The 144,179-nt window shown below is 44.7% G+C and overlaps 1 protein-coding gene and 1 non-coding gene across 2 annotated transcripts; one reads left to right on the top strand and one right to left on the bottom strand.

Moving 5' to 3' along the window:
• Positions 1–44,504: 44,504 nt before the first annotated feature.
• TBC1D23 (TBC1 domain family member 23) lies at positions 44,505–120,335 on the top strand. The gene is made up of 18 exons (XM_040339443.1): positions 44,505–44,583; positions 67,190–67,323; positions 70,079–70,184; positions 71,367–71,571; positions 82,282–82,405; positions 84,521–84,645; positions 84,724–84,770; positions 87,230–87,333; positions 92,611–92,727; positions 95,026–95,118; positions 97,312–97,482; positions 99,183–99,225; positions 102,529–102,638; positions 104,292–104,434; positions 112,657–112,745; positions 117,244–117,379; positions 119,167–119,361; positions 119,779–120,335. The coding sequence occupies exons 1-18, from the start codon at positions 44,505–44,507 to the stop codon at positions 119,858–119,860; spliced, it is 2,103 nt and encodes a 700-aa protein (XP_040195377.1). The 3' UTR covers positions 119,861–120,335.
• On the bottom strand, positions 54,109–54,180 carry TRNAG-UCC. Its single transcript has one exon. It is a non-coding gene; the product is annotated as a tRNA-Gly (tRNA).
• Positions 120,336–144,179: the final 23,844 nt, after the last annotated feature.

Raw genomic sequence — 144,179 nt, 5'->3', positions numbered from 1 at the left:
CCCCCCCACATATATGCAGCCATTGTCTCCCCCATATCCAGCCATTGTCCCCCATATGCAGCCATGTCCCCCATATGCAGCCATTATCTCCCCCATATCCAGCCATTGTCCCCCCCATATACAGCCATTGTCCCCCCCATATACAGCCATTGTCCACCATATGCAGCCATCGTCTCCCCCCATATCCAGCCATTGTCCCCCATATGCAGCCATCGTCTCCCCCATATAGGGACATTGTCTCCCCCATATCCAGCCATTGTCTCCCCCATATCCAGCCATTGTCACCCCCATATCCAGCCATTGTCCCCCCCATATACAGCCATTGTCCCCCCCATATACAGCCATCGTCTCCCCCCATATACAGCCATTGTCCCCCATATGCAGCCATCGTCTCCCCCCATATCCAGCCATTGTCCCCCATATGCAGCCATCGTCTCCCCAATATACAGCCATTGTCCCCCCCATATACAGCCATCGTCTCCCCCATATACAGCCATTGTCTCCCATATGCAGACATTTTCCCCATATACAGCCATTGTCTCCCATATGCAGCCATCGTCTCCCCCATATCCAGCGATGTCCCCCTTACCTGTGTCCCGCTGCCGAGCGCCGACTGGTAATACGCGCGGGAACATAACAGCTAAAGCTGTAAGGATTCGCGCTACGTATAGACACTCCCCCTTGCTCGGGATTGGACAGTTCACCCGAGCAAGGGGGAGTGTCTATGCGCGATGCGAATCATTACAGCTATTCAAAGCTGTAATGTTCCCGGCGTATTACACAGTCGGCGGCAGCGGGGATGCGGGGAATGGCGGCGGATCGCGGCGGATTGCGGCTTCGGTGGCGGCGGGAGGTGACGGGGGGTGGCAAGTATTCTATTTGTGTATCGGGGCGGGGTATCGGCGTCTGAGTACCGCCGAAAAAACTCGGAATCGGTCCCGATACCGATACTAGTATCGGTATCGGGACAACCCTAAAAGAAACCAAAACAAATAATTAAAAAAATAGGTTATGTGCAATAAAATGGAATGACATAATGAAAAAGTATTGAACACATGAAGAAAGGGAGGAGAAAAAAGGCATGGAAAGCTAAGACACCAGATGGAAGCTATCAGCAATTAGAAAGCAACCCTCGTCCTTGTCAGTGCAAATTAATACTCGGCTGGTTCAGTCTCATCCGATAAAAAGGTGTCTCATTACCAAGGTGTCACACAAGAAACCTCTCATGATGGGTAAAAGCAAAGAGCTCTCTCAAGACCTTCACAGCATTATTGTTGCAAAACATACTGATGAGACATTTGTTACAGAAGGATTTCTAAACTTCTGAACGTTCCAGTGAGCACTGTTGGGGCCATAACCTGGGAGTGGAAAGAACATAATTTCACCATAAGCCAGCCACGACCAGGTGCCCCTCACAAGATTTCTGACAGAGGAGTGAAAAGAATTATCAGAAGAGTTGTCCAAGAGCCAAGGTTCACTTGCCTCAGAAATACCTGAAATTAACAGGTATAATTGTTTCAAAGAAAACACTCACCATGCAAGACTTCTTTGCTGAAGAAAAAGCATGTTGAAGTTTCTTTAACCACTTCCCGCCCAATAGTAAATGGACGTCCGGGAAGTGGTTCTGAAATCCTGACTGGACGTCTATTGACGTCCTGCAGGATAACATGCCAGCGCGCGCCCGTTGGGGCACGCAGAGCGGCGATCGGTGATGCGGAGTGTCAGTCTGACACCCTGCATCTCCGATCTCAGTAAAGAGCCTCCGGCGGAGGCTCTTTACCAGGTGATCAGCCGTGTCTAGAGTTGCCACCTCATCCCTTTAAAAAGGAACACATATGAATTACTCAGGTTCTGAGGTTAATTTAATAAATGATGCCCAGCAATGCCATCAGTGCCACCCCTCAGTGTCCATCCATGCCCAGTGCCCACCTATCAGTGCCCATCTGTGCCACCCATAAGTGCCCATCAGTGCCCCATACCAGCGCCGCCTATCAGTGCTGCCTCATCTGTGCCCATCAGTGCTACCTCATCATTGAAGAAGAAAAACTTACTTATTTACAAAAAAAAAAAAACAACAACACAGAAAAATATAAAAACTTTATTTTTTTAAAAATTTTCGGTCTTTTTTTAGTTGTTGAGCAAAAAATAAAAACCGCAAAGGTGATCAAATGCCACCAAAAAAAGCTCTATTTGTGGGAACAAAATTTTAATTGTTTACGTACAATGTAACATGACCGCGCAATTGCCAAAGTGCGACAGCGCTGAAAGCTGAAAATTGGCTTGGGCAGGAAGGTGCATAAGTGCCTGGTATGGAAGTGGTTAAAGTTTGCTGCTCAAAATTTAGACAAGCCTGTAAAATACTGAGAGATTATAGTCTGGTCAGATGAGACCAAAATGGAACTCTTTGGATCACAATTTAAATCACTAGTAAAAAGGCTTAAATTATAATTTTTAAAGAGAAACTGTCAACTCTGTCCTGCAACAGCTCCTCCTCCCTGCTGTTGACTCACCGACAGTCCCATTGCCTTTAATGGGACGGCTGGTGATGTGGCAGTGACACAACAAAGTGAGGGACGTGGCGGCAGCAGGTGAGTGGATGCCCGCTAACAGGCGCTGCCATGATGGATGTGAAATGACAGGTGCTCTTTAAATGTAAGGACTCATTCTTGCTGGTAGTTAGAATCTTTAATATTTGCAAACAAAATTAAGGTTTCCCATTTAGAATATTAAGCTGTCAGGTTAGTAAAACAGCGATATCAGAACCGATTCAATCATACAGTTTATAGTGTACATAGATTTGGAAAACAATGGGATAAAGGAATATTCCTGAACTTTGTTTTATCTCATGGCTAATGTGAAATTGTGTTAATACATCAATGCAGTGCATGTTATCTCAGATTGCAGAGCTTGGATTCATTGAATGAGTGCCATTGTTGAAAGAAAGACAGTCCAGTTTGCAGTTTGTGAAACGCCATGTGGGGGACACAGCAAACATGTGGAAGAAGGTGCTCTGGTCAGATGAGACCAAAACTGAACTTTTTGTCCTAAAAGCAAAACGCTATGTGTGGTGGAAAACTAACACTGCACATCACCCTAAACACACCATCCCCACTGTGAAACATGGTAGTGGCATCATGTTGTGGGGAAGCTTTTCTTCAGCAGGGACAGGGAAACTGGTCAGAGTGATGGGAAGATGGATGGAGCCAAATACAGGGCAATCTTAGAAGAAAACCTGTTAAGAGTCTGCAAATGACTTGAGACTGGGGCGAAGGTTCACCTTCCAGCAGGACAACGACCCTAAACATACAGCCAGAGCTACAATGGAATGGTTAATCAAAGCATATTCATGTGTTAGAATGGCCCAGTCAAAGTCCAGACCTAAATCCAATTGAGAATCTGTGGCAAGGAAATTGCTGTTCACAGACGCTCTCCATCCAATCTGACAGAGCTTGAGCTATTTTGCAAAGAAGAATGGGCAGAAATGTCACTCTCTAGATGTGCAAAGCTGGCAGAGACATCCCCAAAAAGACTTGCAGCTGTAATTGCAGTGAAAGCTGATTCTACAAAGTATTGAGTCGGGGGGGCAGAATACAAATGCACACCCCACTTTTCACATATTTATTTGTAAAGAATTTTGAAAACCATTTATCATTTTCCTTCCACTTCACAATTATGTGTCACTTTGTGTTGGTCCATCACACAGGTGTCAAACACAAGGCCCGCGGGCCGAAATCGGCCCTCATGGCCATTCCATGTGGCCCTCACACATTTCCTGCAGCTACAGGAGAGCTCCAGCCCTCCTCTGGTCCTCCTCCAGACCCTTACTTTCTGCTTTCAAGCAATGCCTCCAGCTTCTTCCCAGCAGCAGCATAAGGAAAGGGGGATGCACTGTGACGTAAAGGAGGGTGGGGGACTCAACTTCTGATGGTGGGGTGGCTCTTGACATCTAATGTAAGGGGAGGGGATGCGCTGGACATCTAATGTAAGGGGAGGGGATGCGCTGGACATCTAATGTAAGGGGAGGGGATGCGCTGGACGTCTAATGTAAGGGGAGGGGATGCGCTGGACGTCTAATGTAAGGGGAGGGGATGCGCTGGACGTCTAATGTAAGGGGAGGGGATGCGCTGGACGTCTAATGTAAGGGGAGGGGATGCGCTGGACGTCTAATGTAAGGGGAGGGGATGCGCTGGACGTCTAATGTAAGGGGAGGGGATGCGCTGGACGTCTAATGTAAGGGAAGGGGATGCGCTGGACGTCTAATGTAAGGGGAGGGGATGCGCTGGACGTCTAATGTAAGGGGAGGGGATGCGCTGGACGTCTAATGTAAGGGGAGGGGATGCGCTGGACGTCTAATGTAAGGGGAGGGGATGCGCTGGACGTCTAATGTAAGGGGAGGGGATGCGCTGGACGTCTAATGTAAGGGGAGGGGATGCGCTGGACGTCTAATGTAAGGGGAGGGGGATGCGCTGGACGTCTAATGTAAGTGGAGGGGATGCGCTGGACATCTAATGTAAGGGAAGGGGATGCGCTGGACATCTAATGTAAGGGGAGGGGATGCGCTGGACATCTAATGTAAGGGGAGGGGATGCGCTGGACATCTAATGTAAGGGGAGGGGATGCGCTGGACATGTTATGTAAGGGGAGGGGATGTGCTGGACATCTAATCTTACAGATACAATGGGCCCTTTTGAGGGCAATCATAATGCTGATGCAGCCCACAATGAAATTGAGTTTGACACCCCTGCTCTATCACATAAAATCCATTTATGTTTTGGGTGTAACATGACAAAATTTGGAAAATGTCAATGGGTTTGAATACTTTTTCAAGGCACTGTAGCTGCAGCCTTTCAATTTTTTTATTTTTAAACGTAATCCGAGCATTAGCACTACGCAGTTATGGACTTTTTACACCAAAATCATTGCCCCGACGCAGTCTCAACATAAGAACAAGGCACTTTGCCCTTATTCCTATAGCTTTTACCATGACAAAAAAATTAAAAATTGCATCCCAACATGCTGCAGTGCAGAAATAAAAAAACGATAAAAACAAGAAAAAAAAAAAACGTATTGCAACGCACCTTCATGCTGAACACCCGTGCACACATGATATGCGCCCTATAATATGCACTGTATGGTGTGACAGCCTGCACTACAATGCTAGGAATCCTCTAGTATAATATATATTGATCACATGCAGGAAAATCTGTGCCAGCTTCTGGCAAGCAACTCAGAAGCAGCAGGAAGTAATGTGCAAACAAGTCTGATTTGTAACGCACCATGCACAAACTACCTTCCCTTCTGCAATATAAACATTTACTGGAGAAGGGTGCTCACAGGCTGACAACGGCAACGCAGGCATGCTGTCTGTTGGCACAGCATCCTGTAGTCCTGGTGCGGGAGCGAGTACTGCAGGTTGACATTAGCAGGGGATCTGCTAGAGATACAATGATATGGCACAGTGGTGTAGTGGTTCGCACTTTCACCTAGCAGTAAAAAGGTTTGCTTATTTGAATCCCGACCAAGACAATATTGTCCTGGTGTTTGTATGTTCTCCCTGTGCCCATGTGGGTTTCCTCCAAATACTCCGGTTTCCTCCCACACTCCAAAGACATGCTGGTAGGTTAATTGGATCCTGTCTAAATTGGCCCTAGTATGTATGAATGTAAGTTAGGGACCTTAGATTGTAAGTACGCTCCTTGAGGGCAGGGGCTGATGTAAATGTATAATATATATGTAAAGTGCTGCGTAAATTGACGGCACTATACAAGTACTAATAATGATAATACTGGAAGGATCAACAGCCAATTGCTGTGAAATAATTAAACATCTGTGAATGTATGTTATGGCTGTACCCAAGCAATATGAATCGTATTTTAAAATACATTCATTATATTTTTAGGTTTATATACATGTAAACAATTCTGCTTGACTAATGTTATCTCTGGTCCCCAACAAACCATAATGCTATAAATGCTACTGAATGGAAAATGTCCTGTTAGTGGTTGAAATAAAGTTATTTGCTGCCACCTGCTGGCCACACTACAAAATTGCAACACAAGAAAGCAGTATGTAGTATGCATTTCTACTGCTGAGGTATACAGGCCAGCTCTATAGGGAGATTGAGCACATTGCGCATGCGCAATCTTTACACCAAACCTTTTGAATTAAACCCTATGGTGGCCATGCACCGACCAATTTTGATATATAATTGTACTGCCGATTGATTTAATGTCTAGGAGAAAAATACGTTCAAAAAGATTGTTCAAAATGTGCGATACATGTAACAATCAGATCGATCTCTCTACTTTCCCACAATCAGATTTTCGATCCAAACCGATCGTAATAATTTTGAAGATATTGGCCCGGATTCAGAAAGCCCGGCTTAACTTTGTGTGGGCGTATCTACGCCGCCGTAACTTAGTGAGGCAGGTTCTGTATTCAAAAAGAACCTGCGCCCCAAGTTACGGCGGCGTAGCGTATGTGGTCCGGCGAAAGCCCGCGTAATAAAATTATCCAGGAAGTGGGCGTGTTGTATGTTAATGAATGGTGACCCCACGTAAATGACGTTTTTTTTACTAACGGCGCATGCGCCGTCCGTGGACGTATCCCAGTGCGCATGCTCCAAATTACGGCGCAAAGCCTCATTGGTTTCAACGTGAACGTAACTTACGCAAAGCCCTATTCGCGAACGACTTACGCAAACTACGTAAAAAATCCGACGCTGGCCCGACGTCCATACTTAACATTGGCTACGCCTCATATAGCAGGGGTAACTTTATGCCTGAAAAAGCCTTACGTAAACGACGTAAAAAAATGCGACGGGCGGACGTACGTTTCTGAATCGGCGTATCTACCTAATTTGCATATTCAACGCATAAATCTACAGAAGCGCCACCTAGCGGCCAGCGCAAATATGCAGCCTAAGATACGACGGCGTAAGAGACTTACGTCAGTCATATCTTAGCCAAATTTCGGCGTATCTTGCTTTCTGAATACAGAAAGAAGATACGCCGGCGCATCCTAGAATTTACGCAGCGTATCAGTAGATACGCCAACGTAAATTCTTTCTGAATCCGGGCCATTGTCTGGTTTCCCCAAATCAATCAATGACATGGTATGTCTTTTAATTCACAGATCGGATCAGATTGTCTGACTCTGTGGAGGATCATTTGATCAGATTGCTATGTGTATGGCCCCCATCACATGTACAGTAAGTGGCCTATGCCTGTAGTAAGGGCATTATCGGCATTTGGTCAGAGCGGTGCAGGTGTCCCGTATCTGTACAGGAAGAATAGGAAATGATCACTTCTGAAATCATACAGTAATTGTGCTGTACACAGTATAGGTGCATTTCCGGCTTGTGGCGCGTTTCAATAGACGCCAATAGAGGCGGCTGCAAAGCGCCAACGTTGGCTGAACATTAGAATTGGCGTTATTTTTTCAATACAACACTAACGTTCCAGTGTGCACCCCTCCATCCACTCACGGTTTGATTAATTTTGAGTGGCATTGATAGGGAGTCAGGAAGCAGCCCAATCTATTTTCAATGCTTGTGTGAACGATGAACCCCCAGTGCTCTCTGATGTCAGGATCTCTAATGATTACTGTACAAATATTATATCATTCATCCCAGGTGTTGTTTCCCAGCTCCTCCTCACCCCTCATCCATCCACTAAACGCCTTGTATTCTCAGCACACTATTGCCGGTGTGTCGTCAGATTTGGCGACCTGTCAGTATTGGTGACGGAAGTGACATTCCGTCTATGCCATCTTGCTACACCCCGCACTCCTCCATAGTAAGGATACACTGAGAAGGGGCAAGCGGACATCTTGTTACACCCACTGGAGATTTCCATTTTACACTTATCTTAACAGGAAAGTGAGTTTACATAGTGAAATACAGTACTTAGAAGTCTGTCTAGTGGAGTGCGGGGTGTAGTGGAGGAGTGCGGGTTGTAGCAAGATGGCGGCGACGGAACGTAACTTCCGTTACCAATTCTGACAGGGTGCCAAATCTGACGAAATACCGGGATGAATGAACTCATGTGGGGTGATTATGTCAGCCTGGCCAATCAATATGGCCGGAGATCTCTAAGCAATGGAGAAGTTGTTGGTGTTGGGGGAGGGAGCTCCTGGATGTCACATCCGTGGAGGCAATGCTGTATCCTTGCCTAGGCCTAGGGCAGCACGAGACGAGGTTGAGCAATCGCTCGGTCCTCGGCTGCTTCCACCGCCATCCTGGGTAAGGGAATCAGGAAGTGAAGCCTTGCGGCTTCACTGCCTGGTTCCCTACTGCGCATTCGCGAGTATCGCGGCGCGCCTTCACTGGTCCCCACTCTCTGCTGGGAACAGTGTTTCCCAGAAGACAGCAGGGGGGGGTGTGACGTAGGGGGGCCGGACTCCTGCGGGAGTCAGAACCAGGAAGTGGTGCAGATACCTGTCTTATCTCCCCCCTCCCCCTGAAAGGTGCCAAATGTGACACCAGAGGGGGGAGGGTTCCAAAAAGCGGAAGTTCACTTTTTGTGTGAACTTCCGCTTTAAGGGAATTCAGGCCCTCAGAACTAGTCCCCACTCGAAAATTTCAGGGCAGGTCTTAAACAGAAAGGGGCGTGGCCTTGACAGGAAGGGGTGGGTCATATTTAAATTTGAGGGTGCACGAGTTTAGTCAGGACTAGGGCAGTGTTTCGTCACATATGGCTACCCATCACAGTTTGCTCTGGAAGCGATGTTCCACTAAAAAATGTAGCACTGCGCATGCGCGTGACACCGACATATGCGTTCCAACACTTTGACAACAAAACAGCACGCTAAAACCGTGATGGGTAGCCGAATGTGACAAAACACCTGCCTTCTTGCCTCACTCCTCCACCCAAAGGATACAGTGAGAAGGGGAAAAGCGGACATCTTTGTACACCCCCCGGAGTTCTACATTTTACACTTGTCTATTACAATAAACTCAGGTTCTATAGTGAAATCCAGTTTCCGGAGCAAACTGTGATGGGTAGCCATATGTGACGAAACACTCCGTCTGACTGTTTCTCCGTCTGACTGTTTCTCCGTCTGACTGTTTATATGTTAAATTTTAAAAGTAGCGGCAAGCCTCCTGATCTCACAGGTTTGCTAATCTGACAGAAGGTGGCTGCTTTTAAAATTCAACATGTAAACAGTCAGACGGAGTTCCAAGTACTGGATTTTACTATAGAACCTCAGTTTACTGTAATAAATAAATGTAAAACTCCGGGGAGGGGGGGGGGGGGGTGTACAAAGATTTGTCCCCTTCTCACTGTATCCTTAGGGTGGAGGAGTGCGGAGTGTAGCAAGATGGCGGGTGTTTCGTCACATTCGGCTACCCATCACGGTTTTCGTTGTGCCGTTTTGTTGAACGCACATGCCGGCGTTCGCATGCGCAATGCTAAATTTTTCAGTGAAACGTCACTTCCGGAGCAAACTGTGATGGGTAGCCATATGTGACGAAAAAGAAGCACAAAACCTAAATAAACCACTGACTGGAGGGTTTCACCCCGAACGCACATTACTCCACTCTGATTGGACAACACAAAAAGATTTGCTGTGAAGGAATCCAGTATGAAGAGAAATCTGAAGGCGGCCATCACACACCTCCTGAAACCACCATCATTCTGACAAGTTGTCATATTTTCGGATGACCAAGAAGAAGCATGCAGCATGGAGAGTCACAACATGCTGGTCCTGGTCTCAGATACCGATGAAGACTCCGGATCAGGATGACAGGCGGGGGACCAGTAAGACGACAGTAATAACAGAGTCACACACAGATTACAGATGATTTGTATGTCCACAATACACTGATATTTACATTCTAACAACCAGAGACTGTAACCAATCAGAAATCAGCAGGGATCTCATTGGACACAGAGCACAGCACGGAGTCTGCCCCACACACACACCTGACACGTGTGGAGCCAGCCTCCTGTATGGTGGGAGCACAGATCCCAGCGTGCCCTGCCATGCTCTCTTTGGACAGATCCGCATAACCCAAACACTGTCAACCCCCCCCACTTACCTCCACTGGGCGTGTCACCTGCCGGCTCCTCCCACCACTCGTTTCCCAAATCATCTGCCATAGCGGATCCTCAGCCTCTCTAATCGCACTATAGATCCACAAACTTTCCACACGCAGTGCCTTCTCTTCCAGTTCAAATCCGGAGCCACATGTGTGGGCGGCGCTACACAACCAAGCCTCGGTCTGACTCCGAAACAACGCCCACAACCTATGCGGATTGGACGCCAGTCTCTGATTTTTTTTTTTTTCCAATAACTTTATTGACTTGACAAGAACATAACAAATGTGTATTTTTGTTGTTGAATTTGGTGTAAATCAAACGTTGGTGGGTTTGTTGTGTCTTTGGGGGTCTGTTGATAAAGCAGCAGTGAGGTCCGCTGTGGGCATATAGATCATTTAACCAGTTCATGGCAAAGGGTAAATACTGTAAAACATTGGTTTGAGAGCGTTTTGCAAGACAAGCAAAATGTTTTAATACATTTTGCCTTGATATACAAGCGATGTCTTGATATAAGAGTAGCGTCATGTCACAACAGAGTATAAAAAACAATAGAGGAGCTTCTAAGTGTAGCAATATGGTTACATTTAATGAAGGCATAGCTCCCAACTGTCCCTGATTTGGAGTAATGTGTCTCATTCCTCCTCATTTGTCCCTCATTTTGGTCTGATTTATATAGATGTATTTAAAATGTACTTTGTGTAGCACCTAGTTTCTTTAGGTACCGGTGCTATTTAAATTTAGAGGGAGATCAGAGTGTAGTTAAACTCTGATCCAAATTGTTTTGCCTCCGTAATACAAATCAGAGAGGCAGGGCCGGCGCTACCACTAGGCAAATTAGGCAGCCGCCTAGGGCGCAGCCACGGCCGCTGGCTTAACTACTCTCTACTGGGAGGAGAGGGTGCCTGGCGCTTGTCTACCCGGCTGTCCTCTACCCGGCTGTCTAGCAACATGTGTGTGGCGGCGCGGCAGTGGGCAGAAATCAGCAGAACCCTTGGGGAGGCGTGAACGGCCGGGCATCCATCGCTACATGGCAGTTAACAGCGAGGGCCCGAGCGCAGATAAGCCCGGGACTCGGAAGAAGAGCTCCACCGTGGCACCAACTCCTCTTTGACCTCGTCCCCTGACCCCGCCTCCCCCAGGAGGCACGCGGGCGCAGCGTACCCCCATGCTTCCAGAGCATGGACTGCTCCAAGTTCCTCTCCGCACTCTGATGTGAGGACCGGAGCAGGAGGACAGACAGGCTCGCCGCTCACTGGGGGCACAGAGCTGTCACAGAGGATGGGCAGGAGGCACAGGCTGCTGCGGGAGCCGATGGAATTGGACGGATTGGAGCAGGAGACTGGCATCATGGTATGGAAGGTACTGTCTGTCATCATACACACCTGCAGACAGAGACTGGGAGTGGGACAGAGATGGGACTGCACGGACAGGGCTAGGGGGTCTCTTATCTCCACCAACTCCCCCTCTCAACCCCCTCTCTCCAAGCCCCCCTCCCTTCTCTCTCACCCCATCTCAGCCCTCCCTTCTCTCTCAGCCATTACTATACTCTCAGCCATCCCTTTACTGTCAGCCATCCCTATACTCTCAGCCATCGACCCTCTCCTTTCTCTCTCAGCCCCCCCATCTTTCAGCCATCCCCCCTCTCTCAGCCCTCCCTATTCTCTCAGCCCCCTCTCTCTAAGCCCCCTCCCTCTTAGCCCCCTCCCTTCTCTCCTAGCCCTCCCTATTCTCTAAGCCCACCCTTCTCTATCAGCCCACCCTATTCTCTCAGCCCCCCTCTCTCTAAGCCCCCTCCCTTCTCTCTCAGCCCCCCTCTCTTGCCCCTCCCTCCATTCTTAGCCCTCCCTCTCTCAGACCCCACTCACCTAACACCCCCTCTCTCTCGGCCCCTCTCTCGGCCCCCTCTCTCTCTCTCGGCCCTCTCTCTCTCTCAGCCCTGTCATGAATCAGATGTGATCAGAACTGTGTGGACTGCAACAGAGGGAACCCCGACATGTTTTAAGTGAAAATATGGTTTATTAAGGATAGTGAAATAATATATTAAAATAACAACCTCCAAAAACACTCCAACCAACACCAACATAAACCACAAATAAAAACAGTAATAGACTAATATGTACAAGTAATAAGGACAAACCGGAATCACAACAGGCCCAGGCCAGGATCGTCAACGGGAGGTCAGCAGCTGGGGAAAGGGAGCACAAACAGGACAAGGAGGGGATGGATGGATCACAGGGGGAACAGGTATAGGTACAGAGCACAGGGTACAGGATAACAGGATTCCAGGTTCAGGTACAGGTTTCAGGTTAGGGCGCAAGAAAGATATCAAGGCAAGGTCTAATTGTCACTGCCAGGTATTTATACACATCTCCTGCAATCAGGCTCAGGTGACACCTGATCGCAGGAGATGTCGGCTCCACACTGCCAAGAACTCCCCACTGGTGGACGCCAGTACTGCAGCCAAAGGATCACATAATACCACCAGGGGAGAGCTCCCCTGGCAGTTCCAGACTGCCAGGAGACACCTGGTGGTGGACCACAGTACTGCACGCCAAATACCAGGCAGTATCACCAGCGGGAGGAACCTTTCCTGACAGTACCCCCCCTCAAAGGAGCGGCCTCCGGACGCTCCAACTAGCTGTTTCTGGGGAAAGTCCATGGTGTCAAGCCGGGCAGCGGATAAAGTCACATCAGGTTGGGCCGGAGGAAGGTCCATGACTTTAAACTGGGCAAAGTGCAGCTAGCGCTGGGCAGCGGGTACAGACATCTCAGGCTGGGCAAAAAGTACATCAGGCTGGGTAGCAGACAGAGGAATCTCAAGCTGAGTAGCAGGCATATCTAGCTGCGCAGCAGACAGGGGCAAATCAAACTGGGCAGCAGACTCCGGGTCGTCGAGCTGGGCAGCAGACAGAGGCTCCGGGTAGTCGAGCTGGGCAGCAGGCTCCGGGTCATCGGGCTGGGCAGCAGGCTCCGGGTCATCGGGCTGGGCAGCAGGCTCCGGGTCGTCGAGCTGGGCAGCAGGCTCCGGGTCGTCGAGCTGGGCAGCAGGCTCCGGGTCGTCGAGCTGGGCAGCAGGCTCCGGGTCGTCGGGCTGGGCAGCGGACAGGAACACCTCCGGCTGGGCAGCAGACAGGAACACCTCTGGCTGGGCAACAGACAGAAACACCTCTGGCTGGGAAGCAGACAGGAACACCTCCGGCTGGGCAGCAGACAGGAACACCTCCGAATGGGCAGCAGACAGGAACACCTCCGGCTGGGCAGCAGACAGGAACACCTCCGGCTGGGCAGCAGACAGGAACACCTCCGGCTGGGCGGTTGGCACTGCAACGTCAGGCGGGGTAACTGGCACCGAAACATCAGGCGAGGTAACTGGCACGTCAGGCTGGGCAATTGGCACGTCAGGCTGGGCAAATGGAACAGGCTGTGCAACTGGAACAGGCTGGACCGCTGGCACAACAAGCTGGACCGCTGGCACTGGAACAACAGGCTGGACCGCTGGCACTGGAACAACAGGCTGGACCGCTGGCACTGGAACAACAGGCTGGGCGGCTGGCACTGGAACAACAGGCTGGGCGGCTGGCACTGGAACAACAGGCTGGGCGGCTGGCACTGGAACAACAGGCTGGGCGGCTGGCACTGGAACAACAGGCTGGGCGGCTGGCACTGGAACAACAGGCTGGGCGGCTGGCACTGGAACAACAGGCTGGTCAGTTGGCATAACAGGCTGGGTAACTGGCACAACAGGCTGGGTAACTGGCACTGGAACAGGCCGAGCAGCTGGCACCGGAACAGGTAGAGCAGCTGGAACAACAGGCTGGGTAACTGGCACGAAAACAACAGGCTGGGCAACTGGCACTGGAACAGGCTGGGCAGCTGGTACTGGAACAAGCTGGGCGGCTGGCACTGGAACAAGCTGGGCGGCTGGCACTGGAACAACAGACTGGGCAGTTGGCACAACAGGCTGGGTAACTGGCACTGGAACAGGCCGAGCAGCTGGCACCGGAACAGGTAGAGCAGCTGGAACAACAGGCTGGGTAACTGGCACGGAAACAACAGGCTGGGCAACTGGCACTGGAACAGGCTGGGCGGCTAGTACTGGAACAGGCTGGGCAGCTGGTACTGGAAAAGGCTGGGCCGCTGGTACTGGAACAGGCTGGGCAGCTGGTACTGGAACAGGCTGGGCAGCTGGTACTGGAACAGGCTGGGCAGCTGGTACTGGAACAGGCTGGGCAGCTGGCACTGGAACAGGCTGGGCAGCTGGTACTGGAACAGGCTGGGCAGCTGGTACTGGAACAGGCTGGGCAGCTGGTACTGGAACAGGCAGGGCAGCTGGTACTGGAACAGGCAGGGCAGCTGGCACTGGAACAGGCAGGGCAGCTGGCACTGGAACAGGCAGGACAGATGGCACTGGAACAGGCTGAGCAGATGGCACTGGAACAGGCTTGGCAGATGGCACCGGAACAGGCTGGAAAACTGGCAAAGGAACATCAGGCTGGCATACAGGATTTTCAGGCGGAGGCACTGGCCGGATAGCAGGTAGAGGTTTGGCAGAATCAGGCTGGTTATCAGGTTCAGCTGGCATGCAAGCAGACTGGAGCAGGTTGGTTGGTGTGGAGACAGGTTGGGTTACTGGCAGAATCGTCTTGGTTGGGAAAAACTTTAGTTTTTCTTGGGCTTAGCCACAGAAACTCTGTAGGTAAGGGGTGCAGCGGACTGGAAAGGAGGATTGGGATATGGCAGAGAAGAGGGAACAGTAGCTGGAGGAAGTTCTTGTGGGTTTGTAGGCAGCTGAGAAGAGACAGGTGGGTTGTATGCAGGATAGGTACAGATATTGGTATCTGGTGGGAAGCAGTGTATACTGAGCTGCGACTGGGGTTGCCATGGGTGATGGGAGAACAGATTTTTCAACAGGTAGATGTCTGATAGTAGAAGTGGTTTGCTGTGGGTTGGCTGGGATTGATTGTAACATATCAGACCATGCAGAGAGTATTGGTTGGACAAAGAATGAATCACATGCTGCCTGTCTGACAAGGGTCTGTACTGACTGAATACATTCCAAAAGCTTTTTCCGGGAACAAACTGAATAGTGCTCACAAAAGCATGAGGGATCATCCTCTAGCAGCCACACCAGAGATTCCACCTGATCAGCACTGAAAGGGGGAGAAAAATCATCACAGGTCCCTGGAACACAGGACAGTGCTAGCTGTCAGCACATATTTGGATCAAAGGCTGCACCTCTCCAAACAAAACACAACCTTGGTCAACCTGGGAGTGGGCCAAACGGATGATCTCAAGCAGCTGGTCATGGGTCCACTCTTTTAGTGTCTGGCGTAGATAGTAACCACTTTTAGACGCCAGCAAAGCATAATAGGGAATCACATTAGGGTTCATTTCAACAAGCCAACGGAACCAATATGGCTCCTCTGTGCAGCCACTTCTGATCAGGGATGGCCTTGATATACTGTCATGAATCAGATGTGATCAGAACTGTGTGGACTGCAACAGAGGGAACCCCGACGTGTTTTAAGTGAAAATATGGTTTATTAACCACTTCCCTACCGGCCCATAGTAAAATGACGTCCACAAAGAACTTCTGCCGTTCAGAGTGGACGTCATGTGACGTCCTGGGCTTTCCGGGTGGTTATCTGAATGATGCCTGCAGCTAGAGGCATCATTCAGATATCCTTCTAAACTGCCGGCGATTCTGCACAACGTAAGAACGATCATAGCGGCGGTTCCGCCGCTAGATCGTTCTTACAGGCGGCGGGAGGGGACATCCCCCCCCTCCCGCCGCCATCCGGTGCTTCTCCGGGCTCTCCCGTGCCATCGGGGGCCCGGAGAACGAATCGTCCGGCGCTCGCAGGAAGCATAGAGATGACTGGTGACCAGATGGTCACCAGTCATCTCTATGACCGTCGGAGGACCCGGGCGCGATGTGATGACGTCACGCCCGGGTCCCCGTAAGTAAACAAAGCCGCGATTGCGGCTGCTAAGCAACCACAAGCATGAGATCGTGAATTTTTTTTCACCGATTTCATGCTTTCCAGCCTGGAGGAGAGATGTGGGGTCTTATTGACCCCGCATCTCTCCATAAAGAGTACCTGTCACACACATTCCTATTACAAGGGATGTTTACATTCCTTGTAATAGGAATAAAAGTGATAAAAAATAAAAAAAAAAGTGTAAAAAAAGAAATAAATATATAAAAAAAAAAAAGAAATAAAAATTAATTTTTTTAACGCCCCTGTCCCCGGTAGCTTGCGCGCAGAAGCGAACGCACACGCAAGTCCCGCCGACATATGTAAACGCCGTTTAAACCACATATGTGAGGTATCGCCGCGTGCGTTAGAGTGCCAGCAACAATTCTAGCACTAGATCTCCTCTGTAAATCTAAACTGGTAACCTGTAAAAAATTTCAAATCGTTGCCTATGGAGATTTTTAAGTACCGAAGTTTGGCGCCATTCCATGAGTGTGCGCAATTTTAAAGCGTGACATGTTAGGTATCTATTTACTCGGTGTAACATCATATTTCATATTTTACAAAAAAATTGGGCTAACTTTACTGTTTTTTAATTTTTTTAATTCATGAAACAATTTTTTTCCCAAAAAAAGGCGTTTGAAAAATTATTGCGCAAATACCGTGCAAGATAAAAGGTTTCAATGACCGTCGTTTTATTCCCTAGGGTGTCTGCTAAAAAAACATATATAATGTTTGGGGGTTCTGCGTAATTTTCTAGCAAAAAAATTATGATTTGTACATGTAGGAGAGAAGTGCCAGAATAGGCCTGGTATGGAAGTGTGTATAACTGCCCGGTATGGAAGAGGTTAGGGATAGTGAAATAATATATTAAAATAACAACCTCCAAAAACACTCCAACCAACACCAACAGAAACCACGAATAAAAACAGTAATAGACTAATATGTACAAGTAATAAGGACAAACCGGAATTTACAACAGGGCCAGGCTAGAATCGTCAACGGGAGGTCAGCAGCTGGGGAAAGGGAGCACAAACAGGACAAGGAGGGGATGGATGGATCACAGGGGGAACAGGTATAGGTACAGAGCACAGGATAACAGGATTTCAGGTACAGGTTTCAGGTTAGGGCGCAAGAAAGATATCAAGGCAAGGTCTAATTGTCACTGCCAGGTATTTATACACATCTCCTGCAATCAGGCTCAGGTGACACCTGATCGCAGGAGATGTCGGCCCCACACTGCCAAGAACTCCCCGCTGGTGGACGCCAGTACTGCAGCCCAAGGATCACATAATACCACCAGGGGAGAGCTCCCCTGGCAGTTCCAGACTGCCAGGAGACACCTGGTGGTGGACCACAGTACTGCACGCTAAATACCAGGCAGTATCACCAGCGGGAGGAACCTTTTCTGACAGGCCCCCTCTCTCAGTCCCCTCTCTTTCTCTCTCTCAGCCCTCCCTCCTACCTCTCTCTCTCTCTCAGCCCTCCCTCCTCTCTCTCTCTCTTAGCCCTCCCTCCTACCTCTCTCTCTCAGCCCTCCCTCCTACCTCTCTCAGCCCTCCCTCCTACCTCTCTCAGCCCTCTATCCTACCTCTCTCAGCCCTCTATCCTACCTCTCTCAGCCCTCTCTCCCCTCCCTCCTACCTCTCTCTCTCTCTTTCTCAGCTCTCCCTCCTACCTCTCTCTTCCCTCCCTCCTACCTCTCTCTCCCCTCCCTCCTATCTCTCTCTCCACTCCCTCCTACCTCTCTCTCTCAGCCCTCCCTCCTATCTCTCTCTCTCAGCCCTCCTATCGCTCTCTCTCTCAGCCCTCCCTCCTACCTCTCTCTCTCGCTCTCTCTCAGCCCTCCCTCCTACCTCTCTCTCTCTCTCTCAGCCCTCCTACCTCTCTCTTTCAGCCCCCCCTCTCTCTCAGCCCCCCTCTCTCTCTCAGCCCTCCCTCCTACCTCTCTCTCTCAGCCCTCTCTCTCTCTCTCAGCCCTCCTACCTCTGTGTTTCAGCCCCCCTCTCTCTCTCTCTCTTAGCCCCCTCTCTCTCTCTTAGCCCTCCCTCCTACCTCTCTCTCTCAGCCCTTCCTCCAACCTCTCTCTCTCAACCCTCCCTCCCTCTCTCTCTCTCAGCCCTCTCTCTCTTGGCCCTCCCTCCTATCCCTGTCTCTCTCTCAGCCCTCCCTACCTCTCTCAGCCCTCTCTCCTACCTCTCTCTCTGAGCCCTCCCTTCTACCTCTCTCACTCTCTCGCTGAGCCCTCCCTCCTACACATCACTCTCTGAGCCCTCCCTCCTACCTCCCTCTCCCAGCCCCCCTCTCTCAGTCCCCCATCTCTCTCAGCCCCCTCTCTTAGCCCTACCTCCTCTCTTTGCCTTCCTTCCATTCTTAGCCAGCCCTCCCTCATTCAGCCCCCACTCTCTCAAACCCTCTATTCTCACAGCCACCCTCTCTTTCAGCCGCACTGTCAGCCCCCCTCTCTCTTAGCCCCCCTCTCCAATTAGCTGGGTCTTGCCTAGGGCACAAAATAGGCTAGCATCAGCCCTTGTCAGGTAGGTCAGTGTATGTGTCAAGTCACATTTGTTACAAGGGCAAAGGAGGTGGAGTCAGGGGCAGAGCCAAAGAAATTAAAAATTAGGTTTTGCCTAGGGCAGGGGTGTTCAAACTTTTTTTAAAGAGGGCCATATTTGATGAAGTGAACACGCATGAGGGCCGACCATTTTCCCCGACTTGTTCATTCCCCGACTTGTTCATTCCCCGACTTAGTTGGGATAGGCGGTACACTTTGGTGGGGGTGGGTCAGCCATGCCCTGTAACCTTTGACCTCTGGGAACCCGCCTTCTGACCTTTGAGCTTTGGGGGAGGTCCCTGAGTCCTAGCCATATTCTTCAATGAGAAACCCTAACCCCAACCCCAACCCTAACCCTCTAACCCCCTAACCCTCTACCCCTAACCCTAACCCCTAACCCACCTAACCCTAACACACTTAGACCATTTTAAAATTTGGTCTAAGTGTGTTCGACCGAGCACTAATACACTGCCCAACAATAATTCTCTTGCCTTTGAGGCTGTGTGTGGTGAAGAGATGAGCTTGGGTGTATTATCTCACCATTGCCAGACTCACCATTGCCATCAGTGCAGCCTAATTGATGCCCATCTGCAGTATCGGAAGGGACAGGGAGGTGGGCGGGACGAGCGCCAGATTACATACAGGAGAATCTCCTGTTTATTTTTTGGCCTCCTATGATAGACAGAACAGTCCTCCAATGGCAGCCCAGGAGACAGGACTTCCTATTACAGATGCCGCCGAGTAAACAGGAAATTCTCCTGTATGTACTCTGGCGGTACTCGTACCGCCCCCTCCGAGGCAGAGCCAATACATACGATACATATCTTTTGTGGCCCTGGGAGCCACAAAAGATATATATACAAATCACCAGGGGGGCCATATTAAACTGGAATTTGGGCCGCAATTGGCCCTCGGGCCGGACTTTGGACACGCCTGGCCTAGGGTGTCAAAAATCCTTGCACCAGCCCTGCAGAGAGGGCCTGTGGCAGAGGTGTCTCCCTTTATTCCATCCAAGGAGGGTCTGCGGCAGAGACTTTTCCTCAAAAAGGTTCGAGCGATACTCTGGCTGCCAGGTCAGTGAGAGAGGCCTGTCCGGGTACGCTATTTCCACTCAAGCAGGAGTGGCGCAGAGAAGTGTTACACTTGGGAGCAGGACTGTTTCCCTATTATTACGCCTGAATTTGCTATTCTCCTTTCTTCCTTCAACTTTACTTTCCTCACCACAAGTTTTATTGTTTTTACCCGGCTGGGTAATAAAGAGCACCTGTTGCGGACATTCCTTTACTTCTGCTAAATGCACCATTCACCCCTAGGAATTCGGAAGAGCCACGAGGTAAATGTGCCACTCAAAACAACCAGCAGCTCCTCCGGGGGTAGTGCTACATTTGTATCTATCAAAAAGTGTTTTCCATCTGATTTCTAAAATGCTTTTGTAAAAATTGTAAAAATTCCAAAAGCCAATATAAAGGAATATGGGTAAAAGATAGGAGGCGCTAATAATTAATAAAAATAACAATGAAAATCATAGGACTGCACTCCTGAAGTCACTAATCCTTATCAAATAAACAAATATGCACAAAACATTATCAAACAACATTGATTAAAAAATATTGTGAAATATCAATTAATGCAAATAATATTCAGTCCCAAGCTTAAGCACAAAAAATGTTATGATAATGAATCGTGGACGCTTCCTGAGGACGTTATTACGAAACGTACGTCAAGGCGGTACCTGGTCACGCTACGAACGTCATTTCCGGCCCTGCTGTTTGTTGGTTCCTGTGAGGTGGGAGGCGGTGGGAGCACGGCAGATCCCCAGACTACCGATTAGAGCCAGCAGCCCCAGTGCCGGGATAGGCACTTTTAAATGTGAATAGCCATTTGGCTAAGTTTTATCTTTGCTCATTTTTTAATAAACAAAATTACGCTATGGATGTTTCCATTGTTATTTCATATCCGGCCGAGACCTTTGAGGCCTTGTACACACGACCGAACATGTTTGCTGAAACTGGTCCGCGGACCAGTTTCCGCGGACATGTTCGGTCGTCTGTACGGCCGACCGGACCGGATTCCCGGCCGAGCGGATAGGTTTCCAGCGGACAAATGTTTCTTAGCATGCTAAGAAACATGTCCGCTGGAAGCCTGTCCGTCGGACATGTTCGGTTGTCTGTACGACTCACCGGACATGTCCGCTCGGCCGAGAGCCCTCGCATGCGTCAAAGTGATTCGACGTATTCGTGGAAGCATTGACCTTCCAGGGTCGCACACGTCGATGGTGGGGTCTGATGGTGTGTACAGCCATCAGACCAAAATCCTGCAGCGGACCGTTTTCATCGGACAGATCCGGTCGTGTGTACGAGGCCTCAGGAGGAAGTCGCCTAATATCTCCATTTCAGCCTATGTGAGCAGGCATTATCCTGCATAAGCTCTCATTGACTCTCTTTTTGACTAAAGGAGTTAATGTGTTCTGGTAAGCAGATTACTTATCCAGTCACTTTGGGTGTTTATTCAAGTTTGATAAAGGATCACTCCTCTATCATTATATGACAGCAAGCACGGAATGAACGTTTGGTGTTTTATGGACTTTGATTTATTATCATAATATTTTTTTGTGCTTGGGACTGAATATTATTTGCACTTATTGATATTTCACAATATTTTTTAATCATATGTTGTTTGATAATGTTTTGTGCACATTTGTTTATTTGATAGGGATTAGTGACTTCAGGACTGCAGTCCTATGATTTTTTTTTTTTTTTTTTTTAATTATTAGCGCCCCCTATCTTTTACCCATATCACTAAGAGCATTCACTCTTTGAGGGGAGCAGCTTATTTTATTTACTACTATACTTTTCACCCTTTATCACAATATAAAGGAATAGTAGTGGTAAAAAAAGAACTTGTGGGTTTACCCAATCTTGTTTTTTTTGTACAATTCTCTTTTAAGGGGGTGTTGTAAGGGGTGTGTCCTATGCCTGCATACTTTTGCTGATAGGTGTCCCTCATTCCCATCTCAAAAAGTTGGGAGATACGATGAAGGTCCAACATTTAACAACTTATTGCTACACTTAGGCCGGGTACACACGAACAAACATGTACGGTGAAACCGGTCCGTCGGACCGTTTTTACCGTACATGCCTGCCAGAGGGCTTCTGTACGATGGTTGTACACACCATCGTACAGAAGTCCGCGCGTAAACAATACGCGGGGCGTGTCCGCGTCGTCGCCGTGACGATGACGCGGCGATGACGCGGAGACGTGGGCGGGCCTGCCATTTAAAGGCTTCCACGCATGCGTCGAAGTCATTCGACGCATGCGAGGGACGGCGGGCGCCTGGACATGTACGGTAGGTCTGTACTGACGACCGTACATGTCCGAGCGGGCAGGATTCCAGCGGACGGTTTTAAAACACGTCCAGGAATATTTGCCCGCTGGGAAAAGGCCCGGCGGGCAAATGTTTGCTGGAATTCGGCCCGCTCGCGCCTACACACGACCGAACATGTCTGCTGAAACTGGCCCACGGACCAGTTTCAGCATACATGTTTGGTCGTGTGTACGGGGCCTTAGAGGTGCCTCTCTTCTCTTTTATACCCTGTAAAAAATTTGCTTTGATATACAAGTGCTTTAGATTACAAGCATGTTTCTGGAACGAATTATGCTCGCAAACCACGGTTTTACTGTAAAACAAATCTCAATGCCTGTAAGTTTGTTTGTAACATGTTAGTAAAACTGGACATATCATCGCAACTACTAAGAACTGGTCCACACCGGAATTGCACAGGAGCGTGGTCCTCGTACTTGTGCGATTCCTATGCATCTCAGTGTGCTGCGATTTTCAGCCCATTCTGAAATCACACTGGATTGCACCAAAAGTATTGCGCGCATTCTCAAAATCGCACTGCACTAGATCACATTGTATGATGTCTGCGTTTGGCACGTCACTAGAATTATTCTGACACCTGCAGCAGATCACACACAGTATCTACACAGCATTCTGGTGTTAATGAGCCCTTAGGATGGGTTCACACTGGTGCGCTGTGATATCGCATGTGATTCGCATCACCCTGCAGTGCGAATCACATGCGATGTTCATGTAATTCGATTTCAGCCATACAGATAATATGGCTAATATCGCATCGCATTCAGACCAAACACGCACAGGACCCTTTTTTTGGTCCACACCAAAATCGTATCGCATGGGTGTGCACACCTATGCGATCCGAATCATGTCTGAACTGTCAGTTCGCAGTGCGATATGCGAGCTGAAATGGAGGTGTTGTTAATGTTGTATGACACTCCCCAGCAGTTCGCATGTGGCAGTGCGAACTGCTGTGCGAGTCGGGTGCGATGCAGGAACCTACAGTGGAATCAAAGGATTTTACACCTATGCGAATTGGATGCGGTTTACACGGCATCCAATTTGCATAACATTTTAAAATCTATTAGTTTGAATGCATCTGGTTCACTTAATATCATTTTGATTAATCACTATCAAATAAAATGGTTATATATATATGGATAAATGTATAATTCTTGTATATCCTATGAAGACTTATTTGTCTAAGAAAAACACATGCTATATGTATATTTTTATACAGTTATAGTCACGAAATTATATGTCTTTCGTAACACTGATTGGCATCTTAAAACAATTCTTACTTCTAATTTGTTCTACATAAAAATCTTATATTTTTACCTTAGGACAGTATTATCATTAGGTCAGTAGACACTAAAATCATAATTGTATCTATGACCTGGAATATAATATATAATTTGAGTGATTTATCAAATATAGATATTTAAAAATAATACTGAATGTACAAATTTTAAATATATTCCTGAAATGTTTTAAAATGAACTTTGGATAAGCTCAATGAACATTTAGAGAGAGTTTAGCTGTATAAACAATTCCTAGAGTCTAATACAATGGGTTTCGTTAGATAAGGGCGATTTCTTTGTGATAACAGTCTAGTTACGTATCTGTGTAACATTTTTGGGGCAGTGTTTTTGTCTCTTCTTTTATCTACCCAACAAGGACAGGCAAATATTTTTTGGTTTCTGAAAAGGAGCACTTTTGTTCAGGAGACTCTGTTTCAATTTTGGGATGGTTGATCCATTGAAACTTGGAAAACATATGAAGTCACAAAGACCTTTAGTTCATCTGTCTTGAGGCCTAACTGAATTTAACATCTCCACCAGAAGATTATGAAATGTATTATTTCTTCGTCATAATTATAACAAAATATATCACTCTGCGTGTAACATGTCTATATAAAATATATGAGTTTCACTTTTTTAATTGAATTACTGAAATAAATAAACTTTTTGATGATATTCTAATTTTATGAGATGCACCTGTAGATTGGAGGATGTAATAGTGTCTTATAAATGTAGTATGTGGTCAACTACTTCTCACTAAAAAGTGGAAGAGTGGGTATTACCGCGCTATCAAAGGGGGGGGGGGGGGGGGGGGGGGGGAGGTACAGCTGCGGCACTGAAAGGTGTGTCAGACCGTAGGATATTAATAAGGGGAAGATAGTGACTACAGGAAGTCACGTGTAGTGACGAATATGCGTAAGAGTCCACTGAGAGGTACCGGAGGTGACGTTGGCGAACTACTGCCCCTCTTTTTACACGCCTGATTTTATTTTTAACCATGTGAGTACCTTTGTGTATTTTTTCTGCTGATTAAAATTTTTAAAACGGTATCACACTATTGGTGTTTTATCCCTCTGGGTGCGAGTTATTGGCCATCCCAGGACGCGACTTCCAAGAGGGATCTGTGTTTCCTTGAACTAGGGTCCATTTGGATGACCATCCATACAGATACGATTGGAAATTGTGATTGGATCTATATGCTGTTACCTTACAGCAGCAAGGTAAGGGGACATCCTCACTCACCTTAAAAGGATCACTGGATATCCATCCTTTCTTCACATTATATGTTTGGATCTACACTAGCACTTTTTATTTTTGGACTTTCGATTATTATTCAGATTTCCGTTTATATTATTTAAGCTTTGCTCTATGGACCTTTCATCACAAGCTTACTACTGAGCATATCACAGTTATTTGGGTGTTGTGTTACACACATTGTATATCTTTATTTGCACTTTTTATCACTTATTTTATTGTGTATTTCATTATATCAAGAAGAATTTATGAAGTTATGTATTAGCACTTATACATAGAATTGCCATACTTCTGTCAGTCAGTTAACTGATCGTTTCGATGCCATTTTGTTTGTACTGTTCCCAATCACAGACAGACCACCCTTCACTTCCTTTTTTCACCTTTCCCATTCCCCGCTTACAGCGCAGCACTATCTTCCCCTTATTACTTCTCACTAAAAGCTTCATCAGTAGATATATATATATTTTTTTAAATAGTGTTACAATTAAAATTCTGATTTGTTCTAATGACTTCCATAATGCCACAGATTGCAGATTGCTACAATGGCTACTAATCTCACTTTGGGAATTTATCAACTAATCTGATGAAGAGCTGATGCCTCTCTAGAAGAGGATGACTGATATTTTGTCTATAATAGCTGGCTGTGAGCTTGTCTGAAGTATTCAGTTATTAATTCACCGGAATTAAAGTCTATGGGCACAAGTAGGGTAGAAGTCACCTTGAAGTAGTACAGGAACCTTTTCCAAAGTCGGAGCGACTTCAGTAGTGCTAATTAAGACAGCTCTCATTGACTAAAATGGAATATCACATGTCTCACAACCTCGGTCTCACAAGTCAGATCCCAAGTCACGGTAGTGCGAATCAAGCCTAAGGTGTCAATGGTTCATACGCAGAATGACCTTTGATAGTCAATCATAAATGACTGCCTGAGGTCAGTTGATGTGTCAGTGACTCATTCAGACTGAGAGTGTACAGTCACCTGCGATACATTGATGTTGACATGTCAGCCCTAGCAGCGGTCAATAAAGTCCCTGGTTGCTGTGCTCATGTAAACATTGCACATGTGCTGCATGCGTAAAGCAAATTCATAGGATCCCTCTGCCAGCAAGACCCTAGATATTATGTGGTGGTATTTTTGATATGTCCATGTGAATAAGCCCTTACACAGGATTCCAATGACAATAGGCATCATTCAACCCTGAAGTTACTCAGGAATGCAGAGAGCAAAGCCTGAGTGCCGAGACGATAAGCAATGCATTAAACACTTGCCTACTGGGCACTTTGACCTCCTTTCAGCGCTTTCACAATTTAAATGACAATTGTGCAGTCATGCAGCACTGTATCCATATGACGTTTTTTTTTTTTTTTTAATTCACACAAATAGAGCTTTCTTTTGGTGGTGTTTAATCACCACTGTTTTTTTTTATTTTTTGTTAAATAAACGAGGAAGAAAACTTTTGAAAAAACTAAAACCTTTGTCATAGTATGTTATAAATTTTTGCAACCAGGTGATTTTTCTCATTCACTGATGTGTGCTGATGGGCTGCACTGATGGGCACTGATGAGGCTGCACTAATGGGTGACACTAATTGGCAGCACCGGTGGCCACTGTTGGGACTGCACTGATAATCAGTGCCTGATTATCAGTATAGATGTCTATTTCACAAAAAACAGTTACCGACTCACCTCTCCTCAGGCTGTCAGTGTGAGGAAAGGAATGCCGATAACCGGCTTGTGTTTACATCGGGATCAGCTGTGATTGGACACAGCTGATCACATGGTAAAGGGCCGCTGTAATTGGCCCTTTACCCTGATCTGTTATCAGCTGTGTCCTAAGGACATAGTGATCACAGAGGGTGCCACAGTGGGATCATGGGAGGACGACATATTATGCCCTCCCAGAACTGAATGACCGTGCTGTAGTTGTCATTCGGCTATAGTGCAGTTGGGAAGTGGTTAAAACTTTTTTCTTTACAGATGGTATCTTACACCGGCTAAACTTAATACTAGGGTTGTCCCGATACCGATACCAGTATCGGTTTTGGGACCGATACTGAGCATTTGCGGGAGTACTTGTACTCCTGCAAATGCCCCCGATGCCAGATCCGATACTGCCCCCCCCCCCCGCCACCGCCGCAACGCCCCCGCTGCCTATTTAATCAGCATGCGGAGAACATTACAGCTTTCATTTGAATAGCTGTCTGTTCCCCGCCGCGCCGCATATAGACACTCCCCCTTGCTCGGGATTGGACGGGTGATCTGTCTATCAAAGTGCAGATCACCCGTCCAATCCCGAGCAAGGGGGAGTGTCTATACGCGGCGCGGCGGGGAACAGACAGCTATTCAAATGAAAGCTGTAATGTTCCCCGCACGCTGATTAACTAGGCGGCGGCATCTAGGTATGGGGAGACATGGCTGCATATGTGGGGGGACATGGCTGCATATATGGGGGACATGGCTGCATATATGGGGGACATGGCTGCATATATGGGGGACATGGCTGCATTTGAGGACACATTTAAAAAAAGTATCGGTATTCGGTATCGGCGACCCTACTTAATACATTTTATCCTTCACTGTCTCCACTCTGCTTCAGGGGATGTCCCACCCAGGGTACACTATTACATATTTTTTGGAACTGTCCCCATCTAAAGGACACTTGGCACAAAGCCAGCATCGTGATTGATAAAATCTCTGGCCGAAGGATCCCTCTTACACCCCAAATCTGCCTTTTATTCTCCACTATTCAGGATATTCCAACATCTAGCACAAGGCTTATCCACACATTTCTCACCTCCATTCATTGGGCCATAGCCTTTAATTGGCGCTCCACTTCAGTACCTTGGCCACAGATTCTCAACCATATGACAAACATCAAACTCTCCGAGAGAATTCATCATACGTTATATGATTCTATGCCCCTGTATCAAAAAAAAAATGGTCTCTCTGGGACACCACCTTTCTGGTTCAAGATTAACTATTACTAACCATACCCTTTTCTTCCTGTACAATGTTCACCGTCAATGATACTTGTATACATTCCTGTACCATCATTGTTATTTTTTTGTAACTTGACCTTTTCTACAATAAAATCGTTTGTAAACAAAACTTTTTTCTTTACAAAGTGGAGCTTGAACACATTTACTAAGCTTTGGGGAAAACAAGTGAAACTGCAGTTGCAATGCACACAGTCTATTTGCCTTAAAGGGGTTTTCCACCCATTTTGTAAGTTTAATAAAAGTCAGCAGCTACAAAAAGTGTAGTTGCTGGCTTTTAATAAACCGGCACTTACCTGCTCCACGGCTCCAGCGACGCGCCGGACGGGGCTCCGCTCCTCGCCCCCCCTCGCCGGCCGGCGTCTTCATGCTCAGTGTGGGCACCCGGCCGTGACAGTTTTCGGCTTCACGGCCGGGCACCCACTGCGCATGCGCGGGCGGCACTGCGCATGCGCGAGCGGCGCGGCCCGGCGAGGCGCCGTCTGATTGGACAGGCGATCGCCGAGGACCTGTCACGTGTCCTGGGCGATCGCCTACAGCAGCCCCTTCCTGTAGGTGATTAAGCTTAATCGCCTAGGCCAGGGATCCTCAAACTACGGCCCTCCAGCTGTTGTGGAACTACACATCCCCATGAGGCATTGTAACACACTGACATTCACAGACATGACTAGGCATGATGGGAATTGTAGTTCCTGAACAACTGGAGGGCCGTAGTTTGAAGACCCATGGCCTAGGCGATTAGGCTTAATCGTCTACCCGGAAGGAGGAAGTGGGACAGGAAGTCCCACTCCTCCTGAAGCCCCCACTCCCCCCCCCAAAAAAAATTACATGCCAAATGTGGCATGTAAGGGGGAGAGGAGTGGGTTAAGAGGAAGTTCCAAATTTGGGTGGAACTCCGCTTTAAGTAAATCCACCCCTATGAACCTTGCTTTAGTTTATTTTCTTTATGAGTCTTTATTCCTTTTAATAACTTCATACAATATCTTCTGCAGGTGGCCAGAAATAAGTTGCTATGGCAACAAGCAAAATCCAGGTATAAAGTATCCATAGTTATAACTATAAAAAGGTCCTTCTAAGTCAACCTTTCACTGTTTTGTCTCTCTTGACTTGGAATGAGAACAAAACCTATTGACGTAATTTACTTCTACCGTTTCCCGAGTCTTAAACACATTGGGCTAGATTCACATAGATTTTGGCGGGCCTAGCGTATCTCAGATACACTACACCGCCGTAAGTTAGAGCAGCAGGTCCTGTATTCACAAAGAAGGTGCGCTCTAACTTACGGCGGCGTAGTGTAACTGGGCCGGCGTAAGCCCGCCTAATTCAAATGTGTAAGATGTGGGCGTGTTGTATGTAAAATCATTGTGACCCCACGTAAATGAAATTTTTTACTAACGGCGCATGCGCTGTCCGTGGACGTATCCCAGTGCGCATGCTCCAAATTACGCCGCAAAGACTCATGGGTTTCGACGTGAACGTAAATTACGCCCAGCCCCATTCACGGACAACTTACGCAAACGACGTAAAACGTGATAAATTTGACACGGTTCCGACGTCCTTACTTAACATTGGCTGCGCCATCTTTTTGGTGGTTTATCTTTACGACTGAAAACGCCTTACGTAAACGGCGTATCTTTACTGCGACGGCCGGGCGTACGTTCGTGAATAGGCGTATCTAGCTGATTTACATATTCTAGGCGTAAATCAGCGTACACGCCCCTAGCGGCCAGCGTAAATATGCAGTTAAGATACGACGGCGTAGGAGACTTACGCCGGTCGTATCTTAGCAATATTTAAGCGTATCTCAGTTTGAGAATACGCTTAAATATACGACGGTGGGGATTCGGACTTACGACTGCGTTTCTACTGATACGCCCGTCGTAAGTCTACCTGAATCCGGGCCATTGTTGCTTCTTATAGCAATCTACTTTCAGCAGGGCAGATATATTCAAATCTTTTATGTGAAAGTTTAGAAATCAAGGGGCCAGATTCAGGTAGATCGGCGCAATATTTGCGTGGGCAAAGGGCAACGATTTTTGCTCTGCGCCCACGCAAATATTTTGATATGCCCGCGATTCACGGAGCAGTAGCTCCGTAAATTGCGCGGGCGCTATGCTAAATAGCCCGGCGTAAGGGCGCCTAATGTAAATGATCCCGCCGGGGGCGGGAATCATTTAAATTAGGCGCGCTCCCATGCCGAGCGAACAGCGCATGCTCCGTCGGGAAACTTTCCCGACGTGCATTGCGGCAAATGACAACGCAAGGACGTAATTTGCTTCTAAGTGAACGTGAATGGCGTCCAGCGCCATTCACGAATCACTTACGACGTAAACGACGTGAAATTTAAATTTCACGAGCGGGAAGGGCGGCTATACTTTAGCATTGGCTGCCCCTGCTATAGCAGGAGCAACCTTGCGCTAAAGTCGCCGTACGGAAACTCCGTACCTTGCGTGCGCAGGGCCCGCGCAACTTTTGTGAATCGGTGGTAGTATGCAATTTGCATACTATACGCCGATCACAATGGCCGCGCCCCCTAGCGGACAACGCAAGAATGCAGCCTGAGCTATGAAGGCATAAGGAGGCTTATGCCTGTCATATCCTAGGCTGCAGTCCGCGTAGCGATGTTCCTGAATCAGGGGCATTCGCTACGCGGGAGCAAAACAGCTATTGCGCCGCGCAACCTATGGTTGCGCGGGCGCAATAGCTTCTTGAATCTGGGCCAAGGTTTTGTTTTTGGCAGTAACTTCTGTAGGTTTAAGCCAAAATTTGTTTTAACATGAATGGGACTCAACAGTCACATTGAAAAAAACAAACCGAGGTTCCCTGCGCGGGGCCTGCATCCCCACCACATTATGTGGCTCTCTCCTCTGACTTTGTGTCAGAGGATAGAAATGCAACAAGCAGTGAGGCATACGGAAATCAAGTCACCGGGGCCCCTCTCAGCAGTTTGGAGCTCCGCGTACCATGCGACCCCGGCCTGGAAGGCCATCGCCGGGGTCCGTTGGATGCACCCTAAAGGTGGATGCCGCACCTGGAACCTGGAACCCGCGGGAAGAACCAATAAAGATGGCATCTGCCCCAGATATACCCCTCCCCAGCATGCCCCACGAGGGAAAAACTCCTCTAATTGGCTGCTGGGGAAAAGTGGCTCTGCCAGAACCCCTCTAGCGCCATCTGTCGCCCAAGGGTGGAAACAACACCCCTGGAGCGCAGACTGACCTACAGGACAGTTCTGGAATGACAGCAGCCCATAATTTAACAAATTGTGAATGGGAGCAAATTTCTCTCCCATTCCCCACTAACTTTAGCATAGTGCCCATACTGAAAGTAAGGGGGCACTACAGGCGTTTTTAAAGCGCTTTCAATTAATTTCAATGGAGAGGGGCGTTTTTGGAGCGTTTTTTGCAGCGCCCAAAAGCTGCTCCAAAGATGCTGCTTGCAGAACTCAGTGTGAAAGGGTCCATTGAGATGCATGGAGAGCGTTTTATGAATGTTTTAATAGCGCTATTTTTAACGCTAAAACGCTGTAAAACCGCTTCAGTGTGAAAGGGGTCTAAGGGCGGCCTCTAAAAAGCACATTCTTCAAGCATTTCTCAGCCTCTCCTTTTAAAATCCAAAGCGCCAAAAACATGTGATTCTGCCCAAAAGAAACACATGTACTTTTTTTGAGCTTCGCGTGACAAATGTCGCAGTGCTTGAGTGTGAAATGGTCCAATGAGAATAATGGGATTCTTTATCATGAGCGTTGTCACGCTTTGGAAACAAAACATTGAGCTATGAATGGGGCTTATTCCTGATCTGCCGTTGTTTACAGCAGAATTCTGAATAGATTTAAAATAGGCCTAACTTTTTTTTATCCATTTTGGGTAGAATAGGGGAGAGTTATAACCCCTCTCATTTTTTTATTCTGTATTTGTAAGAAATCAGCGATAGAATGTCTTCAGCCACAGATCTTCACTCATTTCAAGCACTTGGCATAATTCACGTCATGAGACTGGCACACAGATGTCTGGAGGACAAGGGAGATGACCGTTCGGTGCACTGGAGGGCGCTGTAGCAATAGAAAAGACGCACAGCCTTCCTAGCACAGCATGTGTCACCGGTTCCCGTCCTCGCTTTACGGCTGAGTGACGTGGAACGTCAACAGAGAAGATGGCTGAGACGGATGAAGCTTCTCCGTTGTCTTCTCCGTCTCCAACGCTTTCCTCCACGGGAACCGGAGAGGAGGAGGAGGAGGAGGCGGCGGCGGCGACGAATGACACCTGGTAAGACGGGCTGCCAAGAAATTGGAAAGATGGGTGCGGGACACTTCACTACAACATACGGGGCGGGGAGAGGGACAGGAGACCCGGATACACTGAGGAAGAACAGGGGCCAGTGAGGTATGGGAGGGGGCAACAGAGGACGAACAGGGGCCAGTGAGGAAGGGGAGGGGGCAACCAAGGAAGAACAGGGGCCAGTGAGGTATGGGAGGGGGAAACAGAGGACGAACAGGGGCCAGTGAGGAAGGGGAGGGGGCAACCAAGGAAGAACAGGGGCCAGTGAGGTATGGGAGGGGGCAACAGAGGACTAACAGGGGCCATTGAGAGAGGGGAGGGGGCAACCAAGGAAGAACAGGGGCCAGTGAGGAAGGGGAGGGGGCAACCAAGGAAGAACAGGGGCCAGTGAGGAAGGGGAGGGGGCAACCAAGGAAGAACAGGGGCCAGTGAGGTATGGGAGGGGGAAACAGAGGACGAACAGGGGCCAGTGAGGAAGGGGAGGGGGCAACCAAGGAAGAACAGGGGCCAGTGAGGTATGGGAGGGGGCAACAGAGGACTAACAGGGGCCATTGAGAGAGGGGAGGGGGCAACCAAGGAAGAACAGGGGCCAGTGAGGAAGGGGAGGGGGCAACCAAGGAAGAACAGGGGCCAGTGAGGAAGGGGAGGGGGCAACCAAGGAAGAACAGGGGCCAGTGAGGTATGGGAGGGGGAAACAGAGGACGAACAGGGGCCAGTGAGGAAGGGGAGGGGGCAACCAAGGAAGAACAGGGGCCAGTGAGGTATGGGAGGGGGCAACAGAGGACTAACAGGGGCCATTGAGAGAGGGGAGGGGGCAACCAAGGAAGAACAGGGGCCAGTGAGGAAGGGGAGGGGGCAACCAAGGAAGAACAGGGGCCAGTGAGGAAGGGGAGGGGGCAACCAAGGAAGAACAGGGGCCAGTGAGGTATGGGAGGGGGAAACAGAGGACGAACAGGGGCCAGTGAGGAAGGGGAGGGGGCAACCAAGGAAGAACAGGGGCCAGTGAGGTATGGGAGGGGGCAACAGAGGACTAACAGGGGCCATTGAGAGAGGGGAGGGGGCAACCAAGGAAGAACAGGGGCCAGTGAGGAAGGGGAGGGGGCAACCAAGGAAGAACAGGGGCCAGTGAGGAAGGGGAGGGGGCAACCAAGGAAGAACAGGGGCCAGTGAGGTATGGGAGCGGGCAACCAAGGAAGAACAGGGGCCAGTGAGGTATGGGAGCGGGCAACCAAGGAAGAACAGGGGCCAGTGAGGGAGGGGGCAACCAAGGACGAACAGGGGCCAGTGAGGGAGGGGGCAACCAAGGACGAACAGGGGCCAGTATGGAAGGGGAGGGGGCAACCAAGGAAGAACAGGGGCCAGTGAGGGAGGGGGCAACCAAGGACGAACAGGGGCCAGTATGGAAGGGGAGGGGGCAACCAAGGAAGAACAGGGGCCAGTGAGGGAGGGGGCAACCAAGGACGAACAGGGGCCAGTATGGAAGGGGAGGGGACAACCAAGGAAGAACAGGGGCCAGTGAGGGAGGGGACTACCGAGGAAGAAGAGTTGGGTGCAGTGAGGGAAGAGTGACAGCAGCAAAGAAGAAGGGGTACATTGGAGGAAAAATGGGTGACAGTGAGGAAGGAGAAAGGACAGCTAAGGAATGAGTTGGGGTTAATGAAGAAAGAGAGGGGACAATCAAGGAAGAACAGGGGGTCAGTGAGGGAGGACAGGGGGCAATTGAAAAAGAATGGGGGAAACCAAGGAAGAACAGGGGGCCAGTGAGGAAGAACAGGAGGGCAGTAAAAAAGGAGAGAGGGGCAACTGAGGAAGAACAATGGAAAACAGAGTAAGGAGAGGAGGCAGCCAAAGAAGAAACGGGACCCATCGAGGAAGAACGGGGACAACGGCGGAAGAACAGGGGGCAACTTAGGAAGGAGAGTGGGCAGCTTAAGAAGAACAGGGGGGCAGTGAGAGAGGAGGTAATCAAGGAAGAACAGGAGGGCAGTAAAAAAGGAGAGGGGACAACTGAGGAAGAACAATGGGAAACTAAGGAAGGGGAGGGGCAACTTAGGAAGAACGGGGCCAGTGAAAAAAGAGCAGGGGCAACTTAGGAAGAACAGGGGGCCAGTGAGGAAGGAGAGGGATCATTAAGGCTAGGTTCACACGTAGCTTTCGTGTATGCACGTTTTTGAGCTACAAGCATAGGACAGCCCATAAATTTTAATGAGCTGCCCTACATGTACCAAAGTAGCTCATGTAACATGTTGGGATTTAAGCCTTGTACGTTTTTTGACACATGGAAAAATGTGTGTCTGCTTGCCGCGTTGGGATGCCACTAACAATGGATGGCACCACAAGTGGCATGCGCTTTTTTATTTTCTTAGTGTGTGTTTCATAAAGGCTTGAAAAAGCGGCGCTTTTGTATGTGTGAATAGAACCTGAGGAAGAACAAGGGACCACTGAGAATAGAATGGGGGGGCAACTAAAGTGGTAGGACTGGGGCTGACCCCAAAGCTTGCACTGGACACTGATTACAGGGGGGCACGCTTGATATGGAAAAAATTATAGGAAATTATAAATATTAGGTATGTGTGTTTGGGGGCGGGGGGTGAAGCTGTTGGGGACATCGAGGAAGAGATGGGAGACACTGGGGAAGAGGTGAGTGCAGGTGGCAATGCCGAGAGAGAGACGGCAGTTTGTCGTGATACTGAGAAAGAGGTGGCACTGACAGCTAAGACACCAAGGAAGAGATGGGAGTGGGGGTAACACTGGGGAATAGATGGGAGTGGGGAAAGGTTAGGGCAGGGGTGTGAAACTTCATTTTATCAAGGGCTGCATTAGCAGTATGGTGTCCTTAAAAGGGCCGGTTGTATCTGGGGTGTGATACGTAAAAAGTGCTGGGTTCACGAATACGTTACGCACAGAGTGCAGAGCTCAGGAGTGTGTTACATTTAAATTTCAGGGGTGTACTGTGTACAGAGTATAGGGGTGCGCTATGCACAGAGTGCAGCACCAATCCCCCTCCCCGAAGCTTCCTTCGGGTGTGAGGGCCACATGACAAGGCCTGGAGGGGCCCCATTCAGCCCGCGGGCCTTTTGTTTGACGTATGTGGGTTAGAGTAACAGATTGTGATATTAAAGTGGACTTTAACCCTCCTATACTTTACAGCAAAGAAAGGTGCCATCTTAGCCTCATGGTGCTGCACATGAGATCAATTATGACATCAGCTTTTTGATTTCTTGACAGGTTGCGAGAACAAGCCGTTGTGATAGTTTTCATTCCCTGAATGTAACTTTTAAGAAACTGTTAAAACGTTGGGTTTATTTCTGCTTAAAGAGTGAGATGGGAGCTGATTTTCCATGATGCCAAAGAAGAACGTGAATTGGTGGGTCACACCAAGTAAGATACAGGAGCAGTGGGTCACAGGGCCGATGAAAAGGTGGCAGCAATAGGTGACAGAGAGGAAGAAACAGTTACAGGTGGTAACTCTGAGGGAGAGTTGAGAGTATAGTGTTAAGGCCCATACACACGATCTGGAATTGTGTGATGGCAGGATGTTGTCGGAAAATCCAACCGTTTGTACGCTCTATCAGACAATTGTCGGAGTTTCCGTCAACAAATGTGGGAAAGCATGCTTTAAAATTTTCAACAACAACTGTGTGATTTTGGATTATCTAAACGCGTGTACAGAAGTCTTTTGGAAAAAAATCTAAAGTACAAACAAGCGTGGCGTGGCTTAGCAGCAGCGGATGTAGCCGGTTGCATTCCGTGTGAGCTCCGCCAAAGATCCTTCTCATTGATCCTTTTAGCGGCATCTGTGGACCCGACGCTGTGCATACTTACAGTCCGGTGCTCTCGGTCTTCTTCCCCGGCTGGTGTTGTGGTGGTTTGCGGCGGTGAGAATGTCCAGGCGCAGAGCTGCGGCCCGTTCGGCTCCAGACCATGCGGCGCGGCTTCACAGGCTGCTAAGGCAAAGTAAAGGGTGGCAGCGCAGAAGTTGTTTTCCCTGAATGGCACAAGAGACACGCCGGAGCCGGTCCGGCTAGATCGGGGGATCGTAGTGGTTCCCAGTCGGATGCTGACGACACTGTGCCTCTGGAGGATCCGACGGCTCCGGTGCTACCATGGGACACAGTGACTACTACCCCCAATCTATCCTACGCTGCGTACTGCTGTGCCCTCGGGCTTGACTGGGCCTGAACCCACTCTGAGAGACATACTTGCTGCAGTGACATCCTGTAATTTTTCTGTATCGGCCCTGACAGTGGAGATTAAGAGGATGAAAGCGGAGATGTCCTTTATGCGCCAGGACAAGCAGAAATTTCGGGATCGCACTTCTGATGTGGAAGGCCGCCTCAGCATACTGGAGGATGATTGGGCCCCCATGCAAAGGGAATCGCATGCTCAGCAGCTCATGGTGGCTAAACATGCCGCGAGGCTTGATGATTTGGAAAACAGGCTTCGCCGCAATAACGTGAGGGCTATCAGTATACCAGAAAAAATTGAAGGCAAGAACCCAGTTGATTTCATTAAGCGTTGGTTGTTGGAGAAGTTTGGGAGGGACTCCTTTTCCCCAATGTTCGCGGTGGAACGAGCGCACAGAGTTCCCGACAGACCTCTGCCTCCGGGTAACCCCCCTCGAGCCTTTTTGTTCAAGCTGCTTAATTACAAAGATAGAGATGTTATCCTGTCTAAAGCTCGCACTATGGGGGATGCTCTAGTGATGGATGAATCCAAAATATCCTTGTTTCCAGATTTTTCGGCAGAAGTGCAAAACCAGAGGGCCCAATTCAATAATGTAAAGACGAGACTTCGCTCTCTGGAGATACAATACGCTATGCTTTATCCTGCCCGTCTACGTGTGGTTGCCAGGAATGAGGTCCACTTCTTTGATAAACCCTCACTAGCTATGCAATGGCTGGACAGGGAGGAACGCTCCCTCCATGATGATTTGGCCAGGAGGCGAAGAGACACTTGACTTTAACTTTTGACTTATGCTCGTTTCAGGTTGGGTCCTTTTTTCCTTTCAAATAATTTTTCTTTTTTTTTTTTCATTCAAGTTTTAAGTTTATTTTTAATAAAAGAAGATACAATCAAATTTAAAATAGCGTGAGATATATCAATGACATATATAAATATAATCAATAAAATACATTTCATATCAAATATTCCTTTCTTACTATCTTCCTTCTACACCCAGCAAGTCTACAGGCTCAGTATCATTTAATATGAGAAAGGAAATATAAATATGCATAAAGAATAAAATTATCTAAAATAATAATTTATATTTAAGAAAATGTCCTTGCATATCAAGGAATTCATAAACCTCTTAATACCACCCAATATATTAAAGAATATAATGCATATACCAGATAAAATTTTTGAATCTACTAAAAGGATAGATTTTTAGAACATTTCCACCTCTCTGACACCCCTAATGGGATCATTCTGTGCTCAAATAATTTTTCTAATCCTGTTAAGGCGGAAGACTGTTCTCACGGAGTGAGTTGGCACCGTTTATGGTGTTGAATGCAGCTCAGGGTTTGTTGCCTATTAGCTCTTCAAAGCCGGCTACTGAACTTAGCCCCCTGGTTGAGAGTCCTGCGTGGACATTATGGGGCAGATCCACAAAGATCTGCCCCGGCGCAGCGTATCTGAGATACGCTACGCCGCCGTAACTTACTTCAGTTTGGTTCGAATCCATAAAGAATTTGCGCCGTAAGTTACAGCGGCGTAGTCGATCTCTCGCGGCGTAACGGCGCATAATTCAAATCGGCGAGTAGGGGGCGTGTTTCATTTAAATGAAGCGCGTCCCCGTGCCGAACAAACTGCGCATGCTCCATTCCTAAATTTCCCGCCGTGCATTGCGCTAAATGATGTCGCAAGGACGTCATTTTTTGTGACGTGGACGTAGATTACGTCCAGCCCGATTCACGGACGACTTACGCAAACGAAATTAAATTTTTAAAATTATACGCGGGAACGACCATACTTAACATTGAGTACGCCACCAAATAGCAGCTTTAACTATACGCCGAAAAAAGCCGACTAGAGACGACGTAAAAAAATGCGACGGCCGCTCGTACGTTCGTGGATCATCGGAAATAGCTAATTTGCATACTCGACGCGGAAAACGACGGGAACGCCACCCAGCGGACGCCGAAGAATTGCATCTTAGATCCGAAGGCGTACGAAGACCTACGCCTGTCGGATCTAACCCAGATGCCGTCGTATCTTGTTTTGAGGATTCAAAACAAAGGTACGATGCGGGAAATTTGAAAGTACTCTTTGTGAATCTGCCCCTATAATTTTTTTTTTTTTGTTTTGTTTTGTTGCTTCTATACAACTTCTTTTTGTTTTTAACTGGGGCCCAGTTGGTCTTGGTTCCCTGAGTCTACCTAACAACAATCTTTTTTTTTCCCAGGTCGTGTATGCTTAACCACTACCCCACCGCGCCATAGCGAAAATACTGCTACAGCGCGGTGGAGTTATTCCGGGACGACGTCCCTGGGACGTCCTCCCAGAATCCTTCACTCGCGCGGCCGCTGGGGCGCGCTCCCGGAATCATCTGTGAGTGCCGGGTCCGCTGATAGCGGCGGTTTACCACGTGATCGCTCCGTCAAATGACAGAGCGATCACTTGTAAACAAACCGGCGTCATGACATGACGCCGGTTCCTCCCTCTCCTCTCTGTACCGATCGGTACAGTGTGAGAGGAGAGGGGGGAGAGCGGCAGCAGCAGCAGCTGCTGTGGGATGGATCTGTGACACATGCAGTCACAGATCCATCCCTCCCTCCCTGTGCAATACTCTGCAATTAACCCCTCATACTCTGCAATACCCCCATACCCCCCCATACTCTGCAATTAACCCCCCATACTCTGCAAATAACCCCCATACTCTGCAAATAACCCCCATACTCTGCATTTAACCCCCCATACTCTGCATTTAACCCCCCATACTCTGCATTTAACCCCCCATACTCTGCATTTAACCCCCCCATACTCTGCATTTAACCCCCCCATACTCTGCATTTAACCCCCCCATACTCTGCATTTAACCCCCCATACTCTGCATTTAACCCCCCATACTCTGCATTTAACCCCCCATACTCTGCATTTAACCCCCCATACTCTGCATTTAACCCCCCATACTCTGCAATAACCCCCCCCCCATACTCTGCAACAACCCCCCCATACTCTGCAATAACCCCCCCCCCCATACTCTGCAATAACACCCCCCATACTCTGCAATGCCACCCAATACTCCGCAATACCTGCTAATATGACAGAAACAAGATATTTTTATTTATTTTTTACAAAATTTTAAGTGTTTTTTCTTTTATAGCGCAAAAAATAAAAATCGCAGAGGTGATCAAATACCACCAAAAGAAAGCTCTATTTGTGGGAAAAAAAGGACAAAAATTTCAGATGGGCACAATGTTGTATGACTGAGTAATTGTCATTCAAATTGTGAGAGCACCGAAAGCTGAAAATTGGTCTGGTGAGGAAGGGGGTTTAAGTGCCCAGTGGTCAAGAGGTTAATTATGGACTGCTTGCTGATTGTTACAATGTACTGTGTCCCTTGGGTGTTTGTTGGATTGTTTCTCTGCGTTCTCTATTGGCCTCTGTCGGTGGTGTCCTTTGCATGTGGCTTATGATAAGTTATGGCTAAGCAATGTGTGATAACCAGTTGGAATGTTAGGGGATTGGGAGACAGAGTGAAACGGTTGGCGGTACTACATATGTTTAAATGTTTTGGGTCTTCGTGGTGTGCCTACAGGAAACCCATCTGTTACCTGGTCAAGAGTCTCCGTTCTCTTCTCGGGTATTTGGTACACAGTTTCACTCTGCCTTCTCATCGTATGCCAGGGGGGTTAGCGTGCTGATTGGCTCAAATGTATTCTTTAAATGTTTATCCTCACTTGTTGACCCTAATGGCAGGTTTATGTTTTTGCTATGCTTGCTGGATAACCTTGTCTGTATAATTGCTAATGTGTATATACCTCCCCCTTTTTTAGTGGAAGTGCTTAAAATTCTAGTTACCTTTTTATCCCGTCACTCGGGCATTCCTGCTATTATCTTGGGGGACTTTAACAACTATTTGGATGCTGATGTTGACAAGTGCTCTGTTAGGGCCTCGGCAACTGCCGTGAGAGGGGGTCCGACGTCCTTTGCCTGGCTCCTGTTGGAATTGGGCTTAAGAGATGTTTGGAGACTTCATCATCCGCAGACGAAATGCTACTTCTGTCATTCTGCTACGTATGGTGGCCTCTCCAGGATTGACCTGGGCTTAGGTAATGACGAGATGCTCCCCCTAATTTCCTCTTTGCGATATGAGGCCAGAACGGTCTCTGACCACTCTCCCTTTTGCGTTACCATTCTTTTGTCTGGGGTGACCAAGAGGGTTTGTTGGAAACTCAACCCATTTTGTCTGTCACTTTTCCCTAGCCCTGACCCTGTTTCTGCTAACCTGTCTGCATTAATAAGCGTTCAGTTAGTCTCTGTGTTTTCTGGGACACACCGAAGGCCTTTTTGATGGGCCAATTTATTACGTCCATTAATTCTATTAAGACTGAGACCAGGGCCTGGGAACAAACTGTACTTCGGGAGGTTGAGAGGGCTGAGTCTGCTTTTGTGGACTCCTCCTCTGAACATACTGAAAGACTATGGCAGGAGGCCCAACATATAGCTAAGCAGTTGGTTTTGACAAAAGCGGAAAATAAACATTTCTTCCTCCAGCAGAAGTATTTTGAAGAAGGGGAGGAACGGGCCATATGCTTGCGATGATGGTGAGGTCACAGAGGGGGTCCTCGCATGTAGCGGAGATCGTTGATTCCTCTGTGGTCTTGCTCTCTTCACATGCAGAGATTCTGTCCGCCTTTAAAGATTTCTATGCTTATGTGTACTCCTCCAAGGTGTCGCCTACCCTGGCCGAAATAGATTCCTTTTTTGATTCATGTCCAATTCCACATCTTGGGGCCTTGGACGTGGAACAATTGAATGCCCCTCTCGGATGGCTTGCCGGCGGAGGTGTATAGGCGTTTCGCTGATACTCTGATGCCTCATCTCCGGGAGGTCTTTGCGGACACATTTGAAAAGGGCTGTTTACCCCCTCTATGAATGAGGCGATTGTTGTTCTTTTGTTAAAACCCGGTAAGGAAGCACGATCCCTTTATTCCTATAGGCCCATTTCCCTCTTAACGACGGATGTTAAACTTTTGGCTAGGGTTTTGGCCACCAGGTTAGCGAGGGTTATCCATAAGTTGGTTTATACCTTCCCGATCTACGGCCCTTAATATTAGATGTCTCTTCCTTAACCTTCAGATACCTGTAGATAACCCTGGTCAGAGAGCAATTCTTTCCCTTGATGCGGCCAAGGCCTTTGATAGAACTTCCCACAGATAAGGCCACTCGACGCTAAGACGCTTTGACCTTGGTGATAATTGTATTCAATGGGTACGACCTTCTTTATGCTGCTCCAACTGCCAGGATTCGTGTCAACGGAGACCTTTCGGATCTATTTCCCCTTTTTAGGGGGACAAGACAGGGGTCTCCTCTGTCACCCTTGTTATTCGCGCTGGCACTGGAGCCACTGGCGGCTACTATAAGGTCGTCTGCTGCTATTGTGGGCTTCAAAAGGGGTCCGAGTATGGAAAAGGTCTCCCTTTACACAGATGATACGCTGTTGTATCTGGGGGATATGGATGTATCTCTGACTACGGCTATGGAGATGATTCGACATTTTGAAACCTTGTCGGGATTCTCCATCAATTGGAGTAAATCTGTTATTTTACCTGTAGATGACTCGACAATTTCGTTGCCGGTTGCTGCGGAATCCCACAAGGTGGTCTCCTCCTTTAAATACCTGGGGGTTCAGGTCACGGCTGACCCACAGTCTTACCTTACAGATAATCTCCTACCGCTTTTTAAGAGACTTCAACTAACATGTAATACTTGGTGCAAACTCCCACTCTCAGTCATAGGTAGAATAAACCTTATAAAAATTGTCTGGTGCCCTCAGCTGCTGTTTATTATGCATAACTCCCCTCAGTGGATACCCCGTAGGTGGTTTTCTCGTATTTAAAACTCTTTTCAGGTCCCTAATTTGGAAGAAAGGAGTAGCAAGGATTAGACTTACTACCCTGCAATACAGTAAGGATCAGGGGGGTGCGGCAGTTCCCAATCCTAAGCTTTATTTTTATGCCACCAAATTGCAACATTTAGGTGGGTTTGGGATCAGGGGTGACTCTAAGTCGATAGAGGTTTTATTACGAACAGGATACTTCAGGGTTGGCGAGTCTGGAGGCGGGATTTCCTTGCCTGCCGCAGACGGCGCCCACTGTGGTTCTTTTGAAAAAACTATGGTCCTCGGTTAAGTCAGGCCTAGGGATCTCGGGTTTTTTGGCAGATCCCCCGTTGTGGGATAATCTGAATTTGGTTGAATTAGTCAAATTAGAGGGTTTCCAGACGTGGAGGGAAGCTGGTATTTGTAACATCGCTTAGTTGTATTCTCAAAATGTTTTGAAATCATTTATGGAGATACAGGGAGAATTGGGCCTTCCTAGACATCAGTTTTTTTAGGTACCTTCAGGTCCGCCATGCTTTACAGCAGGGGTGCCCAACCAGTGGCCCGGGGGCCACATGTGGCCCGCAGAGCCCTCTGATGTGGCCTGCGACCTTCTGCTCTCTGATGGAATAGAATACTGTTATTAAAGGTCAGTTTATTACTATAATCACAGTGTATATATGGGAATATCTGTTCTGCACTGGTTACTGGGCTGCTTTCAAACTGATCTGCAGATGTAGAGCAGTGCACTTGCGGGTTTCCTGCACTGAGCCATAGACTTCTGTTATTACCTGCGAGTTTAATGAGCTTTCTGAAATTGCACCAAACCTGCAGAATATAATAGAAGTCTATTGTAAAGTGCAGGAAAGCCAAATGTACACTGTGTTGCAACCGCGGTGCGCATAAACCACAGTGCATCAGTGTGAAAGCAGCCTTGGGCCCCTTTCACAAGGACCCAATTTGACCCTCCATTCAGCTCTAAGGAGTGGCAGATGTAAACCGACTTGTGTCGTACCTCCAATCCGATCTGCTTAAAAAAAAAAAAAAAAGAGTTTAGTGGGCTGTGTCCGTGTCCGCTCTGCATATGCAGAGCGGACACGGACCTGCCATCTGCCTGCTTCGCTCATTGTGGCCCGCGACCGGTTAGCAAGTCGCTTAAGTGGCCCTCGTGCTTCAAAAGGTTGGGCACCCCTGCTTTACAGGCTCAGAGTCGAGTTTCCAATCTCAGACTGGCTAGTCACCCTTTTGATAAAATACGTTTTTTTTCGGCTCCGGGAGAAAAGGACTTATTTCTCTTGCTTATTCATACTTATTGTCATCTACTCAAAATTCAGCGACTTTACCGTGCAGACGTGGTTGGACTGAGGATATAGGAGACATAAACGAGATAAATGAGATTTGGGATATTGGTTTGCAAGCGGGACTGCTTACGTCTGTATCCCAGTCGCATAGATTATCTCATTTATTTTGACTTCATATGGCCTACCGCACACCTATTCAGTTGCACCGTTGGGGAAGGAGAGACCCGCCTTTATGTCCTAAACGCTGTGGGCAGGAGGGATCGCTCATGCACCTAATGTGGCACTGCCCCAGGTTGCATAGATATTGGGGGGGATATTACCGAGGCTATTTCCTCGGTTTATTAGGTTAGGGTCCCTTTGGACCCCCTAATATGCATCTTGGGAGCAATTGATGAGGATATATTTCCTCCCCCTATTAATGTAGCAGTGATCAGACTTTTGTACTTGGCTAGAAAACTGGTGGCCAGATTTTGGTTGTCCCCGCACATTCCGACTAAAAAACAGTGGATAGATCAAGTTATTTATATTCTCATACAAGAACACCTGACTTATCAGCATAGAAATGCACTGAGGAGGTGGCCATGAGAGCCAAGAGTCCATACAAGACAGATGTTTTCCTGGCAATGGACATTGACTAGTGGGGGGCATTCTTATATAATGGTGGTATGGAAAAAAAATTGTAGGAAATGCCATGTAAAGTAATTTTTTGGGGGGAAGAAGTGCCTTTCTTTGATGCCATGGAAGCCAGCTACGAATTCATACAAAATATCTGTTGATTAAAAGGACAATGATTTCAGTATAGATAATATTCAGCTGCATGCTATAAACCATGTCACACCATAGCCTCTCCATTGGCTGGCAGACTATGCTGTAACATAACACTGCTGAGAGGAAGGATCCTACCATATGGTAAATGGCACAGACAGAGATGCTAGTCTAAAGTGAGTAGGGCTTGAAGTGATGGAAGGCACATAAGTCACATAAATGTGAGGCAGAGTGTGATCCTAGAAGAGATCATTGAAGGAAGAGAGAGGCTAGTATAAGGTAGAATAATAAATACAAAAATCATAGATTAGAAGGGCAGTAAGCATGTAGACATAGATAATTCACAGGACAATGAAGGTAGTGAGCAATAATGCCAATGACGTGGGTGTGAGAGATTTGTGTATGGCAGGGGTATGCAATCAGTGGACCTACAGCTGTCCCATGAGGCATAGCAAGACTCTGACAGCCAAAGGCATGATGGGACTTGTAGTTTTGCAAAAGCTGGAGGTCCGCTAATTGCATATCCCTGATGTAGGGCATTGCCGTGTCAAGGTAGAGAACTAAATGGAACCATGTTGTACACCTAAAATGATAAATATAAAGGCCAGTGTAATTCAATGAAGTTTACGATGAAGAGCAGCTCTATTAGGATGCTGTGGAGAAGGGATAGAGAGCAAGACAAGTGCAATGCAGTTAAGATGATAGAGGGTAAGGCAGGTGTGATGCAGTGAATGTGATGGGTAGAGAGGAGGCTGCGGTGAATGTGATGGGTAGAGAGGAGGCTGCAGTGAATGTGATGGGTAGAGAGGAGGCTGCAGTGAATGTGATGGGTAGAGAGGAGGCTGCAGTGAATGTGATGGGTAGAGAGGAGGCTGCAGTGAATGTGATGGGTAGACAGGAGGCTGCGGTGAATGTGATGGGTAGGGAGGAGGCTGCGGTGCTGTGAAGGTGATGAGTAGAGAGGCCGCTGTGAATGTGATGGGTAGAGAGGTGGCTGCGGTGCTGCGAATGTGATGGGTAGAGAGGAGGCTGCGGTGCTGCGAATGTGATGGGTAGGGAGGAGGCTGCGGTGAATGTGATGGGTAGGGAGGAGGCTGCGGTGAATGTGATGGGTAGGGAGGTGGCTGCGGTGCTGCGAAGTTGATGGGTAGAGAGGTGGCTGCGGTGCTGCGAAGTTGATGGGTAGGGAGGTGGCTGCGGTGCTGCGAATGTGATGGGTAGAGAGGAGGCTGCAGTGAATGTGATGGGTAGGGAGGAGGCTGCGGTGAATGTGATGGGTAGGGAGGAGGCTGCGGTGAATGTGATGGGTAGGGAGGAGGCTGCGGTGCTGTGAAGGTGATGGGTAGAGAGGCGGCTGCGAAGGTGATGGGTAAAGAGGAGGCTGCGGTGCTGCGAAGGTGATGGGTAAAGAGGAGGCTGCGGTGCTGTGATGGTGATGGGTAGAGAGGCGGCTTCGAAGGTGATGGGTAGAGAGGTGGCTGCGGTGCTGTGAAGGTGATGGGTAGAGAGGTGGCTGCGGTGCTGTGAAGGTGATGGGTAGAGAGGTGGCTGCCGTGAATGTGATGGGGTAGGGAGGAGGCTGCGGTGAATGTGATGGGTAGAGAGGTGGCTGCGGTGCTGTGAAGGTGATGGGTAGAGAGGCGGCTGCGGTGCTGCGAAGGTGATGGGTAGAGAGGTGGCTGAGGTGCTGCGAAGGTGATGGGTAGAGAGGCGGCTGCGGTGAAGTGATGAACTAGAGACTTGCTGATGTATGGAAATGATTAGAGAGATGTAAATTGGCAAAGCATAAGATACAATGCTTTGGTGAGAGAGATTTAGTTCCTCTGTGCAATAAAAACACTGTAAATTCTTTTCTGTCACGCGTGCAGTCAGGTCTTACATGGTGGAATTCCATTGGTGCCGCTGTTAACCTGTTTTGAAAATAAATGTTCTGAGACTGTCATCCTTTTATTTCCCTTGCTAACTATTGTGTCACCAGAGAAAGAGTCTTCTCGTTTGTTCCAGGTCAGTGACTCAAAAGTAACTAGTAAAGGAAGGACAGAGTTAGCAATCTCGTATATCATATACTATAAATGAAACCCGTACTGAAAAAAGAGCTGCCATTGCTAGCTGCCATAGATTGCTAGTTTCTTGGCTGTCTCTACCTCAAATACTTTGAATCATTGAGCTGGTACAAGTACATAGATCAAGGAAGTCAGAGCTTCTAATCTGTGTACTTTATTTGGGTAAGGGACTAAAGTAGTAGTGCATGTAAACCCTAACAATAAACTGTTAACTGCGTTTGGAAAATGACTGTTGTCGGTGCTCTCCCAGCCTGCAGGGTCTTATGTGGAGAGCAATATAAGTGAGTAGATACCACGTGTTGAATGCTGCTGGCAACATTTATCCTATGCAGTACAACAGATGTATCAATTTATGTGTATTTCATTTTCCGACTATGTACTTGTCAGTGTTTAGAAAAGTGCATGCCAAAGTCCTCTTAAGGCTAAAGTTTGTAGATACATCACGCGCTGCTTTTGTACAGAGATCACATGACTAGTGGTTTATGTAACTTGTGTGTATGTCACTGATAACTGCAGGTTATTCATAGATTATTTCCCACTCTGGAATGATTTTAAAAGGAATTTAGGATATGACAGGAATGTCTGTCCTGGTACTTGGCCACTTAAAGAATGTTGCTCACATATTTAGTCACGCTCTACCTTTTAATTTTCCTTTCTTTTTTTTTTTTTCTTCTTCTGAAAAACAAAATAATTTTTTTGTATGACATCAACAAAATCCTTTAAAATGTTGCTTTGTTCTCTGGCTTTTATTGGCTGACCACATTAATTACAGCACTACTGCCAAGTGCGGATTTAACGTAGAGTCGTTTAGTCAGCATTCCTGGGAGCATTTGAATTGTATCCAGACACTGTGGGTGTTAACAGATTGTCAGGAAGGTGTGGGGAAAGTCGTGCCATTCAGGGCAGGGTTAGCCAACTCACCTAGTTACAGGTCAAAAGTTCTTCACAATCATTGCCAAGATGTTCACTCGAAAGATTATTTTACACACGTGGGGTGTATCCTTTGCAGCCAAGAAGCTGCCATCTTGGCCTCTGTTTGATTTGCAGTTGCTATGGTGATGAACATGGGATAAATATGACACCAGCCATTTGAAGTTTTGACAGTTCAATTAAAGTAGAACTATAGGCAAAACTTTTTTTTTTTCTATTTTGGATAGAGTAAGGGAGGGTTATAACCTCTGTTCGATTTTTGTTTTGTTTCTCCATCTGAGTCCCAGTACAGAGATTTCCTATCACTTCTTGTCCCATAGTCAAACAGGAAGTGAGAGGAAATTAAGGGAATTCCTTGGGGACCCCCAGCTTACCAGAACTAGTGTCACCATTGGACACTTTTCTGGGGACAACCCAAAATTTGAGAGGGCAAATAGCAAAATAAAAAAAAAACGTTAAAGTCCCTCTAAAATAAAATTAAAAATTGCCTCTGCTCTCAGCTGCATAAGAGCTGGGGAGGAGAAACTGCAGCTCACTGAACTTCCCAGTGAATGACTGTGCAGAGAAGAAGTGGGGCGTGTCGGCAGAAGTCTGATCATTGGAGGAGAGCAGGCTGAGTTCCAGCAGAGCTAGAAAACTGACCACACTGTGCTATCATGCCTGTGTTCAGTTTTTAATAGGAAAGCGGAGGGACTGGCAGGAACTCAAAGGAAGCAATACAAAGAGGACATTATAGTTTTTCATACAAGTACATGATGCAGCAGCCACATATGAATATGAAATGTTGGGTTTACGTACCCTTTTGGAGCACAAGCAACCGTGGCAGTTATTGTAACTGTTTTGGGAAACCAATCGATCGGTTTAGTTTCACTATAAAACTTTCAATGTGGGACTAATTTTGCTGTAAAAATGTTCATCTCCAACAGGTAGTATGAGGTTCATCCATAAAGGCTAGGACAGATGTATTGTGCTGGGAAGTCATTTGCAGAAATCACTGTATCAGCCCTTAAGAGATGTGAAGATGATGGTTATTCTACCTTCTGACGTTCTCCTAAAACTAAAATAAGGGTGACAGCCCTGGATATTCACCTTCAAATAACCGTCCGCAGTGACCGCTTCCACCACCACCACCTTAATCTTCTTACTACTAAAGGACTGTCACAGGATCTCATGAAGACAGCCTGATGGTGCCCCATCCTATCTGCCTAGCAGCTCCATTCATAGAAACCATACTATGAATGAATCAAACAGGATCTATGAATGTAGGTGTCAGAGAGCTATCATTAATCTGCCTCTCCTCCATTCTTCATGTTTCATTCAAGCTGTAGTATGGCTTCTGTAAATGGAGACGCTTGGTGGAAAGGGCAAGTACAGTCAGGCTGTTTTGATGAGGGCTTTTGACAGCCTTTTGGTTCTGTTAACCCTGCTGCACAGGAAGACGGTGTTGGGAGGCAGGAAGTAGGAGGGTTACTACAACAGAAGAGGAATCCGCACAAGAGACAAATCCTACTGATTGTAAGTTATGTCCCTTTTGCTGATTTTTCTGTTATTGATTTTGGTTGCACTTGGGCTTTAAAGCAGATCTACTGACTATAGCCAGCAACACTAATCAGTGTATTCTGACTGACAGTGGGGACGTTTCTCTGCTGTCAATGCAATAGCTCACCGGGGAGGATCCCCCCCCCACCACATCAAGTGTGTTGATGGGAGAATCAAGTTATTGTTTTCATTCAACCCCCTGGTTAAATAAAAGGGGGGGAGGAGGGAGGGTTACCTTTTTAGGCTAGAGCTTAGATCTGCTTCAAATTGGAACTTCTGCTCCACCCCCCGCCTCTGCTATATTTGGAATATATTTTTTTGTGGGGTGGGAGCTGCTCCCCCTTCCAGTCAGATAGTCATGCCAGTTGAACTTTTCCACCATGTCCTCCTCCCCGAAACCTGGGATACATTACAGCTCCCAGAAGGTTGAGGGGCCATTCACAAAGCGCACTTCTCATATGTGTGGTGGAAAGCTGGCTGTGAAGCCACAAGGAGTTACAGCTGGCGGCCTACAGTTGCCATGCCTTTTATTTTTTTGCAGAACTGACTGATGGTAAAAAAATAAATAAAATAATCGCATGTTTTACTTTTTACAGGCTTTTGCACAGAGGCCCCAATCCTCCTTTTTATGGGGTCCCTCAACGGCATTTCTGGTTCCTCCTCTTCTCCAGTCCCCCCATGGAGAGCTGCATTCCATCAGTCACTCATGCGGCCGCTCTCCCAAGTCCTGCTGCTGTGTCCATTGACACAGACTGCAGGACTCCCCCTGGCTCTTGTGCCACTGGATTTGATTGACAGCAGCGTGACCCAACGGCTCCTACTGCTATCAATCTATCCAATGAGGACCAGAGACAGCAGCTGGAGCTGCTGTGCTCATTTTTCATCGCTGGAAAGATTAGGTTCAGGTAAGTAAAAAGAGATTGGAGAGAGACACCGCTCCATCTTAAGGTGATGGGATTATTTTGGGGGTGTATTTGCGTCTGTCACCAAGGCGAGCACACATATGACAACAATTTAAGAATTTTATTACAAAATATCTAATAAAAGTCACATGGTCCAATAAATCATATTAGAATTGACCATGAATTGATACTTAATACATAAAGTTCAAAAAATGCTTTGGATATGCAGAAAGGCCGACATGTTTCGCAGAGTCCTGCTTCTTCAAGGCAGCTCAGCATGCATCTATAGCTAAATCAAGCTGTAGAATTGATAGTTTGAGCGACAGCAACACTATACAGGGAACAAACCATTTTGGGCCACCTGCAGCAACTTAATGGTGAAAGTCAGATCCACCAGAGTTGGTCAGTAGGACATCGGATCGTGTTGTTAACATGGGACAATAGATTGTCTCGGCCTGATAATCCCATGTTAATCTATTGTCCCATGTTAACAACACGACCTGATGAAAAACACTGAGGCTTGTAACCCCTTTAAGGACTTGATAAATCCCAGAAGCCAGTGCTTAAAAAATTTACAGTAGGATTTTATATATATATATATATATATATATATATATATATATATATATATATATATATATATATATATATATATATATATATATATAAAATAAATGTTGCCATTACTCGTTGCCCATATTTCCTGGTTTCTCTATAGTGTATGCTAAAATGTAATTCTTTAACTTGTCCTATGCAGCGATTGCATACATAATTTAGAAGGGTTTCTCTATCCCTTTAGGCAGTTCATTTTTGATGAATCTTCTCCATATTGGGCTAAGGCACTAATCGGAGAACAGGTGTGTTCCTGTCGATGAATTGTTCATCACACACATCCTGCAGCTATATTCTACACATGTATTGTACTGGATCCTTTTAACAAATGAAACATGAGACTTGATGATTATTAGGAAATTATGCAAAACATCCTTTCTTTCTTTTTTTTTTTTGTTAAAGGAAGCCTCGTCAGAGGCTGAAGGAAAACCTCCAGTCATATTTTTGTTGGTCACATCCTTTAACCCCCACTGCTAAGGGAAGGAATATGTATTGCGTGTTTAACAGGAACAGAAGACGGCACAAAAAAAGTTACATATATGCAATATGAATAGCTATTTCCATGTGCTGCCTTCTAATGCACCCTTTGGCACAATTAACTGTTTTTGAGCCTGTAATTCAATATATCCTGCTTCAGTGGGTTCTGGAGACAAACTAGCCATTACCTATAATGTGTTTCAGCAGTGATTTCTTGGCCATTTTTCAGAGAATATGAACGATAACACAAAAACATTTCTTTCACTCGTGGTTAGTGTTTGGCTGATGTCATTTATTATCAATCAACTGTGTTTGCTCTTTTAAAATCATAATGGCAACAGAAACTACCCAAATGACCCTGATCAAAAGTTTACATACCCCAGTACTTAAATACTGCATTACAATTTAACTACACCCATTCAATTTTAGATGACTAAAATTAGTTTTAGTCGACTAAAATGTCCTGGAGATTTAGTCGACTAAATACGACTAAAACAATTGCAGAAGACTAAAATGGGACTAAAACTAAAATGTAATTTTAGTCCTAGGACTAAGACTAATTTGAAATTTTCTGCCAAAACTAACACTGGTAGGAATGTCTTTTCCTTTAATATTTGGTTCTAAAAAGTATCTTTTACTTGCTAGCACAAAAGGTATGTGCCGATACTTTTAAAGTGTTTGTAAAGTCTGTTTTAATAAATAAAATAAAAATAACAAACATTTTATACTTGCCTGCTTTATGCAGTTGGTTTTGCACAGAGCAGCCCTGATCCTCCTTCTCGGGTGCCTCTTTGCTGCTCGTGGCCCCTCCCTCCTGTCAAGTGCCCCTACAGCAAGCAGCCTGCTATGGTGGCACCCCAGATGAACTGCAGCTCTGTGTGTCCAGTCATACACAGAGCTCTCATTCGGCCCCAGCCCCTCTCTCCCCTGATTGGCTGATTTACTTTGACAGCCGCCAGAGCCAACTTTTTTTTCTACTATTTATACTTTTTAAAATAATAAGCTTTTAGACACTTTTTTAACATTGAAGTCAATTAGAGCATGCTTCAAATCCTTAAAATCTTCTCCGCTACCAAAAGTTTCAGCTCCTTCATACTTTCATCTACAGACGCCAAACAAACTTTAAAATGTTCACAAAATATTCAGCTATCCGGCTATATCTTTTCAGTTTGATATCTTTTACAGTTTTTGTGAAAAAGCTGTTTAAGTTTAGTGATCATTTCAGGAAATGTTATCGATTAAACAGAGTGTCTATGGGGTTGCTAAGAGTGGATGATGTCATCGCTATAGCACAGAGCTTAAGGGCTCTTTCACACGGAGCGGACTGTTTCTGGGTCCACTCCGTGTGTCTCCGTCGGCTCAGCGGGGATACCCGCTGAGCTGTCGGCGGATAGGGCGGTCCCCGCGATCCCATAGGGATGTATTACAAGTAGGGGTGCAACGGATCGTCATTGATCCGTGATCCGAACCGAAAAAGATTGATCCGAACCGCACACACGTGATCCGAGGATTGTTTTCTAAAAAAAAAAAAATAATAATAATTTGCACATGTTCAGTCCACACACAGCGTGGTAATGGCGAACGGAGGAGCTTGAATGCCCCGCGTCATTTAAATCCCCAGTATGGGAGCATTTTGGCTTCCCTGTCTAATATTATGATGAAGGAAAGAGGTTAGTGGATAAAACCGTGACGGTGTGTAGGCACTGTGGCACAAGAATGCCATATGACAGTGGGAACACATCAAGTATTGTCACTAGGGGTGCAACTGATCCGTACAGATCAGCACCTTCGGGTCGGGACACACGGCGATCCACGGGCCTCACGGTCCATAGGAAAGGCAGCGGCTTCGGCCTAGCTATCGAAGCGGCGGCCATCGAGGTCCACCCGGCGCGGGGGATGCAGGCTATTCCTCGGAAGTTTGTGGGCACTCGAGCTCAATATGTCCTAACAGCCCAGCGATGAGCTCCATGCTGCACCTTGAGGAATCCACACGGGGAGCCGCTGCCGCCGCCGCACCGGGCATCCTGCTGCTTGCCAGAGAAGAGAGAGGAGACGATCGGGGGGATCTGTATGGACTGAGCACGTAGGGGGGATTTTCACTAGACACTCAGCCCGCCGATCAATGACACTAAAGGGATCTGATGATTGGGATAGTTCAGGTCACAGTAGGGAACTGGTGACACCACTTTCGTACATGTCGGATTTCCAAACACTGTATTTAAGCACATAAGCTCCGTTTTGTGTTGAGAAGAACTGTGAAATCAAAAACTCTGGTGGGTGTAACAAGATTTGTCTTTTTTTTTTTTTTTTTTGCTGATCCGAAAATGATCCGATCCGTGACTCCTGATCCGAGGATCGATCCGATCCGTGAGTTTTTTGATCCGTTGCACCCCTAATTACAAGTCCGTTAACGGACTTGTAATAACAGACAGGCGGAGCGGACCATATGTCCGCTTTTTCATCCATCCGTTTGCGGATAAAAAAGGGACATACATTGGTCCCTATGTGATTGCGGGTGTCAACAGATGAACATCCGCTGACACCCATAATTGTCCGCCTCCGCAAACATCCGATTTTGCAGACGGAAGAAGATCCTATTTTTTTCTTCAGTCTGCAGAGCGGATCGGATGAACACGGACATACGGTCCTTGTTCATACGGTCCTTGTTCATCCGCTCCCCCCATAGTGCGGAGACCGCCCTGTCATCCGACGGCTCAGCTGGGATATACGGAGCGATCCCCGCTGAGCTTACGGACATACGGAGGCCGATCATTACTGATCCGCCCCGTGTGAAAGGGGCCTTAAAACAAATATCTTTGTTCCTTCTCTATACATTTATACATCACAACGTTTTGTGATACGCCTTTTACTTTTGGCTGGTTGAGCTTCCAAATTACAAGAGTTGTACACTTTCTTCCATTGACTGTCCTGTATAAAATTCTTCAGATTTAGACATTAATGGCTGTGTGTTGAGTTATTTTGAGGTGACAGCAAATATACACTGTTATAAAAGCTGTACACTCGCTACTTTACATTGTAGCAAAGTGTAATTTCTTCAGTGTTGTCGCATGAAAAGATTTATACAAATGCAAGGGTTTTACTTACTTTTGTGACATACTGTATGTGATCTCCCGCACACAGAGGGGTGTACTATTGTGAGATGCTGTATATATTTATTGTGGTCTATAAGTGGTTACATCACACATGGCGTGTGCTGAGGTCTGCAGCAATGAAGGATTTTTGTATTTGAAACTTGTAAAAATGTAAATCTAGACAGTTGAGGGGGTGTAATATTCCCGCTGGGTGGAGTATGCGATCCCCTTACTTTCAATATCGCCCCAATCGAGGCATGATTTTTGTCGCCTGACAAATCGCAGGACTGCTTTTGGGAAACAGGCGTCCCGTCATTTTGTTTGTGTGATTTGTCCGGTGACAATATCGTCCCATGATTGGTGCCATTGAAAGTAACGGGATCACAAGCGTGTCACACGTTATGCGGCAATTTGGGAAATTGCGGTAATTCCGCCCTCGATCCGGAACGCCTAGGTGTGATCGCAGCCAAAGATAAGCGTCTTCTATAGATTCTGGGGGAACATTTTCTTCCTCAAACATTCCACACATTCTCTTCATTCTTTGTTCCACCGCTAATGTATACTCCGCATTGACCTTGTATATCGCTTTTCTCTCTGAGGACTCCAAGTATTGGAGATGGCGTTGGCCGGGAATCGAACCCGGGTCAGCTGCTTGGAAGGCAGCTATGCTCACCACTGCACCACCAACGCAAAAGTAGCATGTCTTTGTAGTGTGGAAGGAAACCGGAGTACCGGAGGAAACCCACGCAAGCACAGGGAGAACATGCAAATTCCATGCAGATAGTGTCCTGGTCAGAAACAAGGATCCCAGTGCTGCAAGGCTAACGCCTCTGTGCTGCCCATTTACAGCCTCTGTTCTCTAAGGACCACCCCCGCTGAGTGGGATAAATCACTTATGTTCACTTAAAGTGCCTTCACAAGAAATCCAAACTTATCCTAAACTACAATATATGACACTCCTATAATAAAACACACCCAAATAACAAAGAGGGGTACAGTGGTCCCCAAATTAGCAACACAATGAAACTAAATATTCCATTCACCCTTAGGCCTCATTCACACAGGGGCGTATGAATCCATACCCCATGGGAGGACCGTGTTTACCGGAACGGGGATGCACAGATGTTCCCAGCATCCCGTGTAGGCAGTCCAATTGCTGTCAACTGGGGTGCAATGACTGTACCCAATGTGACATCTGTGTGGGTGCCGGTGCACGGCCCCGAACGCACCTAGGGTGCGTCCGCACAGCCTCACCCACATGGATGTCCTTTTTGGGGTTAACGCAGCCCCCACACAGGGTACAGATTCATACACCCCGTGTGAGTGAGGACTTGGACTTCTCCATGAAGGACCTCACTGATGGGAAGAGTTCTCATTTCTCCAGCAGAGAAAGCCTTAAGAAAGCTGTAAATACTCCTCGCACCTCTGAAGACAAAAAGACTTCCAACCTTCACTTATATCCGGTCCAACACACGCCTCAAAAACATACCGGCCTTCAACCTCTCCTCCATAGCCGGTCCAACACACGCCTCAAAAACATACCGGCCTCCAACCTCCCCTTATTGCCGATCCAACACACGCCTCAAAAAAATGCCGGCCTCCAAACTTCACAACATAATCAATTACTTTGTCGATCGTCAATACATAGATCAAACGTATCACGTGCTTGAGATGTTGGATGTAAAAACGTGCTTGAGATGTTGGTGGTAAACGGGGGAACCAAACCAAGTCCTCCAAAAGCTGCCTCATATCCAAAAGTTGCCAAGAGTGTTAATTGTAGACATTATGCTTTAAGGTTAATCAAAAATATCACATTCTAAAGGAAAAGGTAGAACAAGGGGAGGGGGAGTATGGAAGAGGGAGGAAAGTAGGGGGGATGGAAGGTTTCCGGGTAAGGAAGGGGTGTGGGGGTTCCCCCCAACCCTCACCCCCCTTCTTCCTCCAACCTTCCCTTTCCTCCCTCACTCCCCCTTTGTTCTACCTTTCCCTTTAGAATGTGATATTTTTTTTTTTTTTTTTACTTTTTTTTTTTTTTACTTTTTTTTTTTTTTTTTTTGTGTATTTTGTGCGTGTACTCGAGAGAGGAGCCGGACTGCAGGAGTTGGGAGTAGGCAGGCCTCCCCCAGAGGCAATCTGCCACCTTTCTCCATGCCCCGGGTGGCAATGGCGGGTGTGAGGGGGGTCCTCCCACACAGCCCGCCCTACCTGCTCCGCTTTGAAGCCCAACGGGGCAGAGGGACTCCCTATAAGGGAGTGAGAGGATCTAGCCCGCTCCACCAGCCCCGTTAGTCCTTCGCCTCTCTTTTTAGAGACCGCGTGGTCAAAGTGCGTGCATGTTAACCCAATTTCGAGTGCGTGTAAGTGTGGTGGTTTTTGTGGGAGGGGGTGGGCGTACTAAGCGCAGGCTTACCTCGCATAGCACACCCACCGGGAGTCGGGCTGAGACCACCAAACTCAATTCACATGTAGCCGAGACCAGGATCCGAACCCCTAGCTGCAGAGGTGAATGGCTTGTCAGCGCAGTGCCAATCGCGTTGAGCCACCGCAGCTCCCGTAGAGTGTTATATTTTTGATTAACCTTAAAGCTTAATGTCTACATTTACACTCTTGGCAACTTTTGGATATGAGGCAGCTTTTGGAGGGCTTGGTTTGGTTCCCCTCGGGCCTAGCAGGCTGTTTACCACCAATATCTTAGACACTTCTTTTTACAGGTGATTATGTTTGGGCAATGTATTGTCGAACCTTAAACTTCTGCAGAAGCTGCAGAAAGGTAAATAGAGGGCTGATGGGAAGACCCTCTGGTTACTGGAGTGGCAGCCGCCACCAGTGTAGGGACCTGTGTTGGTACAGCCGTACCTGGTCCCTCAAACTTTTTGTTGAGTTTTTTTCTAGGAACAGCCAATTGTCTTATTTGTCCAACTAAATTGATAGTTGGTGATTCAGAAGCTGCTTATGAGAATCTTTTAAGAGATTGATGACGTAGTGGATTCCTGTCATGATGGCTTGAAATGAAGATCCTCTTCCTCATATTCACTAACAAATCGTCTTCTTCTCATCACCTAGTTTAACTTTTCTTCCAACATTTTGGCCATCTTCAATCCCAAGAAAGCTGCACCCCTCCCATTTAAGTGCATTCTGTCACTACTATAAAGATGGTAACGGCCTGAAAAGTTAGCCCAGTACGCCATGAAGTCAAACCCCTCCTCCCTGCACCAGTTCCTCAGCCACTTGTTAAGTACCATAAGCTCTTGTTGTCTGTGGTGTGGCTCGAGGTACAGGCAGTATTTCAGAAAATATTGCCTTGGGGGACCTTTTTTTCAATATGGCCCCCAAGTCCCTGAAATCATTTTGTAGGGCGCTCCATCATTTTTTTTATTTTGTAATAGGTACCAATATATACCATGACATCTGGGTCCTCTCCAGCACCATCCAATAATCTGTCCATGCAATCTGCAATGTTCTGAACCCGAGCGCCCGATAAACAACATACTGTTTGGCGATAATGGTCTTTGTGACAGATTGCCCTCTGTATTCTTCCAATAACTGAATCCCCTGCAACTAGTATGTGCCTATCCTTTTTGGTAACCTTCCCCCCATCTTCGTCACATGCTGGTGGAGTCTCTGTGTGATCGTCACATGCTGGTGAACTTGAAGTTCAGCATGGCGTGTGAAAGTGGCGCTTATGCACAAATCCTAGAGCTAGAATATCACTTACCGGGCACTTAAACCCCCCTCCTGCCCAGACCAATTTTCAGCTTTCTCGCTCTTTGAATGACAATTGTACGGTCATTCAACGCTGTACCCAAATGACATTTTTATTTTTTCCCCCACAAATGGAGCTTTCTTGTGTACGTCTGCGGTTTTTATTTTTAGTTAAATTAAAAAAGACCGATTTTAAAAAATAAAAAAAAGTTTTAAATTTAGTGGGAATGCTTTAGCAGTCCCACTATTGTTGTTAGTGTTTTTTTTTATTTATCTTTAATTTTTATAAAAAATTTATTCCGTGCGTTTTTTTGGCTCTGCGTAACTTCTGTATACTTTCAGCGATTAAAACCTTTCAACTTTTAAAATGTTCAGCTCTTTCAGCTAATGATGGGACTTCAACTTTTTTTTTCTACTATTTATACTTTTTAAAATATTATGCCAGGGGTTGACAAATTTGCTTGGAATCTAGGAGTCAGCTAAAAAAGTTAGGAGCCAGAAAACGCACCCCGTCCCGACGAGCTTGCGCGCAGAAGCGAACACATACGTGAGCAGCGCCCGCATATGTAAACGGTGTTAAAACCACACATGTGAGGTATCGCCGCGATTGGTAGAGCGAGAGCAATAATTCTAGCCCTAGACCTCCTCTGTAACTCAAAACATGCAACCTGTAGATTTTTTTAAACGTCGCTTATGAAGATTTTAAAGGGTAAAAGTTTGTCGGCATTCCACGAGCTAACGCAATTTTGAAGCGTGACATGTTGGGTATGAATTTACTCGGCGTAACATTATCTTTCATAATATTACAAAAAATGGGGATAACTTTACTGTTGTCTTATTTTTTAATAAAAAAAAGTGTAATTTTTTCCCCAAAAAAGTGCGCTTGTAAGACCGCTGCGCAAATGCGGCGTGACAAAGTATTGCAACGATCGCCATTTTATTCTCTAGGGTGTTAGGATAAAAAATATATATAATGTTTGGGGGTTCTAATTAGAGGGAAGAAGATGGCAGTGAAAAGAATGAAAAATAGTGAAAAATACATTCGAATTGCTGTTTAACTTGTTATACCAACGACCACCACCAGATAGCGCCAGCTCACACATCTGGTGGTAATAACTTGTAATACCAACGGCTCACCACCAGATGGCGCCAGCTCACAAAAAAAAAAAAACATTTGGCACCCGGGATTTGTCGAGCCCTGTATGCTTTTTAACACTTTTTTTTAACATTGAAGTCAATGAGAGCATGTGACAGTTTTTTGACGGGGGCAATTTGATGGCAGTTTGTTGGTGGTAATATGATGGGGGCAGTTTTGATGGTGGTAATATGATGGGGGCAATTTTGATGGTGGTAATATGATGGGGGCAGTTTTGATGGTGGTAATATGATGGGGGCAGTTTTGATGGTGGTAATATGATGGGGGCAGTTTTGATGGTGGTAATATGATGGGGGCAGTTTTGATGGTGGTAATATGATGTGGGCAGTTTTGATGGTGGTAATATGATGGGGGCAGTTTTGATGGTGGTAATATGATGGGGGCAGTTTTGATGGTGGTAATATGATGGGGGCAGTTTTGATGGTGGTAATATGATGGGGGCAGTTTTGATGGTGGTAATATGATGGGGGCAGTTTTGATGGTGGTAATATGATGGGTGCAGTTTTGATGGTGGTAATATGATGGGGGCAGTTTTGATGGTGGTAATATGATGGGGGCAGCTTTGATGGTGGTAATATGATGGGGGCAGCTTTGATGGTGGTAATATGATGGGGGCAGTTTTGATGGTGGTAATATGATGGGGGCAGTTTTGATGGTGGTAATATGATGGGGGCAGTTTTGATGGTGGTAATATGATGGGGGCAGTTTTGATGGTGGTAATATGATGGGGGCAGTTTTGATGGTGGTAATATGATGGGGGCAGTTTTGATGGTGGTAATATGATGGGGGCAGTTTTGATGGGGGCAGTTTTGATGGTGGTAATATGATGGGGGCAGTTTTGATGGTGGTAATATGATGGGGGCAGTTTCGATGGGGGCAGTTTCGATGGTGGTAATATGATGGGGGCAGTTTCGATGGTGGTAATATGATGGGAGCAGTTTCGATGGTGGTAATATGATGGGTGAAATGGGGGGGGGGGGGTTTCCATGGTAGAAATTTTATGGGGCAGCTCCTGCAAAAGGTAATTACTTTTAAAAAGATGCTAATTAGCGGGAATGCTGATTCTCACTTCAACTTTTTCTTACGGAATTAAGCTATTCATCCAATTAGCTTTAGCTATTCAGCATTCCCACGCATTTTCTGCAGGAAATGCATTTTCTAGTTAAACTTCTGGTCTGTCTCATTTGCCTAGACATCTGGTTGTTGCACATGGGTAGTATAATATCTCTGTCAACACATTGGAGGATTTCATTCCTTGGATGACATAGGCTGAATCTGCATTTTATAGATTGCAGTAATGTTATGATGTGTTCAGATAATAACCTGTCTTGCTAGTTGGGCTCTGACCCTTGTGCTAAGCTTACTAATTCCATCCTGTTTTCTTTTTAGAAAAGCATGTTAACTTTTTATAATTTTTGTTGTATGTCATGTCGCCTTCTCTGCAACGGCATACATACATTAAGGGAAGCTTTGTCTTGAAGTTCAGGATGGCGTGTGAAAGTGGCGCTTATGCACAAATCCTAGAGCTATAATATCACACCTGCCACCTTTGTAAAGGCTGTGGAGTAAATTACACATAAGCTGACCATACACTAGTAGAGTTTTTTTTTTCCCCGTAAACCCTTTACAACCACTTTATGCTACAGGTAAGCCTATAATAAGGCTTACCTGTAGCTACCCAGAACGTGGATCCTGCCGATCACCATGCCAGAGCCGCGATACCCGGAAGTAACCCCTGGGAGAGATGTCGTCGGCCAGAGGGGCATAGGAGGACCGCTGCAGGGGCTTCGATGTGAGGTAAGTAATTCATAATGAGCTAGTATGCTATGCATACTAATAGAGGTCGACCGATACAGGTTTTCCTCTGGCCGATTGCCGATATTTTATGCCGATGTTTATTTTTTTGGCACTGGCAGGTTTCACTCGATGGCACTAATTGGCACTGGAAGATGGCACTAATTGACAGGTGGCACTGGCAGACACTAACAGGTGGTACTGTTTGGCACTGATTGGCAGGTGGCACTTGACACTGGCAGGTGGCACTAGTTGGCATTGACAGGTGACACTGACAAGTGGCACTGATTGGCAGGTGGCACTGATTGGCACTGGCAGGTGGCACTGATTGGCACTGGCAGGTGGCACTGGATGGCAATAGTTAGCACTGGTTGGCATTGGCAGGTGGCACTGGATGGCACTAGTTGGCACTGGCAGGTGACACTAGCAGGTGCCACTGGATGGCACTAGCAGATGGCACTGGCAGGGGGCACTAATTGGCACTGGTGCAAAAAAATGGTGTCCCCCCCCCCCCCCTCAGTGCAGAGTGACACCCCCCCAGTAGTACAGACAGTAACCACCCCTCAGTGCAGAGTGATACCCCCCCCCCCCAGTAGTAGACAGTAACCCCCCCCCCCCCCCCCTCAGTGCAGTGACACCCCCCCCTCCCAGTAGTACAGACAGTAACCCCTCAGTGCAGACCTCAGACAGCGGTGTGTGTGTCCCTCAAAGCGCGGGCTCCTCTTCCTCTGTGGGTGTAAACAGAGAGGAGGGCCGCCACCGGGTGTACCAAGATGGTATATAGGGTTTACAACCATATTAATGCTTGGGAAGAGACTATCTATTAAAGCCAAAGCAAAGCTCCTGTACACTAGAAGACTTTTTGGGATTGGTGCAAAACCAAGTAGACGTCTAGCAGTTTCCCATACTGAAGAACAACATCTACGCTTCTATATCCCACACATTACCTCCCCACAAGGGGATAAATAACGCAATTTGCCAATGAGTGCTTTAGACAGTTCTATGAAGGCTTATACAATCTAACCTCTAAAACACAGGTGTCAAACTGGCGTCCTTTCAGCTGTTGCAGAACTACAAGTCCCATGAGGCGTTGCAAGGCTGACAGTTACAAGCATGTCTCCCACAGGCAGTGGCATGATGGGACTTGTAGTTCCGCAAGTTTAGACACCACTGCAAAACAAACCCAACCTCCAGCAGAGAGCAGCACCAGGCAATTGATTCATATATTGCTAACTCAGGCCTTCCTAAATTGCCCCCCACAAACAAGGGAAGCTCTAGATGCCCCACTGACTGACAGCAAAGTCCTATCGGTTTTCAAATCTATAGAACTGGAAAAGCAGCAGGCCCCAACAGGTTCACATTTGTTTTATTACCGCCACTGTTTCTTGGACTACCATATTCCTCTATGGTTATAACTCTCTTCCCCACCGATTCTCTCCAGGCTTACATTTCTTTAATCCCCAAAGGTAAAGATTATTCCGAATATGCAAATAATTACACCCAGTTTCCCTTTGAACACAGACCGGCTACTGCCCTATTTGTCCTCCCTCATTTATGGGGAGGACAAATTCTAGCATGGAGGCCAGGGATAACGCTTGTAGAGTCCTAAAGCTAACCCACCTCACCCATTGTAGAAATGTACCAACTTTCCTTATATCAACAGATGCTGAAAAAGCGCTTGATCGCATACACAGGGAATTCTTAAAGAGAACTTGTCTTGGGAACAATATAAGAATTTGTCTGGATGCCATTTAACAGTAAATGAGGCTCTCCCCAGCTACTTCCCTCTATAAAACAGAAAAAAATGGTGATGCCCCCTATCCCCCCTCCTAATTTAATATTAACATTAGAAGCACTCATGTATCACATCAGAGTGAACCGCAGTGTTAATAGGCATTGAGACCACCAAACATCACTATAAAGTCTCTGCGTATGCCGAAGACATTCTGATCTCATTGACAATCCCAGAGATTTCTATCCCAAATCTCATAAATTAGTTGGACATATTATCGGCCCTCTACAATTACAAAATGAATGTCTCAAAATTTGGGTTGATTTGGAACAAGACACACGCTTCAAATCCCTTCTAAGGCCCCATGCACACGAGACGCTGGTAAACTCGAGTTCAGAGGCATTTTTTTCAACTGCCCCTGAACACATTTAATGTTATCCTATGTGTCCATGCACACATTCACGTTTTTTGGCGTTTTAAAGCAGTTGGGTTTAGGCTCGTTTTTTCAGACGCAAAATTTTGGGTTCAGACGCAAAAGTTTTTGCGTTTCAAAGCTTTGGGAGGGTCTACAATGTCTTTGTTATGAACGCTGATAGCCGCAAAACGCAGCAAAATTTGTGGCAAAAACGGGCGTTTTGAACCCCGGTTTTTGCCTTTGAAAACTTGAGTTTACATGTGTTTGCATTTGCTTCTCGTGTGCATGGGGCCTAACCCTACCTTGAGTGCCCTCACCTTGGCCAAGCAACACGCATTTTTAGGGGCTACTTTGTCCACTGTTTCTAAAACCAAAAGTGTAGATTGGACCGGGCAAACGGCCATCTCAGATGACCCCGTTTTTTTGGTTATTCAGCCTTTCCACCAGGTGTACAGGATCCACAATTTAAACCTCCTCTGCTCACCACTTGGCTCCACTTCAGGGATCTGGCTCTCACTCTCAGATTTCAGAAACTTGACAGAACCTCCATTAAAGCTTTAGCAAGCCATGCAGATTAGACATTTTCTTTCCACTTTTGATCCTTGGGAGGTGTCCAGGAGGTTTCAACGGCTTTCAAAACTCATTGTGTAGCTGCTACTTTTTTATGCCATATCTTGTTTATCACCTGCTGCTTACTTACTGCTTCTGTGGGAAGATTTTACATCCCATTTCTTTTGAAATGGGAAAGCGATTTGGTACATTATTTTACCCAGGAAAAAAAGAGAATCCTTTCACTTTACATTTCAGTAGAATCCAGAAAAAAATCTGATTTTAAAATTCTGACAAAGTAGTACAGAATCGCAACTGTAATAAGATCTACCTCTCGGTCTTTCCATTCATCTTATAAATACAGTGAGATTGTGTATTCCACTGATGTGGTAGCCAACCCTTCCCCTCGTGTGTTTTTTGTTTTTTGCCTTTTATTCACCCCCCTTTTTAACAATTTAAAGCGGGGTTCCAGGCATATTTTTTTAATTGCAATATAAACTTAATTACAGTGAATATTCCATAAAACATATTGAAAAATCGTCATCGGTACATAAATCGGTGCAAACACTACCTGATATTCTCTCTGCGATCTTGTGGCCGTTTCCATCATAGCTGTGGGCATGTGAATCCCAGTTTCTGTGTCTGCCTGTTTTTTCAGAGAGGTGCATGGTTCCCTCCATCCAGGCTCATTCCTTACCATCCCCGTGGATTGGAGGACGTTAAAAAAAAAAAACACACATAAGCTCCTTGGAAAAAAAATTGTTCTTATTAGATCATAGGGAAGCTATTAAAATGAAGTTTAATTTTAGGGTGGACCTCCGCTTTAAATACTACACCCACACTGAGGGTCCACTCACCACAGGTACTTCGGGACTACATTGGGTGGCTATTCCAGCACAGTCCCACTGCCCCCACATTGCAAATGCCTTGTCTTTGGTGTGGCCAGTTCACACTACCGAAGGCGTTGGTGTGCACTAAAAAAGTATGGCCAGCTATACATTTGCCGTCTGATGGAACTTTATGAAATGTGTCATTGCAGTGAAAAAAATTTATGAGACGGAGGTTATAAGTCAACAGATGATCTCTCCATCAATGATCTGTAGAGATCACATTTTTTTAAAATATTATTGAATTTTTTCGATAATACCATAGTTCTGATATTATTGTGGTTTAATCTGGATTTATTTGGTCTTTTTCCTGTTCATGCTTGTTTATTTTATAAAAGCAAGTAGATTTTTTTTATTTTTTATCTGAAAGGCACAGCTTGCACATGTTAATATGCATCGAGACCTTGTCACAATGAATGAATATCCAGGTAGCACAGTCTGCCAACTTACAAAATTATTAATGAGGTATAAGATTAGAAGTGATGGAAAGACCTGCTTTTAATTTGGAAGATAGACATTTCTTACAGAAATGCTCTATAATCATTTTAGGAATGTCTAAGCTGTGTGCACCGATCTGATGTGACCTGAAGAAATATTGTAGGGCCGTCTTCATAACATTCTGCTTGCAGGGCACTTTGAGACGTATTAAAAGATGACATCCCATAAATCCAATACACCGCGTTCTCTACAGAGAGGATGAAATGTGAAGCCATTATTGATCTTTCCCATCCGCAGCCTTCCTCAAGAAGGCTTGTTCTGTGTGATGCTTTGGCCTGAATATATAACATTTAAAGGGCCTCAATACAGATTTCTTAATGTACAAGATACTAGAAAACTATGTTACTGTAACATGGATCTATTTGAAAATGTATAATCTGTTTTATAAGAGAAAGTGTCATTAGCATCCTTTTCTTTTCAGTTTGTAGACGTACGTGACAACCTAATCAGGGATTATTGTACAGTACTGCGTTTCATAGTGTTTTTTTTCGTTTTTTTGTACTCGACTAATCTGGTCATGGTTTCCTATAAAATATTTATGGCTAGAAGTCTGCTGGGATAATTAAACCAACTCCATTAAAGAAATGACAGAAGCCCGATTGTTGTGGATAACACTTTCAGGATTATTTTATTAAGGAGCACAACTTTCCATCTCAACCTAACTATAGCGTTGGTTGTAAACGCCATTCCTTTCTTTAGCTGCATTTTTTTTATTTTATTTTTAATATAAAGATCTCCTGGTATTCAATTAAGTCTGATGTGGCTTTAAGTAGCCTATGATGGTGTTCACCTCTATGGCCTCATTCACATGACTTGCGTGCAGGGCTGAGTTTTTTTCCTGGCATGGGGATCCATAGATGCTGTGTGCATTCCCATGCCAGCAGTCCAATAGATGTCAATTGGTATACGCAGTTTCACAGACACAGCGGCTGTGTCCCAATGTGACATCTGTGCGGGTAGATGACCCTGAACGCATCCAGAGTGCCACATCTAAAGGACTGCCGGTGTCTCGTCGAGCTAGTTCCCCTATCGATATGGGTCCCTCACCGAACCTTGGGCGGCATCCAGGCTCATTCCTTACCATCCCTGTGGATTGGAGGATGTTAAAAAAAAAAAAAGAGCCAGGAGGCCTTCCGAGCGAATCGAGGCCGACTGACCACTTGCAGCAAATTCCACGTTGCCCTGGACCTCTTGTTAAAGCTGCTCAAGTTCGGTGATTTCCGTTGGCTCGTATTGCGCTTGCGCAGTCAATGGGGGAACCATATCGATAGGATGAACCATATCGGCAGATAACCGGCACGGGAATGCGCGTAACTCCTAGGCATCCTGGTGGCGGAAAAAGATGGTCTGGTGGCGGAAAAAGATGGTCTTGCACAGGGCATCCTAGTAATTGCCAGTCTTAACTAAATGTACTGTATTGGCTGCCTTGTTTCATATCTGAAAGGCAGTTCTGATACCAGAATTGTCTTTTTAGGCCTCCTGCACGTGGCACTGATGTTTGAGCTTTAGAATTTCTAAACATAATTAGACATTTGTGTTGCACGTATTTATGTACATTACATTCCTAGGCAAAATCCATTGATATTTATGCTTGTATGCGCTTTCCGGTGCAAAATACTGACGGTCAACGCAGATATTTATTTATTTTTTTCCTTGGCACAGAATACACTGCCCTTGTTTTGTGCACCTGTGTGTACAGGAACATTGTAAACATTGGGCTGCATTTCAGATCAGTAGAAAAAAAAAATGTACTGAGCTTTTTCAAGCTGCAGTGTTCAAGAGGCCAATAAAATAAAAAGCTGGTGGTAGAAAAGCACTGACAACTGTGTGTTACTGCATTGCAGATTGTGCAATATAAACAGTAGGATCTCTAGGAAAACTTTAAAAGTTTTGGGTTTTTTTTTTTTTTCCTCCATCATACTTACCTAGGTGGGTGCAGCATCGGTCCCCCAGCGCCTCTACCCTGAGAACCGAGTGATTGAACACTGCCGATGGCTCGGTTTTCACAGCTCCCAGAGTAGAGAGCTGCTGACTGTCATTTGACAGCTCTCCTCTCTGCTCCTCCACACTGCCTGGAGTGCTGAGCTGTGGAGTGGCAGGGAGCAGCCGTCTCAGGCTCTCAGCGGCTCGCTGAGAAGGGTATCTGTCTAGGCACCTGGCGAATCCAGACTCCCATTGTCAGGATGATGCGGTGCCTGGGCTGATTTCTGTGACGTCAGCAGAGAGCGGACTTCAGACCTCTCTCTGCTGAAGACGGGTCACAGGAGTGAAAAACTAATTTGCACTCCTGTGACCCAGAGGAAAAGCCCAGCCAAATGAGCTTAGGCTGGACTTCTCCTTTTACGTAACCCCTCAGCATCTGGATAACAAAACATAAGTGAACCAGCTCTATATAATGCCAATAAAAAACAAATAGGTGCTCTAGCACAGTGACAACATTGTTGAATATAGTAATCCAAACTTAAATACACTATAAATTTGAATTGAAGACCCCAATCTTAAAGACATTCATGTCACAAATCAGTGTTGCATCCCATCCGGTGAATAATTTTATATTGTACAAAAATATGTGATGTGTACTTGTATCAAGATTGTAAGCGGAAGGTAGTTGGTGAACTCTGTGTTAGCCAATTGCTTTTACAGACATCAGCCCTGGTCCACTTCTGTTGCCTTCCTCCTCACTATGGACTTCTGCTGCAGCTCTCATATGGAGGAGAGAGGTGGTCAGTAAAATCCAGTTCACTGATCTATTGTGCAAAAACTGAATCTGCCACTTCTCTCCTAAATGTAGAAGCAGAATTTACAGGTTCTCACAAGAAGTTGCCCACTTTTTGACTTCTCTCAACAGGTCCAGAAAGCTGTAAATGCTCAATGTATAAGCCCTCACAGATCTTTGTTTTTCCTAATGTAGTACATGCTGCTGAGAAATGTTTGCATCTTTTCTAGTAATAAATGCAGTGTTTAAGTGTGGCCTTTCCATGTTCATAGGGTAACGGATCTAGCTGAGGCTCTGGAGGCAGGCGGCTGTGACCTAGAGACTGCAAGAAATATTATTCAAGGACGACCGATTCCTTCAGATCTCAGGGCAAAAGTGTGGAAGGTAAGCAGTCTGGATACTACAGTACTATCCGTTTTATATAAAATCCACCTATTAAAATAGACTTATGTAAAATATATTTTATTTCAGTAATTGGATGGTAGAAAAATTAAGGACTGGCATATTTACATAACTACATAGTACATAAAATAGGACTTATTTTAGTAATGGCATTTCAGTTGTTTTTGTGGATGTTTGGTCATAAAAAGAAAAAAAAATGTTCATGTACATTACATATAAATTCCCTACTTGCCCTCCCTCCTTGGTACAGGCTGTTTTTAAATCTGCAGTGCTGAACTACTTACCTACATGCAGGTCCAGGTCTGTCCAATTTGTCATCTGCTCAATCATTCCTAGCTTCTTTGTGATTAGAGTCTCTCAAAGGGACCAGATCAGTGTGAGGCCCTTCTTTTATTCTTGACTGATACATGTTGAATGAAAAGGTCCTAATTAACCACTTCTCCACTGGAGCAAATATTTGGTGCACATGTTAAAATCATTGGCATTTTTTACTAGAAAGATTATTTACATAAGCTTTGGGCAAATTGAAAAATATCCCTTGCAGTTGGGCTGTGCCTGCACTGCAAATTGCTTGTTTTGTCTAGGACAGGTGAGAAACTGTTTTACTTACCTGATCCGTCGCTCCCCTGGCAGGCGGTGCTCCCCACAATCCAGTGGTGGAATTGTTTCTTGGCGTATCACTTGCAGAGGGGGGCAATGGACCCTACTCTGGTCTTGATAAAGTCAGGACCCTAGACCGGTTAAGTATGGGGGGTGCAGATGCTGTGGGTACCGGTGCAGGAGGAGCAGGTAAGTAAATCTCTTTGCTAAGGCTGCCCCTAGAACATAGCCATATAACCCCGTACAATGATTTTTTTTTTTTCATCTGAATCTTTTATCAACATCTGACTGCTTTTTGTCTTGCATTAACTTGCAGATTAGTTACCCTCAGGGTATGCCACAGGGACCATTCCCAGGTTCCACTGTATGGGGCTGACCTGTAGTGTTTTCTTTAGGCAATGGATCTTCTTTAGCTGCTCACCTTGGCAGAAAGTACATGTGAAATTGGCTGCAGGGTGCTATACAGGTCCAGGGTCGTTATTTATTTCTATCTTTCTAAGACCTTTTCAATGGTGTTCTCGCCAATACAGGCAAGGCCTGGGCCGCCTTAAAGACCCAGCATCATGTATAAGGTAAGACAGGGTTTTCCTGTATATGGAATCCGATTCCTGATTTTAAACAAGCTATCCGCAGGGCATAGAACACTATGCAGTTTAGTGGGCAGAGTATTTGGGTGTTTTTTACTTTATTGTGGCAACCCTGCTTTTTTGTCATGTGTTACCTTGTCCCAGAGCAGTGTCCTATTTTGACACTGCTCTCCTTATTTGACTCTTCCTCCCACTCACACATGCACCATGCAGAGCTGCGCCATATTTTGCACTACACCAGTTTTAGTAAATCAACCCCTATGTCTGAATTCTTTGGAAAACTTTTGGGACTTCCAGAACCTTTTTGGTGTTCTATTTTAAAGGCTACTTTATGCATTGACATCCCACCTTAGACCCAGCCTGTCTAGACAGTGTGGTTGCCTGCTGACTTGGCACCAACAGGCCACTTAACTATTCAGTAAGGCACGGAAGTTGAATCAACTTTTACATTTTAAATAATTGTAGAACAGAGAATTTTTTTTTCCAGTCATTTGAGGTGCAAGAAGACAACTTTCCTAAGCCTTGTCTTGGCAAAGAACTAATACGACTGGGGGAACATGGAAAAAACAGGGAGGGTCTATCTAGAATTAAAGTGCAAGTTCCCCCTCCTGCCATGCTCCGGTGCCCTCTGACGCTTTCCGGAGCTGTCAGTAGTGGCGGAGGCGATCAGATCCTTATTCCTGCTTGGTATTGAGACGACTGAGGGGAAGATGGCCCCCACCTGTCTCCACATCCTTGCAGCGCAGAACCAGCGACAAATGTCACTTCCGCCCATAGCTCTTAAAGGGCCATTTTTTTTTATTGTTTTTTAGTGTAAATATGAGATCTGAGGTCTTTTTGACCCCAGATCTCATATTTGAGAGGTCCTGCCATGCTTTTTTTCTATTGCAAAGGATGTTTATAATTGTAATAGGAATAAAAGTGACACACTTTTTTTTTTTTTTTTTTTTAAAGAACAGTGTACAAATAAAAAATAAAAGGTAAAATAAATGAGATTTTTTTTTTATATACGCGCCCCGCCGGGCTTGCATGCAGAAGCGAACGCATACGTGAGCAGCGCCCACATATAAAAACAGTGTTTAAACCACACATGTGAGGTATTGCCGCGATCGGTAGAGCGAGAGAGATAGTTCTAGCCCTCTAACTCAAAACATGCAACCTGTAGAATTTTTTTTTAAACGTCGCCTAAGGAGATTTTTGAGGGTAAAAGTTTGTCACCATTCCACGAGCGGGCGCAATTTTTAAGCGGGACATGTTCTGTATCAATTTAGTCAGCATAAAATTATCTTTCACAATATAAAAACAATTGGGGTAACTTTAATGTTGTATTATTTTTTTTTTAATTAAAAAAAGTGGTTTTTTTTTTCAAAAAAAAGTGCGCTTGTAAGACGGCTGCGCCAATACGGTGTGACAGAAAGTATTGCAATGACCGCCATTTTATTCTCTAGGGTGTTAGAAAAAATGTATGATGTTTGGGGGTTCTAAGTAATTTTCTAGCAAAATAAAAATGTTTATTTGATTTGTAAATAATGTATATTCTATTCTGACAGATTGCACTTAACGTGGCAGGAAAAGGTGACAGTCTAGCATCCTGGGATGATTCTCTTGACCTTCCAGAACAGCCATTGATTCATAGAGCTTGCAAAAAACTTATAGGTGAGATTGCAAGGTATTAGAATAAGAATTAAGATAAATTATTAAAATAAAAAGTATGTTTCTTACTACCAAGAATGTAGCTAAAGAAAGAAGAGAGCTCTGGAGGAATAATATATAACTGGAGTTTTAATTTATACTCCTAAGCAAAATATAGTCGTCGCCCCGTCCCCCCCCCTGTACACAGAACAGGAACAACTAGCAAAAATCTATATAGAAAGATACATGTATGGGAACCTTTTATCTTCTAGATGGTTTATTTTTATTTTATCTCGGTCTAGAGAAGTACTCCATTATTTCCTACTATGATGTCTTCAGTGTCACCTGCCTGCTCATTTTATTGACACAAATTCCTTGTCGAGTTACCAACATGTAAAACAACAGATACTGGTTTCAGCTGCCTGGCACTTATGTCGGGCAGCCTAAAGTTTAAAAATGTGTATTTGTTGTGTTTTTTTTTTTTTTTTGTCACGCTCTTACAGACTTTGTAACGGTCTGCTCCTACTTCAGATATGGGCAGGCAGCTCGGTGGACTACCTAGAGTGCTCACCAGCACCCTTGTAGTTCATTGGGAACTACAAGCAATCGGTTGACATTACTTGTAGTTCATTGATTCACAGGGATCTGTGAATGAACAACGTGGCTGTGTGGGCCTCTATTCCTGTTCTGGTGACTACTCAAAGTTTTAGGTTCTTCCCTCAGTTTCCGTCTGAGTCAGTGGTCACCAGGACAAACGGAGGGCAAATACCCCTAGCAGAGAGACAGAAGGCCATTAAAAACTGACAGAGGTTTTAAAACAAAGTTGGGTGTAAATTACTGTATACAGGTGTACATTCAAACACATTACATCTTCTGTATTAATATTATACAGTGTAATTGGATATAGCGCAATTTGTTTTTTTAAACCTAGAATAACAAACATATTCCAGAGAAATTAATAAGTAAATGGGTGGAAGCATGGGTGACTGCAGATGCCATTCAGACTCCTGTACATTTTCAAAGCTTCTGCCAGAAGTTTGGAGGCCGTGTTAATGTGGGCAGAACATCCATTTGTTCTTGTTTCTTCTTCCACATCTTTAGGAAGCCAGCTAAAAGTAAAATGCAATTGCTCTTCAAATTCTAATGGTGACATCTTCATTTGTAAGTGTCTTACTATTAACAGTATGCTCTTTTGTATTTGTTAAGACCAGCTTGTTGTGCCAGAAGACAGGAAAACATCAGTCCTTCAAGATGTTGAATCTGTTGTTACTTTTTACTGTAAATCTCGAAATGTCAAATACCAGGAAGATGTCAGCTGGATTCACCTCCTGCAACCATTGGTGGACCTCAACTTGCCACGTAGCGACTTGTATAATTGCTTCTATGCAATAATGAATAAGTATATTCCCAGGTATTGACTTCCATTTTTGTTTTTGTTTTCTTTTTCTACTTCTTTGGTAATTTATACTATGCATTCACTTAGGTTTGCGTTTGTTGAACATTTTTTCATATGCTTAAAATTACTTTATAAAATGGAAATGTATCAAATTGAGTTTTTTAATAGAGCAAATGGTCCTTTTTTTCACAGCCATTTAAAAAAAATTTTTTTTTTAATATAAAGCAACTTTTTTGAAAGCCTTGTGTAACCTTTTATCACCTGTCTTGAGGTGTTTATAGCTCTATAAACAAGTTGTTTTGCAGTTTTTAACACATCCATGTTCAGCACTCCAAAATGAATCGACTGCCTCCACTGCAAGGCATGTTAACCACTTAAGCCCCGGACCAATATGCAGCCTAAAGACCCAAGGTGTTTTTACAGTTCGGGACTGCGTCGCTTTAACAGACAATTGCGCGGTCGTGCGACGTGGCTCCCAAACAAAATTGGCGTCCTTTTTTCCCCACAAATAGAGCTTTCTTTTGGTGGTATTTGATCACATCTGCGGTTTTTAGTTTTTGCGCTATAAACAAAAATAGAGCGACAATTTTGAAAAAAAAGCAATATTTTTTACTTTTTGCTGTAATAAATATCCCCCAAAAACATATATAAAAACATTTTTTTTCCTCAGTTTAGGCCGATACGTATTCTTCTACCTATTTTTAGTAAAAAAAATCGCAATAAGCGTTTATCGATTGGTTTGCGCAAAATTTATAGTGTTTACAAAATAGGGGATAGTTTTATTGCATTTTTTTTTTTTATTTTTTTTTTACTACTAATGGCGGCGATCAGCAATTTTTTTCGTGACTGCGACATTATGGCGGACACTTCGGACAATTTTGACACATTTTTGGGACCATTGTCATTTTCACAGCAAAAAATGCATTTAAATTGCATTCTTTATTGTGAAAATGACAGTTGCAGTTTGGGAGTTAACCACAGGTGGCGCTGTAGGAGTTAGGGTGCACCTAGTGTGTGTTTACAACTGTTTGGGGGTGTGGCTGTAGGAATGACGTCATCGATCGTGTCTTCCCTATAAAGGGAATGACGCGATCGATGCGCCGCCATAGTGAAGGACGGGGAAGCCGTGTTTACACACGGCTCTCCTCGTTCTTCAGCTCCGGGGAGCGATCGCGACGGAGCGGCTATAAACAAATAGCCGCGCCGTGGTCCCGGATCGCTCCCCGAGCGGACCCGACCTCCGCATGTAGCGGGGGGGGTCCCGATCGGACCCCCCACCCGCTAATAGGCGAGGACGTACCTATACGCCCATGTGCCTGTACGTGCCATATTGTGGACGTATATGTACATGGGGTGGTCCTTAAGTGGTTAACATGCAAAATTCTACATACTAACACATAGGGGTCTGAAGGCAAGCTTGGGCCTAGAATGCTGTAGGGCTTAATGTTTAAAGCGGAGTTCCGGCCACAATTTCACTTTTTAAATATAAATACCCCTGTAATACACAAGCTTAATGTATTCTAGTCTGTAAACTAAGGTCCGTTTTGTTAGGTTGTTACAGCATTTAGACACTTTATAAAATAGAAATTGACTGGGGCCATCTTAAGTGTGTGCATCATGAAGCCAGACTGTATGACTTCCTGGATTTCAGCCTTGCAAATCTCGCACATGCTCAGTGCTGCACAAGCAGTGTCAGATCAGGTTTCAGCACCTGTGCTGTCCAAGTCACATGATTCTTTGAGACTGGGGAATGCACAGACTCCTGGAAAGTTACACCCACTACATTCCCAGGAGTCTGTGCGGTGTAGGTTAGGAAGCATTAAGCACCTAGGTGCAGGAAGTGGGAAGATTAACTATTCTGCCTAGCAACAACACTTTGAAGGCATCTAAAAAAAAAAAAATTCCGTAAAGGACTAATGACATTTTTTTAAACTACTGATGTAATGTTATGTTTATGGGTGGAACTCCACTTTAATTAAGAGAAGTTGAGGCTTTTTGCACAGCCTGTACCTCAACCAAGGGAAGCCAACAAACATAAGAATTGATTAAAGCTGATGTCCATGTTTCGTGTCCCTTTTTTAAATGGCTTGTTTAGACCAAGCTGGTCCAAATAAACTATTTGCTTCACTAAGAGCTGCAGTGTCTCTAAGCACTGTGTACAGCATATAACTTAAAGGGGTTGTAAAGGTACAATTTTTTTTTTCTAAATAACTTTCTTTACCTTAGTGCAGTCCTCCTTCACTTACCTCATCCTTCCATTTTGCTTTTAAATGTCCTTATTTCTTCTGAGAAATCCTCACTTTCTGTTCTTCTGTCTGTAACTCCACACAGTAATGCAAGGCTTTCTCCCTGGTGTGGAGTGTCATGCTCACACCCTCCCTTGGACTACAGGAGAGTCAGGACTCCCACTAACACACAGCTCCTTTCTCTGTCCTGACTCTCCTGTGTAGTCCAAGGGAGGGGGCGAGCACGACACTCCACACCAGGGAGTAAGCCTTGCATTACTGTGTGGAGTTACAGACAGAAGAACAGGAAGTGAGGATTTCTCAGAAGAAATAAGGACAATTTTAAAGCAAAAATGAAGGATGAGGTAAGTGAAGGAGGACTGCACTGAGGTAAAGGAAGTTATTTAGAAAAAATAAATAAAAATTGTACCTTTACAACCCCTTTAAGTTATATGCTGTACACAGTGCTTGGAGACACTGCAGCGCTTAGTGAAGCAAATAGTTTATTTGGACCAGCTTGGTCTAAACAAGCCATTTAAAAGGGACACGAAACATGGACATCAGCTTTAATCAATTCTTAGGTTTGTTGGCTTCCCTTGGTTGTGAGGTACAGGCTGTGCAAAAAGCCTCAATTTCTCTCAATTAAACATTAAGCCCTACCCCATTCTAGGCCCAAGCTTGCCTTCAGACCCCTATGTGTTGGTATGTATTAAATCTTCTGAAGATCAAGTGGTTAAAGACCAACATAGGTACTTGTCAACTTTTCAGTTCATATCTTTGCTTCTTTTAGGCAAGGTCAGTGCACTTTAATAGATACAATCGGACTTGTTGGATTTGGCTACTTTGGCATACATGCAAGCTATAAAGAAATCTGTACTGAGTCACAATCTTCATTATCAGAAGTTCTTATATGCTTTACAACATTTAACAAAAAGAGAAGCTTCTCTTCTCGTGGGAATTGTAGCTCATTAGAGCTCTGGCTAAACTAATGTGGATGACCTATTTCCACAGTTTAGGTACAATTATAGGTTTAGTAAATCTAACAAACTGTCAGAAGAAAGTCCTTTGTTTCCCTAGGTGAAAATAAATTGCGAGGCCTAATAATTCTGCATTTGAGCAGCTGACATATGATACTGTACATAACATTGTCCATCCCTGCATTGAAAAGATAAACTCTGCACTTTTCCAGTCTTTTCCGAAGTGGTTCTGGATGATGAAGTTTGATGTGAACATGTATGAATATTTTGTCTAAAGGTGACAACATCACATAATTATAGCGCACAGGTGTTCATTTTGGATGTTTCTAGTGGTCCTATTGGTTGCTATGAAGATCATTACCAGAGACGTTTTTATGATGGACCCATCTGGGACAGAAGCAAGGACTTTAATATTCAGTTTTGTAGAAAAAATAAAATGCTGTCTAAGCCTGATGCCGCATACACACCATCACTTTATGTGATGAAAAAAAAACGACATTTTCTGTGAAGTAAAAAACAAAGTTTTTGAAACTTCAATTTTCAAAGACGAAGTTGCCTACACACCATCGTTTTTTCACAATGCTCTAGCAAAGCGAGGGTACGTTTACCACTTTTTTCCATTGAAGCTCGCTTCATAACTAGCTTCTGGGCATGCGCGGGTGTAAAAACGTAGTTTTTTGCTACACACGGTCAATTTCTGTGAAGTAAAAAACGACGTTTTGAAAAACGACACATAAAATTGAAGCATGCTTCAATTTTTTTTGTCGTTTTTCACAAGACATAAAACAACGTTTTCCCCCACACACGGTCATTTAAAGTGACGTTTTTAAAAACGTCGTTTTTTTTTCATCACATAAAGTGATGGTGTGTACGCGGCATGATTCCTTCGGGTTAATTAATAAAAGTGGAAATGGAAGTAATAATGCACAAGAAAACTGACAACTAGGTAATACAACATTTCTTTTAGTTATTGTATCTCCCTATGATTTCTATTGTGTCATGGGTTGAACACCCATTGATAACGTCTATCTGTCATCTGGTGTGACCTGTTTGTACAGTCACAGATCTATGCACAAAGGTTTAAATGTCAGAAATTGGGGGGGGGGGGGGGGGGGGTTACATCCTAAATTTGGACGTAAACTGGCAAAAAAGGTGGAGTTAGCGTAAATCCATGTTTAAATAACTTAACCTACACAAAACCCTTTACTGCGCTAATGGGTGTGCTTGCATTGGTGAGCTAGCTGTATTAAGTGCTGTGTTCCGGCTGTTGGACTTAAAGCGGATGTGCCATGGGAACAAAATATTAAAAGCCAGCAGCTACAAATACTGCAGCTGCTGACTTTTAATATTAGGACACTTACCTGTCCTGGAGTCCAGCGCCGATCGCAGCAGAGCACGAGCGATCGCTCGTCACTCTGCTGCTCCCCCCGCCATCCACGCTGAGGGAACCAGGAAGTGAAGCGCTGCGGCTTCACTGCCCGGTTCCCTACGGCGCATGCGCGAGTCGCGCTGTGCCCGCCGATTGGCTCACACGCTGTGTGCTGGGAGCCGAGTGTTCCCAGCACACAACGGGCGACAGACGGGATGTGACGGAATGCCCGTCTTTCGCCCGTAGCGTGTGGCCGGAAGTGGGTGCAAATACCTGTCTTTAGACAGGTGTCTGCACCCCCCTCCCCCCTGAAAGGTGTCAAATGTGACACCGGAGGGGGGGAGGGTTCCGATCAGCGGGACTCCACTTTAGGGTGGAGGACCGCTTTAATCTTCCCTTCCCATTCACACAAAAAATATTGATCTGTGAATGAATGACCTACAAGTCCTGTCTGCCACTGCTGATGAGCATCCTTGTGCATCATTGACAATTCCTGCTGCTCAGTAATTGCCTGTATTGTGGCACAGAGCTGTTGGCAGTGTTTGCAGGGGCCTAAATTGCACCATATTGATTATGTGTGCAATGCTTTACAGGTTCCAATGTAAAATAAATAAGAAATACAATAAATGTACATTTTCTACCTTCAAAATCATGTGCATTTATTTAATTTTTTTACTAAAGGTGAACATTCTCTTTTAAACGTGGAGTTAGGCTTTAAACTTCCAGCAAGCCATAAATGCAGGGTAGAACAGATTATGTCTGGCTTGGGTTAAAATCCATCGTGTTTAGATTTCATCACAGATGCTGAACTTTGCTCTGTATATTGATACAATGCTGCTCTGAACACCACTTTTCCCATGCCCACAAATATTAATCGGATCCATTTTACTTGCTACTTCAGAGCCCCTCCAATGCAGGATTAGAGCCAAAGAACCTCTCAAACTCTTAGACGTTATCTGTTTAATCTGTCTAGCTAAAACTGCCATGTAGTATTAGGTCATTATAAATTTAGACAACCGTCATTGCTTTCTGTGGGAACAAACTTTTATTTTGTGTTGTCATGCCTCCTAAACATGAATGTAGAATCTTCGCTCCTGTGTATATCCTTTCATTCTCAGTATAGTGAACCAGTCCAGACTTGGGGGTGTCTTTGTTCCCATAAACAGTAGGGGTGTCTCCTGTTAAGCTGTTTGTAAACTGTTGTCACTGCAGTGTTAAGTTATGTCCTGCCATCTATTATATGTTCACCCATTGCAAGTAAATTTTAATTTCGGTTGGGGTGGTTCTTTAAAACAAATTATTTTGGATTAGTTAAAAGTTGCTAGTACAGTAGTGAATTTGTGGTATAATTGTGTGCGATTGACTTCCCTTTTTCATGTTAATGAGTTTTCGTTTCAAAAAAAGTTCATCACGCATTGCAGCAGAACTCCAGTTTGAACAATGAAATGATTCAGTGACTTCTGATTGGAGACATTTCTTTTAAATGAGTTCTATAGCACTGGTCATCAACCCTGTCCTCAGGGCCCACTAACAGGCCAGGTTTACAAGATAACTGAAATACGTCACAGGTGATATCATTTGCTGCTCAGTGATTGCAGTATTGTAGTCTGCATCTCCCCAAGGTAATACATAAAACCTGGCCTGTTAGTGGGCCCTGAGGACATGACCACTGTTCTATAGTCACAACATAAACTTTCATTTGATAAAATCAGCATTGTAATACCAATACAAAGGATAGTTTTCTTTTGACAGTTCAATATAAGATTTCTTAAAACCTCTCCTTTCATGTTGTGAGTGCTGCCAGTCTGCTGGCCATCTATTTCTGCAACATCTTGGATTCCTGGTTTGCTTTGCAACTTCTTGCCTACTGTTTATTTTCAATTTCTAGGGACTACATATTGCATTGAACCTTGCTGCCTGCAAGTAGTGATTCCTGTATTGACTTTGCCTCCTGAAATGCCTCTCCTTTCCAGAACTGGACACCGTATTCTAAATGAGGTCTAACTAAGAGTCTATATAGGGAAATCAGAGCTCCTTCCTCCTGCCGGTGATCCCTATAGTGATGCATCCTAGAATTCTATTTGCTTTCCCCACTGCCTGGCTACACTGCTCATTTTACAGTTTTCTGAAATAAGCACCCCAAGATGTTCGTTTTTTTTTTTTTGTAGTAGTAGTACTTGCCAACACTATACCCCTAATTTTGTACTTCTATCAAGGGATTGTTTTTCCATAGTTGCATGATTTTACATTTAGAAACCTTGAACTGCAGCTTCCACTGCTTTGATCAATCTTCCAGCAATGCCAGATTATGTTCATGTTACAGACCCCTCCAGGAATTATAACACTTTGTCATACATTTGTGTCATCAGCAAAAAAGACATACCCTGTCCATCAAAAACAGTTGCATCACTTGCATTTAGAATAAATGGAACAGGATCTTGCACAGAGCCTTGTGGTACCCCACTAATGGCTGGTCTCTGTTCCAAATCAACCCCATTTACAACCACACTCTGGTATCTATCTAGCCAACTGCATATCCACTGAATCAGCCATTGGGGTAAGTCCTAGCTAGTACAACTTTTTTGATACAGCTCTACATGATGATAAAAAATGCTTTGCTTTGAAATAAAGATGGGCTACAGCACCACCCTGGTCCAAAACTTTAGTGATATCAAATTCAGTCAGATTAGTCTGCCCATGACCTGCCTTCAATAAAGCCTTTGGGTTCAGCGAATTGTGTGTTTTAACCACATGACCTCCGCAAGATTTCCCCTCCCTTCTTGAGCAGGCAATTTTTTTGTTTTTTTGTGATACGCCCCTGCGTTGCTTTAACTGGCAATTGCGTGGTTGTGCAACACTGTACCCAAACAGCATTTATGTTTTTCCCTACAAATAGTTTTTTCTTTTCGTGATATTTGATCACCTCTGCATTTTTTTTTTTTTGTGCTATAGACAAAAAACGACTGACAGTTTTTGAACAAAACAGTATTATTTACCTTCTGCTCTAAAACACAATCCAATAAAAAAAAAAATGGAGAAAATCAAATGTTTTCATCAACTTTATCCAATGTGTATTCTGCTACATATTTTTGGTAAAAATACAAATCCCAATAAGCATATATTGATTTTTGCTCAAAAGGTATTGTGTCTACAAACTATGGGATATTTTATTTCTTTTTACTAGTAATGGCGGCGATCAGCGACTTATAGCGGGACTGCAATATTGCAGCGGACAAATCGGACACTATCAAAATCGATCAAAGGGTTAACTGTGTGCCTATTTAATGTTTCAGTTTAGTGCGAGAAGGTGCTTTTACTAGTGGAAGGAATGGATCCTGTAAGTGTTAAAGAGTCTGCTTTACAGGAACACAAGATCCATACCTTTTGTACTGACAGAATGGCCGTCTGCCTTGTTTACATAGGCAGACTGCCATTCTGTCAGTGTACCGAACGATCAGCGGGTGCCGGTGGACATCGGGTCTTCTCCTCCTGTTAGAAGAGATTCAGTAAAAAAGACCAGTTGATGGTCCAGCAACTATACCTTGAAGTTACCTTTGAAAAATACTCTCTGCATTTCTGACTGTGCCAAGTTGTGGATTCATGTAGCATTTACTTCCTGGACTCCATATGCCCTTAGCTCAGGCATGCAGGCAGGAGGGTGTGCTTAGCTGAGAAAAACATTTCTGCCCTCCTGAAGACTCCTGGGATGTACAACATCATTTGCCTAGGCCTGGAAACCATGAAGTAACTGAATAAATGTAAAACAAAACAAGTAAATATGATGTACTTTCTTATCTATTTACCAATGCTAGCAATATAAGCAGTAAAAATAGTTAGTGTTGATCACAAGAGTAAAGTGCTGCCTTACACTTTAACCAAGCCAGTTCCTCTGTTACTTCTGCCTCTAGGAATCCTGAAAATGAACCATCGGTACTAGAACCACTATGAGCTATGATCCCCAAACTTGTTGTTGGTAATGCAGGTTATATCTGAGAAGACTGAACAGCAGGGTTGTTTAAATGATTTGCTACAACCAGTTCTCTCTCAACCTAAGCGTTGTGCTCAGTTTTTATTTTAGTGATCCCATTGTATTTTTTTTCCCCCCTTTTCATTACTGATTTACCTTTAAATATTTGTCTTCTTTTTCTTAATAGAGTTGGGCATCTCCCTTTTTTTTTTTTTCCCTGTGCTTTGGTAGCACTAATAATGTGTTTGGCCTCCTTTTGTATGTTGTTATACACTTCTTTATCAGCTACACGTACTGCTTGCTTGAATTTCCTATATGCTCATTTTTTTTTTCTTCTTCCTTTTTATTATCCCACCTGCCTCTTTAGTAAATTATATCGTATTTTTTTTTTTCCTTCCGTTTTTTTACTCTAATTTAACTGACATAATCTAGTTGCCTCCAGGATGGTAGGTTTTAACAGTGCCCACTGATTGACTACTGTCATTTTACTCCAATCTTTCATTCATTTTTCAGGAAATATATTATTTCAGCAAAATTTGTTTTTTGAAATCCAAAACTTTTTGAATATGATTTTTTTCAGTTCTGGTTTTTAATTTTTGTTTTTAGTACACTGTGCAATTACAATACAGGCTCCAACAACGACATACCGGACATAAATTTACAGTGTTACAATACAATAATTATGTATGACCTGACATTTTAAACTTAAGTAATGAACTTCAGGGCAACATCTAACACAAAGCAGCTGACAGGTCAAGTAGCATGTACAGACACAATGGCAAAAAGCAAGCGTAACAGAGATCATCTCGATCACAGTATCATAATTAACAGGCATTGTTGTCCCCCCTAACAGGCTCTCCTACTCTAGTACATTACAGTAAACCTAAATGGTTCCAGACAATGCATTATTTTTCCCAAGTTGAACCTTTGTAACTTAACAAAAGCAAGGGGGGGACCTCTTGTGTGTGTGTATATATATATATATATATATATATATATATATATATATTTTTTTTTTTGTTTAATTATTTTCACAACCTAAATTTTCTCCCACCTTAACATCGATCAATCCGTTTTATTTTTATTTATTTTTTTATTAACATTTGCCTTATGCTACTCTCCATCCTGAGATACCGAGGGGGACAGATGCACGGAGGGGGGCAGATGCACGGAGGGGGAGACAGAAGGGGACAGATGCACGTAAGGGGACAGATGCACGGAAGGGGAAAACGGAGGGGGACAGATGCACGGAGGGGGGACACGGAGGAGAGAGGGGGGTGTGAGGGGGTTAGCCTGGCAGCGGGTTTGTGTGACCCCCTGGATGGGTTCAGCACACAAAAACAATTAGGCACAGCAGACCATGGTAGGAGGAAAACAAAAAGGTGCGGTTTTTATTTGAACTATATCCAAAAATAAATGTGACAGAAACACAAAAATAAACCCTGGTCACTTGACCGCTCACTAAACACATCGGTGTCCCTAACTAACACCTGGGTACAGCCTAGTGCTGTCCCAGTCCCTAACTCCCTGCTGTTTAAAGTTGTGGTAGTAGTAGCCACACAGGCTTTGTCTCACCGCACAGAGAACACTCCCCAGACTATACACACAGGTCTGGTTCCAGGTTGGAGCACATCTCTCTGCATGCTGGGAGTTTTTGTAGAGGATCTAACAAGCCCACCTAATTCAGCTGAGCTCATCCAGTCCTCCCAGCAGGACTTCCAGCACTCCCCCCTAGAGGTATAAACTGGCATAAAGCCTGAACCCAGGTGATATATACATTGCATCCTGGATGCAACCAGGGAATTTAACCTGCCTGCTGCCACAGGGGACAGACGCATGGAGCAACATGGAGAAGGACGGATGGGGACTGGAGGAGGATAGGGGGCAGTCAGCGGTGATCGTGTGTGGGGGAGAGAAGCACCAATCACCGCTGAAAGCCGCGGCGGGGGGTTTGAGAGAGAGGACCGGCTGTGGCTCTGACTTTTAAATCTATACAGGGTGATCAGTGCTTGTAACTCCTCCACCGCACTGATCACCCTGACTGCCCAGGTATCGGGTGAAGTATCGGAGCATTTGCCCCAAATACAAGTACTCGGGCAAATGCTCGGTATCGGGACAACCCTAGTTAATACTTAAATTTACTGTGCTGCATTAATTTATCAAAAACTTTCTTTTTTTTGGTTTTAGGGATTGCTACAAGAAAGGAAAACCATTTCACTTATTTCGTCTGCTTCTTCAGTACCATGAGCCAGAACTCTGTTCTTTTCTAGACACCAAGAAAATCACACCGGACCTTTATGCGCTTAACTGGGTAACTTATTTATTTTTTGGCATAAAGTTGATCTTTTCTTATGTGTAAATTGAATACAGTGAATTTTGGATTCAAAAACCTTTCTCTGAATTTACATTTTGGGGATCATTTTGAAGGAGCAGAGTCTGTTCACATTGGAAAGTTATTTGCTAGCATTCACTTTGCTATCATGTGCAAGGGAATTAAAAAAGAAAAAAAAAATGTTTGCAAAGTAATTGACCTTTACTAATTTAGTAAATTATAGCATTTAGTGATAACATACCATGCCATTTCGTGAGCCACATATTGCTTAGAAAAAAAAAAAAACAATGGCTAAGTTTTGCTTCAAAGAACAAGTCATAACTAAGTTGTCCAAATGTTTCTACTTTTATCTGAACATCTATTTTTATGTTTGGTATAGGTTTGACAGGCAAACAAATTCAGTCTGTAAGAAAGAGAAATAAAACTAAACGTAAAGCATAATGATGATAAAATATTGAAGTAGAGTGACTGGCGGCTACTTACTGGCTGAATAGCTATGGGCAATGTAATGTTTGGTAGCCTTGCTTCCTTGAGCAGCATCAGATATTACAGAAAATAACCTCTCAAATCTTTATTCAGGGACTATTGCGTTGGAATGAACTTGATTATGCTGTGCTGGGAACCCCTGTTTCAAGCAACACTTGAAACGGAAATCATTTTTTTTGTTTCATGCATTTTCCAAAAACTTGGAAAAGTTCCACAAGTTCTGTATTGGCGTATAACACTCACTTTTTTACCCTGAAAATGGAGGGTAAACTGTGCCTGCGTGTTATACGCAGGGGGCTGTGGAAAGTTTTTTCCTGAAACTTCCCCCTTAAAGTTAGGGTGCGTGTTATACGCCGATAAATAAGGTAATAAGAAGCACATACCCTCTGAGTTTTAAAGTGTTACTAAACCCAGGAACTTACTATATTTGATCTCCCACAGTACACAGAACTGCAATTATTTTAGTAAATATAAACTGCAAAATACTTTTTCTCATCAGCAGTAATATATCCATCTTTTGACTTCTATCAGTGTCTAGGTAGAGCTTGTAGGAGGAGTTTTCATTCTCATCTGACTGTCCTATGAGGTTGCATGACCCTGGTTTTAAATGTTTAGTGACACTTTAACACTGGACTGTCTGAATTACAAGTTTTGTTTGGCAAATGTTGAAAATAGCCCATAGATCAGGGATATGCAATTAGCGGACCTCCAGCTGTTGCAAAACTACAAGTCCCATCATGCCTCTGCCTCTGGGTGTCATGCTTGTGGCTGTCAGTCTTGCTATGCCTCATGGGACTTGTAGTTCTGCAACAGCTGGAGGTCTGCTAATTGCATATGCCTGACATAGATAATCACTGTTAACATTAAGTTGTTGTGAAGAAGGGGCTAATTTTATTCTTTCTCTAAATTAGACTAGTAATGTAACATTTCAAATCTTATTTATATTGCAGTTTGACACATGCAGAGAGGGTCTTTGATACATCGTTTCCAAATGACTGACCGAACAATTCTCTAGAGTTGTTTTGGTTCATTATTTGCTGGTTGCTTAAAGCAGAGCTCCACCCAAAAGGGGAAGCTCTTCTAATTCCACCCCCCCCCCCTGCCACATTATGCACCTTTTGGAGGGAGAAGGTACCTAGTTTTGACAGTTGCCCACTTCCAGCTGATCTCGTCATGGCAAAGTCGGCAGGAAGTTTGAGAGAGTCAGTCCAGCCAAAAGCCGAGTTTTAGTTCCACGTGGAGCCTGGTGGGCTTATATGTCTTTGATACTTCAGCAGAGATATTGGCCAGCCATAATTCATGTCGCTCTCTTCCTTCCTTCCCACCTGGAATTTTTAGGTGTTCTTGTGCACCTTTTTCATGTTCCACCGTTTTGTTGCAATCTTTATAATATTTAAAAGTATGTTACAAAAAAAGAATGAAACATGGTAAAATGTGTTTTATGAAAATGAGGGAACTGTTTGATACAGTGCTTTAGCAAACTAAATGTCACCCAGTTTGGGTTTAGATCTACAGTAAAATACTTGTTGGCACTATGTAGATTGACCGTAAACCATTCTTGACGCAACAGACTTAGATTTTTTTTCTCTGCGTTTTTGTGTTTTTCAGCTTGGAAGCATGTTTGCTTATCACTGCTCAGTCGAAGTCACTCAAGCAATTTGGGATGGTTATTTACAGCATGCAGATCCATTCTTTATGTACTTCTTGATGCTGATAATGCTCGTCAATGTAAAGTGAGTACACAGGCTAAAGATCTGATGTGTAGGATTCTTGAGTCTGCATTTCACTAATGGGCTTTTATGTCTTTTCAGAGATGTTGTTCTGACAGAAGAAATGGAAAGTAAAGAAGAGCTTCTAAGTAAGGGCCAGACCATAAAACTATTTTTGCATAACAAATGTTGCCCAAAGCTGGCCTTTTTATGATATGACTACACATTACTCTTGCAGTGTCTTGGCCATCTGTGACTTCACACTAGGGAATTAGGGGGTTTTGATGTGCTTAAAGATCATGGGATCTAGTAAATACGAAATGAAACGAGAAGAGTGGGGAGGTGAATGCTACTGTTAATTCTTTGATTCTAAGGCTTTGTGTGGCCACATACACTTACTCACACGCCACCTTATTAGGTACACCTGTTCAGTTACTTGGTAACAAAAATTGCCAATTAGCCAATCACATGGCAGCAACTTAATAGGCATCTAGATGTGGTAAAGACGAAGTTCAAACCAAGCACCAGAATGGGGAAGAAAGGGGATTTATGAGACTTTGAACATGGCATGGTTGTTGGTGCCAGACGGGCTGGTATTTCAAGTACCAGATAAACTGGAGTATAAGTCGAGGAACCTAATTTTACCACAAAAAACTGGGGAAACATATTGACTCGAGTTTAAGCCTAGGGTGGTAAAATGCAGCAGCTACTGGGTAAACAATGCCCAGTTGTAGCCTCGCTGTGCCCAGTTGCAGCCTCGCTGTGCCCCCCCTCCTCCTCGTCCGTTCGTAAAAGAGGAACACTGATACGATGTTGGGAAACTGTATCAGTGTTTTGCCTATCACAGACTTGGAGGAGGCGGGGCTTTCTTACAATGGACGGCCGAACAGACTGCATTACACAGCGGGAGACACACGCTGTTTTAGTAATGAAGGGTACGGTTCACTCGAGTATAAGCCGAGGGGGAGTTTTTTTAGCCTAAAAAATGGGCTGAAAAACTTGGCTTATACTTGAGTATATACGGTACTGCTAATTTACTGGGATTTACACGCACAACCATCTCTAGGGTTTACAGAGAATGGTCCAAAAGAGAGAAACTATCCAGTGAGCGGCAGTTGTGTGGACTAAAATGCCTTGTTGATGTCAGAAGAGAATGGGCAGACTGGTTTGAGATGATTGAAAAGCAACAGTAACTCAAATAACCACTCGTTACACCCAAGGTATGCAGAATACCATCTCTGAATGCGCAACACATCAAACCTTGAAGCAGATTGGCTACAGCAGCAGAAGACCACACCGGGTGCCACCCCTGTCGGCTAAGAACACGAAACTGAGACTATAATTCTCACAGGCTCCCCAATAGAAGATTGGGAAAATGTTGCCTGGTCTGTTGAGTCTCAATTTCAGCTGCGACATTCAGATGGTAGGGTCAGAATTTGGCGTAAACATGAAAGCATGGATCCATCCTGCCTTGTATCAACGTTTCAGGCTGGTGGTAGTGCAATGATATTGTGCAAGATATTTTCTTATTGCACTTTGGGCCCCTTGTCCAGTTGAGCGTTGTTTAAACACTGCAGCCTACCTGAGTATTGTTGCTGACTATCAGTGCTGTAATGCATGACACCCATAGATAAAATAGTGTGATTATTTTCATTGGGGGTTGGTGATATAAATATCTGTGAAGGTGTTAGAGGGCATCTAGTAATGCTGTCACAGCACAGAGTAAGTAAAATGGCACTCAACAAGACAATAGAGGCACCCGTTTTATAAAACATGATTTTAATATTTACCTGGATGGTTTTAGAACTCAAGTATATGTATGTGATATGTTTTAGCATGCTTTAAAGGGTTATTAAAGGAAAAAAATGTTTTCCTTTAAAATAACAAACATGTTATACTTGCCTCCACTGTGCAGTTCGTTTTGCACAGAGTGGCCCCGATCCTCGTCTTCTGGAGTCCCTCGGCGGCTGTCTCTGGTCCTTGCGTGTGTTTTTGTAACTGGTCGCGGGCCACAATGAACTATGAGGTTTTACTATCCTCCAAACCGCAAATGTAAGAGAGCCCTTACTGTTCTGAGCCCCCTATAAGGCTGAATTTCACACTGATGTGCTGAAGTTTACCCGCACTGTGGGTGTAGCACAGTGCATCTGCAGCTTTTCTGCGGGTTGGCTGCACTGAGCCATAGACTTCTATTACATCTTGTGGGTGTAAGTGCACCAAACTCACAGGATGTGCCACAAAATTTCTCAGGCGAAGCGCACTTGATATCACTCTGCCTGGGACAGTGCACAGAAAGCATTGGCTTATGCAGCTCCTGCTCCCTCCGTGGCCACCTGCTTCCTCCACTGCCAGTGCCGGCTCTATACACTCTGATGCTCTGGGATGGCAGATCAGCAACCCATTGATTGCGATCTAGGCTTGCCGGTCCACCATCTGGTTTGAGGTCATGGGCCACATCAGAGAGCTCCGTGGGCCACCATTGCTTGAGCGCCCTTGCGTTAAAGGTTTTGTTAATGTGTCTCTATGCTTATTTAAGTGACCTTTTTAATTTTACAAGTTTTATAAATAGGTTTAAACTCCAAAACTTAATTTCTACACTTTGTTCCAGAATTCCTGGAAACTCCCCCAACAAATTTGGAGGTCGGAGACATTGAAGACCTGTTCAGTTTAGCTCAGCATTACCACAATAAAACTCCTGCGTCTTTCCGTAAGGTAAGTAAGCCTGTAAACGTACTTTTATTGCTGAGATGAGGGTTTTCTCTATGCCTTCCAGAACAGTAGAGCTTCATGATTCTGGCTAAAATGAGAATCATGATTTTGTTGTTTTTGAATAAAGATCACGTTTCTCTCTCGACTCTTTTTCACATTATACAAATAAATTTGGATAACTTTACTGTTTTTAGTTTTTTATTCATTAACCACTTAAGACCCGGACCTTTTAGGCAGCTAAAGGACCTGGCCAGTTTTTGCGATCCGGCACTGCGTCGCTTTAACTGACAATTGCGACGTGGCTCCCAAACAAAATTGGCGTCCTTTTTTTCCCACAAATAGAGCTTTCTTTTGGTGGTATTTGATCACCTGCGGTTTTTATTTTTTGCGCTATAAACAAAAATAGAGCGAAATATTTTTTCCTCAGTTTAGGCCGATACGTATTCTTCTACCTATTTTTGGTAGAAAAATGCATTGTTTACTGTGAAAATGACAATTGCAGTTTGGTAATTAACCACAAGGGGGCACTGAAGGGGTTAAGTGTGACCTCATTTGTGTTTCTAACTGTACGGGGGTGTGGCTGTAGGTGTGACATCATTGATTGTGTTTCCCTATGAAAGGGAACACACGATCGATGACGGTGCCACAGTGAAGAACGGGGAAGCTGTGTTTACACACAGCTCTCCCCGTTCTTCAGCTCCAGGGACCGATCGCGGGACTCCAGCGGTGATCGGTTCCCATGGTCACGGAGCTTCGGACCGGCTCCCGCGACCCCATGGCTGGGCACTTAAAGAGGACATACCTGTACGTGCTTGTGCCCAGCCGTGCCATTCTGCCGACGTATATGTGCAGGAGGCGGTCCTTAAGCGGTTAAAGTGTATCTTTTTCCAAAAATATTGCTTTGAAAGACTGCTGTGCAAATACAGTGTGACATTAAAAATATTGCAACCACAATTTTATTCTCTAGGGTCTCTGCTAAAAAAAATACTGTATTTATCGGCGTATAACACGCACAGGCGTATAACACACACCCTAACATTAAGAGGGTAGTTCCAGGAAAAAAGCTTTCCACAGCCCACTGCGTATAACACGCAGGCACAGTTTACCCTCTATTTTCGGTGTAAAATAGTGAGTGTTCTACGCCAATAAATACAGTATATAATGTTTGGGAGTTTTAAGTAATTTTACTAGAAAAAAATAAAAAAAAATTTTAACTTGTAAGCAACAGATGTCAGAAACAGGTTTAGTATTTAAAGAGGAAGTAAACTATTTTTTTTTTCTAAAACACCCTGAAAGACAAAGGAAAAATGAGTTAGTATGCATAGCATACTAGCTCATTAGGAAGTACTTACCTGAGATCGAAGCCCCCGCAGCAATTCTCGTTGCCCTCCGTCTGCGCCATCTCTCCACGGGTGACTTCCGCATATCGCTGCTCTGGTGTTGTGACTGTCCGGAGCTGCGATGGCGTCATTCGCGGGTGTCGCCACTAACTGCATGATCGCTAGAAGCGGCATGGTCAGTACGCCTGCTCGCCGTTGTCTACGGCGCATGCACAGTAGACATCGGTGCCTTTCTTTTGCAAATATCTCCTTAAAGCGGTGGTTCCCCCTTAAAAACAACTTTTTTTTATTCCACTGCTCCCCCACATTCCATCACGATTAATGCTCTTAATATTTTTTTCCTGCTGTACATACCTTAGTACAGCATATTCACCCATCCATCCGGGTTGCGAGTCCCGCGGGAGTGGGCGTTCCTCACAGGCTGTTGATTGACGTTTTGTCCAAAAACGAGCTCTCCCCCCGTCGCGTAAGCCGCGTCACGATTGGCGAAAGGAGCCGAGCGGCGATGCGCATGCGCAGTATAGCGCCGACTCGCCGTTCGGCTCCTTTCGCCAACCGTGACGCGGCTTACGCGACAGGGGAGAGCTCGTTTTTGGGGAAAACGTTAATCAACAGCCTGTGAGGAACGCCCACTCCCGCGGGACTCGCAACCCGGATGCACGGGTGAAGATGCTGTACAAAGGTATGTACAGCAGGAAAACAATATTAAGAGCATTAATCGTGATGGAATGTGGGGAAGCAGTGGAATAAAAAAATGTTGTTTTTAAGGGGGAACCACCGCTTTAACCGTGTAGGTTTAGGAGATATTTGTTGCACCTACAGGCAGGGCTGTGGAGTCGGGGGAAATTTTGGGTACCTGGAGTCGGAGTCGGCAAACAATGCACCGACTCCGACTCCTACTAAATTTAGATTGGAATTAAAAAAAAAGCAAGTTTAAATGTCTTCATGTGCTTCACTATATGGCACGCAACGCACAATTAGGAGCTGCAATACTTATACTTTCCATATTGTTGTGTTCTGCTTTTACAGGGAACGCAGTGTCCATGTGTAACCTAGCCTCTCACTGATAAGGGATTAAATAAAACATTTTTTATGCAGGACTAGAGAGTGAGACACTTGTATAAGTGAAGGGAATGGAGGGCCAATAGTTCAAGACTGAAGCTGTAAACCAGGGATATGCAATTAGCGGACCTCCAGCTGTTGCAAAACTACAAGTCCCATCATGCCTCTGCCTTTGGGTGTCATGCTTGTGGCTGTCAGAGTCTTGCTATGCCTCATGGGACTTGTAGTTTTGCAACAGCTGGAGGTCCGCTAATTACATATCCCTGCTGTAAACCATTGGAAAAACTGTTGTCATTTAGCTAAGGCTATAAAAACTTGTAAACTCCGATTGTTAGCTTAAACTTTAAACATGACTATGGGATTCTCCTAGGAAAATCATGTTTTAGAATAAATTGCCCCTTCCTGGATCCTCCCACTGCCCTATCTTCAGCAGCAGATAAGCACACAAAGGAGAAAGCAGCAGCCCAACTACATAAAACTTTGTTTTCATTGTGTTTGTCTTTTGCTTAAACTGTGCAATACAGTAGACTGTTGGCTTCCCAGCCAGTAGTCCTGTGGTAGGTTGCGTTTCTTTCCCTCAAGGAATGTATAAAATACATTTGCATATTAATACAGAGGAGTCGGAGTCGGAAGTACATAAAACTGAGGAGTCGGAACATTTATCTACCGACTCCACAGCCCTGCCTACAGGTAAGCCTTAATCTAGGCTTACCTGTAGGTTAGAGTGGTCTGTAAGGGTTTACAACCACTTTAAAGGAGTTGTAAAAGCACAAGGTTTTTTATCTGAATGCATTCTTTGTGTGTAGCAGCCTCCCCAGCACTCCCTAAATACTTACCTGAGCCCCATCTCTCTCCAGCGATGTCCACAAATGTCTAAGCTGTCCAGGACACTCCTCCTGATTGGCTGAGAAACGGCAGCGGCACCATTGGCTGTCAAAGTCAGTCAGCCAATCAGGGGGTGGGGCCAGGTTGGGGCTCTGTGTCTGAACGGATACACGGAGCTCTGGCGCCCCCATAGGAAGCTGCTGGCTGAGGGGGCACTCGATAGGAGGGAGGGGCCAGTAGTTCCGATGCTGCATCTGTCCCCCGGCACCTCTAAACTGAGAACTGAGCCATCGAACACCGCTGTCGGCTTAGTGCAGCAAGTTTTCTGCTCATCTCGATTCTTTAAGGATTTTATCGTGCAGCTCTAGTACAGCGTAGTTTATTGTCCTCCAAACAGCTGTGGCCACTTTGCCTACCAAGTGATGCCCCCAACTTTGCCTGATTCTTCACAGTTTATAAAGTAGTCCCTGAAGGCATACGCTGGAAATTGTGTGAGGAACTAGTGTATATGCCACTGCGCTCTGCATACAAAATATATTTTAAAGTAAGGTAAGAAACTTACCCCCCTCACCCTTGGGTCCATTTCACACCAATTTCACGGCGCTTGGTGTGAAATGGGCCTGAGCTTCGTGACCACGCATGCAGGACTCGCGGACCCGATCCCCGCCGTGTCCCGCAATCGGGTCACAGGAGCTGAAGAACGGTGAGAGGTGAGTGTAAACAAACCTTCCCCGTTCTTCTCTGTGGCTTGTCACTGATCGTCTGTTCTCTGTCATAGGAAACGACAATCAGTGACGTCACACGTCCAGTCACGCCCCCCTACAGTAAGAAACACACAATAGGGCACACTTAACCCCTTTAGCGCCCCTAGTGGTTAACCCCTTCACTGCCATTGACATTTTCACAGTAGACGGTGCATTTCTATAGCACTTTTCGCTGTAAAAATGACAATGGTCCCAAAAATGTGTCCGATGTGTCCGCCATAATGTCGCAGTCACGAAAAAAACGCTGATTGCCATTACTAGTAAAAGAAAAATATTATTAAAAATGCCATAAAACTATCCCCTTTTTTGTAAACACTATAACTTTTGCGCAAACCAATCAATAAACGCGTATTGCGATATTTTTGGTAAATAAAAAAAAGGTAGAAGAATACATATCGGCCTAAACTGTGGGAAAAAATGTTTTTTTTATATATTTTTAGGGGATATTTATTATAGCAAAAAGTAAAAATTGTTGCTCTATTTTTGTTTATAGCGCAAAAAATAAAAACTGCAGAGGTAAGTGAGTGAGAAACTTGTAAAGCGCAACACATGCGAACTGAATCGCCTCTGGGCGCTGTATCCATTTCATGGGTAAGGAACCCCTAGACCTCAGAAGAGATGGGTTTTAATCTTTCTCCTGAAGGCCAAGTTGTCCGACTCCAGTCGGATGGTGGTTGGTAGTGCATTCCACAGGCGAGGTCCCTGGACTGCAAATCATCGATCTCCTTTGGACTTGTATCTGTCTTTGGGTATCTGGAGTAGGTTTTGATTGGTGGATCGCAGAATGCGATTGGGGTTATGGGCTTTTATTTTTTCGCATAGATATTGGGGGGCGTTTCCTTGAATACACTTATGTATTAGGCAGAGTGCCTTGAAAGTGATTCTGTCTTTTACTGGCAACCAATGAAGGGATCTTGGTGAAGGTGAGATTGATTGCCATGGTTTTTTTCCGGTCACTAGTCGAGTGGCCGTATTTTGAACGACTTGCAGACGAGTGATTTGGTATTTGGGGAGTCCTAGATAGAGGGTGATCAAATACTACCAACAGAAAGCTCTATTTGTGGGAAAAAAAGGACGCCAATTTTGTTTGGGAGCCATGTGGCACGACCGTGCAATTGTCAGTTAAAGCGACACAGTGCCGAATCGCAAAAAGGGGGCCAGGTCCTTTACCTGGTCCGGGTCTTGCAGTACACTTTGCTCTTCAGACTTACATTTGCAAGCTGGTCTGTGTAAACAGCCTTACTGTGTAAATGCATTTATTGATTCACAGGTCATGTTTTCCTTTCTAGGATAACCAGAATCTGTTTGGTAGTAGCCTCATCGCTCTGAAAGATGACACTGATCTTAGCCAAGCACTTTGCTTAGCAGTTTCTGTATCAGAAATTCTTCAAGCTAATCATCAAGAGGTAAGTAAATGCTTCAGTAAGTAACTGTTCAGAAATCATCCTTTTGCCTCCTGTGCATAAAGGACGCGCGTGTGTGTATATACATTTCTACATTCCCTGAAAGAGAGAACATGCAAATAAAGCATTGCATAGGGGGAGGATGCATGATGTTGAGAGTACCTGGGACATTAAAGCAGAGTTCCAACCACAATTAGCATTTTTTAAATGTATGTCCTTTCATCCTGCGTTTTTATAATATAAATCTGGTCACTTACTATTTTACAATCCGCCGCCGATCCGCATAGATATTCAAAAAAGATAGTTTATAAAACTATATATACACCGTTGTCATTTTTCTTGTGGGCATTGTGAAGCCTACAGGCACTTTCTCCCTGGAAGTCTTGGATGGGGAGTGATAATTGGACAGCGCACTGCATCCTGGGAAATGATGACACACATTTCCTAGGAGCATTAGAGGGAGATGATGTCAGAATCCTAGGTGGTTTCAAAGGCAGATTTCGTGGGACCGCATAGCAACAGGCATTTCCAGATGAATAAAATTCTTTTTTTTTTTTTTTTTTTTTTTTTATAGTCGTAAGCTACAGTTTAAAGCAAAATAGTTTTTTTGATGGAACCTCCACTTTAAGGCAGTGGACTGTAGAAGTGGAGGAAGTAGGAATGTCAGCAGCACTTGCCAAACAGGTGCGGTAGTGATCAAAGTATGCAGGTGGCATACAATGTAGGAAATTGACAACATGCTTAAAGAGTTTCAAACCTTCCAAGACATTGGTGGCTTCTGGGAGTTGTCCAGTTTTGGGATGCAAAATACCTTGTTCGTGTGTGAGAGTGAAACAGCTGGTAAGTGATGCAGGAGAGCATAATGTGGTTGGGAAATGGGGAGCAGTAGTAGAAAGTAATGCATTTTAAATGTGTATCAGAAACGTAACAATGGTGGTGTCTTTGGAGTGTTTTCTTGTGATTTTTGGATCTTCATGTTCAGCATGTGGCTGCTTGCTGTCGATGCAGGGGTTTGTGTTCTATGTCTAGTTTAGCATTGGGCACGTAAGGCTTTGTGTTAGGGTTGTTATGGGGGGATTCAGGGTCTCACTTTAGGCACTATTAGTGGGGGAGTTAAGTGATTAGGACTCTTTTATTGACAAGTTTAACTACTGGGGTTGGGATGTGAATTGTGAGTAATAAGCTTGGGATGTTAGGTGTTTAGGGAAACATTTTAGGGTTAAGGTTTTACGTTTTTTTGGGGTTTTGGGATGGTTAGGAGTTCACTGTTCACACTGGTTATTGGTGGCAGGTCCTTCCAGCTCTGAAGACAAATGCATCGGATTGTATCTATTACTTCCAGCCTGATGTTAGGAAAGAGGGTAGGCTTTGGGTCTTGCCTCCTTAAGCCCAAAATCGGCATGACACCACAGCTAAATTGAACTTTATCTCTACATGATATAATTGTTCCCTAAAAATGGAATAAGACTGTGTGCAGCAGCCTCCCCCAGCCCCCCTAATACTTACCTGAGCCACATTTTTATCCAGTGATGTGCATGAGTAGGCCTCAGCCATCTGGGACTCTCCCTCCTGAGTGGCTGAGACACAGCAGTGGCGCAATTGGCTCACTGCTTTCAAAGTCAGTTAGCCAATCAGGAGAGAGAGGGGGTAGGGCCAAACCGCGGCTCCGTGTCTGAATGGACACAGAGCTCTGGCTCGGCTCAGGTGCCCCCATAGAAAACTACTTGTTGTGGGGGCACTCGAAAGAAGGGAGGGACGCGAGAAGAACAGGATCTGGGCTGCTCTGTGTAAAACCACTGCACATTGCAGGTAAGTATCACATGTTTATTATTTATAAAGAAAAAACAAGACTTTAGTATCACTTGAAAGTGGCCATACAGTATAGAAATGTAACTGCCTCAGCAGGAAGTGAACGATTTTGATAAGTGTGTATCGGTACTTGCTCGACTGAAGTTGCTTGTTTGATCCAGTTCTGTCAAAGGGATGTGTTGGAAAAAATGTCTTGACCGGTGGCTGCAGTAGCAGGTGCAACTATCGGAATACAATGTCCTGGCAGGAAACCTTGCTCCATCCAACTTGTTTGAGTGGCAGGCTGTATAAAAGAAACAAAAAGTGTCTTTCAAGTCAGCTTACCATGTCTCCAATGCATTTCTTTTTAGACCTCAACAGGAACAAACAATTGATATTTATAAGTTTGAGATTTCCACTTTCATAATGTTTTATAGGCCTAACCATACAAAACAATACAAACATTTTGCAATATAATTAGCTTTTTTAATTTGAATTACCGGGTTATTTTAGGAGGGCGTACGGTTCTTTGTGGTGGATTGCAGACCAGCAGAGCAATACAATTCTGGCCACCTGTCTACTGCATTTCACTTGGACTCTGATCTGGTAAGTCCTAACAATTGTCACTTGCAGTGTTTGTATTGTGGTTATAAATATGTGCATTTTCCATTTCTTTTATATATTGCTTTAAAAGCTAATATCTCAATCATATCGTACTGTACAATTTAGGATAATAAGAATTTTGGCATAGCTGTAAATCTCATATGTCTGAGTACAGTACAAGACACATGAATTGATTATTAGACCATGGGTAATCTCATATTCCACTACCTTCAGGTGATTGAATACTAGCAAAAGCTTTCCTGGGCCTGCCTCCCAGTGTATCTATATAACCCCTCTCAGTCCACGAGGCTCCGGTTTTTTATTTATTTATTTTCTAGTGTTTTCAGGTGATGGACTTCTTCTGTTGGAGATTTTGCTTTCACTAGATTTACCCTTTTTTTTTTTTTTTTAATGATACTTCTATCGTATACAACTGCCTTTTGCCATCTGGCTCACTAGCAGTTTCCAGATTAATTACTCTCAATGTATACCACAGGAACCAGATGCTTCAGCATCTAGGCTGGCCGGTAATGTATGCTTTAAACACTGGCTACGGCTTTAGGCCCTCAGCTTGCCATGTGGTGCAACGAATGTAGTTAGGTGCTGTTTCAGGCGCTGTGTTCTACAAATCCAGGGCTGTGGTCCAATTCTAGAGCACCGGAACTATGAAGATGTCTTTCGGGGTATGCCCATTATGACAGGCAAAGGCTTGACCCTAAACGGGACCAGTGACATGGACAAGGTGAGACATGGTTTCCTGTGCCTTTTTACATACTGGTTGCTGGCTATGCATGCCCTGTTGGATCACTACCTGGAACTGAAGTACACACTAGATTATATTATTTTATCTTACAAGACACACCACAAGGCTAACACACCCAAGCAGTTTTGGATTTATAGGTTATGAGATAATCTACACTTTTTTTTCTGTAGTTATTACTGTTTTGCTTTATTCAGCCTTGTGGATGACATTATTACAGCATGACCTATTTTTGTTTGGGTGGTCTTTTTATCCACTTCGCGAATGTAAATTCCTCTCTGCCATGTGCCAAAGTGCTTATAAGCCACCTAACTGTGCACTACAGACACTGTTTTTTTACTGTTGATGCAAGCTGATCATTTGCTGTCTTACCTATTGCCTGATGCCACAGAGACACGGCCACAGTAGCTTGGTTAGAGCTTGGGTTATTGCAATTCCCTCATACCAGTCACAGGTTGCCCCTCCAATAATTTTTCCCAGGTTCTGCTGATGGACACTTTTAAGGCAGCCTGTGCTTTGTTCTCTCCATTCAGGACTCTCCACACTATATGAGGGGAATATTTCTACTACCTAGAGCCCTTTTCGCTTAGCCTTCACATAGCGAACTTCATCTTTAAAACTTATTGTAGTTTCTCATCTTGCAACTTCTTCTGTCTGGATTTTTCAAACACTTAGCCCTTAGTACCCTGTAGGTATTGGTTCGGCCTTGTAGGTCCTCCTTTTAACACCTTGGTTCTTTTACTCCCTGTGCACTCATCTTGCAAGCTCTTCTTTGTCCCACTGGGGCTTTCTTGGCATGCTCTTGCCCATGCAGAGTCATCCTCTTGTGCACTTGGAGGTTACTTCTTTAAAAAGTCCTTTGTAAAAATGGAGCCGATCCTTCTCCATTCTTCCCATCACCTTTTTGTGGTGGGAATATCATTCTCCCCCCCCCCCCCCCCCCCCAGTCCTTCTTTGAAGGCATTTTAAACAATTTTCTCTTCACGTGATAGGTGGGATTAGAACTGTCATCTACCTGCCATGTCTTCCCTTGGGAACTGAACCCCTCCATCTGTTCTCCCACAGGGTGATCCTGTATGGGATTCCTCCCTGGTTGTGTGCCCATTGGTTATATGCCACCACCTTCAGGTGATTGCACATTGGTAAAAGCTTTGCTGGGCCCACCCCCAAGTGTATCTATATAACCCTACCCACTCTGTAAGCCTCCTGTTTGTTAGCAGGAAGTAAGGAGAGAACAGGCGAAGATGGGAGGAACCTTGTACCTTGACTAGTACTTTACTCCAAGATATGCAATTTACAAGTATATCAAAATACTTAAAGTCCATCTATAGGCAAAATTTGCAATCAATCCCCCCCCCCCCCCCACACTTTCATCATTTAATTTGCGCTTTGTGTTGATGCAGTCCTGTATATGTGACAACTAATGTGTGTTGTAGATGCTGCAGAACCCTGGAGAGTTTGCCCTGTCGGTGAAGTCTCTCCTGGAAGCTCAGAAGCAATCGCTGGAGTCTGGCTCAGTAGCTGCAGGAGAACACCTGTGCTTTATGGGTAGTGGAAGAGAAGAGGAGGACATGTATATGAACATGGTGCTCGCTCACTTCTTACAGGTAGGAACTCGTTGCCTTTTATGGGGCAGTCTGGAGTTGGGGTACTGCATCATATGTTTGGGTGCATATACAATGATGGTTATGATGTATGTTTTTTCGTTTTATCCTAAAACTACAAAGGGAATTGGACTGATCTACAAGGCAGGGGGACATCTGTAGTAAATGTTCATCCTTCTTTTTTTTTGCCCCCTTCTGCCTCATTAGAAATCCGTGTTCCACCATCCCTTCTTGGTAGGTTCCTCCTATGATGTGAAACTGCCCTCATATATTCACCCTCCCCTCCCACTTTCCCTCGATAAACTGTAAATATATGAGCAGATGTCCGATGCAGATTGGTGCGCTCGTATTTCCAGATCCTGTGAATGTGTGGGCTGGTGGACTGCCTGCAGGGAGAGCATCCGCTATATTGGGTAAACCCTAGATATAAACAAAAAGACTCAACATTTTGGGGAAACATTTTTTTTTTAACTAGAAAAATTATCCAATAAAAAAATATATAATTTCTTCTTCATAAACTTTGGTGAAAATGTACATTTTGTTTGATTCAAATTAATCCCAATAAGTGTATATCAATTGGTTTGTATGAAAGTTATAGCATCTACAAACTATGGTGTGTGTGTGCATGTGTGTGTAATATATATAATTAAATAATATATACTGGAATTTTTATTTTATACCTCTAATGGCGATGATTAACAACTTTTATAATGGGAACTGACATCACCAGTGACATTAATACAGTGATCAGTGAGAATACTATACACTAACACTGTACTAATGACACTGGCTTGGAAGGAGTTGACATCTAGGGCTATCAAGGGGTTAAATGTGTGCCTAACTCACTGCCATGTACACTGTTTTGATGCAACCAACTGTAAATGGTACCGACAATTCAGTCTCATAATTATGCATACAATAATAGGAGATGATGCTGCATATCCATACTGAGAGGTATTGCTTAATATGTTCAATGTTTGTCATGACCCTATATTGTATGTATTTTTCTCTTTGCTCAATAAAAGTATTTGTTTAATGAAAAAAAAATGTGTGCCTAACTATGTGTAATGTAAAGTGTGCTGCTTTTACTAATTGGTTTCTAATTTTCTTATCCCTGCTTTGTAGGGATTAGGGATGAGCTCTGGTGTGTTTGCACAGTCCACGTGCAGAGCTCGCCAGGAAGTCTGCACGGCGCTGCGCTAACCACAGGCAGGGAGACATTGTCCCAATGCTCGGCTGCAGAGATCGGGAAATGTCTCCCTGCCTGTGGTTAGCGCAGCGCCATGCAGACTTCCTGGCGGGCTCTGCACGTGGACTGTGCGAACACGCCGGAGCTCATCCCTAGTAGGGATGAGAAACCCTAAGATCGTTCCCTGTGTACAGAGCTCTTTGAATGTCAGCACAGAGCTCTGGGCTCTAAATGTACACAGCCGATCAGCAGGTCCCAGCCATGAATCATTGGCCGGGACTTGATGACAGGCTCCCACTGCATACAGTCACAGTGGATGTCGGCAGAGGAGTACGTATGTGCTTGCCCTAAACCCAGAAGTATGCAGCGACGTATGGGTATGTCCGCAGTACATTGTGGGTGGGTGGGTGGTTATTAGGTGGTTAATCTGAAGAGTGAAAAAACAAAGCTGCTTTGTAGAACATTTATGCCAGTTACTTTCTATTGATAATATCGTGATTTGTTTTCTTTACAGAAAAACAAGGAATATGTTAGTATAGCCAAAGGAGGATTTATGGGTAAGTTTCTGCTTTCCCCCTTTCCCACAGCGGCTCCCAAATATAAAAAAAAAATAGTTTGTGGCAAAGGGTTGTATACTTATTTAAAAAAAAAAAAAATATTATTCTTTTTGTTTAAGGTTTGGCTGGTTAACAAGAAAATACACTACATTTAAAAGGTGCAGGATCTACACCCCAGCTACTAGTAATAAACTTTTAAACTTAACCAGTTTTTATTTATTTTTTTTATTAACAATGCTCAGCACATGTATAGACTATTAAAGAAAAAAAGGTTGAGCACCACTGAGCTTGGATAAGAGCTGCAGGGCCTAGAAAAAGGTAGACATATGCTGAGGCTGATTACAGCCTGACATCAACTAAATTTGTATAGAGACACAACAGCATAGGGCATGGATTTTAGACTGATAAAGAGTGGGTTGAAAATGGTGCCTGGTGTAATGTTTTAAAACATAGCGTCCCCTTTAAGAAAGTGTGAAAACTGAACTGTATAAAAAATCGAATGTAAAGGTGTTGCCGCTAAAAACATCAAGGTGAATAATACAAATTGGGTGTGGACGGTATTAAGAAAAAGCAAATAAAAAAATAAAGTCCAAATTGACAATCCCAACACAATAAATAAATGAAAATCTTCTGATTTTGTTCCTTTAAAAACGAGTCACTTCCTGATAACGCCAGTACGGTAAAACTAAGTAGAAGTGCGGACTCGTCACTTCCGAGTCCTCTATGTGACATCCTTTTGATATATCCAGAATGAGGCGTGGATCGCACACCTAAGCAATTCTGATATTGAACCGCACATGGGGTTGTAAACGTTTTTTCTTTTTTTCTAAGTGGGTTCCTTTAAGCTAGCGCATTGTTGGTTCACTTACCTTTTTCCTTCGATTTCCCTTCTAAATGTTTTTTTTTTTTTACTTTGTCTGAATTTATCACTTCCTGTTTTTCCTCAGTAAGCTTGCCCCCCATTATCCAAGCTGTTCTGGCTGGGGGTTAGTCAGCCAGAACAGATTACTGAGGAGTAGGGATGAGCTTCGGCGTGTTCGCACACTCCATGTGCAGAGCCCGCCAGGAAGTCTGCACGGCGCTGCGCTAACCACAGGCAGGGAGACATTTCCCGATCTCTGCAGCCGAGCATCGGGACAATGTCTCCCTGCCTGTGCTTAGCGCAGCACTGTGCAGACTTTCTGGCGGGCTCTGCATGTGTAGTGTGCAAACACGCCAAAGCTCATCCCTACTGAGGAGGAACAGGAAGTGAGAAATTCAGACAAAGAAAACAAAGAAAAAAAAACATTTAGAAGGGAAATCGAAGGAAAAGGTTAGTGAACCAACAATGGACTAGCTAAATAAAAAACAAACCTTTACAGCCCATTTAATGCTGGGCATAGCACAGTCACAAGTCCAAAATATATATTTTTTTATCTTTTTAAACATTTTAAAAAAAGTAATTTTACAGAATCTTCATATTACTGCAAAACTAGGGTTAATCCAATAGATTATAATGTTTACTAGGGTTGTCCCGATACCGATACCAGTATCGGTATCGGGACCGATACCGAGTATTAGCGGGAGTACTCGTACTCCCGCTAATACCGCCGATACTAGAATAGAATACTTTCCCCCCCCCCCCCCCCCGCCGCCACCACCGCCGCCGCCGCCACCACCGCCGCTGCCACGTTAATCACCGCGGCGCGAGGAACATTACAGACAGCTTTCGTTTGAATAGCTGTTTTCCCCCGCCGTGCATAGACACTCCCCCTTGGACGGATCTGTCCAATCGCGAGCAAGGGGGAGTGTCTCTATACACAGCGCGGCAGGGAAAACAGCTGTTGAAAAGAAAGCTGTCTGAAATGTTCCACGCGCCGCGGTGATGAACGTGGCAGCGGCGGCGGCGGCATCATAACAGGTACGGGGGACATTGCTGGAGGATATACTGGGGAGTCGGGACATTGCTGGAGGATATACTGGGGAGTCGGGACATTGCTGGAGGATATACTGGGGAGTCGGGACATTGCTGGAGGATATACTGGGGAGTCGGGACATTGCTGGAGGATATACTGGGGACATTGCTGGAGGATATACTGGGGACATTGCTGGAGGATATACTGGGGACATTGCTGGAGGATATACTGGGGACATTGCTGGAGGATATACTGGGGACATTGCTGGAGGATATACTGGGGACAATGCTGGAGGATATACTGGGGACATTGCTGGAGGATATACTGGGGACATTGCTGGAGGATATACTGGGGACATTGCTGGAGGATATACTGGGGACAATGCTGGAGGATATACTGGGGACATTGCTGGAGGATATACTGGGGACATTGCTGGAGGATATACTGGGGACATTGCTGGAGGATATACTGGGGACATTGCTGGAGGATATACTGGGGACATTGCTGGAGGATATACTGGGGACATTGCTGGAGGATATACTGGGGACATTGCTGGAGGATATACTGGGGACATTGCTGGAGGATATACTGGGGACATTGCTGGAGGATATACTGGGGACATTGCTGGAGGATATACTGGGGACATTGCTGGAGGATATACGGGGGACATTGCTGGAGGATATACGGGGGACATTGCTGGAGGATATACGGGGGACATTGCTGGAGGATATACGGGGGACATTGCTGGAGGATATACGGGGGACATTGCTGGAGGATATACGGGGGACATTGCTGGAGGATATACTGGGGACATTGCTGGAGGATATACTGGGGACATTGCTGGAGGATATACTGGGGACATTGCTGGAGGATATACTGGGGACATTGCTGGAGGATATACTGGGGACATTGCTGGATATACGGGGGACATTGCTGGATATACTGGGGACAATGCTGGATATACGGGGGACAATGCTGGATATACGGGGGACAATGCTGGATATACGGGGGACAATGCTGGATATACGGGGGACAATGCTGGATGTGGGGGGACATGGCTGCATGTGGGGGGACATGGCTGGATATGTGGGGGACATGGCTGGTTTTATGGGGGACATGGCTGCAATATGTTTGGGGACATGGCTGCATTTGTGGGGGGGACATGGCTGCATTTGTGGGGGGGACATGGCTGCATTTGTGGGGGGACATGGCTGCATATGTGGGGGGACATGGCTGCATTTGTGGGGAGACATGGCTGCATTTGGGGACACATTTAAAAAAAAGTATCGGTATTCGGTATCGGCGAGTACATAAAAAAAAGTATCGGTACTTGTACTCAGTCCTAAAAAAGTGGTATCGGGACAACCCTAATGTTTACTACTTTAATTTTTTGTATTTGTTTTCACAGTGCTACAGCAACATTTGGCAGATATAAATGTAGATGGACCAGATACTGGGTATGGACACTGGATTGCCAGTACGTCTGGCTCACGCACCACTATGGGTTCCTATGCAGATGTAAGTTATTAAGAAAAGCCCTTTATAATTTTCTCATTTACAAAGGGAAAGCCCTTTATAATTTTCATACCTGATCAGATTCCTCATCCAGTTCAGTAGATCGCAGTGTTGCTAATTGATGCTGTGAGTTCAGTAAATTTGCACAAGGCTGAGCACTTTATCAAGTTCTGAAAATGAGTAGCGATACCCAAAGGAAGTTTCCACTCATTCTATGTCAGTTAGTTAGTAGATTATTAAAACATGTCTCTTCCATTTACCTATCCCAAAAGTTACAGGTTAAAGTGTTTAACCCCCCCCCTACAAAAAAAATACATATCCTGGTTCCATACAGCACAGTACTTGTGCTGTGTAATCTGGGCCTCTAAACTGTAAAAAAAAAACTGTCACTTCCTGTATCCCCCTCTCTGTACTGACAACGGTGGTCAGAGTGCATCCCTCTGTCATATGCAGCCTGCTCTCAGCTCTCCTCTCACCCCCTCCTTCCTTCCTGTCAGCTCCTTGCTGTGCGTCTCCGTCCCCCCCTACCACTATTTGTAAAAGGGGGAAAAAAAATATCCTGGCATAGCACACTGTGTTATTCTTTTCTAAAAACGAGCATTGTAAATGCCCTTTTAGCGTGATCTTCAGGACAGTCACTTGACTCTTGCCCGGTGTCCAGGGCTACTGCAGGAGAGGCTGAGTGACCTTGTGATCTCCCCGACTGATGTCAGAGGGAGATCAGGGCCCCTTCTGCAGAAGCCATCCATCAGAGCTGTACAGCGGCCGCGGGTCATGTGACCGGCCTGACAGCTAAGCAGGTATTTACAGCACTCATTTTTAGAAAAGACAGGTACAGTCTATGCCGGGCTCTAATAGAGGGTCTGGCATAGACTTGCAGGATAGGGTTAACAACCACTTTAATTCCTTATTTCGGGTCACTTGGCGGAGCTATGCAAATCATTGCTTTACACCTAAAAACCGCCAAATGTGCATCCATAACTGCTGATGTATAATGAAAGCATAGCCTAATATTATAGAGCCATTTATTCTAAACTGCATACAGCTTGCACGTGCATTTTGCATGTAGTTTGGAATAAATGCTTCTAATAATAATAATATGTCTCAAACAGCCCGGTGCACATCCAGAACCACAGGCATATAATGAAATTGTAGCCCAATATCAATAAAGGCATTTATTCCAAACTGCATACAAAACAACAAACAGCCTGAACAAGCTGTATGCAGTTTGGAATAAATGGCTCTATAACATTAGGATATGTTTACGTTGTACATCAGTGGTTCTGGACGCACATTTGGCTATGTGGAGCGCAAAGGAATGATTTTCGTTGCTGTCTACTGTCCTACAATGAGGAATATTCCTCCAGTTTTTGGGATATGTGTTGGAATGATACTAGTAAATCTCCTTTTTTTTTTTTTTTTTTTTTGTCTTGCATGGATTCCATTGCAGTTTTTTTTTTACTCCTTTTTTTTTTTGTTTTTTTGTTTTTTTTGTGTGCCTTCTCACCATAACCTTAATGGTTATACTGTTGTTTTTTTGTTTGTTTTTGTGAAATAAAAACCCTGATTAATCTATTCAGCGTCATACAGTTTAGCAGTATTCTGTGTGAAAAAGTCGTTTTGAATCTGAAAAGTGATGTTTTTATTTCATTGTAGGAGGATTCTCCTAATGGCTTAGCTGACGGCAGAGGTGTGAAATCCTTGGTTAATAAAATGACAGTAGCATTAAGGACCAAATCTGTGAATGTGAAGGAAAAGGTGATCAGCTTCATTGAGAACACCTCCACTCCAGTAGAAAGGTGAGTTTAATTCCCTTGATCAATTCGTTTAAGTTTATTTATCACTGCCCCTGCAATTTGTGTTTGTTTTTTGTTTTTTTGTGCATCTTTTACATCCTATTTCTTGATGGGTGGTTATTAGAATGCATGTTTTAAAACCTGCCTTGAAATCCATCTCACTAGTTTTGCAAGTCAGAGTGCCCTTTGGCCAGCTCACAGGTCAAACTTGTCCAAAGAGTTATCAGTCATTTTGGCTCTAAAGAACAAATAGATTGCATAGAGCTTGATGAATTGATCAATAACATAAATGTGCTTTAAAACCATGAAATACAAGCAATTTTCGCTACTTTTTCTGTGTTTGGTAGGGGATTTTTGCAATGTTACCCTGATCCTTTCAATGGACCCAGGGGGATCGTGGGATTATGAAAATGATTTAAAGGGTGATAGGTTCCCAATATATAAGTACATAGGATTAAAGGCATACTATTGTTTGTGTATATCCTGTACATGTGTGTTCTCGCCCAAATAAAAGCTTCTAATTTTTTACATTAGTCTTATTAAAACTAACATTTCCTTGACCTAATAATGAGCCTGTCATGTCAGGAACAATGTTACTTGGCTCTACTGTGGCGTCCAATTTATGTTTAGAGGTTTGCCTGAACCCCAGAATTGAAGCTGTTGTAGGGCAGGCCTATCACTTTTTTATGAGCTCTGCTTTAGAACAAAATTCTGGAATTCTGCAGTGATATAATCCAGAAATGGATGAGAGAGACTGCTGGGTCAGTTATCACCCAGCTTGACGGGTTCATTTTACTAATCTCTAATAAATTAGGTCTTTGCTGTTCTCATCTAGTGTGTAATCTTATTGAAATGTCCCATAACTCTCAGTGATGTAATCTTTTCCGGTTTTTATCCTTGCCTCAATGGTGCACTAGAATCACTTTCAATCTTCCTTGGCCAGAGAGGGCGAGTTTGGAGCGGTAAGATGTAGTGAGCTGTGATTCCACCACCTTCTCCGTTTTTGCACAACGTCTTGCAGTGTGTAGACATCAGTCATGCTGACACTTGCCAGGAACTACTGACTTTATTAATAATAATCGTACCACACTGCTTAAGGGTCCATTCAGACTTTGGTGCCCTGGTGTGTTGCATTAACGAATGGTTCTTCATGTGTTAACATGCATTACTTTTAGGGCAACCCATTCAAGTTAATGGGTTGGCAACGCACCATAAAGTCTAAACACCCATTTGGCAATACAGCGCACCAAAATGCATGTTTTGCATTATTACATGGGGATTCCATTGCCTTATTGCACCATACCGCACTGTAAAGGTGTGAATGGGCCCTCTGTGTGCTGCCTGTTACTAATCCTTGCTATAAAAAAAATATTGCCTCCTCCTCTGTTTTCAGTTGCTAAATTTTCATAAAAAAAATTGCACAAAATTTCATAAATTTTATGTTTGCATTACTAAATTTTTATTTGTATCTTTCTTGTGGCCTGTCAGCATCACTGATGTTTCATTCTCCATACTGAAAACTAGAAGGATGCACTCACCACTTCTGTCCTAGCACTAAGACTAATGCTCCTCTTCATCTAGAATTAATCGGCTTTCTCTCCATAACATCTTTTCCTCTCTAGCAGTAATTTACATAAGTGTCCATTTTTAATGCCACTACATGCCTGAAAAAAACATCTGATGTAAACTGTCACCAGCCAGATATGCCAGCCTTTTATGCGCTTGGTTTAGTGGCCTTTGGTTTAAGGTGATACATTTTTCACTACACTACAATCATTTTATTCTTATCATTTTAAATATGTTTACAAATGTAAGGTTTAAAAATAAATGTTTTTAAGCATTATTCCCGTTTAACAATTTCATGTTTTTTTAACTTTTTTTTCAAATGATTTGAGGCGCACAGCAAACAAGACCTTGCATAGTTAGTCATGTTAAAAAAAACACAAGTCCATCCAGTTCAACCAATAGAACTTACTTTATGTAGATCACCCAGCTTCAGATTGTCATATTAAAATCTGTTAGAACTTAAAGTGGTGCTGCACCAAAAAGGGGAAGCTCTGCTTTAAGGCCTCCTCTTTACGAAATGGCACTTTTCTCTTATCGTCCATGGACGGACAGAGCTCCTTAAATCTTGACAAGTTCCTGTTCACAGGAGAGGACTAGGCAGAAACATGTTAGATAATTAAATACATGTTACTTTAACAAAGTTGAACAGCCCCATCCAGGGGCGGTCCCTCAGGACATAACCCTCCTCCCTGCAGCATGCAGCCTCAGTTTGCAGCCAAAAGGACGTATGGCTCCCTTTTGGGCCCAGGAAATTTTTTATTTTATTTTCTTTTATTCTTGAAGAATCTTCTATCAACTGTCGGCTGAGAGACAGGCTGGATATATAGATCCAGCGAGCGTAAGCACACCTTTGCAAAGAGGCTGGGTCTGCCACGACATACCCCATGGCTCCTGGGGTGGCTGGTGAACATATGACTGGGCTGTGGTGTTGTCTCACTCACAGTGGACCGGGCCGACAGCTACGCGATGTATGCCTGTCAGGAATGCGTCAGTGGGTCCTCGCATGGACGGGTAAGTACAGTCCTTCCCGTTTCGGCGGGTCGGTACGGTGAGCATTCCTGGGGTTCGGGGGTCCTCCTATCCTCCCTTCCCTGCTCTCTGTTATATTTCCCTCTGCTGCTCTACTGCTACCGGGTGGAATTGTGGGGGGGGGGCTCATTTTCCCACCAGGGGACTGTGGGGTGTCTGGGCCTGTGTATTTCTGTGGGGGTGTGTTTGACTCAGAAAGGCCTCATTAGGCCTTCTCATCCACGATGCAGCGTTTTGGGGGCGCCGGCGCCATTTTTTTGTAGCCTGCTGTTATTGTGAATTCCTGTTGGCGGCCATTTTGTTGTGGTCGCGCTATGGCGCAGCTTACTATTGCGGTCGGCCATTTAACTGTGGTCGTTTCCTTCTCTATCTGAGGCGTCCGGTAGCCATTTTGGAGGTGGTTTTGGCCTCTAGTGCTGGCTTCTACAGCGCCCAGTACAGATCTCCTCATGATTTTAGCTCACAGCTTTTCTCCTCACACACACCCTGTGTTTTGAGGGCAGGCAGCAGCGCTGAACGGTCTCCTCTTGTGGTTGGTGAGTTCCCGGGTAACCCCCGGTCAGCGCAGCAAGGAGGGTGGGCTTTTTTCAGGTCTGGAATGGGTCCCTGAGAGCTGTCTGGTTATGGAGTCAGTGTCTGGTTCTTCCTCCCCAAACATGCTAGAGGTGACAGCTGGGGCTCCTGCGGTTCATAGACACTTTGTTGGAGCGGCGTTGGGGCGGGGGGGTTGAAAAGTGCCCCCTCCCCCACCATCCCCTGGGGACTGCTCTGACTCAGACCAGGACCTGGCTGTCAGGTCCCTGGTTCTGTGTTGTCTGTGGAAATGGACCAGGACCTTTCTTGTGAGGACTCCTCACTTGGGTCAGTAACAGGGCACTTGTCAGTGCGCTTATTAATGCTGTAAGGGACTCCCTTATGCTGTATAGTGCAGCTGAGGTGTTTTCTGAGGGCTCTGTCTTTTTTGGGGACACAAATCAGACCGCTCTGTGAAAGTTTTTGCTTATATGTCCATTTTTGACAAGTTAATTGATAAGGAATGGGAAAGGCCTCAGAACTCCTTGTAGTTTCTCAGCGCCTGGCAGTTCGGTACCCCTTTGAGGAGAGCCTCTTGAAAAAAATGGGCTTCTCCTCAGGTAGTGGCCCCCCTGTGCCCGGTAAAAAAGGGTGACCACTCTCCCTATAGAAGGGACCCCTGCCTTCAAGGACCATACTGATAGGTGGTCCGTGGCACTGACCCGCTCTATGTTTGCCATGCTGGGGTCTGCATCGTGGCCTATTGTGGCCGCAACCTTGGTGTCTCAGACACTCACTGAATGGGCAAGGTTTTGCACCAGACTGTGGAGGAGCACCAGCTCCCTCCCAAATTTGTTAGACTGACTGACTAGTTGGTCCAGGGCCTTGTATATGTCTGTGATGCTACACTGGATGCAGCACCCTTGATATCCAGAGCCTATGTTTCGGCGGTGGTTTTGCGCCACCTGATTTGGCTGAAATGCTGGTCTGCTGACCAAGCATCCAAAAAAAAAAGCCCTGGCTGATTTACCCTTCAGGGGTGGGAGGTTGGTACCACGCTGGATGACATTTTCAAGGATGTCACTGGGGGTAAGAGCACTCTCCTCCCAGGGGAAAAGAGCTCAGAAGCGGTATTTTTTATCAGTCAGGGTTCGCAGATAAACCCTCCCGACAAGGGCTCTGCTGGGGGGCAGAAACGTCCCTGGGAGCGTAAGCCGAACGAGCCGGCACCCAAACCCGCCAATGCATGAAGCCTTGCCCCTGCTCGACTCTTGGGCTCGGTAAACCTCCCTGCTCTCCGACCTGTGGGTCTGAGAGGTGGTCCCTTCGGGGTACAAGATGGAGTTTCTTTCCTATCCACCGAACAGATTCTTTCCCTCAAGTCTTCCTCTCCTTCCAGCTTGTCAGTGCAGGACTTGCTAAGTTGCGGGGTAATTTTACCCGTTCCGTAGGACGAGGGGTTTCAGGGATTTTATTCTAATCTGTTTGTGGTCCCGAAGAAGGACGGGGTCCGTCCAATTTGGACCTCAAAGTCCTAAATGCCTTTTTGAGAGTAAGGAAGTTCTGCATGGAATCCATTCGTTCGGCGGTAGCTGCGCTCCATCCGGGGGACTTTCTGGCGTCCTTGGACTCAAGGCCGCTTACGTGCATGTCCCAATTTGCTCAAGTTGCCAGAGGTTTCTACGCTTTGTGATAGGGGAGTACCACTATCAGTTTGTGGCCCTTCCTTTTGGGCTAACGTCGGCACCACGAGTTTTCACCAAGGTGCTCTCACAGATCCTAGTTTTGCTGAGACAGCGAGGCATTGCCATCTTGGGCTACTTAGGCGACCTTCTTCTGAGAGCAGCTTCTGGCTCAGAATTAGAGGTGGATGTGTCTATAGCGAGACAGACCCTCCAAGAATTTGGGTGGGTGTTAAACATTCAGAAGTGGGTCCTGGTCCAACTCAGCGTTTGGAGTACCTAGGGTTGATTTTCTTCCCCTGGAGAAATTGCAGACTCTTCAGTCTGCGGTGAAGCTGTTGGCGTCTCGCAAATGGTCGTCTCTCTGTTTTTGCATGCGAGTCCTGGGCCTAATGGTAGCCTCCTTCAAGGTGGTACCTTATGCCCAGCGTTCCACACTTGTGTTTTACAAAAGGAGATGTTGTCCAAATGGAACAAATCTCCTTTGTCTCTGGATCGTCAGATTCAGGTAAGCCACCTAGTCAGGGTCTCCTTGAATTGGTGGCTAAGATCCCCGGCTCTTCGGTCCGGAAAGTCATTTCTTCCCTTCCAGTGGACGTTGATTATGATGGACGCCATCCTTACGGGTTGGGGGGGCGTCTGGGGGGTTCAGTCGGCCCAGGGTCGATGGACTCTAGTGGAATCCCGGCTGCCGTTCAATGTCCTAGAATTCTGGGCGAGATTTAGTCGGACAACGCCACGGCTGTGGCTTATGTCAACCATCAGGGAAAACTGGCAGGCGGGCTACCTGAGTCGCCAGGACCAGGGCGACTGGTCTTTGCACTAGGAGGTTTTTCAACTCCATTGCAGGAGGTGAGGCTCACAGGGCATGGATCTCCTAGCCTTTCGTCTCAACCGCAAGGTGTCTGGGTTCGTGGCCAGGTCTAGAGATCCCTGTGCAGATGCGTCGGACACATTGGTGGCCCTGTGGAGTCAATACTTTATGCCTTTCCCCCATTGCTTCTTCGGCTGCTCCGCAGAGTGGAGGCCTGGGGGATCCCGGTGATTCTAATCGCTCCAGATTTGCCTCGGCGTACTTGGTAGGCCGATCTTGTGCGCCTGGTGGCGGATATACCCTGGCGGTTGCCAATGCGGGAGGACCTTCTGTCTTAAGGTCCTATACTTCATCCTGCTTTACAGTCGCTGGTTTTATCGGCATGGCTACTGAAGGTTCTGCTGTTTTTACAGCATGGAGTGGATCAAAAACTTGCCTTAAGCACCATTCAGGGGCAGTTTTTTCAGTGGACTTTGGCGGCCCATTCTCTGGTGGGTACCTTTTGTGCAAGGGGTTTCGTCATAAACTTCCCCCCCTCTTCCCCCATGGGTTTTGACTCTGGTGGTCTCGGTTCTTCAGGAACCTTCCTTTGAAATCATCAGAGAGATTTCTCTCTTGACACTCCCAAAGGGTGGCCTTTTGGTGGCCATTACTTCTGTCAGAAGGCTTTCTGAGTTGGCGGCCTTGTCTTGCAAATCACCATACTTGATCCTCCATAAGGATAAGGCGTTGGTGCGCCCGCGACCCTTTCACCTGAAGGAGGACATTGTTCTTCCATCCTTATGTCCTTGGTCGGCGCATCCTAAGGAGGTTGCGCTTCATACGCTTCGATCTCGTCAGCCACCATTTCTCGTGGATCAGGCAGACCGTCATACAGGCCTATGCTCTTAGGGGGCGGGTGCCCCCTTTTCTGTTCACGGCATTTTCGACCAGGGCAATTGGTGCTTCCTGGGTTTTCCGACATCAAGCGTCTGTCTCACAGGTGCACAAGGCGGCAACTTGGACGTCCGTTCACATTTTTTCCAAATTTTACAAGGTTGCTGTGAGTGCATCTTCTGATGCTTCTTTCGGCCGCAAGGTTTTGCAGACGGCTGTTTTAAAGTTGCAACTCCTCCATTGAGGAGCGCTGCTTGTTTTGGGGTGAAGTTAAATTGGTTTTACTGATACTGTTCCCACCCCTCATTTTTGACGCTGCTTGGGGACGTCTCGCTTGTCAAGATTTAAAGAGCTGTATCTGTCCATTGACGATGAAAGAAAATAGGATTTTTTTGTACTCACCGTAAAATCCTTTTCTCTGTCGTCCATGAACACACACAGTACCCACCTCTTCTTTTTAGGTTTGTACTGCTTGCTACGAACAGAGGCTGCATACTGCAGGGAGGAGGGTTATGTCCGGAGGGACCGCCCCCTGGGCAGGGCTGTTTAACTCTGTTAAAGTAACATGTATTTAATTATCTTACATGTTTCTGCCTAGTTCTCTCCTGTGAACAGGAACATAACCCACTTGTCAAGATTTAAGGAGCTGTGTCTGTCCATGGACAACAGAGAAAAGGATTTTGCAGTGAGTATAAAAAATCCTATTTTGGGAGGGGGGCAGATGCCTAGTTTTGACAGGTACCCATTTCCAATCGGATCACCTAGGCAATTGCCTTCCCCTCCCTGCACTTTTCTGGGACACGTAACAGGTCACAGAAGACTGCGGGACCGTTCACAAAGTGCAGTGCCGTGCAGTGGGCACCTGGTTGTTAGGCCCCAAGCTGTCACAGTCGGGTGCCCATAGCTCAAATGCTGGCGCTGGGGACAGAGCACCGATGGAAAGAACGGCTCGGGTGAGCACAGCACTGGATCCTGGGACAGGGGAGTCTGTTTTTTAAGTTAGAAGCTACAGTTTTTGGAGCTGTTGACTTGTAATAAACAAATATAACTGGAGCTCCTATTTAAGGTTGGCTCCAGCCAACTTTTTCTGCTTTGAGGTCAAACGAAAGAGAATTCCTGTTGGGTCTTTTAATGTGGTTTGTGTCCCCATTTGCAAGATTTTTTTCCCTCCTTCATGTTGGGATAAGATTGATGTAAAATTTCCCCAACTGACTCCAACTAAACATCGTTTTTTTTTTTTTTTTCTTCAGTCAAATAGTGAAGGTTCAGAACCTGTTTTAGGTTATTATGTGTTTTCCGGTCTCTGTGACAACCACTCCCTCCATTTCTTGTCCTGCTGTCACTGGAACAGGAAATTAGATTGAAATCCGTATTTATCTTTACAGAATAGCTGGCTCATTATGGACTTTTCTATTTAATTAAAATGCCATTTTTTTTCATCCATGGTACATTTTACAGTGTTTAAACGGCATGCTTTTGGGATTTCGGTACAGAATAATATAAACCGTGTTTGGTGTTAAAGATTGTGAAGAAAATCATTACATTTCACTCACCAGCTGACTTGTTTCTGGCGTGTTAGCATGGTCTTCTATAGCAGTTATATGTCTTTTTTTTTTAATGCTTATTGGCTAGCTAACCTCGTCTTAACAAAGTTTGGCACTTTCTGCATGTATCACGTGCCTGGGTTTTTTGTATTCATTTTTTGTATATGCATTTTACAAAACCCTATTGATTTCTATTGATAGGCACATCAGCAGCAGTGACAGGGTGGGAAAGCCATACAGAGGTGTAAAGCCTGTATTCAGTATCGGAGATGAGGAAGAGTATGACACAGGTATGAAGTGATCGTGTCTAATTCATAAAAGGTGTCTTAATATATTCATATTTGATTTCAGGTATTTGTAACAGAGAGTGAACCTGATAGAGGCTTGACTAGGTTATTTTTTTTTTTTTTTTTTTTTTAAAGGTTGCCTTATTGGTTTCATGTAGTTTGGGTGTCTAGAATAACCATTGCTCATTGACCACCTCACCACCACTGTACGTCTAACAGAGAGACCACTGTACGTCTTTAACCTCTTATCCACCGCCCGCCGTCAAATGAAGGTGGGAGGCAGACCCTATTTTTCTGGGTGGACGTCATATGATGTCGCGCCCTTTTAATCCACTAGGGGGCACACGAACACCGCGTCACTGGGGAACGGGTGCGCGTGCCCGGCAGCCGCGATTGCCCAGTAACTGAGCAGGACCGTGAATCTGTGTGTGTAAACACACAGATCCACATCCTGTCAGGGATTGGGGACCAATGGTGTGTCCCTTATACATAGGGACAACCATCGGTCACCTCCCCCAGTCACTCCTCTCCCCCCCACAGTAAGAATCACTCCCTAGGGAATACATTATCCCCTTGATCGCCCCCTAGTGTTAACCCCTTCCCTGTCAGTCACATTTATACAGTAATCTATGCATTTTTATCGTAGGGATCGCTGTATAAATGTAAATGGTCCCAAAATTGTGTCAAAAGTGTCCGATGTGTCCACCGCAATATCGCAGTCACGATAAAAATCGCTGATCGCCGCCATTACTAGTAAAAAAAAAAAAATAATACAAATGCTATAAATCTATCCCCTATTTTGTAGACCATATACGTTTTGCGCAAACCAATCAATATACGCTTTTTGTGACCAAAAATATGTAGAAGAATACATATCGACCTAAACCGAGAAAAAATGTTGTTTAAAAAAAAAAAATTATATTTATTATAGCAAAAAGTAAAAAATATTGTGTTTTTTATTTTTTTATTTTTTAAAACTTGTCCCTCTTCTTTTGTTTATAGCGCAATAAATAAAAACCGCAGAGGTGATCACATACCACCAAAAGAAAGCTCTATTTGTGGGGAAAAAATTATAAAAATTTCATTTGGGTACAGTGTTGCATGACCGCGCAATTGTCATTCAAAGTATGACAGCGCTGAAAGCTGACAAATGGCCTGGGCAGAAAGGGGGAGAAAGTGCCCAGTAGGCAAGTGGTTAAAGAAGCAAAGGGATGGCCATGGTGTTCTGGAATGCCTATGATTGCACTGTCATAAGACATCAAAGATCATGGGCAAAAATTACAGCCAGTGAGAGTGTCATTGTGCCTTGTGACTACTGTGGTGGCCAATTGCAGTTATCACAAATGTGAACAGATCTACTATTAACATTTGACAGCCCTCTACTTTTTATGTTGTGAGAATTTTCATTTAAGTAAGCAGTGGCAGATTTAATGTTGTTGTAGGATTGTTTTTAATAACCCCCCCCCCCCCTCCCCTCAACATCTCATGTACAACCTGTGTCTCTAATGGCCTGCACATTATGCCCCTCATCTCCACTGTATGTAAACCCATACATTCCTTCACGTCTTTCTTCTTCTCTATGTGACCTGTACATTGATGATGCACTGGGGTTTATTTACTAAAGCTGGAGAGTGCAAAATCAAACTCGCTTCTGCATAACAACCAATCTGCTTCTAACCTGAGTTTGTTCAATTAAGCTTTGGCAATAAAACCTGGAAGCCGATTGGTTTCTATGCAGAAGTGAGCCTGATTTTGCACTCTCCAGCTTTAGTCAATAAACCCCTCTGTATCTAGTGCACCATTACTAAGCTTCATGTTTTAACCCTCTTGATACCAACATGTTTCTTCATTTACAAAATATTGTGGCAAAAAACAAGATCACCTTTTTGAGTGGTTACTTTCCAAGAAGGGCTAACAGTGGGGGTTTTGTACTGCCCTGGCATGTGTTTTAAAGGAGAATTCCAGGCATCGGCATGCTATTTAAAAGTTAAATTGGTTGAACTTGGACAGTGTAACTATGTGTATGAGATACCTGGCTGAAGTCACTGGGAGCTGGAAATCACTGAAGTAGACGCTGCTACTTCAGTGATCTTCACTTGCTTCCGGGTCCCATGCTGAGTGACCAGCCTGATGCGTTGTGAATCCAGGAGGTCGCCTGCACAGCACAGACATCGGTGTCACCATCAGTGTTTGGTGACACTGTTCCCAACTGCCTTGTGAATGCAAAGCCTTCTCTGATTGTACAGGGTGAAGAGCATGATGTCGCCACCCGCCTGTGCAGGTGTCTACAGCAGTGATTTCTACTGGCATCAGCCAAGCATATTGTGAACATCCAAGCTGGGTCAATGTAAGACAGCTTGTAGGTTTTCTTGATTCCTTCTATGGATCTTGATTTGGAGCTAAAATTTAGGATTGTGTGCAGTAAGTGCTCTAATTCATAGGCTTTCCCAGGCCCACAGTCTAGGTAAATAGTATGTGCAGTTCACTAGAGGAATTATATTTTATTTTTTGTCTGTAAACATGAACATTGTATTTAGGTTTTCCATTGACCAACATTTTTAATGTGGTTTTAAAGTGTTATTTTAAAGGTCTATTCTAATATCGTATAACTCCCATTACAGGTTAGCTTGACATAAATCTAAATCAAATAAGTATGGCACTCATTTGATTTATAACTGTCACTGCCACCATGTACTCAGAAACGGCCCCAAAGCATAATGTTTCCACCTCCGTGCTTGACTGTAGGGGTGATGTTCCTAGGGTCATAGTCAGCATTTTATCTTCTTCCAAACATGGCAAAACTAGTTAATGCCAAAGAGCTCAGTTGTAGTCTCCTCTGACAACAGCACTTTCTCCCAATCCTTCTCTGAATCATTTATATGTTCATTGGCAAGCTTCAGATGGGGCTGTACATGTGCCTCCTTGAGGAGGGGGACGTTGTGGGCACTGCAGAATTTCAATCCATGGCGGTGTATTGTGTTACCAATGGTTTGTTTGGTGACACTGGTCCCAACTGCCTTGTGATCATTCACAAGCTCCTCCCATGTAGTTCTGGGCTGATCCCTCACTTTTCTCATGACCATCCTTCCCACATGAGGCGAAATATTGCATGGCTTTTCAGATCGAGGGCGATTGATGGTTATTTTGTATTTCTTCCATTTGCGAATAATCACTCCAACAGTTGTTTCCTTCTCGCCTTGACCGCTGATGGTCTTGTAGTCCATTCCAGCCATGAGGTTTGAATGGAAGGAAGATTCTGTGGACAGGTGTCTCTTATACACATAACGAGTTGTCTTTAGGCGCACCTTCTTAAATTAACAGGACTAATCTGTGTGCCACATACTGTAGCCAGTCTGTGGGAGTCAGAATTATTGTTGGTTGGCAGGGGATCAAATGCTTATTTTACACCCTGAACTTCAACTCAATTGCTAACATTTGTATCATGTGTTTTTTTTCTGGATTTTTGGTTGATATTTTGTCTCTATCATTGAAAATACACCAATGATAACAATTCTAGACCCTTAATTTCTTTTTAAGTGGACAAAAGTACAAAATCTGCAGGGGATCAAATTATTTGCACCACTGTATCTAAACACATGAACCATAAAACCATATGCGTATGAAGCTTACCGGTCCTTAGGTGTGGTTGCTTTAGTTTTTCATTCATGCCTGTCCTTGGGTGACAATTCTCACTCACTGTCATAGAAAGTAGTAGCTTTGTCATCCTACAGTGTTGTAGTTTAGAGAAAAAAAAACTCTTATCTCCATAATGTAGAAGGGAGATGTTCTTTTGTCTTTAAACATTTGCTGATAACCTTGTTTAAAATAACATTGCTGTGTGCACAGCAGTACTATATATTTGCAGGTTTTGTACTTATGGAACAAATTTGAAACAACATTTTCAATGGTATGTTAAACAGTCCAAAAGAGGGAAAATAGGAAAAGTTTGTTAAGGATTACATATACTTTTAATCCCTTCCTGCCACCGCCTCCTGGCCCTTCAAGAGGTTTTTAAATGCCAGCAAGTGAACATTTCAATCACGTGACCACTGTGACTGGCTATCACATCGGTCACATTATTGGAGAGCTCCTGATCGCAAGTATGCATTGAGAGCTTTCCAGTATCCGCTGGTTTCTGTGCTGATAGCACGCTTGCAGTAATTTGTATACACGGGGCTTGCAATTAGAGCCCACCCACAGAGAGGCCGCATATATGCGTAGGCCCGGCTGAAGTGATTAACTGTGATACTTGCTTATTACATGATATTAATACATTCATTACAGAAAGCACCAAATGCATAATGTTCATCTCCGCTCTTCTTCACACATTTTGTTTACTGCTTTACTACCGGTGTACGATGACCGCATCCTATTCAGAATCTTTCATATCTCCTTAAAAAAAAAGAAATTAGACAGTGGTGGTGTTGTCATTTTTAGATTTATTTCTGTTAAACGATGTATTTTTTATTATCTCTCTCATTTTTCTTTTATGTTCTTCCAGATGAGATTGATAGCTCATCGATGTCGGATGATGATCGCAAGGAGGTTGTTAACATTCAAACATGGATAAACAAACCTGATATCAAACATCACTTCCCATGTCATGAAGTTAAAGAAACCGGTCACATGTTTCCAAGGTGTGTAACTATAGAATTGTATGGCCCCCCTTAGGTTTGTCATTAAAGCTGAGTGCTGTTTACATTCCAAAGGGTTTGTATTTCTGTCCATCCAGTCTTGCTATTTACACAGTCCTGCCAGACAGCACATCCAGCATGGAGACCTGATTTTCTGTGTTGAAGGTAAGTAATATAGCTACGTCTTGTCTGTGTCCCAAGCCTCTGATTGGACCATAAAGGAGAAGCAACTTACTGATGACCTGATCTCTGTCACTCGGCTGTCCCCTGTCACCATTTTCCTTATTGGCACATATGCACTGCGGCAAAACGGAGTAGTTATTAGTTCTGTTTTTTCTTTTCCTAGTCGGAGCTCCGCTGTGTGTGGGAATTGCAAGAGGTTGATACAAAGTCAAATTCAGGCACTTACAATAGTTGCGTTTAAACGACTTAGAAAATTTTCAGCGCCATATGTTCTGCAAAACTGCATGTACATTCATTCTGTGCTAATGTCCCCAAATGCAGCCATGTCCCTAATTCAGTAATGTCCCTAGATGCAGCCATGTCCCTAGATGCAGCCATGTCCAGCCATGTCCCTAGATGCAGCCATGTCCCTAGATGCAGCCTTGTGTCCCCTAATAGAAAGCCAAGTCACTCCCCCGCCGCTGCCGACATCTAGTTGATCAGCGCTGGGGGAACACAACAGCTTTCATTTGAATAGCTGTGTGTTCCCCGCCGCGCCTCATGTATAGACACTCCCCCTTGCCGGGCACTTTGATAGACAGATCACCCGTCCAATCCTGGGAAGGGTGATCTGTCTTTCAAAGTTTCTGGGCAAGGGGGAGTGTCTATACATGAGGCGCGGCGGGGAACACACAGCTATTCAAATGAAAGCTGTTGTGTTTCCCCAGCGCTGATCAACTAGATGTCGGCAGCGGCGGGGGGGACGGGACTTGGCTTTGTCTTAGGGGACTGGGCGGCAGCAGCTCTCCTCTCCTTCATACGAGGACTGCTCTTCTCCGCTCTCCGCTCCCTTTCCACCCGCACTCCACCCCCTCTCCACCAGCTCTTGGCCAAAAAAAAAAAGTATCGGGTCAGGCATTGGGAGCATTTGCGCGAGTACAAGTACTTGCGCAAATGCTCAGTATCAGTCCCGATACCGATTCTAGTATCGGTATCGGGACATCCCTAATAATAATATAACTTAAAGTTGCTCTAAAGGCTATAGGGACATTTACATTTAAAGCAGAGTTTCACCCAAAAGTGGAACTTGCGCCTATTCGTCTCCTCCCCCCACCCCTGTGCCACATTTTGGCAAATTTCAAGGGGGAGGGGTGGAATGGGGACCTGTTTTTGACAGGTCCCCTTCCCCACTTATGGGAGACAGGGCCACGGCAAAGGAACGTCGGCAGCTTGGCCCCCCTTCTGCTGGGCCAGTGAGAGAGTGCTTTGTGCATTGCTAGACTCCAGGACTGGTAAGTGTCCTAATGTTAAAAGTCAGCAGCTACAGTATGTGGAGGAAACGGCAAGAAAAGTGCCAGAGAGTGTGGCTTGTGCCAAAAAAAGGAAAGTAGACACGTACACTCTTTCATGGCACAGACTTGTGATTCGGACCTCAGACAAATTTTTTTTTTTAGTTATCGGACCTCCTTGAATATTAATTCACTACCACTGTTTTAGAGTGTAATTATAAGTATCCCTATGCTGTGTGCGAGACATAACTTGTTAAAATAACTTATTTAATTTCTTCCAGATTATAGACAGTTTAATTATTTTTCTTAATTATTATTTTTTTTTACCCTTTTTAATAGTCACCTTCTGGTAACGGCAACCCATATGTACTGTTTGCGGGAGATCCAGTCTAGGAAGGGATTTGCATATATACAGTCACGTCAAGCGCTGAGCTCAGTTGTAAAGATCACATCTAAGAAGAAACATCCAGAGCTGATCACATTTAAATATGGAAATAGCAGTTCAACAGGAGTGGAAATATTAGCAGTGGAGAGGTGAGAGCCATCGATCTATCTATATATTATATATATATAATTGTTTAAACAGTGTGTCCTAATCTTGTGTATTCAATACTGTTTATTTTAGGGTTTTAGCTCATTTTACAATATCCTCCCATTTCTTACATAATGTGTCTCTACCTTGTTAGAAACCTTCAACATCTCATAGTTCAGTGCTTCAGTATCTGCCAAGGGTTAGCATGCTCAGTTAGTGACAAGCTGTGCAATACCAGAAAAGATGAGACCGAAGAGAGCGAGTGCAGTCACGTGATTTACAGTATAAGGTCTGCATACATTCAAAAAAAAAAAAAATGAGGTCATGTACAGGCAAAAAAGTTTTTGTATGGTTTATCTTGGTTTGTTTTTTTGCATGCCAGATAGTTTATTGATCTCCACAATATGTTCTCTTTTTAGGTACTTAATACCAAACGCAGGAGACGCTACCAAAGCCATCAAACAACAGATCATCAAAGTTCTTGATGCCTTGGAAAGCTAACAGCACATCCACCACCCTTTTCTATGTGTTGACAGGATAATAAAGTAGTTAATTTAATTTTCTTGGGGTTCTATTTCATAACACTCCTTTTGCATAAGTTGTGTTTTTTTTGTTTTTTACAATTTCCATTTTGACAAGTGTACATTACTGTACTGAAAACGACTGTTGTGGAGTGAAGGAGTGAGATCTGACGTGATTGTCCTTGGCTTTGGAAATGGGGACAATGGAGAAGTGATGTGGACTTTTTTTTTGTTTTTCTCTACATTTCTGATATTTTGTGTAAATAAAGGGGAAACACTCAGGTTAGCGTACCGGTGATGGTAAGCACAGAGCCCTGACTGGATCAGTATTGACAGCGGATGGTGCACAGAGAGGACTGTACTATGCACCAGAAGCACTCCTCATCATAACCAAATCGCGTTTAACCACAGTGCACTAATAGGCTCTCTAATTAGCTTTTTCTTCTTTTTTTTTTGTACATTCCATATATAGTTCCACAGGGCTACAACCATATCTTCCAGCTGCCCCATTTTTTTCATAACTGTGCCAATTTTCAATGCTCAGAAGGGATTGTTGTTGTATTATTTTTTTTATTTTTATTTTTTGAAAATTGGCATTGCATATGAAATTGTTTGGATTAAACTAAGTGGGGTTTGTGCAAATCAAGGTTTGGATTCTAAAGGTGAGCTCAATGGAAATAGTTTTGTGCATCTACATTTTTATTTTCTTTGTTTTTACGTACTATTTGACAGAAAAGTCCTGCATGGATCACACCAACCACTGTAGAATTGGTAACCTGATTCAGTATAGGACACACCCACGTGAACCTAGCCATTTTTTAAGGCTGCACATGAGGCAATTCAACATGCACTGAGAATCTGGTTATAAGCTTCATCAGAAAAGCTGACCGGCTCATGCAAATATACTGCAGCAGAATGGCTCTCCTGGGCAAAATCCGTGTATATATACGGCTTCGCCCAGGAGAGCCACCAGAGGGCTTGTGAGCTCCGTCGGCCACGCGCAATTGCGTGCACGAGCGGGCACACAGGGGTTTCTGTGTGTGTAAACACACAAATCCCCATGCTGTCTGAGAAGAGGACAGATCATGTCTTTCTACAAAATAGGAAACACAATTTGTCATCTCCTATAGCAAGTCCCCTCCCCTCCCCCACAGTTAGTCCCTTGATCGCACTCCAATGCATATTTATAGCACTGACCGCTCTGTAAATGTGAATGGTCCCAAAAATGTGTCAAGTGTCCAACCTGTCCGCCGCAACGTTGCAATATTACAAAAAACACAGATCAACGCCATTACTAGTTAAAAAAAAAAATGCCATAAATCTATCCCCTATTTTGTAGATGCTATAACTTTTGCGCAAACCAATCAATATACGCTTATTGCAATTTTTTTTTTTTAATTGGGATATTTACTATAGCAAAACGTAAAATATATTCTGTTTTTTTTTTTTTTCAAAATTGTCACTTTTTTTGTTTAATTTTTGATGTGATCAAATACCGCCAAAAGAAAGCTCTATTGTGGGGAAAAATCAGTATATTTTGTTTGGGTACAACGTTGCGCAACCACGCAATTGTCAGTTAAAGCGACGCAGTGTCGTATCGCAAATAAAGGCCCGGTCATTGGGCAGCCAAATCTTCCAGGGCTGAAGTGGTTAAAAAAAAAAAAACCAGTAAAAGTATTCTAATGTTATCTTCACTTGTAGTTTGGTCATAACTGAAGATCCCCTTTAAATGTTTTCTGCCTTGAGATTTTGGAATGCTGGAAGGTATGGTTAAAACCATACATCAACGTAAACGTGTCTGTTTTCCTTTTAATGTTATTTTATTTGCAAGTAAGATATGGGGGGAAATGTGCAATCTGCATAGGAATGAATTTAGGGGGGTTAAGACCCCTTTTAACTGCCAATAGCTCTGCAACTAGTCTGGTCTACAGTGAAAACCATATAATGCATCAGCCTCATTTAAGCACACAGGGATCTTCAGCATCTCGCCTACAAATGTCTAAAAAGGAATTGTTTTCTGTTTTTTTTTTGTTTGTTTTTTTCGATTTTTTTTTTTTTTTTTTAACACAATTCAAACACTGAGACAATAGGACAAGAACCAGTATTCTCTTCACCGTACAGTGCTGATGTGACCTGACAGTTCTTGCCTGTACATTTTGCTTTTAACAAAGTCATAACTGCGACTGAAAAATAAAATTTTTATGTAAGAGCATCCAAAATCTTTGAATTCCGAATGGTTGTATCTTTTATGAAACCTTATATTTGTTTTAAATCTTAAGACTGTAAACGTGGCACCAACTTTAGTACAGTTGTCCTTTAACAATGCCTCACCCCCTTGAGTGTAGCCCACCTGGGTAAACACTTGCTTCCTTTCCCTTCCAACCATATTAAATGTGTGATATCTCATAGCCTTTCAGCTGAAAATGTCTCTGCCAGGTCCACTGTGGCCCTGTTCATTTTCTCTATGGTAGAGCTGTGCTAATAACAGCTTCCAGGTGAGGCTCTAGCACAAAAGACCTGGTGGGATTTCCTGGAAAAAAGGTCTGTAAGATTTTAGAGGGCACACGGTGAGGAAGGTTGGTATTTAACCAGGTGAGCTGCGTTAAGGCGGCAGGGAGGGGCGGCAACTGTATTTTTTTTAAAATAAATATGTATCTCTCTCTCTCGTGCAGTGCGGTCAGTGGGTAGTATCAGAGGCAGATACACACAGGTTACATGTGCCACAAACGTTTGAGTGAGAGCAATAATTCTAGCACTAGATCTCTGTAACTCTAAACATTTTTAAAGCTTTGCCTATGGAGATTTTTAAGTACCGAAGTTTGGTGCCATTCCAAGAGTGTGTGCAATTTTAAAGCGTGACATGTTAAGTATCTCTATTTACTTGGCAAAACCTCATCTTTCACATTATAACAAAAAATCGGGCTAACTTGGGTGTGGTTTTGTTTTTATTTTTTTAGTTTACATTCATGAAAGTTTTATTTTATTTTTTTTCCAAAAAACAACCACCATTTTATTCCCTAGGGTGTGTGCTAAAACTAATTATATTATATTTTATTTATATATATATATATATAATGTGTGTTTAGGGGTTCCGAGTAACATTCAGAATTGGCCTGCGTGGCAAGTGGTTAATTACCATAAGTAATATACAAATAATTATTATATAGGTTTTACGGTCATTTACTATATATTTTATTCTTTTATCTATAACAAAAAAGGGACCCACACGGGCCTACATGGTACAAAGTAATAACATAGACATCTGGATAACATCACATAAGTATACCTGGAGGCTCGGTAGTACATTTAAAACGGTTGTAAACTGCATAATTTTTTTTTTTTTTAAAACCTGCAAGGCAAAAGGCATAATCATCTAGTATGCACTGCATACTAGCCGATTATGAAATACTTACCTCGGAACGAGGTGAACACCACTTGCCTGGTCCACGCCGAGCAGGATGTCATCTTGCTCCGGCGTGTCTTCCGGGTATTGCCGCTCCAGCGCTGTGATTGGCTGGAGCGGCGATGCCGTCACTCCCGCGCACGTGAGATTTAAAATCGGCAGGGTCCGGCGGATGCCGGTCCTTTCGCCGTGGATTCCCCCCTGCGCCGCCCGCATTGCGAGGGGAATATCTCCTAAACCGTACATGTTTAGGAGATATTCTTTATACCTACAGGTAAGCCTTGTTATAGGCTTACCTGTAGGTAAAAGTGAAAAAGTGGGTTTACAACCACTTTAACATAACGTCATTACTGTTCAACAGGATTAATAAATGCGGCACCGGCAACCATATATCCTCCTTCAGTGACTGTCCTCGGCCAAAAACACCGGGTCCCCGTGGGTCCGATCCCAAACTTTTTCCACAAATAAGTCCCCCAGAGTGGGGGAAAAGAAGGAAAGAAAGGTAAAGTAGGAAATAGCATAGTCCGAGAGCAGCGGGGGAGAGGCAAAGGAGTATGTACCCATGGACATGGAGTATCAAATTCGTCTGCCGTTTCGTAATTGCATCTTAGCTCGTGCAGGTCGGGTGATCGTGCTCTGGAGAGTTCGTTCACACCTCCGCCGGGGTCCCCCGGAGAGCCTGGTCCTCATCCGAAAAGACAAACATGTTCCACATCTGCCACGTATTAGAGAACGCCTCCTGTCTGTTTTGTGCTGTGAGGATCAGATCCTCCACGTGTTTTATTTCTTCCACTTTCTTAAACCATAAAGCAATGGGCGGTGGCAAGACTGTCTTCCAAAGAAATGGGATACATGCTTTGGCTGCATCCAGTAGGTGTCTAATCACTGACTTTTTGTACAGTTTCTCAGGGATGTCAGCTGCATGTAGAAGAAACACTGCAGGATCGTCTGGTATGGTATGTTCCGTGAACTTCTGGGCAGTGTCTCTCACCACTCGCCAGAATAGTGTTAGGCTTGGGCAGGACCAAAAAATATGCACAAGTGTCCCCTTGTCTGCCTGGCAATGCCAGCAAAGGTTCAATGTCGCCGGGAAGAATTTATTCAGCAGCGCCGGGGTTCTGTACAGCAATTTGTAGTTGGTCTCCTGGGCCTTAGCGCAAATGGAGGACCTATGTGTAAGGCTGAGAATACGCTGACGCTTGGACTCACTGAAATGACAGTTCAACTCCACCTCCCACATAAGTAACCCCGAGGGTGTGAAGTCAGCCCGTGGTGCATTTAAGAGGTTGTAGGCTAGTGATAGTGTATGTGTTCTTGCTCCGGAGGCATTGCATAATTCCTCCAGGGTCGTAAGAGGTCGGTCATGCGTGTCAGGTGGGCGCAGGGAGTGTAGAAAGTGTCTCAGCCGAAGCAATCTCCAGAAGTCCAAACGGAACTGCCCCCGCCCGGTCAGAGAGTTCAGCAATTGTTTTCCACCGTCCTCCAGAGCTAAAATGGGAAGCCTGATGTAAGCCCGTCTCGCCTAGTCTCCGAAAGGCCCCGTCGTGTATGCCCGGCGTGAACCGGGGGTTTCCCAATATGGGATATAGGGGGGAGTCAGGTGAGGATATAGAAGCCTGTGTGAACAGACGGGCGCAGATACGTGACGTGTTACCGATCAGCGGATGACGTTTGGTGTCTGCCGGCAAGTCCATATGGCACCAAGGTGCCCTGGCGAGGGGGACTGCGGTTTGGCTCTGCTCCAGCTGCGTCCAGAGCCTGGTCTCCTGATGTCGGCACCAATCTATAAGCCTCCCTAAGTCTACTGCCTGATAGTATGCCCGTGTGTCCGGGAGGGCGAGACCTCCACGGTGTTTGGGAAGCACTAACCGCTTATAAGAGAGGCGAGGTCTCTTCTTGGCCCAGACAAAGTCTGTGAATGCCGATTGCACCTGTTTGAAGTAAGATGTTGGTATGTGTACGGGCAGTGCTTGCATAAGATAGAGGAATTTCGGCAGGACCGACATTTTTAACCACTTCGTTACCGAGTCTGTTTTTCAGATTCAGTGTTTACGAGACTAAAACATTTTTTTTTTGCTAGAATATTACTTAAAACCCCCAAACATTATATATATATTTTTTTCTAACACCCTAGAGAATAAAATGGCAGTCATTGCAAAACTTTTTGTCACACCGTATTTGCGCAGCGGTCTTACAAGCGCACTTTTTTTGGAAAAAATTCACTTTTTTAAATTAAAAAATAACACAACAATAAATTTGGCCCAATTTTTTTATATATTGTGAAAGATAATGTTACGCCGAGTAAAATGATACCCAACATGTCACGTTTAAAAATTGCGCCCGCTCGTGGCATGGCGTCAAACTTTTACCCTTAAAAATCTTGATAGGCGACGTTTAAAAAAATTCTACAGGTTGCATTTTTTGAGTTACAGAGTAGGCCTAAGGCTAAAATTATTGCTCTCGCTCTAACGATCGCGGCGATACCTCACTTGTGTGGTTTGAATACCGTTTTCATATGTCGGCGCTACTCGCGTATACGTTCGCTTCTACGCGCGAGCTCGTCGGGACGGGGCGCTTTAAAAACATTTTTTTTTTGCTTTTCGCATTTATTTTTAGTTATTTTACAATTTTTAACACTGAAATAAAAAAAAATAAAAAAATTATCACTTTTATTCCTATTACAAGGAATGTAAACATCCCTTGTAATAGAAAAAAGCATGACAGGTCCTCTTAAATATGAGATCTGGGGTCAAAAAGACCTCAGATCTCATATTTGGGCTTAAATGCAAAAAAAAAGAAAAATTTGGGAAATGTTATTTTTTCAAATGACAAAAAAAAAAAATGTCTCTTTAAGAGGCTGGGCGGGACTGACGTTTTGACGTCGCTTCCGCCCAGCAGAGCTATGGGGGACGGGCGAAGGAGATTTTTCCTTCAGTCTCGTCCCCGCTCAGCTGCCGGATGGTCGCGATCCCCTCCGCCGCTACCGACGGCTCCGGTAAGCGGCGGAGGGCGCGGGACAGCGGCGGGAGGGGGGGCCCCTCTCCCGCCACCGATAACGGCGATCTCGCGGCGAATTCACCGCGGAGACCGCCGTTATCGTGTACAGGACCGTCGGCACTAAAGATGGATACCTCAGTTGTGGCAGCAGCTGCTGCCGTTACTGAGATATCCATCTTTAAAAACAGGACGTCTTTTGACTATGGGCCAGTAACCAAGTGGTTAAGATGTCATTTACTATATTTGTACTAAAAAACTGTACTAAAGCAAGTGCTTAAAGCAGAGGGCCACCCTAAAAGAAAAAAAAAATGACATAAAAATGCTCCAGAAATGGCGGTTGCTAGGCAGATCTTCCTAATCTGCCTATTCCTAGTCCGCGGCTGGTCTTCATTCTTGTCCTCCTCACGTTGTCTTCTGGGGAATGGGATGCGCTGTCTTCTGGGAACTTCTGTGTATCCCAGAGAACAGCTGCCCATTCATAAAGCGACACGCGTCTCGTGGATGGGCAGTGAAGCCGCAAAGGTTTCCTGTAGTGAGGATGGTGGCGCCGGGACCTGCCACGATCAAGGGATCGGCTCTGGAACGACAGCCATATAGATCAATTTGATGCAGTGTGCGGCGTATGGTCTGAACACTGACAGGCTTACCCCCCCCCCCCTTCAACCTCTGCAACAATGCTGGCAGCACTCATACATCTATTTCCCAAAGACACTCTCCTAAACCGCTGTATGGTCTTGGCCACCGTGCTGCAACTGAACACTTTGTTTCAGGGTCTTGCCAATATTCTTATAGCCTAGGCCAGTGATGGTGAACCTTGGCACCCCAGATGTTTTGGAACTACATTTCCCATGATGCATTCTGCAGTGTAGCTGAGCATCATGGGAAATGTAGTTCCAAAACATCTGGGGTGCCAATGTTCGCCATCACTGGCCTAGGCCATCTTTATGTAGAGCAACACATTTTTTTTTTAGAGTTCTTTGCCATAAGGTGCCATGTTGAACTTCCAGTGACCAGTATGAGAGAGTGAGAGCGATAATGACAAAGTTAACACATCTGCTCCCCCCATTCCCACTTGAGACCTTGTAACATTAACGAGTCACATGACACCGTGGAGGGAAAATGGCTAATTGGGCCCAATTTGAACATTTTCACTTAGGAGTGTACTCACTTTTGTTGCTAGCGGTTTAGACATTAATGGCTGTGTGTTGTTATTTTGATGGGACAGCAAACTTACACTGTTATACAAGCTGTACACTCACTACTTTACATTGTAGCAGTGTGTCGTTTCTTCAGTGTTGTCACATGAAAAGATATAACATATTTACAAAAATGTGAGGGGTGTACTCACTTTTGTGAGATACGGTATATAGCTAAACTCCTGGCAATTAGCCAAGCACTCTAAGGTTTTTTTTTTTTTACCTACCAAAGAATTTGTATCTTTTTCCATCCTGTCCTGGCATTTATACAGCTCTGTCACATGGCATATCCCTGTCTGGCAGGGTATTAAAAAAACTTTTCCTCTGCTGCATAGGTCTTGTCCCTCCCTCAGCATGAACAGTGAAAAGAGTAGTAGCATAACTGTATAATAATATTACACAGTGTGAGACCAGCTGTCTTATACTACCCCCTACTATATCACCACTACAGTGCTGCAGGATGCATGTTGGACCACTTCATAGAGACTACTGTTTTCCGGCAAAGTATTCTTGGAATGAGAGAGTGGGTAACCGCTCAAAGAGAACCAGGTAATCTGATTCCTGTGGTCCGAGCCAAGGGTGTAGGCAGTGCAATCAAAATGCAGGTTAGGATGAAGGAAAAAAGCTGGGACAGCCGCACTCCAAAAAAACTCCTCCTTTAATTAAAAATCACAAAATACATGCCACAGCAAAAAACAGCACAACAAAAGAAAAGCTGACGTTTCGCATTATGCATTAGCTAATGAAGAAGCACTAAGGCATAGTGCGAAACGTCAGCTTTTCTTTTGTTGTGCTGTTTTTTGCTGTGGCATGTATTTTGTGATTTTTAATTAAAGGAGGAGTTTTTTTGGAGTGCGGCTGTCCCAGCTTTTTTCCTTCATCCTAACCCAAAGTATTCTTGGAGTTTGTGCTGGTGAAATGAAAAATATTCAGCCAGCCTGTTGGCTCTTAAAGGATTTGTATTAGTTGTTGGCATAAAGATGTTGCTTAGAGCATTACACGTGTACAGCAAAACAAGAGCACAGTGGACCGCAGGCTTACAGCACAAATTGGCTGTATAAAAAGCCAACAGATGTAATATGAATTTATAGCCATGTAGGAAACCTCAACCAAGAAAAAAAAAATATGTAGGTTTCCATTGGTGACCTGAAACTGGAAGGTACCTGTCTGCCTTGGTTTCAGCACTTCCCTGTCCTGGAACACATAGGCAGCAAGTAAAGCCAAAACATGTGATCTGTACACTTGTTTCAGGACAGTATTGAAAATGGAAGATCAGCATGACTGCCAGAGAACTAGCATTTCCAGAAGGAGTTCAGTTATGGAAGCCTACATATTTCTCAAAATGGGGTTTCTTTCCAGCAAATATGCATTACAATTTGAATTGTGGAGTGTTTTATTACTGATTATGTTACCATCTGAGGGATAATCCTAATTCCCTTTTTATTTTATACTCAGTTGCACCTGGAGAGAATGGAAAGTATTTTCAAATATTACACAGCTAACAGCTCAGAGAGAACAGACCTAGGCATACAATGATTTGATATTTATGAGTTCCCTTCGGTACTTCATATATGTGCACCAACCAGGACCTCTATTGAGTAGGATGCTATCAGCAGTGGACTCCTTGTACATTAGGTTTCCTAAGTTTTAGTTTCTGGCCCTGTACCAATTCAGACCAGCCCTTTTTTTGGTGGTATTTTAGATCTGCAGGTCCCAACTTCCCTGGCACAAGGAACTGGCTGTGCGAAAGTCAACCGCCCCCACAGACTGGGGACGGTGAAAGCCTGTAGTAGTTGAAGATATATTAAATATAGGGCTGGGGAAATTAAAGATTAATTCCTCGATTAATCTTAAATTTTTTTGATCGATCAAAATTCTTGACATCACCGGACAGCCTGGACAGTGAGACTTACCCTGCTGGATGCGAGCAAACTGCACCAATTGGATTGAGGTACCTTTGCATCTGTGGAGCAGGAGGATGCATCAGGCTCCATCAGGGGAAGGGGGCAAAAATAACCATCGTTTTCCTGTCCTAAGCAGTTTTGTGCAGACAATTTTGTGTATCGACAACATCTGTTCCATGCGAAAGACTGTTCAGTTCTTCAGGGTATATTGTCAATAAAATGTGATCATGTCTGGCTAAAGTGATGCCTACTTGCCTACTATAAAGTGACTGACAGTCAATATACTAGATACGTTTTATAATTAAAGTTAAACTAACTTTCTATGTTTTTCTTAAAGTTTAATAAAAAAAAAATACTTACGTCAGTGCTACAGTTTGAATTTAAAACGTATTTGTGTGAACTGTGAAGTTAAGTCATGGATTGTGGAAACTAACTAGTGTCGGGTGATTGTATATAGTGTATACCACATTTACCACTGACTAATGCAGAGTTGCAAGGAGATCATCTAAAAGTAGTTGGATCTGTATGTGTGTTATAATTAATCGAAATGAGTCGATTAATCGATTAAAAAAAAATCGATTAATCGAACACGAAAATTTTAATCAGTAACAGCCCTAATTAAATACTATTGAATAACCTAACTGCTAAAAGCTAGCTCCTTGTGGAGGCTGGGAACCCAGTGTCTTCAAAGGGGCGAGTGGAAAGATTGGGGTGCCAAGCAGCAGTATAGTCTAGTATGCCTCGGGACTTTGACGGTGTCAAGTAATTGAAATGACCAAAATACAATAAAAAAGATCATTGCAAATAAATAGAAAATTAATTTATTACAAAAATAAAAAATGAGACAGTTCATATTCAAAAAGCCTACTTAATCCTAAGCAGTTACACAAAGCCAAAATTCTTGACATGTTTCGTAGGTGGAGCTTCTTCAGGAGATGATTCAATGGTGTTTCATTATGTACTATAAGTAAAGAGAGAGCATGAGTGCTAATGCAAAGCTTGAAAAAACATATATGTGTATATATATATATATATATATATTTTTTTTTTTTAATCAAAGCAAATGTCAAGAAATATCACAAGATATATATTGGAAACATAAATCAAAAGGACATAGTTATGAATTGTTGCATATATATAACAAAGTATAAGATACAAAAAAATAAAACCTGAAAACGTGATTAGAATTTTACCAAATAGTAATAAGTAGAGAGATTAAATTGCTTAAAATACATATGGGGGGAGATATATAAGGAAATGTGCCACAGAGAGATTCCCCAAAAACCTGGAAAAGGAATTTTGTCTTGCAGGACCCTGCAGATGAGAAAAAAGAAGAAAAATGCCAAATGTACTGGAAAGTGGATTTGAATAAGAAACATGGTAAACAGAGGTTACCCGAAGATCAATTATATAGTAGAATCAATAATGAAATATTGAACGATCCAAATCCTGAATCTTGTCCATAGAGCAAAAGCTCCAAACAGCTATTGAATAACTGCAATAATTGTATCCTCAAACAAGGAGAGGTGGGTAAACCCTATAATGGGAAAATAAAAATAATAATGATCAAGAAATGGAGAGTCTTTGCAGCATATGACTGTAACTCTGAGTTTGAGGATAGAGACCGCATACCTGTGAAGGCAAATCCAGGATAATTTCCAAAGGGAGCACATAAAACGAACGCATAAACAAAGTGTTCTCTAACTGCCTGGGGCGTCCGTACAGGGATGGGCGAGAAAACCCAAACAAAACCAGGAACAGGGGAAGAACGGGCCGCATTAACCACAGACATGTGGCCTGTTCTTCCCCTGTTCCTGGTTTTGTTCGGGTTTTTTCGCCCATCCCTGTACGGACGCCCCGGGCAGTTAAACAGAGGCTTTAATCAATAGCTTACTGTCTTTCAGCCCTGTTTTGGGAGTGCTGTTTTATCGGCCTTCTCCTCCTATTTTGGTTTCAAGGAGCTTTTTCCTTCTTTTTTTAGTCTCCTAAGATCGTAAGTGCATATGCTACATGTTTATGTTTGCATTTCCGACCCACTTGACCTTTGGTCCCTGCACGTGCGTGCACGCTCCATTGTCCCAGCGCTGGCGTATGGGTCTTACTAATATGGCTATAGCAGCCACTCCGGGTTTGCAATAGAATCTGTTTGCCCTTCCCACTGGGTTGGAGATATGTCGTATGTCACGCCTCCCTTTTCTGAAAGCGTCCGCCACGCAGCGATGACATCAGACGCCGCTGCGTCTGGATTGAGATAAAAACAGCGTTTGCAGCCGCCATTTTCTGTCATTTCCATGCAGTATGGGCAGAGAACAATTCATTTATGCGTTCGGTTTATGCGCTCCCTTTGGAAATTATCCTGGATTTGACAGGTATGCTGTCTCTATCCTCAAACTGAGTTGCAGTCATATGCTGTAAAGACTCTCCATTTCTTCATCATTATTATTATTTTTATTTTCCCATTATAGGGGTAACCCACCTCTCCTTGTTTGAGGATGAAATTATTGCAGTTACCGTATTTGCCGGCGTATAAGACGACCCCCTAATAATCTGCTGAAAACTGTGGTTTTGTGGTCCACTCACCGTATTAGACGACCCCCTTGTGCGGTAGTAATGTGTTTTAATTAAATGAAGAAGCCGCAGCCAGGCCCGGATTTCCCACAAGGCCACTGAGGCCAGGCCTTGGGGTGGCAGGGCGCCAAGGGGCGGCAGTGGCATGGAGTCCCCCGACGCCCGGAACATACAGTTAGGGGCAGTAAGTTATGGGGAAATCCGCTTGCTCGTTAACAAGTGATTGCGGCGATGTCGCCGAAATCACTTGTAAAATGTGTGCTCCCGTCCATCCTCCCCTCTCCCCCCACCCCACATACCTCTCTCTGCTGGCTCTGCCTTCAGGACTCCGTCCTCCCCCCGGCCACCGAGTCTCCTGTTCCTGCTGCCGATGTACACAGTGAGAGGGGAGAGCTGTGCTCTTCCCATCTCAGCTGTGATAGGAGTTCTAGCACTGTGCTAGGACTCCTGTTTTGGAGATGACACGGTCAATAAAGAGAACATGTCACCTCCAATTGCTATCACACAGGGAATTGTTTTCTCCTGAGTGATAGCAAAAAAGTTAAGTGAAAAAAAATTGATAAAAAAAAAAAAAAAATAATAATATTTTAATTAATAAAATTTGATTGATTTGGGGGGGTTCGGTTGGCGGGGAGGAGGTGCATTGAGGAACCTGGCCTTGTGGGAACAGGGAGAGTAAATCCGGCCCTGGCCCCAGCCCGCCAGGTGCTCTGTAAGGCTGTATGTAGTCTGTATATGCACCGCTCAGCCAATCCCGATGCACTGTGTTGATGACAGAGCATGCAAAGCCTGCTCGGATTGGAGTAACAACCTCTGCCAATCCCTGCTCGGATTGGCAGAGGTTATTACTTCAATCCGAGCAGGCTTAGCATGCTCTGTCATCAACAGAGTGCATCGGGATTGGCTGAGAGGCGCATATACAGAATACATGCAACCGTACAGAGCACCAGGCGGCTGATATCGATCGAGCAGCTGCTTCACCCGGCGTATAAGACGACCCCCGGTTTTTGGCTGTGTAATTCCGGTGTAAAAGGTCGTCTTATACGCCAGAAAATACGGTATTCAATAGCTGTTTGGAGCTTTTGCTCTATGGACAAGATTCAGGATTTGGATCGTTCAATATTTCATTATTGATTCTACTATATAATTGATCTTCAGGTAACCTCTGTTTACCATGTATCTTATTCAAATCCACTTTCCAATAGTTCTAATACATTTTGGCATTTTTCTTCTTTTTTTCTCATCTGCAGGGTCCTGTGAGACACCTTTCCTTTTCCAGGTTTTTGGGGAATCTCTCTGTGGTGCATTTCCTTATACATCTCCCCCATATGGATTTTAAACAATTTAGTCTCTCTACTTATTACTATTTGGTAAGATTCTAATCACGTTTTCAGGTTTTATTCTTTTGTATCTTATACTTAGTTATGAATTGTTGCATATATATAACAATGTCCCTTTGATTTGATTTATGTTTCCAATACCCTGTTTCCCCGAAAATAAGACCTACCCCGAAAATAAGACCTAGCATTATTTTCCAGGAGGGTTGCAATATAAGCCCTACCCCGAAAATAAGACCTAGTTTAAAATGCTTTTAAAATCTTATAATCCACTCTATTACAGTATTATATAATGTACAATGTGTGTGTTTCTGTAATATAAATGCGGGGACAAGAGCTCCGGCAGGTCACAGAAGTGTAGAGTGGCGCTATAAAGAAGGTATTTGACACAATTATATTACAGAAACACACACATTGTACATTATATAATACTGTAATAGAGTGGATTATAAGATTTTACAAGCATTTTAACTCAGTTCACACTGGGGATTCCTGACAGGCAGGGAGGGAGTGGGGGAGAGAAGACAGCACATTACATGGTAAGACCTACCCTGAAAATAAGCCCTGTGTCTTTTGTTGCCAAAATTAATATAAGACCCGGGCTTATTTTAGGGGAAACACAGTATATATATTTCTTGATATTTGCTTTGATTAAAACTAATATATATATACTCATACTCTCTCTTTACTTCTAGTACATAATGAAACACCATTGAATCATCTCCTGAAGAAGCCCCACCTGGAGCGAAACATGCTGAGAATTTTGGCTCTTTGTGTACCTGTTTAGGATTAAGCAGGCTTTTTGAATATGAACTGTCTCATGTTTTTATTTAACATTTTTGTAATAAATTCATTTTCTATTTATTTGCAATGATCTTCTTATTGTATTTTGGTCATTTCAATTACTTGACACAGTCAAAATCCAGAGGCTTGTGACCTTTTACCCTTCTCTTTATATCAATTGTTACTAGGGATGTGGTGTCTGTATCCCTTTATGCTCACTCATACCTTTATAAAAAGTTTAGTGTAGTAGTTTTACTGTGAAATAAACAGTTAAAAATACACTCACAAGCACTCTGTGACCAAAGGCATGTCACTGTAGAGAAGGTTTGCAGCATCCAAGGTCTGGTGTGTGGAATGAATGGAATGGTGAGTCGCCGCAGACTTCTCTTTCATAGCACTGCCATGAAGAACTATCAGGAGCGCCCTCTGGTGGTTGGAGGGTAGCAGTTCAAGATGTGCTGGCTCGCTCTGCCCGCTGCCAACCCCTTCCGCACGGCCCTACTCCCGGCAGGACATGGACTGACACCAATCTGGGGGATGGGGACCCCTGTTTTAGATCACAAAAGGTAGAGAATGGACTATTATGGGAAACATCTTCATGTCATTCCACGGAATGGAACTCTGGGCAGATACAAAAATAGGATTTTTTCGTCATACTTACTGGAAAAATCTTTTTCTTTGAGTACATCATGGGGCACAGAATCAGGCTAATATTCATTACCTGCTGGGACGTCCCAGAGAATATAGCCTTGAGGGGAGGAAGACACCCTGCCAAACAGTAGCCATCGGTTTTTTATACTGCAGCCCGCAGAACACTGTGGCTGAAAGCTGAATTCTCGGCTGCTCGATAAAATTTTGCAAACGTATGCACTAAAGAGACCAGGTAGCTGCCTTACAAATCTGAGCCACAGATTCCAGATGGCAAAAAGCCCAGGAGGTTCCTGCAAAAATATCAACCTTGGTTTCATCAGACCATAGCACATTTTCCCACACGCTTTTGGGAGACTTCAGATTTTTTTTGCAAAGTTTGGCCGGGCTTGGATGTTTTTTTTTTTTATAAGAAAAGGCTTCTGTCTTGTCCCTCTACCCTGTAGCCCAGACATATGAAGAATATGGGAGATTTTTGTCACATGTACCACACAGCCAGATAATCCTGCAGCTCCTTTAATGTTGCTGTGGGCCTCTTGGCAGTCTTCCTGAACAGTTGTCTTCTTGTCTTTTCATCAATTTTGGAGGGACATCCAGTTCTTGGTAATGTCAGTGTTGTGCCATATTTTCACCACTTGATGATGACTGTCTTCACTGTGTTCCATGGTATATCTAATGCCTTGCAAATTCTTTTGTACCCTTCTCCTGACTGATAATTTTTTACAATGCGGTCCCTCTGATGCTTTGGAAGCTCTCTGTTGACCATGGCTTTTGCTGTAGGATGCGACAAAGAAAATGTCAGGAAAGACCTACTAGAACATCTGAACTTTATTTGGGGTTAATCAGAGACACTTTAACCACTTGCCCACCGCCTTCCGCATATATACTGCGGCAAGGCAGCTCAGCTGCCCAAACTGACGTAGCTGTATGGTTGTCTGTGCATTAGATACAGTGGGTGCGTGCCGCGGGAGCGCAACTGTAGGTCCAGTGAACTCGATGTCTGCGATCGCGATACACAAAGGCAGGACGGGGATCTGCCTTGTAAACAAGGCAGATCCCCGTTCTGACAGGAGACAACATTGAGATCTGCTGTTCCTAGTGATCAGGAACAGGGATCTCTGTGTTGTCCTAGTAAACCTATCCCCCACACAGAACACACCCAGGTAACCCCTTGATCGCCCCCTAGTGTTAACCCCTTCCCTGCCAGTGTCATTTATACAATGATCAGTGCATTTTTTTTTTTTTTAGCACTGATCACTATAATAATGTCACTGGTCCCCAAAAAGTATCACTTGGGGTCAGATTTGTCCACTGCAATGTCACTCCCACTAAAAATTGCAGATCGCTGCCATTACCAGTAAAAACAATAGAAAATAAATAAAAGTCCAAAAATGTATCCCCCTACTTTGTAGACGCTATGGGCCAGATCCACAAATATCCTGCGTAACTTAAATCTTCCGATTTAAGTTACACCGCCGCAAAATTTCTACCTAAGTGCCCGATCCACAAAGCACTTACCTTGAAATTTGCGGCGGTGTAACTTAAATGTGTCCGGCGCAAGGCGTGCCGAATCTAATGGGGCGAGTCCCATTTAAATTAGGCGCATGCTCCGTCGGGTAACTTACCCGACGTGCATTGCGCTAACAGACGTCGCTCATTTGCTTAGACGTTAACGTAAATGGCGTCCAGCGCCATTAACGGACGTCTTACGCAAACGACGTAGAGTTTAAAATTTTGACGCGGGAACGACGGCCATACTTAATAGGGCTGAGTCAAATAGGACTTAGCCCTATTTTTACACGGCGTAACTCGACGTAAACGACGTAGATTTAGCGCGACGGGCCCGTCGGAACGTTCGTGGATCGCCGTAAGTGTTCATTTGCATATTCTAGGCCGGCCGCAATGGCCTCGCCACCTAGCGGCCGGCCTAGAATTGCATCCTTAAGATCCGGCAGTGTAAGTCCCTTACACATGTCGGATCGTCTGCCTATCTATGGTAAACTGATTCTGTGGATCAGTTCCATAGATAGAAACAGGGATACGACGGCGTATCAGTAGATACGCCGGCGTATCCCTTTTGTGGATAACCCCCTATAACTTTTGCGTACACCAATCAATATACGCTTATTGAGTTTTTTTTTTACCACAAATATGTAGAAGAATACACATTGGCCTAAACTGATGAACAAATTATTTTTTTTTTGGATATGTATTATAGCAGAAAGTAAAAAATAGTGTAATTTTTTCAAAATTGTCAGACTTTCTTATTTATAGCACAAAAAATAAAAACCACAGAGGTGATCAAATACCACCAAAAGAAAGCTCTATTTGTGGGGAAAAAATGACATCAATTTTGTTTAGGTACAGGCAGCGCTGCATTAACGCGCAATTGTCCGTTTTTATCTGTAAAGATACAGTACATGAAAGAAAGGGTGTTTGTCCCACCTATGGTTGCTACGCTTCAAGAGCTGAGACATCAAATGTTGAAGCTGTGAATAATGTACTATTTTGATGTTTGTCACGCAACATAAGTGCATGCAACCTCAAGGACCATAAAACCATGAACCCTCCTCTATCCAATGATGTGCGGAACATGCTTCTATTCCTAATGCCGCGTACAGACGGTCGGTTTTTGTGATGAAAAAAAACGACGTTTAAAATCATGAAATAAAACGACATTTTTGAAACTTTATTTTCAAAAACAACGTTGCCTACACACCATCGTTTTTCCAAAAGGTTATCAAGAGGTTACGTTCACCACTCTTTTCCATTGAAGCTCGCTTCATAACTAGCTTCTGAGCATGCGCGGGTTTTAAAAATGTCGTTTTAAACGTCGTTTTGCCCACACACGGTTATTTTTAGTGAAACAAAAAACGACGTTTTGAAAAACGACACAAAAAATTTTTTTTGTCGTTTTTCAGAAGACATAAAACGACGTTTTCCCCACACACGGTCATTTTAAATGACGTTTTTAAAAACAACGTTTTTTTCATCACAAAAAACGACCGTCTGTACGCGGCATTACTGTTTGAAATAGTTGAAATTTGTTCCATCATTTTAAATTACTATGTATGTACAGTAAACATACAGTAATTACACAGTATGTGTGTATATACAGTATCTCACAAAAGTGAGTGCACCCCTCACATTTTTGTAAATATTTTATTATATCTTTTCATGTGACAACTCTGAAGAAATTAAACTTTGCTGCAATGTAAAGTAGTGAGTGTACAGCTTGTATAACAGTGTAAATGTGTCCCCTCAAAATAACTCACAATACAGCTATTAATGTCTAAACCACTGGCATCAAAAGTGAGCACGCCCCCATGTGAAAATGTCCTAATTGGGCCCAAAGTGGCAATATTTTGTGTGGCCACCATTATTTTCCAGCACTACCTTAAACGCCATTGGGCATGGAGTTCCCCAGAGCTTCACAGGTTGCCACTGGAGTCCTCCTCCACAACGACATCACGGAGCTGGTGGATGTTAGAGTGTTTGCTCTCCTCCATCTGCCGTTTGAGGATGCCCCACAGATGCTCAATAGGGTTTAGGTCTGGAGACATGTTTGGCCAGTCTGCTCATCTTCAGCAAACTGTTTGCGGGCTTTCTTGTGCATCATCTTTAGAAGAGGCTTGCTTCTGGGATAACATACATGCATACCAATTTGATGCAGTGTGCGGCGTATGGTCTGAGCACTGACAGGCTGACCCCCCACTCCTTCAACTTCTGCAGCAATCCTGGCAGCACTCATACATCTATTTCCCAAAGACAACCTCTGGATATGACGCTGAGCATGTGCACTCAACTTCTTTGGTCGACCATGGCAAGGCCTGTTCTGAGTGGAGCATGTCCTGTTAAACTACTGTATGGTCTTGGCCACTGTGCTGCATCTCAGTTTCAGGGTCTTGGCAATTTTATTATAGCCTCTTTATGTAGAGCAATCATTTTTTTTTTTTTTTTTTAAGGATACCCAGAGAGTTCTTTGCCATGAGGTGCCATGTTAAACTTCCAGTGACCAGTATGAGAGAGTGAGAGCGAAAACACAAATTTAACACATTAAAAAATTACACACACCCATAGAAGCAGCTGCAAAAATGGCCAGTGTGCATGAGGCCCTGCTATACAGATAAGTCAATTAAAGACACAGATGAAAATTAGTCTGCCCCTAGTTTATCAAAGACTCTGCAACAGGGGTACAGTCCTGTGCATCTGTATTTCTGGGCAGCAAACTGTAAAGTTATGGGAAATAATTATTACTGCAGATAAGATTATATCTTATATGTCCCTTTCGGAGCGCTACTCCATAGAAGCCATGGTTTCCATACACTGCACTGATGATGGCAAAATATCCTGAAAACAACTGTATGCAATTTGGTATCAATGACTCTGGATGTGCATCTGTCTGATGGGGCATAAAGCAATCATTTGCAGTGCTCTAGTCTATAAAATATTGTCTATGACAATAAATGACTAAATAGGTAAGTGTTTTATGTGCAAATTACAGTGCTTTGAAAAAGTATTCATACCCCTTAAAACATTCCACATTTTGTCAGGTTACAACCAAAAATGTAAATGTATTTTGTTGGGATTTTATGAGTGTAGCACCCTCTATCTTAGGTAGTCAGGTAGGTAGGTGCTAAGTGTATGTTTTTTGTGTAAGCTGCCAGTGCAGGTAAATTTAAGCAGGCCTATGCTGTGAGCTAGGCCTGTTTGTTTTGATCTGGGGGCAGGGGAGTGGTTTGGTGTAGCAGTAGGTGACTGACATGTGCCTCAGTTCTTGGGCGCCTCCATGGAGATGGTTCTGGAAAAGGGGCAGGGCAGAGAGCTGGAGTCACTTGGGGTGCATGTGGGAGCCCTGACCAATCCCCACCTAGGTTTGGCAGGGGGCTGGCCTCCTACATATACCCATGGTCAGCCTGCTGGGGGAGGAGTTGTCGGCTGGGTGAACTGGGTGATGGAGTGTTAGACTGTCGTGTCTGAGGGAACCCCTTTCTGGGGGGGGGGGGGTACCTGAGGCGGGGAGCTCGGGAGCTGCCTGGGAGGGAGCCTCTACTTATACGGTCATGGAGAGGAGCTGGAAAGGACAGATGGTCAGCACATCCGGAGTAAAGTCATTCAGGAGGGATCCAGGCCAGGTGTCGGTGAGTGGAAAGCACAGTGGAAATCTCTGGAAGAGACATGCCAGGGGAGCTGGATGTAGAGCCAGAGGGAGAGACTGTGGGAGTTTTGTGTCAAGTCGCTGCTGCAGCCAGGAGGGCAGGCAGGATTTGCAAATCAGACTTGCTGGGAGCAGTAGTCCATCAAGTACATTTATTCTTTTCAATCAAATCGGTTGCTACCACAAAGGGGTACTGTAGACACCGGCTTTCAAGTAAAGACACTGGACTTATTCAGAGTGAGGCCTAGTCATGTGCTGATGGTGTGACAGGAGAGTAAATCTGGACAGTGAAATAAGTGCTCCTAAGTTGTGTGATGAGGAAAGGACTGACAAGTTTAGTGTTTTGTTCTACTAAGAAGTAGGGTTGAGCTACGGCGCGTTCGCACACTACATGTGCAGAGCCCGCCAGGAAGTCGGCACTGCACTGCGCTAATCTCTGTTCAGGAAGCATTTAACAGGCGGTGAAGAGGCAGATTGCCTCTTCACTGCCTTCTTTAAAACCCAGCACTAGCGAACTGTAACCGTTTATAGCGCCCCCTAGTGACTCAGTAACCACATCCCTCCATAGCCACACCCCTCCATAACCACACCCCTCCGTAACCACGCCCTTTAGTGTCCACACCCATTTCTCCAATACCAGCTCCATTTAAAGCCTTCCATTCTGTTAAGTTCCCAAAAAACAGATTACAAGCTATGATAAAAATACAACTTTTATTCACATAATAACGCCACCTATACTGTTTATCACACACTTTAACCACTAGCCGACCGCGCACCGTCATTATACGGCGGCAGGTCGGCTCTCCTGGGCGAGAGCCCGTAGCTATACGGCGGCTCTTTGAGCCGCCACTAGGGGGCGCGTGCGCGCCGCCGGAGGCGCGCGCGCGCGCCCCCGCTCGCCCCCGACTCCCGTGCGTGTGCCCGGCGGGCGCGATCGCCGCCGGGCACACGCGATCGCTCGTTACAGAGCGGGGACCGGGAGCTGTGTGTGTAAACACACAGCTCTCGTTCCTGTCAGCAGGGGAAATGCTGATTTTCTGTTCATACAATGTATGAACAGATGATCAGTGTTTCCCCTAGTACGGCCACCCCCCCCCCCCACAGTAAGAACACACAGGGACATACTTAACCCCTTCCCCGCCCCCTAGTGTTAACCCCTTCACTGCCAGTGGCATTTTTATAGTAATCCAATGCATTTTTATAGCACGGATCGCTATAAAAATGCCAATGGTCCCAAAAATGTGTCAAAAGTGTCCGAAGTGTCCGCCATAATGTCGCAGTACCGAAAAAAAAATCGCTGATCGCCGCCATTACTATTAAAAAAATATATTAATAAAAATGCCATAAAAATACCCCCTATTTTGTAAACGCTATAACTTTTGCGCAAACCATTCAATAAACGCTTATTGCGATTTTTTTATACGAAAAATATGTAGACGAATACGTATCGGCCTAAACTGAGGAAAAAAAAAGTTTTTTTATATATTTTTGGGGGATATTTATTATAGCAAAAAGTAAAAAATATTCATTTTTTTCAAAATTGTCGCTCTATTTTTGTTTATAGCGCAAAAAATAAAAACCGCAGAGGTGATCAAATACCACCAAAAGAAAGCTCTATTTGTGGGAAAAAAAGGACGCCAATTTTGTTTGGGAGCCACGTCGCACGACCGCGCAATTGTCAGTTAAAGCGGCGCAGTCCCGAATCGCAAAAAGTCTTCTGGTCTTTGGGCAGCAATATGGTCCGGGGGTTAAGTGGTTAATAACACCGCCTATACTACAGTATAAATCACACGGTATAATAACGCCACCTATACTGCAAATCACACGGTATAATAACGCCACATATAAAGTAAATCACACGGTATAATAACGCCACATATAAAGTAAATCACACGGTATAATAACGCCACATATAAAGTATATCACACGGTATAATAACGCCACATATAAAGTAAATCACACGGTATAATAACGCCACATATAAAGTAAATCACATGGTATTATACCACTACCTGTAAATTTACTATCAAATATCAAACATAATTACAATAAAGTATTTTTTTACTTTTGTATTTACTGTTCCTTTAAGAATCACCCTATTTAAATAATAAAATACAAAACAGACATTAAGCAGTACACTGCATTTATAAAAAAAAGAATTTACTTACAGAAAAAAGTTTTTACATCTGCTGCCTGCTTCTGTGGAATCTTGCCCTCCTTTGTCTTCTCAGTGCGCATGGCATATGAGCTCCTGCTCCTGATCCCTGCTCCTCATAGCAAGGCAAGGACAGCCGCCCATGCCGTCTTTCCGGCAGAATCCGCCTGTGGCCTGCCAGTACTTTGTCCAGTTTTAAAGATGCCCGCCGCACTGTCGCCGAGCGGCGGCAATCTTAATGTGTAACTCACAGACTGCCAGTGACACTGTCACTGCAGCCTGTGCTGCCTGGCTGAGCCAACAGCTGATCCATCCAGCGTCCGCACGGACGAGCGCCTTGCCCGCGGGTGAACATTAAGATGATCTCCAACTCCTAACAAGGCAGGGACAGCCGCCCATGCTGTCATTCCTGCAGAATCCGCCTGTGGCCTGGCCTGCCAGCAGGGGCGTACCTAGAGCATTTGGCACCTGGTGCGGATCTTATATCTGCCCCCTCCCCCGCCACGGTAAAATTTAAAATCCCACTGTGCCCCCTGCATCCTTCAATATCTCTGTCACTACTGTGTACCCCTCTCCACAACTGCACCACTGGACCCATTTACATTATACAACACCCTGCATCACTTTACATTACACAGCCCCCCACAGCTCTAGACACCTATATGTTACACAGACACCCCCCTAACAGTTCTGGACCCCCTGCATGTTACAGAGACCCCCCTACAGTCTCCCCCTACAGTGCAGACCCCCCTTACAATACAGACCCACCCCAACAGTGCAGACCCCCCTCCCCTACAATACAGACCCCTCCTTACAATACAGAACCCCCTCTACAATACAGATTCACCTCTACAGAGCAGACCCCCCCTACAATACAGAACCCCCCTCCTATAATACAGAACCCCCCTACAATACAGATCCACCCCTACAGTGCAGACCCCTCTACAATACAGAACCCCCCACAATACAGAACCCCCTCCCCCTACAATACAGAACCCTCCCACAATACAGAACCCCCCCTACAATACAGAACCCCTCCACAATAAAGAACCCCCCTACAATACAGAACCCCCCCACAATACAGAACCCCCTCCCCCCTACAATACAGAACAACCCCCCACAATACAGAACCCCCCCACAATACAGAACCCCCCCCACAATACAGAACCCCCTTTCCCTACAATACAGAACCCCCCCACAATACAGAACCCCCTCCCCCCTACAGTACAGAACCCCCCCACAATACAGAACCCCCCCCACACACACAATACAGAACCCCCACATACAATACATCCCCTCCCACAATACAGAACCCCCTCCCCCTACAATACAGAACCCACCCCCACAATACAGAACCCCCCACAATACAGGACCCCACCACAATACAGAACCCCCCACAATGCAGAACCCCCCCTCCCCCCTACAACTCAGACATCCCCCCTTCAGACCTGTATACCAGGCAAGCTGGTCATCTGAGCCACGTGCTGCACACACAGCACAGGACGGAAAAGGGGGAGGCGGCTGCACTGTGCATGGCTGAGTGACTGTGAGACAGTCACAGGCAGCCGAGACTCGTCAGACCCGCGGCGCTGCACAGGGAAGGGGGATCATTGCGGTCAGCTCCTGGGTGTTTCCCGACGGCTCACTCGGGTGCGGCTTGCACCCCCCCTGCAAAGCCAGGCTTCAGCCTGCTGTGTGTCTGCCGCTGCCTCCCCGTCACCACGGCATGCCACCCGGAGCCCGCTAACGGCGATAAGTCCTATTCAGTCGCAGAGGGGGGGACGCCGAATCTGTGCCCATCAGAATCTGTGCAGGTCGGCAGGCGCCCATGTTGCTATGGCGCCCTGTGCGACCGCACACACCGCACACCCCAAAGGCCGGCCCTGGTCTGATGTCCAGAGCGCTCTGGAGAAGGTTTTCATCAAGAATGTCTCTGTACATTGCTACATTCATCTTTCCCTCAATCCTGACTAGTCTCCCAGTTCCTGCCGCTGAAAACATCCCCACAGCATGATGCTGCCACCACCATGCTTCACTGTAGGGATGGTATTGGCCAGGTGATGAGCGCTGCCTGGTTTCCTCCAGACATGACGCTTGTCATTCAGGCCAAATAAGTCAATCTTTGTTTCATTAGGTCTGAGAGTCCTTCA

The sequence above is a fragment of the Rana temporaria genome, chromosome 2 (genome assembly GCF_905171775.1).
Source record: "Rana temporaria chromosome 2, aRanTem1.1, whole genome shotgun sequence".
Classification (NCBI taxonomy): Eukaryota; Metazoa; Chordata; class Amphibia; order Anura; family Ranidae; genus Rana; species Rana temporaria.
This window is presented reverse-complemented; position numbering and strand designations above follow the sequence as displayed.

What these genes read in the sequence shown, in the direction of transcription:
- TBC1D23 (XM_040339443.1), top strand. Translation starts at nt 44,505, where the DNA reads ATGAAGAGCAGCTCTATTAGGATGCTGTGGAGAAGGGATAGAGAGCAA. An exon ending in ATGAATAAGTATATTCCCAG is followed by an intron (nt 71,572 to 82,281) that starts GTATTGACTTCC and finishes TTTTGGTTTTAG; the next exon opens with GGATTGCTACAAGAAAGGAA. An exon ending in ACCTTTATGCGCTTAACTGG is followed by an intron (nt 82,406 to 84,520) that starts GTAACTTATTTA and finishes TGTGTTTTTCAG; the next exon opens with CTTGGAAGCATGTTTGCTTA.